The sequence below is a fragment of the Lissotriton helveticus genome, chromosome 4_1 (genome assembly GCF_964261635.1).
Source record: "Lissotriton helveticus chromosome 4_1, aLisHel1.1, whole genome shotgun sequence".
Lineage (NCBI taxonomy): Eukaryota > Metazoa > Chordata > Amphibia > Caudata > Salamandridae > Lissotriton > Lissotriton helveticus.
Genome location: NC_136063.1, coordinates 2,090,621,814 through 2,090,765,992, shown reverse-complemented (window position 1 = coordinate 2,090,765,992; position 144,179 = coordinate 2,090,621,814). Strand labels below are relative to the sequence as shown.

General features: G+C 43.7%; 1 long non-coding RNA gene across 1 annotated transcript; it reads right to left on the bottom strand.

Moving 5' to 3' along the window:
* Window positions 1-29,620: 29,620 nt before the first annotated feature.
* Window positions 29,621-106,368, bottom strand: LOC144827799 (uncharacterized). The gene is made up of 6 exons (XR_013610383.1): window positions 106,333-106,368; window positions 105,890-105,955; window positions 105,748-105,807; window positions 103,838-103,913; window positions 31,812-31,947; window positions 29,621-29,988 (listed from the first exon to the last, which is right to left on the bottom strand). It is a non-coding gene; the product is annotated as an uncharacterized LOC144827799 (long non-coding RNA).
* Window positions 106,369-144,179: the final 37,811 nt, after the last annotated feature.

The following is a 144,179-nucleotide window of genomic DNA, read 5'->3' as shown; positions in this document are numbered from 1 at the left end:
AATCTAGGGCAATTCCCCTTATTCCCTATCCGTACAGCCGTTGTTCTAAAATACCGTGAGAGATGGTATTGTATATATTGTAACACTTATAGCATCAAAATAAATCAATAAACGGTAAAAATTGTAGTCTTTGGCTAAAACCTCACCAAAAACAGCACCCGGCATCTAGACAAGATAGAGATTGAATGGGTATCATCCTTCAAATGCCTAGGATTTTGAATGGGTGAATGGGTAAGAACACCCGACTGGAAAGCATTGAAAAAAAGGAACATGCATTGAATAGCAACTTCTTTCACCTCTTGAATACCTGCTCAGCCCAATCACCAACTGCTTTCTTAAATTCGTAACTTGCAAACTAATACCAACCCGTCCTTATGGGACAGTACCAATCCGAAAAAAACTTGACAAGTAGCTTGATAAAGCTCAGTGCAGCACCTATTGTTATGTCTTCCACCTACCAAAATGTACTACTCTATCCCAGGTGCATCGAGTATTCAATCTGATTAGACAAAGCTTATCGTTGAGTGGAAACATGTTGGTATAGAGCGCAAAGCTAAAAGCTGCAGCTCCCAACACACTGAAAAGCTATTAATGCAGACGTTAGCCTGTGGCTCATCGCCATAGTAAATCTTTTTTTAATCACCTTTAGCCCAGTTTGAAGCAAAAAAGGCAAGCTAAAAAAAAGTCGAAATTATATCCACTGCACAAGATAGATCTCAGTAAAAAAAGCTCATGTAAACATCGTGCTACATTACACAAACCTTCAGACCCCTCTAACTACTACAAACTTTCACTTACATTGAAGCAAAAAAGAGATTTAATGTGGCTAAGATGTGGCTTGATCTTTCTGAAAGCGTTTGCACAGAAGACTACAGCGGGATCAAAATACAACCAGCTGACAGTGCAGATCCGCTCCTGAATCACTGGTCCATACACTATGTCCGTGTCAAAAACTCCTCAACCTTTGGAAAAAGTGGCTCCGTCCTAGTTTCATGAAACTGTAAATAAGAATTTGTCCTTGTCCAAATGCAGCAAATTGGTGCCTAAAGGCACAATCAAGTCAATTCACTGCATGGCTCCTCATATACATAACCACCACAATCAAACATTTAAATAGCAGGATAGCAGAGTCCAGGGACCCCTCTTGAGAAGCATTCCTGTGAACGAGCCACAACACAAGCGGCTAGAACAGAAAACTGTCTAACCAAGATCCATCTGGCCCACCATGGACAATCAAGAAAGGTATAATTGTCTCATAGGGAACCAGGGGGCATATTACCAAGCAATAGCGATAATTATCGCTATTGCTTGGTTAGAGACAAAGATTTATCGACGACCTGCGGCGATTTTTATCACAGATAAACCTTGGTATTACCAAGGTTTATCGCAAATGCGATAAAAATCGGCCGCAATGCATGAATATCGCTGAAAAGTCAGCGATATTCATGCATTACCGAGCTAATGCTCTTAGCCATGTTATCCACCTCCCATTGGATAACATGGCTAAGAACTGCTCAGGGCAGGTGTTAGCTTTTGGAGATATTCGCGCTTAGCGCGAATATCTCCAAAAGTTGGAAATAGGAGATAGCGATGTTAGCGACTGTTTCCAGTAGCTAACATCTTGGCACGCCCACTTTGCATGTCATTAGTGATAAATATCACTGACATGCAAAGTGGGGCCCAAGATGGTCGCTATCTCCTACTAGCTGTCGCTAACTGGTGTTAGCAACAGCTAGGTAATAGGGAGATAATTTTATTTCTGCTTGCTTGGCTTTTAAAGCCAAAAAAGCGGAGATAAACCCCCTTGATAATATGCCCCCTGGACTGTTACATACCGCCCAAATGCCATCAAGCCTGGCCCACCACCCATTTTCGTCTACACTCCTTATGACTCACCTACCTTTGAAGCCTTGAGACGATCCACCCATTGCTGGAGCTATTCGGCTAGCCTTTTCATTGAGAAAATGTGCCCTAATTCCTAGAGCAACATTTGCACATGGCGAACTTTGATTTCTCTTTGATATAGTCTTATTTTGCCTCGACATAATACAAATGATTGATGCAACAACTATTTATTGTACGTGCGCATATTAAACTTGTACTCTACTTCTGAGTGGGTTTTTGCATACAGTTACTTTGTATGGCATATATGATGAACAGTTCGCTACAGCAATATTTCTATGTATATCTTTTAAGAACTTTTTTTGTTCCTGATGCATTTTAATCAATAGTTAATTAATTGTAATGATTCTGAATATTAAAGCAATAAAACGACTTAAATACTTACTCCTCCTTGAGTGCCAATTTCCCCCAACCTAAATATTTACTGCCCACCCCTTGAGAGACAAACACTTATTTTCGGTTTCATTATGCACTTTAACAAACACGCTATTCCATCGGTGTAAAATTTTTTTTTTGGGGTGCATACGTGTGCACTGGAGAAAAGCATAGATATTCTAAAATGGGTTCTGGATTTAACACACCACTGGTAGTGTCCAATAAAAGACTACGGCTCTTGTTTCGTGTAATACGCTTCGAAGTCAGCTTTTCCCAGAGGAGCAGCTCGGGTGTCCGTGCTTTACAAGTTTCGTGGCCGGTACAAACTATAGGTAAACGAAACGTGCCATCCTTGCATTGAATTCCATTTGACCGAATGACATGGCGATTTAATAGCTTTGATAGACATCCCTAGAGTCCCCCAGCCGACTGTACTGCTCAGGTTTATTGTCAGAGATGTGAAACCCGTTGAATGTGTCCATCGGAAGCGCCTGCCCCTGGGAGCAGGGGAGATGCAAGATTCCAGAGGCAAGGGACCTATTCCTGAGCAAAGTTAAAAATAGGGCAAAGTTCAAACATCAGTCAACCACAAGAAAGGCTTTGCGCTTCATCTGCAGATTAAGGAGAATGCCACAGGTGAGAATGGAGAATGGAAGGTAAGGTCAAAGTAGCCAGGCCCTTTTATTATTTATTGTTTCTTGGGCATTATATGCAAAAATATTCAAAGGGGAAGAGGCTCTTGCGAGCTGTCAGAATGATTGCCTGCTGTGTACTGATGTGACAGAAGGGTCACAATTAGCATATCGTCTCTGTCCTGCTGATATCATAGAAGTGGTTGAATATTTGATGTGATTCGCTAATGAAGGGCACAGCGCTCCTGAGAAATAATTCACAGGAAAAGGAGTGCTTGACGAGTAACCCCGCAATCAGAGGAACACAACAGAAGCGCTACGTACGCAATCATAGGGGGGCCTGTTCCCAAGAGCATTTTGAGTAGGTAAGTAGTACTCAAGTCCTCCTACTTCATCTAGTCACAAATACTATTCACAAACCACTTGCCGCAGATCTTTGCCCGTCCTCTCTTTAATGTGCGGAGGTCTCTGTCAAAAGTGCAGAGAATTCTGTGCAACCACTTTTTAAAATTAAGAGGAAAATGTCATCTTGGAACCATGCCTACAAATATAAGTGTGAAACATACATAGCAAAAATAAATCATTGTTTAAACACTCTAAAAAAATACAGAATAAAATACAGACTGGAAATAAAACACAGGAAAGTTGAAAATATCTGAAAATTCAGTAGGAACTATGGCTGGACCCTTCAGTGCACGTAGCCCGCCTGGACTAGACAATGGGGTTGAAAAGAAGTGTCTCCTTGTGTGCCACTCTTCGCAATGAAGTATCAAACAGCTGAGATGCTTGCTGTACAGGTATTGCCACGTAAGAAAAGTGCGTGGTCTTAAGAAAATGATCTTTATTAAACAGTATTTCAATTGTATTTCAAAATAAGAAGGTGGTGGAATGCAATGTTTTCAAATCAAAAAACTGTATTTAGCAACCAAAGAAGTTAAAACCTTCACTTTTGGTGTATGTGAAACCAATTATTTACTCTAACCTTTTAGGTGAAGTATAAAACAGTAAAATTCCATGGGGCTTATTTGCAAGCCTCTTGCGCCACTTTTGCGTCACTTTCCCCATTTTAAAAATGACGCAAAAGTGGCGCAAGAGGCTTGTAAATAAGCCCCATCGTGTGGTTCCTGACTTCGAACCCACAAGATCGCCAGCAGCGCCGGAGAAGGAGGGATCTATGCGGCAAGCATACTTGGTAGTAACCACCGAAATAGGTTGTGAACCTTACCTTAATGCAATTGTGTCAGCCGCTCTATGGTCTGGTATGGTAAAGTGTAGACTCTGAGTCATTCTTTCGAAAGCCTTTCTCAGAAAATGATCTTCCAAAAGAAGCAAGAGCGGTGTACGCAACAGCAAACTGGGCCACTCTGAAAAAAATAATAAATTTTTTGGAACGAAATGTACCCCCTCATGGAAGGGTATATTGCCCCCTATGCTCAGGAACTATTGACTAACAACCACAGAAGCAATGGCTCTGTGATACATGACAAACCCACAATCTATAAACTTAAAATGTCAAATTTTATTTTGATTTCGCATTTTTGTGACATTATTGAAAGGCATATTATCAAGGGGGTTTATCTCCGCTTTTTTGGCTTTAAAAGCCAAGAAAGCGGAAATAAAATTATCTCCCTATTACCTAGCTGTCGTTAACACCAGTTAGCGACAGCTAGTAGGAGATAGCGACCATCTTGGGCCCCACTTTGCATGTCAGTGATATTTATCACTAATGACATGCAAAGTGGGCGTGCCAAGATGTTAGCGACTGGAAACAGTCGCTAACATCGCTATCTCCTATTACCAACTTTTGGAGATATTCGCGCTAAGCGCGAATATCTCCAAAAGCTAACACCTGCCCTGAGAAGTTCTTAGCCATGTTATCCAATGGGAGGTGGATAACATGGCTAAGAGCATTAGCTCGGTAATGCATGAATATCGCTGACTTTTCAGCGATATTCATGCATTGCGGCCGTTTTTTATCGCATTTGCGATAAACCTTGGTAATACCAAGGTTTATCTGCGACAAAAATCGCCGCAGCGCAGCGGTAAATTTTTGTCTCTAACCAAGCAATAGCGATAATTATCGCTATTGCTTGGTAATATGCCCCTGAGTTTTTTAAATTGTTCCGACATATGTCTAGGGTTATGTGAGAAACTTGGTTGTTGGCTGACTGGGGTATGAGCCCTAGGCAAGCAACAGCCACAATCCCCTGCAAGGTGAACCACAAAAGTCACTAAATTAACATAGCGGTCAGGCTTAACATAACGGCAATGTGTGAGCATGTATGCAGCACACACACAGTAGGAAAGTGAAAAATCAACACAAGAAAAATCCCACAACAAATTAGAAAAATAGAGTAGATTTTAATACATTATTTGACACTAAAACAACAAAAATCCTGTCAATCAATCAATCAATAACTTTTAAAGTACAAAGTCGATACAGATAAAAAAATGATAGTCACAAATAAGAAGAATAAATACAATTAGACATAAGTACATCATTAAAATGTTACAAAGTATATAAAACAAAACAACATGCAGCCAAGACTTCTGTTGATATAAATAATTAAGTTACAAGTGACACTAGGCAATAGTTCTTTTCATGTAAGTTTCCCTGGTTCCCCACATAACCTACAGAAACTGTGAAACTGCAAATCTACGCACTGACTGGAGTCACACTCTACATGTCCTGTAGTCTAGGTTTTGACACAGTGAACAGATGTGCAAATTCCTCTGGTCTTGATAGGCCAGACAGAAAAATAAAATGTGCTCTACCGTTACACTCGTTAGGAGACAAAGAGCACATCGTTGAAAAGAAGGCCTCGATCCAACTCCCACCTAGTGGTAAAAGAGAGGAGGGGTAGGGACCCTTACCTAAACTGCAAATAGAGTTTCCTTGTAGCTACCTGTTTAATGACATCCAGGAAGTGTCCCAACCAATAGCTGCCTTTCACTTGAAGGAAAGCCGAAGTTGGAGTTCCTACATGTGGGTGGACTTGCAACTGATTTAGCTTGTATTGCAAAAGGGCAATCTTTATGTGGGCCTTAGATATTTCCCCAGACTTGTGGAAAAGTCAGCCCATATCGCAACCAATGCCCAGGCTGCTGGTGCAGGGCGACTCTTCGTTTCCATCTTGAATAATTACCAAATAAAGAGACGGGCGCTGAAGGCAGGAAAACAAGAACAGAGTTTATTACTCCAGAGGAGAGCATGTCATTTGGGACACTCGCCTAGCGTCTTCGGGAGGTGCTCTAACAAGTTTCTCTGAGGCTTCGCCTTTTATACACAGGTTCGTGGAACACAGGCATCCTTTTATTACAATCAATACATTGTGTAGTATGAAGGTATTCCAACACGTGGCTACAGTAGGGGCCCTTATCCTTCATGCAATGGGAGGGGGCTGTCACGCAGCTGAGAGTTCTGCTGATTCCATTGGAATGTGTGTGCCTGATCGAATCTCAGGGGGCGGGGTGGTCATGATCAATAGTGGCTTCTTTCAAGAGAGACGAGTGCATACAGTAGTGGGCAATAAACTGCATCCTCAGGCTAAGGGATGACCAGCGGTCCGTGCAAACAATTAGGTTCAGAGGAAGAGGTCATCACAGGAGGAGTATTCATGGAGGGACAGGAGGTGTTGGTCAGGCGCGGGGTGCGATTCTCAGAGACAGAGTCATGCGGGAGGGGAGGGCTCATGACTCGTGCATGTGAGAGCGGGGGCGGTCAGGGTGCATGGGGAAACTTGCAGGGTCAGGGAATTGTGCCGATGATCGATCGTGAACCAGGAGACCATGATACCTAAAATGGCTGTCGTGTACGTGTGTGCATGGGTCTATGCTAGCGGGATGACACAGTCAGTGTTTTAGCGATATCCGTTCTGCTTACAACAAGGGGTACAGTGAACACAAAATGAACGCCGCTTATGTACATACACATTGCCATTTTCAACAGTCGCCACTTTTTTACATAAGCAAGTTCAGTTTCTACATAGTTAATGCGATAGGCAGAATGCACTACATGTTAATTTACATTTGTTGGGTTCTTCATACAATCCTAGGGATCGGCATAATTTTTTAGTTGGAGTCAAGAAAAGAGGTTCCGAAACATTACAGCATCAAGTTCAGACTTTTTCTCTGATGACATTAATTAAGAGTAATCTGATACCTACGGGTCTTATCAGTACTTTGGAGAGCTAGATACATGGGTGACCGACGAAACATTTTTGTAAGCAATAAAATTGAGGGAGGATTGCAATTCAATATAAACAGCTAGTCAAGGGGTGGGTAGAAAGTTCAGGAAGAGGGGGTCTTAGTGAAAATGTCTTTTTCAACGACGAGCCACCATTGGTAGACTCTGGTAGTCCGTTTTCTTTTCATTGGCGCTTTTGAGCACCGGCGGTGGAGCTATAAGTCCAGCTCGGAATCATCCTTACGCGTTGCAGGGTGCGATCAGTCCTCTGCTGTTAGATCACAGTCTTGTTTCCTAACTCATTTTCTTAGGGGTGCCTCATGCTGGGCACCTGCGTGTCTTTCTTTTTCCGTGGCAAAATCCCATTCCATAGTCAAAAGTTTATATGAAAGAGTTTGTTGAATAATCGAGGGAAGAGAGGGCGGAGTGGGGCCAGATCTTCGAACACACCAAGAGACCAAGGGAGCAAAGGACAATGAGCAGGCAGGCCCATCAGTCGGACTCAAAAGGGGACGGGGACTTCAGGCATGAGTGGGTCAGCAAGTCGAGGGCTTCAAGGTAGCCCTTCATTCTTTCATCTGCCGAGTTTGAGAGTTGTGCCTCGTCCCGCGTCTCGTTGCTCTGCGGCTCCACCTTAGGTTGTGGTCACATGTGCTTCATGATCTGTGGCCAGGCTGTGCGTGACGTCCAGCTCCTCTCCTCCGGTTATTATATCTTTAAATGAGTAGAAAACAAGTTTTTAGAAAAACTGGCAGGAGAAGACATTTATACATCTCAATTCCGTCCCCAATCCTATGTAGGTGGGGGATAAGTTCATCGGTCACAGTCAGAAGTCGTCATTTATGGAGTCTGTAGGAGTGCATTGGTATGGAATTCATAACCCTTTTCGGTGCTCATTCGTGACGTACGTGGAGAAAAATAGGACCTTTATACGCAGTGTATTATATCAAACTCAAAATCGAGTCCTTATGTAGAGACTCGCCCTTCCCTTTAACCCAAGTATCGACACTCTTACATTTCCCTTCGGGGTCGGCTAACTCTTGTAAGTGGGTCGTTATCGTCATGAAGAAGGGGGAGGAGTTGGACGTAAAACATGGCTTTCCTGGGAAATGACCGTTAATCAAGGTCATCAATTACGTTTCGTGGGTAGCTGACATCGGATTGATCAGGGGCGCGTGGGTGCTTTGGACAGGGAGCTGGGGTCGATCGGGAGAAGTGGGGTACTCTGGACATTCGTACTCAAGGGCAGAGGAGCGAAGTAATTTGTGCATTGGGAATAGCATTTTTAGCGAACTGAGAAACAGAAGGCCATTGACGTTATAGTCCCCCATAGAAAGCCAGATTAGGGGACATCCGTCGTCTTACCTATCCTTTCCTTCATTACCAACTCGGGTTCTATCGCTTTACAGGAAAGGGGAGGTAGTAATATGGCGAGTCACAATCGTTTAGTTCCGGTCAATTTTTCCAAAACACTTTTGTGTTCGAGGAGACCCAATTAGGTGTTGTGCCGGGCGGAGCACAACGTTACCATACAAGGGAGGAGGGAACGGGGGGGGCTTAGAGAGTGAGAGAGAGAGAGAGAGAGAGAGAGAGAGAGAGAGAGAGAGAGAGAGAGAGAGAGAGAGAGAGAGAGAGAGAGAGAGAGAGGGAGAGGGAGAGGGAGAGGGAGAGGGAGAGGGAGAGGGAGAGAGAGAGAGAGAGAGAGAGAGAGAGAGAGGAGAGGGAGAGGGAGAGGGAGAGGGAGAGGGAGAGGGAGAGGGAGAGAGAGAGAGAGAGAGAGAGAGAGAGAGAGAGGAGAGGGAGAGGGAGAGGGAGAGGGAGAGGGAGAGGGAGAGGGAGAGGGAGAGGGAGAGGGAGAGGGAGAGAGAGAGAGGGAGAAAGAGAGAGAGAGACCGCACTCTAAGTGGTCCATTCAGTACACGTGTGACATGGAGAGAGAAAGAGAGGGGGGGGAGAGAGAGAGAGACGTGTACAATAATGGACCATTCAGTGCGCGCACAACATAGAACAACAGGGGTTAAGTAATATGGAAACACAAACGGAGGGATGACGTAGATCCATACATCACATACACACAAACTCAGATGGGGGAGACAGTACAGGTATTACATACAAAGATCCCAGACAAAACATAAACAGCTATTGGCCAAAATCATCCTTTTCTGTATGCCGCGCACCCTTATCATCCTAAGCTCTTTTTACCCCTTTCTTCTCTTTTATTCGTTGGCTGCCTTTTACTGGTGGCTTTGATTGTACACACTTACGCCGTTGGCAATTGGTCATGAACTGACCTGGTCGGGCTAATGCTCATGGTGGTGTATTCGAGTCATTTTTTAGCAAGTGCGTTTCTAGGCTGAGACAACAGTTGGTGTCAATTGGAGAACAATGAGGCAGCTTTTAGTTACATGTCTATGAGGATGTGAAAAGAGATGCAGTAGATTTTGAATGCATTGGCAATATTCCTAGTCCTCTCGGCGGAGGATACTTGTGTAAACCTTACCTCGAAATATACCCTAAACTTTTCCCTATTCAGTTAAGTGTGGAGTGCTTAATCATGTGTGCACATTATTTTTGGTGGTATTATTCGGAATGCGTGGGCTCCATAATCAAACGCCTTTTTCCCGTCTTCTTCGTCCGTTAGATCACCATTTTCCTTCTTTGTATTCTTAATCGATGTTCCAAGGTGACCTGCAGAAAGAAGGAAAAAGAAGGGGGGGCGGGGGCAGCATTTTAAGAACACATCAGCGCGCATAAACCCGAAAAGGCTTTTACTTACTACATACTCGGTCTATCTCCCCGGAACGCAGTTCTTGCCAACTCGGCATTTAAGCCTAGATGAACCTTTTAGTGTGTGAGAGATGATTATCGGAAGCCGGTGGATAGCATAGGTCACCCAAGTGTGGTATTACGGATCGTATGTAGGGAGGCCAGATGGCACTCCTTTGGAGCGACTTAGGGGCATTTTTAGCACAATTTTTTCTGATACCGGTAGCATATAAAGTATAGACTGAATTCCAGGGTCTTTTATTTAGCGGTTGCTTTGGGCTGTACAAAAATGTGCACAGTACATACAACAAAACCTGTACCATTCATTTTTGGCAGTATCTCTGCGTACTATACTTTTTAATCCTTAAACAGTGGTCATTTATTCGAACTTACTAATTCACACGTGACAACTACGTTCGCCTTTTCCAAAAATCTTTAATAAGAATGTCGGTGCATAAATATGGGCCTACAACCCCGTGGGCCAGCCACGGAGCAGGCTGGAACTGTAGATGCGGGGATACTTTATTAGTAAAAACTTTAGTGGAGTCAGAGGTCGTTTATTTCATAATAAAAGTGCGAAAAGCGCAATAAAATCATGTCGAGACTTTAGTGTGAGCGAGTGTCATAAGTGTTGGGCTTCCAACTTTCAATAATCATGATGCGTCAAACTTAACAACAATTCATTGTCCGAATGTTCAATTAATACCCATCTGATGTCCATTTACCGTCTGAACACATAACCAGTACCCATCCAATATCAATTCTTTGTCCGAACATATAACCCGTACCCATCTCATATCAATTCATTGTCCGAGCTGACAGTATACATCCTATATCAATCCATTGTCCGAACTCATAATCAGTACACATCCTATATCAATCTATATGTTTAAAAAACTCCATACATATCCTATGACATCAAGGCTGAGCAATCGGGGTACAATAAGGAGTTGAGAGTTTCATTTGCATCGGCGCCATTTTGGGTGCAGTCAGGCAGAACCAGGCATAGTCTAAATGTCTACTAACTCGTGGTTGGCCCAGAGCTTCTTTCGGCAGTCCAAAAGTTCCGTTAAAGGGTAAAAGAAGGGATCGGTGGTCTGAACCATCAATCAAAAGGGGAGGGAGGCAACAATGTTCCTACCGGGTCATACTGTGCTTCCACCGGAACTGATCTGAACTGTAGTCTGCAGGATTCTAGTCATTCAAACTGAGGCTGGCGACAGCATGGAAGTGCCGACGTCCTGCGGCTATATTTCCATTGTTCCGTGGGCAATTACGGCAGTCATTCCCCGTCGGGGGTATCTGCGGGGGTCGGGGACTCCCGCGGCTCCTCTAGAATCTTCAAGGTTGTGGAGAACTATGATGGTGGAGTCAACAAGTGACCGGGCCATTCCTTCATGCTGGGCCCGCTCTTGCCAGGTCGATCGCCATTTTGAAAGTTCAGCAGCTACCGGCGATCGCGGGGTCAAATGAGCGGACGGGCTCTACCCTGCCGGGCGAGGCGTTGCAGCATCGCCACAGTGGAAGAACCCTTTTCCGGGAGTCTGGAGCGCTGAGGGTGCGGCTGGGAAGCCTCCACCTGGGGAGGCGGGAGAGGCTTGTTCGCACCGTCTCTCCCTCCCAGTGCACCCCACAGCGTCTCGCTTGACATTTGTTATGGCCGGACCAGGCGATGAGGACGAGGGGGGGGGGTCGGAGGCATGTGCAGGACATCCCCCCCCCAGGGTTGTCGCAGCCATTATTGAAGAAAGAAGTGGCGCCTGGCATGTTTTCGGGCCGGGCCTTCGGTGGATGGCGGCCGGACGCTCTTCGCCCTGGCCCCAGGAACGGGTTCCTTGGTTCATCCGGTGGGGTAAGCCTTGGCGTGTGACGCCTCCCCTGGGCCCCTCGTGCAGTGGCCTCTCCACTCCCAGGCCCTCCATGGATGCTGGTCCAGACTGGGAGAGAGAGGGTCAACCTGCAACTCTCCAGTGTTACCGCCACCGCTGCCGGATCCCGTCGGCCTCAGCCTCTGGTTGATGGTGGCCGGACTGGGAGAGGGAGGGGAGGGTAGAGGACACGGGCATTCCCCCCCCTGCAACTCTCCAGGGTGGTCGTAGCAATCCCCCTGGTCGGGTTCCGTTGTCCTCGGCCTCTCCTCCGGCTACACCCTACGTGATGATCTCCGGTCGACGGTTGGCAGCAGGACCCGCCCTATATGTGTTGTTTCCGGCTGGGCGTAGCCGCAACCCTGTTGCACTTTGGAAGTTTCCAGAATGGGGGCGGATGTCTGCTGACTTGTATCTTTCCCAAGTTGCCGTTATTTGGGCGTGGCAGGCAGTGGGACAGACATGTTTGGGGCAGTGAGGGGCAATGAAACCTCGTTGCCTTGTGACCGTTGCAATGTCATGCTTGGTTTCTCTTACTGTTTTCAGGTTTCTTATTACGGGCTTATTTCTAACGTTTCTTGTTTCTAGGACAATAATAGGTTTTATCATTAAGTATTGTTATCGTTTCTTTGTTTGTTATTTAATAAAAAGTTCATCAGTGGCCTACTGATTTTCGTTTTCCTATTCCTTTCTTTCCAGGTTGTTTCATGCTAAAGTTTCTGTTAACAGGATATAGTGATCACTTCGTTATTATTGCATAGGTCCTTTTCACTAGGGGTGCTCTCTGGTCGGGCCAGATGACCTTCCTCTAGTAAATGGTCCGGGTGAGACTGGTGCATCAATCAGTGGGGAGTAGATAGGCATGGCAGATTACAACGGGGGACAAAGGTCCGCATTACCTACCCTTCACTATTTGCAAAGACTAGACAGAGCATGGCGACTCTGTGCTTGTTTGCAAATAGAGAATACCTCCAAAAAGAACCAATTCCAAACAGTCAATGTTCGGACAATCAATCAATCAATGAGGAATGAAATAGGTACGACGTGTTAAAGGCTTGCGTTACCTACCCTTCACTACCGGCAAAGGGAGGGAGAATATTCCTATTCTTCCCCGTTTGCAGGCAGAGAAGATCCTTAAGAGAACCAACTTCGAACAATTCAATGCTCGATTCAATCAATCAATCAATGGGGAGAAAAATAGGTATGACGGATTACAATGGGGACAAAAGTCTGCATTACCTATCCTTCACTATCTGCAAAGACTAAACAGAGTATGGCGACTCTGTGCTTGTTTGCAAATAGAGAATCTCTCAGAAGCAATCAATAAGTAATACTAGTATTTTCAAACAATCAATCAATCAATTTCGCAACTCGTCGTGTGTCACGACCTTACCCGGACCGGACCATGTGGACAGTTCTTCGCCTTCCTTTTTCCAGCGCCCGATCGTTCTCTTTCTCCATGTTTTTACCGCAGCATTCCTGTGGGCTTCCAGTCAGGACAATAGGTCACTTGAGAGAGAGGTCCGTTCGGAATCGGTGAAGTTCATTCAATCGGCAGCCGGACGAGGGCCCTCTCAAGGCAGGTATACTCCAATCATTTAGATGTTCACCCCATCGTCTGGACCTCTCTTACCGGACCTTATGTCGCTGATGGACCCCGCGTTGGGACGCCAATTGTGGAAAAGTCAGCCCATATCGCACCCAATGCCCAGGCTGCTGGTGCAGGGCGACTCTTCGTTTCCATCTTGAATAATTACCAAATAAAGAGACGGGCGCTGAAGGCAGGAAAACAAGAACAGAGTTTATTACTCCAGAGGAGAGCATGTCATTTGGGACACTCGCATAGCGTCTTCGGGAGGTGCTCTAACAAGTTTCTCTGAGGCTTTGCCTTTTATACACAGGTTCGTGGAACACAGGCATCCTTTTATTACAATCAATACATTGTGTAGTATGAAGGTATTCCAACACGTGGCTACAGTAGGGGCCCTTATCCTTCATGCAATGGGAGGGGGCTGTCACGCAGCTGAGAGTTCTGCTGATTCCATTGGAATGTGTGTGCCTGATCGAATCTCAGGGGGCGGGGTGGTCATGATCAATAGTGGCTTCTTTCAAGAGAGACGAGTGCATACAGTAGTGGGCAATAAACTGCATCCTCAGTCTAAGGGATGACCAGCGGTCCGTGCAAACAATTAGGTTCAGAGGAAGAGGTCATCACAGGAGGAGTATTCATGGAGGGACAGGAGGTGTTGGTCAGGCGCGGGGTGCGATTCTCAGAGACAGAGTCATGCGGGAGGGGAGGGCTCATGACTCGTGCATGTGAGAACGGGGGCGGTCAGGGTGCATGGGGAAACTTGCAGGGTCAGGGAATTGTGCCGATGATTGATCGTGAACCAGGAGACCATGATACCTAAAATGGCTGTCGTGTACGTGTGTGCATGGGTCTATGCTAGCGGGATGACACAGTCAGTGTTTTAGCGATATCCGTTCTGCTTACAACAAGGGGTACAGTGAACACAAAATGAACGCCGCTTATGTACATACACATTGCCATTTTCAACAGACTCAAGGGGAGCATCCCACAATTGCAAGAGGCCAATGTTTGAAAGGGTAACCCTAACATACGCAAGCCAAGGGATATCACTTGCGCCCATACTACATTGACTCTCCTCCAAGCCTGCCTGACAGAATACCAGCTCCAGAGAAGACAAGAACCTCTTCCAATATAATACAGGCTTTAGGATGACCATGTCTGTTAAGTTTTTTAGCCCCATGTCTAGCCTTAAGGGAAGCAATGGAGTACTAATGGGAAGCCCTGTTAGTTCCTGCAAAAATAAGATTTTCAACAAGCCCAAGGGGAAACACATCCCGGGGCCCCCAAAGCTCTGCTTTGTAAAGAGCTGAGCCAAGTGTTTCATTATTGAAGACCAGAAATGCCAGGGAAATGGGTTAAAAAAGGGAACCCTTTTGCATATTTACAATACCCCCCAATGTTTGCTCAAGTCTTAGCCTGCTCCTATTTATTAGTGAATGCCAATTCAAGTACTCGTTGAGGGTTATTACCAAATACTCGAATGTGCAAACACACTCCAGGTGAAACCCTCTAAGGACAGGGTTATACCATGTTGTGCTACATGGATTTAGTACCATGCATTTAGTTTTGGTCATGTTTATGTCTAGGCCTCCAAGGGTACAGCAAACATCAAATCTGTCCAAGATCTTCTGGAGGCCCAAGGGGGACTTCAAAATAAAACAGTGTATCATCTACAAACATCAGGGCTGGCATCCTGGTGTTTGCAAGTGCTGGAGCATTGGAACCACCAGAGTCCGCAAAAGTTGCTAGATCATTGATATAGATGGAAAAGAGGGTGCTGATCTGTTCTCTGAGCCATGCCTGCAAAGGTGGAAGTATCTGGGACACAGTCATCCACTCTAGAAGCCTATTCAGCACAACCAGTGTAAAAAGGTTTTGTGAGCAATCAATTAGGCTAATAGGCCTGTAAATAGCCGGGCTATCCCGAGTGCCCTTTTTAAAAATAGGAATGATCTCAGCTTCAAGCCAAGTTGGGGACATACAGGCTCCTCTCATTATAGACAACAGACCAGAAAAAAATAGGCCCCCCACACACCAGGTCTACCAAGAAAAAGATCTCCAGGGATTTGTCCAATCCCACAACTTTCTGGGGAACTATTTTATTAATTGCCAAAGAACTTCTTTAACAGTGACAGCTAAACAATCAGAAGATTTGCCTATAATGGCCTGTGGGGCCATGTCAGTAGTAATCTCTTGGGTAGAATTGCTACAAAGAATGGAGAGTAGAACAACACGTTGCAAACTAGAATCTTGGGGAGAATACAAGCTAGAGAAGTATGCAACCCAAGCTGCCATGGGTATGTGATTTTTAATCAGGGGTTACCATCCACAATTCCAGTAGCAATTAAACTCGGAAAGGAGTGTGAGTCCCTCCTTCTTGCTGCAACCAGCAGGTTTTCCCTTTGTGTCTTTTTCCAGTCCCTCTTGGCCTCAGTATTGCAACTTTTGTAGATCACTCTAGCCACCTTTATCATAGAACGGTCTTGTACCCTTATGGCCACTGACAGCACTACTCTAGCTTATCTATAATGCTGGTTATACCAAGTGGGAGGTTTAAGCCTCCTACTCAAAGTGCAGACTCTACATTACAAATAATTTTTGTAGTTTGCTAATCAATTGCATTAATATATCTGTAAGGCTTGCCCAGTTTTACAACTCTGGCTGGGTCTGATCTATTTGAGACAAGAGATCATCAATTTCCCCAGTAACACAACTATAGATTTTGCCAATGACCACTTCAGAAGATATATTGGCACTCCAACACACTCTACGCCTGCTAGTGGACAAGATCAATCTTCCATTGAGGGAGCTATCATGGTTGGTACTAAGCATGAGCGCAAAATCCGCTACGCTTGCGGATTTTGCAAATTTTCGGTAAATCCGCGATCCGCGAACTCTCGCGAATTTACCGAAAATTCGCAATCCGCGAGCGGCGGATTCCGAGGCCAAAAGTTCAAGCCTTGCTGGCCTGTTGTTGTAACTATTTTACGATGGCGCCGGCAAGCTGCCAGCGCCATCGTAAAATAGTTACTAAATTAGCTTCAACAGGAAGCACTAATAGATAAAATCAAGCAGGCGCTCGTGCATCTGCTTTATTTTATCTATTCGAGCTTCCTGTTGAAGCTAATTTAGTAACTATTTTAGGATGGCGCTGGCAGCTTGCCGGCGCCATCCTAAAATAGTTAACAGGCCAGCCAGCTGTGCCCTCTTCCCAAATATACCATCGAAAATCGGCTGTGATGCTGGACAGAGGCCTTTGCATCCTTGACTTTCACGAGCGCAATCCTCGTGCTGTTCCTGTGGCCAGGAGCTTTTTATAGCTCACTCAAGGGACCCCTGCGCCCTTCGGCGCTATTGCATAGTAACACACACCTGGTCGCTGTAGACAACTCTCTGGCACTTTAGGCAGCTGTAGTGTAGTGTAGTGAAAGCACTATACATTTAGCCAACGAGGTATGGCACAAAACGGTGGCGTCTTCTTGAATAAATATGAAGGGCAGGGTTCATTCTGGCACGATGGTCCTGGCAAAAAAATTAAACCTCAACCGGAAGCACTTACAGATATCATTTAAGCATGTGCCCTAGTTGAAGCTTAAATTCAGTGACTCATTCATCGGCCCAAAAAACAATCGTGAGCGTTGTCAAGGCTGGGCAGCTGTGCCCTCTTCCCAAATGTACCATCGCTAATCAGCTGTGATGCTGGACAGAGGCCTTTGCATCCTTGACTTTCACGAGCGCAATCCTCGTGCTGTTCCTGTGGCCAGGAGCTTTTATAGCTCACTCAAGGGACCCCTGCGCCCTTCGGCGCTATTGCATAGTAACACACACCTGGTCGCTGTAGACAACTCTCTGGCACTTTAGGCAGCTGTAGTGTAGTGTAGTGAAAGCACTATACATTTAGCCAACGAGGTATGGCACAAAACGGTGGCGTCTTCTTGAAAAAATATGAAGGGCAGGGTTCATTCTGGCACGATGGTCCTGGCACAAAAATTAAACCTCAACCGGAAGCACTTACAGATATCATTTAAGCATGTGCCCTAGTTGAAGCTTAAATTCAGTGACTCATTCATCGGCCCAAAAAACAATCGTGAGCGTTGTCAAGGCTGGGCAGCTGTGCCCTCTTCCCAAATGTACCATCGGTAATCAGCTGTGATGCTGGACAGAGGCCTTTGCATCCTTGACTTTCACGAGCGCAATCCTCGTGCTGTTCCTGTGGCCAGGAGCTTCGGTATCTTCTTCATCCGCTGCTCTGATCGGTCTCTGACCTTTTATACACACAAGAGGCATGTGCACTCGCATGGAAACCCCGCCCCAAATCCGCAAATCCGCTAATCCGCAAATACGCGGATTTTGCGGATCCACGATCCGTGAATACGCAAATCCGTGAATCGTGGATCCACAAAATCCGCCCATGCTTAGTTGGTACATGCTAAAGGCATTATCAACTTCAGCTCTAGCGATAAGGGGTTATGATCACTATTAATACGAGGGATCACATTCATATCTATTAGAGCAGCTCACAGCCTTACATCAAAGAGAATGTAATCTAAAAGACTTGATCCCTGTAGACGATTAGTGGTGTGGTTTCCCTCCCTGTCTGAGAGAGACCTACCATTAAACGCACTGAGTCCTTGGTTTAGAAGAAATGCTTTAATTGTACTGCCAGAGGAGACCATTTCACTGCTGTTTTAATTGACAGTTCAGGTATAATTTGGAGAAGAAAGTAAGAAATAAGGCATCTGTCCCTCATCCTCGACCCAACCATAACTGATGTGGCATACCAAAGCATATACCCAGGAAGATGAAGGCCTTTACAAATGGCAATACATACCAACAAGGGATATACTGCACACCCAAGTGATTTTAATGTTATATTCCAACAATAGAACAATTATACAGGAGCAGAAGCTTCCAAGACCTGTAATACACCATTGCTAAAACTCTAACCACTGGACTGAGCAAAGTTTAAATTATAATGCCTCATAAACATGTGCTCAGAGGCACCAGTGCCAGCCCAATAGATTTAATTGAAGGACACACCTTTAAATGCAGATCATTAAGCTGCAATTTCTCTAGTGGGTCTCACCTTGACATTGGAAGGATAGGGCGTCTCAGATCCCTGATATGCCAAGGAGATGTTGTCCTTTATCAAATGACAAAGTGTGCAATAGTTGTTCTTCTGAGTCTTAGAAATGGTGGGGAACACCTTATAGGTGAGAGTTCTCCTAAACCCCTGAACTAAGTGATGGCTACCAAAAACACCAATTTAAAGACCTGGAACACCCTCCCCACCAACCTACGGCAGACCCAAGACCTAATGGCTTTCAGAAGACTACTCAAGACCTGGCTCTTCGATCAGTTGCAGCACCCCCCAGCGCCTTGAGACCTTCACGGGTATGTAGTGCGCTCTACAAGTGTCCTGATTGATTGATTGTTTGAAACTATCTGAGAACATCCAGTCCTGCAGATTAAGCAGAATATCCTGTTGGAGAGCCACAGATCCTGAGACAACAGAACGTTGTGGCTCAATGCATCTGCCACCACATTGTCCATACCCCTGATATGTTGAGTAGAGATGAACTGAAGATGGAGCTCTAGCCATTGTGATATCAAACAAGCCATCTGATTGAATGACTGGTGGTGAGTGCTGCCTTGATGGCTAATGTAAGCCGCCATCACAGTGTTGTCCGAGCGTATCAGAACATTGCAATGTAGTAGATGAGCCTTGAAATATAGGAGTGATCTCTCGACTGCTGAAGGTTCTTTACAATTGGAAGACTACTTGGCCTCGGATCAATCCCATCGACCTTGTGCTGACAATTACCCCATCATGGAACCGCATCCTAGGGCACTGTGGTCTGTCGTCACCACTGTGAGAGGTGCGATATGCATCGCTATCCCCTTAGTGTTATTTGTTATGTCCAGGCACCACTATGATTGAGAACTATCTCTCGAGAAATTGGAACCTCATGTTCATGTCTAGAATGGGATATGTCACAAATTTGTGAAGATTCATCAGGAAGGGCCTAATTGTGATCTGGCCGTTGAACTGTGAATATAGATTCCGCCATATGTCCCTGTACTGCTATCCACTGAAGCAACGTGGCTGTGTCCTGAGACAACAGGGACATCAGAAGGAATTGAAGGTGACCGATCCTAGACTGAGGAAGAAATATCCTACCCAGAAGAAAGTCTAATTCTGCTCAATGAGAGTTCTCCGAGTTGCAGACTGAAGATTGCACTTTGAAATGTTAAATGAAGCCCATGTTTCTCTAGCGTAATAAAACCCACCACTCTAGTCAGGGCAAGTAAGTTACACACCAAACATACCCTGTTCTCACCCTCTGGGAGCTTGGCGCAGTGCAGTTAAGCTTATAATGAAAGGCAATGTGTAAAGCGCTTGCATAACACACTGACACAAAAGCACAATGAACACACTACAAAGAGACTTCACACAGCATTATATATGGTAAATTTTTTTGTTTTAAAATGTATTTTATTGCATTTATTACGCACAACAGCTACCCACAAAGGGTTTCCCGGCGCAAAGATTTGTAAGGGCAAGCAACACTGCGGGGTATGAAATTTAGATGTTGAATAGCCAGGCTTTTTGGCTTTTGCGAAATCTGCCGTAGTTGTCTTCCATCCGGACTGCAAGAGGCATGGAGTTCCACAGCATCGGGCCTTGATAGCAAAACATTGTACACACCACAAGACCAAAAATGACATAAATCATAAATACTGTGCATACTATGCCAATACTGAAATAATACTCATTATCCTGACAACGCAAGACATAAATTACCATATATCAGTGATAGCGCGCAGGACCACTAGCTCAATTTACCATGCTCACCTGGGCCCATAAACATTCACACTTTGAACTAGTAGTCCTGCTTTTTACTACTAACCGCCTATCAGTACTTTGAGTCCTTTTAGGACTTATATTTGTAAACCATGACTTACCAATCCTTGTCACCTTTGCTATAAGTCCTGAGGATCGAAAAAGGTGTTAGAATAAATAAGCAGTATTTAAATAATTCTACCTTTCCTGCAATAAGCACAGACTCGGGAAAAGTTTTAAATGCTTTATCTATGCAAGTTTAGGTGAGTCTTCATCCAAATTACAGAGACCATAAATTTCATAAGTAAGAATATGATTCATAAGATTTAAAGTTTGCAAGAAATCACAGTAACACCTTTAGACATTGGTACCTGGGAAGGGTGAGAAAGGGAAATAGCACAAGGACATACCACATGGCTTATATATTCACCTAGAATGGTACAAGGACCAATCCTGGCCACGGGCTGGGGCAAAAGACAAGGCTCCTGACTATTCAGGTGACCTCTGCTAAGTGCAACGCCAGCGTCACACCCCTCTAGCAAAATGTGGTACCCCGACTGGGTAATCGATAATTTCCCCACCAACACCTCGATTCTTCTGACAGAGTGCTCCACCAGCACCTCTGCTGTCAATCTCCTATAGCATGCGTTAGGTCAGTGACAGGTCAGCTACTCGGACAAGTCAGACAAGTTATCTAAACCTACCTTAGTTATACCATTTCCAGGGCAATGTCCAAACAAATACGAGCTGATAATAAAGTCAAAGAGAAAAACATTAAAATACAAAAATAAATGAATGCACTGTATACCACTTATTTCTACATTAACCCCATTAATTTATTTTTACTATAGCATTAATAGTTAAGCAGAACAAACAAAGTTTAGTACAAGCAGCAGCATATGCGTTAGTATGGGTAAGCATGAAGCGGCCATCTTGGCACTAGTGCGCAGAAGTTCCCATCAAAAGCACAGATACATCACACCACGTAGATGTGGCAGACGCATGCGCAGAAGAGTTCACATATTTTCGGCGGCCATTTTAAGGCACTTGGGTCACTGTTAGTAAAAGCACATAGGTAAGCTTCCCCTACATACTAAATATGTTGTGTAATGCAAATATTAATAGACAAAACATGTTGATTAATTCATTATAGGTTATTTTGATAGGACTGAGTCCAAGCAAGTTTCAGTACATATGAAACCTTGCTCCATCAATCCCCTCTTTGATGATATTTTATATCATTGCTAATTATGGAACCAGATGTCAACTTTAGCACTCTTCCAGTTCAATATCTTCAAGTACTTTAGGAGTTGTTCACTTTTATTTTGGAAAACTTTCATTCTTTTATATATATACTAGCAGCCCGTCCCGACGTTGTCCGGGTATGAAATAGAATGTGTGTAATGTGTGTATTTGGCAAGGGAAATTTATTTTGAAATCTCGAGATAGACAATTTTTTTTTGTTTCATTAGAATAGGAACGGAGAAGGGCCAGCTGCAGCCCTGGTTGATGTTAGAAGGCGCATGTAATTGGTGTAGTGATCCGCCGCCTGAGACCAGCTACAGCCCTGGTTGATGTTAGCAGGCGAGTGTAATGTCGTTGAATGAGAGAGTTATCAGCCACGGTAAATCCGTTTAATGAGAGAGTTCAGTGACAGCAAGTAGGAGAGGCTGCAGTAATTGTCCCCGCAGACACGCTCATTTGTGTGTTCCCCCGCTTGAGGCCCAGATGCAGGCCTGTTTGATGTTAGCAGGCACATGTTCCCCCGCTTGAGACCCAGCTGCAGCCCTAGTTGATGTTATCAGGCGCGTGTAATTAGTGTACTGATCCGCCGCCTGAGCCCGGCTAGAGCCTGGTTGATGGTAGCAGGCACGTCTAATTTCGTTGAATGAGAGTTCAGTAACAGCACGCAGGAGAGGCTGCAGTAATGTTACTTACCAGGCCTCTAGCTGAACGCGTTTGTCATGCCCCCAGCGTATCTCATGCCCCCAGCGTGTCACGCCCCCCAGCGTGCCCCTTGATGCTGCGCAGCAACGTAATTGGCGCTTGTATGTATGACTCACATGGCATTAAGGGCGGACACACGCCCCCAGCGCTTGTCATGCCCCCAGCGTTTCTCACGCCCCCAGCACACGCCCACAGCCCACGATCTTTTTCCGTGACAAACCACAGTTTTCTTATCAGGATTCATTCGCTGACATATTAAGCATCTCTGGCAAAGACTCTCTGCTATGTTACTGACCTTCACATTACACCAATCCTGTCTGAACAACCTAATCATGGCATCTCTACCTATGTGTGTGTCCCCATGGTATATTCTGGCCATTGGTGCAAGCATACAGTCATTTAACAATGGTCTCCCATCTAGGGAAACTATCACCCCAACCTCAGGTCTTGTCTGACACCCTATTTTCTGGTAGTTTTCCTTATCTTTTGGCTCTGCTTCATTTTGTAAATCTTCCACTTCTTCCCATGTATTTACTCCGCTCAACAGCATAAGTTGGCAGCTGATTCCACATGCTTCGATTTTCTTGTTTACTGCTATTTTACATCTGGCACAATGTTGGGCCACTTGGTCAGCATATCGATTACCAGCTGTCACTTTGTCATTTCCAGATTGGCGAGCAGCACACTTGACCACGGCCAATTCTTTAGGCAATTGATTTGCTTAAACAGTCCATTTTTAATAGGAGTTCCTGAAGAAGTCATGAACTACATTTGCATCCATAGCTGGCCAAAATCATGCACAACCCAATAACCATACTGGCTATCAGTGTAAATGGTTACTTTCCAATTTTTTCCAAATTTTGCACGCTTTTATTAAAGCAATCAATATGGTTACTTGTGCAGACTTGACTCCTGGTAAATAGGATGCTTCGACTATACCAGATAATGTGACACAGCAAAAGCAGTGCTTAGTCCTCCTTCCTCATGGCGCATACACGAGACATCTACAAATAGCTCAGGTTCTGAGTCTTTTAAAGGTTCTTCATGTATGTTTGCACGAAGTTTAGTACTGAATTCAGTGAGGTCGATACAATCATGTTCGACTTCCTCTCTTACTTCCTCAAAGTGGGAATCTGGCAATAAGGTTGCCGTATTTAAAATAGTGCACCTCACTATTGTCACATTCTCTGAACCAATGATAATTCTTTCATAGTTTAGTCATCCGGCTAGGAGTTAAGTGCTGAGTATGTGCATGGTTAACAGAATCATGACTGAATGTGGGACATACACTGTTACAGGGTGTCCCATGATAATGGATTCACTTTGCTCAAGACTCATACAAGTTGCAGCTACTGCTTTCATACAACCTGGCAGTGCTGATGCCACTGGGTCCAATGTGGCAGAAAAATATGCCACAGGACGTCGCATTAACCCATAGGTCTGGGTTAGAACTGAGAGAGCACAATTGTCTCTTGTGTCACAGAATAGTGCAAATTCTTTTGAAAAATCAGGCATCGCTAATGCTGGAGCTTCACACAGGCTGTTATGTAGTTTTAAGAAAGCAGTCATGCTTTCATCGTTCCACTCGACCAGATCTTTTACTCTTTTCTTTGTCGCTGAATCAATGGTTTAGCTAGCACTGCAAATCCCACAACCCACTGCCTGCAGGAACCTACAACATTCTGATTTCTTTCTGAGTTTGGGGTAGTTTCAGGTTTTGTATTATTTTGATTCTTTCAGATGTCACTCTTCTGACCCCCCTTTCTATCTGGTGTCCCATATATTTAACTGAGGTTGTACAGTATTGCAATTTCTCTGGGGACACCTTATGTCCACCCTTTGTGAAATGGTTCAATAATGCAATGGAATCAATCATGCAGTCATTTCTGGTTCTCAATGCAATCAATAGATCATCAATATACTGCACCAGGACAGATTGTCCGGGCAGGACCAGTGATTCAAGACATCTTTTCAAAATCTGATTAAAGATTGATGGACTTTCCGTGTAACCACGGTTCCAAATGTAAACATGCTTGTTAAATTTGAACAAACATAAAAAATTGCTGTCTGGATGTAATGGAATGGAAAAGAAAGCATGGCATACATCAATTACAGTGAGCCATCCTGCCGCCCCATGGTATTTGATACAGAATCACTGCTAGACTCGGTACTACTGGGCAACATGGGACGACAATTTTATTAATCTTTCGGAGGTCTTGGACCACCCTGTATTCTCCGTTTGATTTCTTTTTGCCAATTATGGGTGAATTGCAAAGACTGCTCATTATTTCTTCTAGAATGCCTTGTTCAATCAAACGCTCTATTTCTTTTGCAACACCTGCCTTTATTTCTGGACTCATTTTGTATTGTTAAATATTTGGGTAAACTGCACCTTCTTTCACTGTCACTTTTATGGGGTCGACATTTGCCTTCAGGCCTACTTTTTTCCAGAAAAATCCCATACATCAGGATTTACAAAGGTTTTTAGTTCTCCTGATAAATCTTCTAGGCACATCTTTTTAACTTCAGTTTCTTGTCAGGAGGGCATAATTTGATTCACTCTGTCTTCCTTTGGAGTCTGAATTTCAACACCATTTGGTGTGCAACAGATTGTGCAATTCATTTTGCACAGTAGATCCCTTCCTAGAAAGTTTACAGGGCTAGAATTCCATGCTACAAATGTGTGCATCTCTCTAAAATTACTGATACAGACTTCCATTGGATCTGTGACAGGGGTCCTAATTTGTTTATTAGAAACGCCCACTACTTGGATCGCTTCTTCTGAGAGGGGTAGGTTTGGGATGTCAGCTGTTCTCACAGTAGAACGGGTAGCACCAGTGTCCAACAAAAAGGTAACATTATTTCCCTCCACTTTTCCCTCAATGTAAGGACCTGACTGATCTACCGGTAAGGATGCGACAAGTACGCATTCCTCTTCCCCCGCCTCTTAGGTGTTGTCCGTAGTCTTTAGATTTGAAAAATGTATCCTGCATAAGAAACTGTATTGTTACCGTATTTTTCTTACCACTTTCCTCCGTAAATCAGGTGTCCACACTGTATTTGGGGTGACTCCCAAAATCTGGCATAGGGGCTTGAGGTAACTGATTCTGTATTACCCTCTTGCGGCTGTCTCATTGACACCTCATTCTGCGTCTGTGGATTAAAAGTTTGATTTTAGACATTATTATTCAGTATTAATTTATATTCGTTTCTCCAATACCCCAATTTTCCGCACCCATTTTTATTTATTTTATTTACGAAGTTTTGTATAGCGCTAGCCTGACCGAAGGGTATTGAGGTGCTCCACAATAGTTACAGGTCAGAACAAACGCGAGCAGAACATATTACAATAAGGTGAGCGAAAGAGAGCAGAACATATTGCAATACAGTGAGACAATCCGGATCAGAGTCATAGTGAAGAAGATGTTGAGGAGTTCCGTTTCAAGGACTTGTTAACCCACAACCGAGAGAGGTTTAGTGTCATTTTCAGCACTCCGACTGATCCTATCTAATCGCTAGCGATCGATCGAACAACAGGATTTTGAGCTGACTTTCGAATTTAGCAAAGGAGGGAATTCATGACAGGGAAACTTTTTCTTTGCTTCTTCTTTACTCATTTTCCCTCTGGGTTTACCTCCACTTCCTTCACCTTGGCCTTTTCCTCTTTTCTGATAATTTGCTTGCTGACTTAACTGAAGTTCCTGTTTCATCCTCACAGTATTTTGTATTCTTTCGAATTTTGTTGACATGCTATGCTTGCCAACATAATTTATGTTCTTTAATTGTTTGGGAGATTTCTGGTTTTAGTCCGGACACAAAGCGATTTATAAAATGTGTCATGTCCTTATTTTCAATGTTTTCTTAACCACTGCACTGTTTAAATACTTGCAATAGACGTTTATAATATGCATGTACAGATTCATCTTTATTTTGAGTGGTTCTGTCTATTTTTGTCCAGTATTTTTCTTTTGGAGTAATCTTTCCCTTTAGATAGGTTATTACTTGATTATACTTTTTATTACGTCTTCTGACGGGGCTCCTGTCTTTGGGTCTCTAGGGTATTCCTCATTTGACCAATCTACTGTAATTTTACACTCGGTCCACAAATCAGCTGGAACAACATCAAACAATCTATCTAAATCTTTTAACAGTACCTTCACAAACCTTTCAACTTGCCGGTACCATTCAACAGGTTTTTCTCTAAGCTTTGGGAAGTCATTTGTAAATGATAATACATCCTGTCTGGACCATGGAACATCTACATAACCTCCTCCTGGCACTTCTCTCATCGGACACAACCTTTCGACTTTCTCTGTTTCTTTCAGAAAATACTCAGATGTAGTTTTATTTGCCCCTGCCTCTTCCTTTTTCCTTGTCGATATAGCTTTCCATTTGTCTAAATCTCCCCATTCTTGCAACAACGACAACAATTCCTTTAGCTGCAATTTTCGTCCTGACACATTCATATTTTCTAAATCTTTGTCGGAAAATTTAGCTCTATACGGTTTCTGTAATACCTTTGATTTACCAATGTCAATTTCCATTTCAGAAGCCAAATGCATTAATTTGTCATGGTATATTTTCGTATTTCGAGTAATACTTCTGCATATAAACAACAATTCATCTTCATTGAAAGAATTTAGCCTTTCCGATCCTACATTTCCTGCTACTATTTCTTCTAATTCTACTCTTAATTTAAATATGTCCAATACTTTTGGCTGTGCTTTTGGCTTCTCTATGTCTCGGGTCCATCTTTTAAATTCTTCTGGGCTTACTACAGTTGCACTTCTCGTTCCTGAAGATGTTTCAATCTGTACTTCCTTTGAACATCGGGGAGTATTCTTTCTGATCGAGTCACCCACTGGTTCTCGTATAGGTAAATCCATTAAAGAATTCACTGACTTGAATTCACTTGCTTGATCATCAACTATTAGGGTTTCTTTCCTAGGGGGTATTATGGGTATAGTCAGAATGGGAGTTTTAGGACTAGTTTGCTTATCTCCATACAGAGGAACTACCGGACCTATTGTTACGGGTATTGTCAGGGCTTCAGGACTTGTATTTAATTGAGTGATTTTATGAAATGACTCACTACGCTCTTTGTTTAATGCTTCTTTCTCTCTTTCTTGGAGTACCTTTTCCAATGAGATTTCATGTATAATCTGCGGAACCAAAAGTGTTTGTAGAATTGGAGCACTAGGAGTAACTCCATGGCTTTCTTCTTGGTAAGGTGGCAGATTTTTCATTAACAAATCCTCTAAATAATCATCATCCGAATTGCCACCACTAGTCATTAAACGTTTTCTTTTCTCAGTACATAAGCTTCCAGTGGGTTCTTCTGTCGTAAAGACAGGATATAATCCTTCCACTAGCATAGACTGTCTCCATTGTTTCATTTGTTTATCTCGAGTATCTTTTGGAAATCTGGGATAAATCTACTAAAACTCCTATCACCTCGAGATCTATCTCGCTCAAAAGCTTCTGTCTCCCACTCCTCTAGGGCTTCATATTGCACTAATCTTGGTCTGGGATCCAACTCATTCATGCAAGTTTGCGAATTGTGCAATATTCTACCATCAAATGTACCATGTTCGGGAAATGCTAATATGCCATCATCTTTGGTATATTCTATCCAATTCTCTAACCACACACAAGGGTGATAGCCTCTTTCTACCATCATGTATGATGCAGGCGTTTTTGGTGGTAGAATAATAATTCCTTCTCTCGTTTTTACTGGTTTATCTTTTTCAAAGCAATTCTTGATTTTCGGCATAAACAAAATTTCTTGTTTTTTCTCCGTACATGCTATATGGCCTTCCTCTAATACTCTGTTCTCCGGCAAAACCTAAATTTCTTCTATCTGGACGATTTCCTATGATTGCTGAATCTAAATGCCACATGTACTGTTTAAAAAAAAAAGAATTCTATGAATTTCTGATTAATTCTATTATTTTATTGTGTTTACTCTACAGAAATATTTCTCAAATACCAGTGTGTCTCTTTTTTTTAATGACCAATAGGATTTAGACTTACAAGCAGCGTTAACCAATGATTGCGCTGCTTTTTTGTTATGTGAATCTCACTCTCTGCACTCACCCATCCTTTACAATTTTCTCATGGCTGCACACCAGCTGTTTCTGCCAATCCCAGCGCGGCTCTCTATGACGTCAGTGCTGCACCCGCGACTACTCCTCCTTTGCAAGGTAATACAACAACATAATTTCTTTTTCACTTTTCAATTACACATTTCATTAATCGACAACATGAAAACATTCACTACTGTGCCTGATTTGACTAAATTCAAAAGAAAAGACGATTTATTTCACAAGTAAACCTAATTTTGTCTACTCTTCATGCACTGCGAGTAAAACAACCTTCCCTTTACTCTTCACTTAAAAGAAAAAAGCCTGCTACTCCTTCTGAATTACCCTTTCTAGGTGATAAAAGACCAAAGTTTCACCAGCGTACGCCCTTGCTACCAATCGCTCTCACTTTTATACCAGAAAAAAAACTAGTGCTTCAAATTTTACTGAACTTTCCGCACCTATTCCATCAATGCCAGTAACCTCACTGCCATGTGCCTTCCATTTACCACCCGCTATTCAATATCCAGGGATTTCCAAACAACAAATAACAACACACACAGGTTTTGGTTAATACATGGAAATCAGTAAATCAATAATCAATAATCGATACACAACTAACTACCTATTTTTAACCAAACCCTAACCATAGCTCTGCTACCAGAAAAGTATATTGATAGGGCGCGGAACCACTAGCTCAATTTACCATACTCACTTGAGCCCATAAACATTCACACTTTGAACTAGTAGTCCTGCTTTTTACTATTCACCGCCTTTCAGTACTTTGAGTCCTTTTAGGTCTTATATCTGTAAACCATGACTTACCAATCCTTGTCATCTTTGCTATAAGTCCTAGGGATCGAAAAAGGTATTAGAATAAATAAGCAATATTTATCTATGCAAGTTTAGGTGAGTCTTCATCCAAATTAGCGAGACCATAAATTTCATAGGTAAGAATATGATTAATAAGATATAAAGTTTGCAGGAAATCACAGTAACACCTTAAGACATTGGTACCTGGGAAGGGTGAGAAAGGGAAATAGCACAAGGATATACCACATGGATTATATTTACCTAGAATGGTGCAAGGACCAATCTTGGCCATGGGCTGGGGCAAAAGACAAGGCTCCCGACTAATCAGGTGCCCACTGGACAAGACACGTGTAATTCAGGACAGGTGATCTCTGCTAAGTGCAACACCAGCGTCACACTCCTCTCTAGCAAAATTTGGTACCCGGACTGGATAATTGATAATTTCCCCACCAACACCTCGATTCTTCTGACAGCGTGCTCCGCCAGCACCTCTGCTCTCAATCTCCTATAGCATGAGTTGGGTCAGTGACAGGTCAGCTACTTGGACAAGTTGGACACATTCTCTATCTAAACCTACCTCAGTTATACCATTTCCAGGGCAATGTACCACCCCTAAATGTTGCAAATGTATGTTTTCCCCTTCAGTGATTGGTCAGAAAGATGAGGAGAGGTCATCACACCACACTAAGATGAGATCATTCGTCATTGACTTGTATTGATCAAATTCCCGCCCATAATTTATTTTCTCGCAATTTTATTTCACCCAACAATATTGGTGAACAATTTGAATACATTGTATTTGATACAGTTTTTTTGCTTCCTCTCTTGAGGTCAAATGTGCAGGTTCCCAGGAACTTCGCGGGTAAGAAGAGTGTTGGCAGCCGTTTAATGACAGAGGTTTCATAATTTTTAGGGATTCTCTGTGCAGGCGCAGCTTTTTTCAGTATGGAGTTTTGTGTCACTTTCAGTCCCAAATACGAGCTGATAATAAAGTCAAAGAGAAACACATTAGAATACAAAAATTAATGAATGCACTGTATACCACTTATTTCTACTCTAACACCATTACATTATTTTTACTATAGCATTAATAGTTAAGCAGAACGAACAACGTTTAGTACAAGCAGCAGCATATGTGTTAATATTAGTAAGCATGAAGCGGCCATCTTGGCACTAGTGCGCAGAAGCAAGAAGTTCCCACCAAAAGCACAGATACGTCCCACCAAGTAGATGTGGCAGACGCACATAGGTAAGCTCCCCCTAGATACTAAATATGTTGTGTAATGCAAATATTAATAGACAAGATTTGTTGATTAATTAATTATAAGTTATTTCGGGAGGACTGAGACCAAGGAAGTTTCTGTAAATATGAAACCTTGCTCCATCATCAGTAAATCTCTAGGGCATGTAATGCAAAACAGATTATGAAAAGCACATGAATCACTGAATATCCCCATGAAGACATAGAGTGCAGCACACCCGCAATTCTATTAAACTTTATTGGGTAATTAGTCTCCAAACATTCCTATCAGTGAGCTGCGGCCCCCATCGAGGTCTCACCCTGTAATACCACCATAAAAGCATGGCACGTCACCCAGAATCAAAAGTACAAGCTTAGTAGTCCAGTGAAAGACCTTGCTGGGTCCCTCACTCTCAGTGTGTCCCAACACAGCTGACCTTGAATGCATGGTGGAGCTGCCCCAAATCACATTAAGGAAGGAGGAAACCTGTAGCTTTTGGGCTGCTCTGGTCAGTGCTGTCAAAAATGCAAAGTGTGTTAGCGATTAAAAAATACCCTTGTCCTAGGTACCTCCTGGGTCTTAGCAGTCATGGGATAATCCTGGCAAGATCAATACTTCAGTGAGGGGAAAACGAGGAGTGATTGCTCCTGCTGTACCGTGGCCAGCTGTAGAGTTTTTAGCATACAGGTGGTGCCTGCCCAAGAAACCCCCAAGGATTCTCTGGGCCCAGGAAGTTGAGTGAAGCTCAGCTGCTACTGGCCACATGGCTTTATGGGACAAAAAGACTATGCGGGCAGTGTTGCCAGATTGGGCTATCACTAACACAAATGGGTGAAATTTTTCCCTTTTGTGAGGGGGGAAAACCCATGTGGAGGGTGACCTGTTTTTGGGCTGGACTTGGCCCTTTGTTCAGAATATTTTAAAGGGAAGCGACACCCCCTTCAAAGCCTAATTGCATCCAAGGTGCACACAGGATTCAGCTGCCTGGTTTCTTTTCCTCAAGCAAACTCAGACCCTCCTTAATCTGCCCCTTTCACCCTTCCCAGGTCAGCCCCCACCCTCTCCCATGAGGCAACAAGCTCATATACAATTAAAACATGTAGTTACTTAAAGGCGCAATGGAAAGCGCTGCATGCTAACTACTTGCGTCATTATTGACAGTGCCCCACTGTAGTGTTTGTCTGCTGGGCCCTCAATTTATGAGGGCGAGAAAGCGCCTGCAATGACGGCCCTGTTTAACCTCTACCGCGCTAGCGGATTTTCTCGCTGTGCGCTGATTTTTCAAAATCGCGCGTATCGTGACAAAGCCAGCTTGTCATGCGCGTAGCGCAGGTAAAGCCCATGACGAGCTGGCTTTGTCATCAGCGCTGAAGGGGTTAAAGAGCGAGAAAACTGCTGCTGACTGGCTGAAGCTCCGAGTCCTGTGCTCGAAGTTGTACTAAGAGAGAAGGAATTGGGTCTGCCTGCTCTCCCATCATGAACTAGGTGATAACCTCTGCTATTTTCGATCTCTGTCTCCCTCCTCACTTGCTGAAAGCTGTGACTCCAAGAACCAGCTCTTACCCTCTCTTTACTCTTCTTTCCTTCATTCGTTCCCTTTTGAAATGGATCCAAAATACTTTTGCAGGAAACGTTGTCTATTGCAAAGTGCAGCCTCGGGATAATCTTTTCCTGAAATGTTTCTATTTCAAAGTGCAGCCTCGGGACAGAGAGAAAAACAAGGTTCAAAATACAAAAAAATAACTAAATAACTAAATAAAGCAAGACAGAGTGGTCGCAAAGTGGTCACTTTACAGTGTTTGCCAGTGAAGCGCTACTTTTATTTTCTCGTCTTTCTTTGAATATTATTGTTTTCCCGGGGTGGGGAAGCGCACCATTCCTGGAGATACTGCAGTACCTGATTGATGCATAGAGTGGAAAACATTTCATGTGAACCTTATCAGGGGTTTCCTTTATTTTAGTTTATAAAATGTGTACTGCAGCTCTATGTTCATTGTTGTGTTCTTTTTAAACCATCCTGCTTAAGTTTTGTAAGGATATGGGCATTGAAACGGGTCCCTTTCGAACCCTGTATTCATGTCCTTAGCTTTTCAGGCAAAAACACTCATTGATTTCTGAATAATGAGTGCACAAGCATCAACATAATCATGTTGTTCCTGCTTAAATTTCACATACTTTACTTAATCATGCATTCCCTGTAAGTGTTTGCTTTTTCCAGGAGGTAGTTACTTTTTTCCGGACAGCATATTACTCTTGTCTAGATCATAATTTGAATTGAGTCGCATTTAGTTGATTATAGTGGCGCACAATTGGGTTGTAGCTGAAGGCAGTGCGAGTTTCTTTCAGAGGAGCAGTATGGTGTTCATTGGGGGAGTGGATGCGGCACTATGGCCAGAGCTGCCAAATTTGGAACTAGGGAACGAGGTGCAGCCTTCATGACTAGTCCACCAGACCACTCTCCTGAGGGAACACATTCCCATGCTAGACCTTAGAGGGCCCCGCTAGACATTAGAAGCCCTGGTGTCCTAGCACCAGCAGGTGGACTTAGGGGTGTCACGTGTGGGTTAACCTTGAAGGCCTGTCCACTACAATTCATACTGAAGCTTACCTCCGGTCTTGCGGGCAGGCCTACGAAGCAGCACACCCAGGGATCGGCAATGCAGGATGTGCCTGCACACCAAACAGAGGGCCCGATTATGATGGCGGTTTTCCCGCAGCCTCCGGGCCAGCGGAAGCCACCGCCGGCCCGGAGGATGCGGGAAAACCGCAGCGGACTGAAAAAGACCCCCCACCAGATTAGGATGGCTGGGGGATCGTTTTTCAGTCCGCAGGTTTTCCGCCGCGGTCGCCTCCCGTCCGCGGCGGAAAAGCACTACCATGGCTGGCCGTGTCTATCAGACACTGCCAGCCATATTAGGATGTCTGGAGGAACATGCCTTTACACGGCGGCATTTCCGCCGTGCAAAGGCATACGGATTTTTGTTTGGGGGCCCGTTGAGGGCCCCCAGGGGTGAAGGGGGGGGGGGTAGGGGGTGCACATGGGGGGTACCCATGGTATCCCCCTGCATTTGCCTGCACAAAGCGGCAGGCACCGCAAATGCACAACTTACATTTTTATCATTGCAGCGGATGCAGCTTCAAGCAGCACCCGCGCAATGATAAAAATACAGGATGTGACCGCCAGGGTGGCGGTCACATCCTAATTTGCACGGAGGGACAGCCGCTGCCCCTGCGGACGGTCCCTCCTACTCTATGGTGGCGGACGGACTCAGGTGCGTCCGCCATCATAATCGGCCCCTAAGTTTGCAAGCTCTAGAGTCTCTTTTATTCACGCACAAGCACTTTTAACATGTGCTGTCTGCTTTGGGGCCAATGGTATAATGCAGCAACGGAGGATGAAATTATGTCATAGTGATGACTAAATTATACAGCAAAAACAAAAGGTTGCAGAGTAATGCGGTGCATTTTCTGATACTTTATTAGGTTGACATTTTTACAAATACTAACAGCCTCTGCAAAGATTTTGCCTCAGTACCAGTGTAACATACAAATGCAGCAGTGAGAAAGGTTACCAGTAGACCTTTGCAAAGGGCCCTCCCATTCGTAGCAACACACGTTACTTATTATTTAGTAACATTTGTTCCGTTTGAGTTATAAACAAGTTTTTAGTTAACATTGTCAGATTATGCAACACATGACGTGGTTTGTGGCAAATATGGCAGAGCCACATCTTTATGGAAAACATTTGCAAACTAAGATATTTTGCCATTCATGTTTGAACTGCTCTTGTGGAAAAGGGGAGGAGAAATGCTGATAACAAATGGATTGTGTATTTGGGACATTCTGTGATTGGAAACGTATCCCACATTGTGAAGGTATTTTACATTGATGACCCTCTTCGGTCCAATGGAGTCTAGAGCCAGATAATATTGTGTTTCTGTTGTTTTCTTGCACATGAGAGCTTCTCTTTGGTCCAAATGCTACAGCTGTAGCCTCACCATTTCTTTGTTTCAGGTCTAGCGGCTAGTGCCAGGATAAATCAGGGAGGTTGTGCTCCACAGATAGCCAGATGTAAGAACCCCATGTGCAGTGACATACACGTCCTGTACGCCATACTTCCCAGCACAGTGTGGGATGCAGTGTCCCTCAGTCAAGAGAACGTCAGAGGTTAGTATTTTTCTTTTTATGTGGGGTTTATTTAGCAGCTAATGGTACTGTATGAGGGGACGCAAATGTACACAGTGGCAGGGTGCTGTTTCGTGTGGCATAAACTTGAATGTGGATCACCTCTAGGAGCTAGGTCATCAACGCTTGCAGAGGGTGTTGGACTGAGACAACTGGAGGTTGTCTACTGCCAAGTACCGAATCCTTCAGGTTGCTTTTTGCGCTTTGGGAACCTAAGTGATGCTGTGATTCACATGGAACCTTCTGTGGGATTTTGTTGGGGTGAGTGTCGAGCATTGGCCATGATTTAGGTTTTTGCAAACACATTGTGTGTGTGTGCCCAATGCAGCCTACCAGTTTCCATTCCTGAGGTATACAACACAGTGTGTTAATGGTCCTACCACAAAGACCTTAGTGTCAGTTACAGATAACATTCAGACCCCTACGGGCCACCACTTGCATTCATAAGGTGTGTTTCATTATGTGTGTAATGATTCTGAAACATTAGAGAGGGTGGGCATAAGGGAGTTGGGAATAGCAAAGACTCTATGGACTAGGAGTAACAGGCCATGAACAGTAGATTTATCATACACTTTGACAATCATATTCTCATTCTGTAGGTACGTTCTACAGCACAACACAAAATGCTTATGCAGGAAGCAAATAAAGCCATTGTCTAACAGGAACATTTCTGGAGTGATGTTTTTCTTTTGCCATCCTGGTCTGTACAGTATGGGAGCACCTGCCCCATGGGGGTAGTGGGCAGACACGAGTTGTGTGTTTCCCCCACCTCCCTCAAACTTCCATTTTTTAAATTAGCTCATTAGAATCCGCTCTAGTGTGCCATGTGCTACAGTATTTTTCAGTGGCACACAGCTGGCAATATCTAAAAAGAAGTCAGATCTGCCTGAGTATAGGAAGATAGGAAATATATTTACAATTTATATGTTGCTTTTTTGTGTTTTTATGTATAAGTTGATACATGCAAATGGGTTGTATGTGTATGTGAGTATGTGCAGAAGGAGGCTGGCACACATAATCATACATAACCATGGGGGGGCGGAGCTAGCCGACGGACGAGATGGCTGCTTTCTAAGCCAACTCCTCACGACTGCCCATAATATCCTGAAGAAACATCCTTGAAGTGACCTGAGACATGATAAACTGACGGCGGAGCCGAGGGAGGGAGCTGTTCACCTAACGACGCGATCCTGCACACCCCCGTGGCCAATTTGATGACCTCCAGCGAGGAGCGGACGCCAGAAGCCTGGCACCAAAAGTGAAAGTAGATCCGCGGGCGGGAGTGGGAGTCCAGCCCGAGATGCACAGCATGTAGCGCGGCCATCGGAGGTGAGCGAACTCGGCGGACCTGCTCTTTGCAATTCGGAACGTCGGAGAGGGGCCGAAGCTGCAGGGGATCGTGTGTAGCACCCCCGCTAGGTGAGAATCGGTGCGGAGGGCCGCTGCAACAGCTGGAGGAATGCCTGGAAGCACTGTGGGAGGCTGCACACATGAGCACAGGGCCTGAGGAGGGGACAGAGCAGCTACACCAGTGCCCCACTGGCGATAACAGCAAACATCCTGGAGACCAGGTAGCGGGAGGAGAGTGGTCTAGTCAGTCCCTGCTGGCACAGGAGGGGCAGAGAGACTGGTCTGCTGGGAGCATGTGGGGCATATTGAACTGCAGCACGGAGGAGTGCTCTGCCAGATGGACCCTTGCTGGTGATTTTAGATGGGCAGGCTTCACCGTGGGGCACCCGAGGTGAAGACCCCCTAGTGGACCACCCTGGTGAGCGCTCACGAGCCCCAGAGTATCCTGGGAAGGCCCGAGCAGCCCATTGGAAGCGGGGCTCACTATTGACATAGGCGCACAAAGGAGATTACTACATCCCCATATACTTACGTGAAGCTGGTGAAGGAACAGCCAGAGGCGCCGGCCAGGAAGGGAATGCCTTGAGGCTGGAGTAGTGGAACAACACACAATTGTGCAACTGGGATACACTGAGAGACCACTACCCTTGGCAGTGCCCATAGCCAGCCCAAGGAAATACACAGAACAGAAAGGCAGTTCTTGCTACAGTGCCACTGCTTGGAGACAACAACAGACCATTCCTGGTGTAGGTGACCCGCGGCAGAACATTCAAGGGTTGCGGGAGAAGCTGGTTGCTGCGAAGTGGTGAATACCCGACGGGCTGCCTGTCTGGCGAGTCCTAGACTGCAGTGCCGAGTACTCAACGACATATCCCTAACAGAGGCTGTGAACCAGGTCACCCTAACACTGACAATGGGGAAACCGGACCGCGCCCAATCCAAAATAAATTTTGACCAGGCAAAGAAACAGCGAGACCACAGCGAGGAGGCCCAATCTGCGACGCAACATACGCTGGGAGCATCGGGAGGGGTAACAAACAATGACATCCAATCCATGTTTACAACAATTCAAACCGCTCTGTCAAATATAGACGGGAAGATAGACACCCTGACGTATAGAGTGGACAGAATGTCTGAAAGACTGGATAAACACACAGAACGGATTGACATGGCGGAGCGGAGAATATCGGAGGCGGAAGATACCCAGGTGCAAATGGATACGAAACAGACGAAGATGGAGAAACAAATGTCGGCAATGACGGCAAAGACGGAAGACTTGGAAGCCCGTTCACGGAGGAGCAACATCCGCTTGATGGGAATTTTGGAAACAACAAACGCTGGTCCAATGGAACAATACATCGCAAAGCTGTTGATCTCCCTGTTGGGAAGAGATACCTTCTCGGAGGTATTTATTATCGAAAGAGCCCATAGATCATTAGCGCCAAAACCACCTGTTGGATCCAGGCTGCGACTGATCATTGCCAAGATCCTGAACAACAGAGACCGCGACGCGGCACTTCGGAAGGCCATAGAACTGGGGAAACTATCTTATGAAGGGATGGATATATCCCTGTATCCAGACTTCACCTCTTTAGTGCAAGAAGTGCGGAAGAAATTCATTGCTGACAAACAGAAACTAAGGGAGTTGAGTATTCCATAAGCCATGCTATTCCCAGCCAGACTCAAAATCATGGTAGATGGCAAGACGCGGATATTTGCTGAACCATCAGAAGTACAGAAGCTCCTACAGCACAAAGGTCAACCGGGACCATGGAGGAGATCTCGAGAGGAGAACATGGAGAACAGAACACAATGTCCGATGTTGAATAACTATGCTTCACAGATATACATTGGACACTGTTACGTGCTGACTGCCTGTCCTGTAGACCATTATCCTCTGGAAGGTGGAAGAAATTGGGACTCGGATGTAGAATGACTCTATATATGCACCTCCAGATAAGTTAACAGTTACTTTGAATGTTCTATAGAATTGGTATATGCTTATATGCTTAGAACATATGAGTATTCTGCAACATAGGCTGGTGTGTGTGGCTGCCCGGAAGGCTCTCTTACATATTGACTTATAATGATAATACGTGTTGAATTGACGCTATACATCTAGGGCGTTGTCCCATGTGGCTAGAGCTACAAGTAATGGGAGGGCGGCTCTGCCCCCCACGCGTGTACCGCATTGCCTATTGTATTTCTTCTTTTTTCTTTCCTTTGTTAAGTATGTTGGTGGTAGTTTACGGGTGTGTCTCCACTGAATTGGGGCCAGTGGAGTGGGAGGGTGAAGATGGGGGTAAAAAAAAAATTCCGACTAGCAGCGCAGTGATGACTAGATTTACGATTGGCACTTGCAGACATTGCAGGCACACATATAGGACAGATGACGACGACACAATCAATGGCTGACACCCTACATCAGTGTAGACCACTGGTTTTCCTCACATGGAACGTGAGGGGCCTACATAACCCACAGAAAATACAGAAAGTGCTGGTGTACCTAGACAGACATAATGTAGACGTGGCCTGTCTACAAGAAACACACTTCACTGAAGCTAGAGAAAAACACATTGGGACTCAATGGGCCTCTTACAGACTAACATCGTCCTATTCATCATACGCTAGGGGCGTTCTGATATGGGTGAAGCGCACAGCACCATTTACGCTTATAAAAGCAGTACGTGATGATCAGGGCCGATATGTGATACTGCAGGGTAACTTCGGGGGTACTGTGCTGAATGTATACGGTCCGAACACCGACGACCCCTCTTTTTATGCTAATATTTGGACACAACTGAACGACCTCCAACCTGGCACTATCCTTTGGGGAGGGGACTTTAACACTTGTCTAGACCCCACTATGGATAGATCGACAGGACTAGATAGATATGGGAGACACTCGGCCAAGGTCATAAGAGAAGGGATGACAGACTGGGGCCTGGTGGACATATGGAGACAGACAAATCCAGACAGAAGGGAAGGGAAGTGCTACTCATCAACACACCTGGTCCAGACTTGACTATTGGTTAGTGACACAGGATGTATGCACCTGGACCACCGAGGTGGCACATCTACCCAAGACATTGTCTGACCATGCACCGGTTAGAATCCACTTAGACATTCCGACACACAACCCGAGGCAGTTCACATGGAGGCTGCGACCGACAGCACTACAAGATCAGGTGTTTAGGGAAGAGCTCTGTCCCTCTAGAGCACGAGAACCTTTGGGAGGCATTTAGAGTCACCATGCGGGGACATTGCATAGGCAAGCATGCAGGTATATTGAGAGATATACAGAGACAGTTAGATAATTGACATTTGGGAATTAGAGCGTGAATATGCGGAAAACCAAAACACTACGATATTAGCAGAAATAAGGAAACACATAGATAAATATAACGAATTTGCAAACGACGAGGTTAAATACATTTCACGCAAATACACAGCTCGAAACTACGGGGAGGGGGGAAGACCTGGTAGAGCATTATCATATAAAGTCAGACCCACCCACACCGCGGCGTACATTACCCAGATTCAGGATGAACAGCACAAGCCAGTATACGACACTTCAGCTATTCTGGAATGTTTCGCTAGATTTTACACTAAATTGTATACGGCCAAGGTATTGGCCTCCACTTTAGACATAAGGGATTATCTAGATGACATAGAGATGGCATGGTTGTCTGACACTCACCGGAAATACTTCTGTCTCCCTGTATCTAAGGATGAAATAATAGCCGCGTTCAACTCTCTCCCTAATAATAAAGCTCCGGGACTAGATGGGCTTTTGGGAGAGTTCTATAAAGAGTATAGAGATACACTAATACCGCATGTCGCTGAAATGCTTGAAGACACTTACGAAGAAGGCGCATTACCGGCCATGCTCAGCGAGGCTCTCCTGATAGCACTCCCGAAGCCAGGAAAAGACCCCCTAGAATGCGAATCATACCGACCCCTATCCTTGATAAATATTGATGCAAAGATTCTGGCAAAAATAATCGCAAATAGAATACAACCATTGCTTTGTAATCTGGTGCTACCGGATCAAGCAGGGTTCATGCCAATGCGGTCCACTACAGACAACCTCCGCACTATCTTCTCGCTCTATCACCACCTAGACCCGGAGGTGCCAGTGGGCGCAGCTCTGCTGGACGCCGCGAAGGCGTTCGAGTCTGTGGAGTGGGACTTCATGTTTGTCACTTTACGCAGGATGGGTTTTCCTGAGCCCTTCCTAAAGTCGGTATCCTTACTATACACAGCACCTAAAGCACGAGTTAGGATTAATGGCTCTACCGCTGACCCTATAGCGATTACAAGGGGAACTAGACAGGGATGCCCTCTATCGCCGATGCTCTTTGCCATGGTCCTCAAGCCGCTGGCCTGCAAAATCCATCAGAAGCATTCTGAGACGGCTTTACAATTTGGACTCAGGCCAATCGAAATAGCATTGTACTCGGACGACATGGTACTCTACACCACAAAACCAGATAGGAATCTAAACTCGCTTATTAGAGAATATGTTAAATACGAGAACTATGCTGGGCTCCGCATTAACTGGGACAAATCAGTTGTGATACCTCTTACCACTGACACGCAGGAGCCAGACCTAGAATTCCCATTGAAATGGTGTACAGACCCGGTCAAGTATTAAGACATTTGGGTTCATAGAGACCCAGAGATAGTCATTAGGGAAAACTATGGGAAAGCAATGGCGAGACTAGAGGAACAGATTGACAGGTGGATAAAAATGCCCTTCACAATGGCGGAAAGGATAGCCCTCCAGAAAATGATAATACTGCCTAGGTTCCTGTATCTGTTTTGGAACATACCAATATGGCTAAATAAGACCTTCTTTGATAAACTACGCTCTCTTATACAGAGACTGACATGGGCCGGCAAACAGGCTAGGACCAGTTGGGAAGTACTCACACAACCATACCACTTGGGCGGTTTTGGTGCACCAGATTTTCAGTTATATTATCTTTGTGCACAAGCGTAACATGCACATTACTGGACGAAACCACACGCATACATACCGCACATTGCAGTGGAAAAAGACAACACTTCCCCCGCCCCACTGACAGCATTGTTAGCTGACCCGATTCGTTATACACCAGGTGACAAGATATACACGGCTAAGTGTATCTCCAGGGCGTGGTACGAGCTGACACTCAGGGCAAACAAATTACCAATATACACACGCGCGCTGCCCACTGCACACCATCCCAATCTCACGGTAACTCAAGAAAAAAATATGATATGCAGGCGCTGCTGTCGGAGATGGGACTGACAACTATGGGACAACTGTTTCCTCATAATACATTTGAAGAGCTTTGAGTATTTACGGCTGCGCACCGCAGTGAGGTCAATGTACAGCACATTCCCGGCGGAACCAGAGCAATTGAATGCTTTACAAATACTATTGACAGCTCCTAACAGAAAGAACTTGGTGACACGTCTATACACGGCAGCCCAGGAAGAGCAGGCTGTGAAGCCTGAAGCAGCGCTAGGTAGATGGGACAGGACACTGGGCGTGTCAATCGAGGAACATGACTGGCAGTACAGCTGTACACAACTCGCACTTCTCACGTCCAACTGCAACCTGCACATTATACACTTCAAATTCATACACCAACTAAGCTACACAGAATAGGCATCAGGGAGACGGATGCATGCCAGAGGTGCCAAGCACCAGGTGCGGACTTTTTACATGTCTCATGTGCATGCCCACAACTACAGACTACACCCACGTACCTGCTCGCCTCTCTCTGGGGTAGCTCTTTTTGGTGGAATATAGCGGCTTGCCCAGCCGCGAGAGAGGCCCACCGCGACAGAGCGGGCTCGGGATGGAGCTGGTACAGTTCCATCAGTACACCGAGAGCTACGCTCGAGGAGGCGGCTTGTGAAAGAAGCAGCGGAGTAAGCAGCTGGTCACATCGACCCACTTGGGAATATACTTTTTAATGACTGCACACGGCAACGCGCTCACAGTAGTTTGAATTTTCTTGCACTACCAGGACCAGCAAGCCAAGCGATTGGCCCCGCCCACTGGGGCAGTCCCGGAAAAATAAATGTTGCAAGAAACAGCATTGCAGTGATAGCGGGACTTTGAGCCATTGAAGAAGGGAGCTGGTGTTCCCGAAACGCGTCTGGCAAGGTCAAGCACTTTTGAATGGACTTCACTGCCCTGTGTCTGCTTAAGCTGCCTTCAATAAATTTCGACTACACCCACGTACCTGCTGGCCTCTCTCTTTGGGGTAACTCTTTTTGGTGGAATGTATATATATATATATATATATATATATATATATATATATTGTCATGGTACATATATGTGGAGTTATATATAGTAAATCTTTTTTTACCTACGGAAACTTACCATCCCGATATGTTTGTCCTTGATATTTTTGACACAATATTTTGTCCCATGATAATTGTGTTTTTGATATTCCCATCTAAATACCCGTTGTACTATTTGTACATGTTGAAGTATTTACATTGGAATGGATCTTCAGTATTATTAGATTGTATACATCATTTTAACCTTCTGGTGGTGTTCCTTCTGCTGACGTACCATTTGTATTCATAACAAATTGCTCAGTTATACCTTTGGCTGCAAAAAATGTAGAAAGAGCCTCAGATCTGGTGTCAAATGTGCAGATATATTGCAGAAATGGCACCCTTTTTCACTGCATGATTCACAAAATGCATTTGCACAACATGTGCCACATGAAGGCAACCTCTGCTTCACCACAGCATTTTATTATAACTCGCATTGCATTAAAACAGGTTTTATTAATTTACTTCAGTATACAAAAACTGTTTTAAGTACTTTAACATGTAAGTCAGGTTTTTATCCTTTTTTTCAGAATCCATTTTTAAGAATCAATAACCCAGTAGATAAAGCTGATATTTAGTAGACAGTGCTGCATCTTAATACATCATGCAGCTTTCAGAAACATATTGGCATCCCTTGATGTATAGCTTGACATATCCACAATACCTGGCCTATTTTTGAGAAACTGATGCAAAATGCTTATGCCTCTGCTTTCACATAAGCCTACATGAATAATTCATATAAGGGTATTTAAGTCAAAGGTAAATTAAAATACAATGCTAGGAAGGTGAAGGCTTCACACTGTAAAAACCTGCATTACATTGTAAATCAGTTTTGAGCACTTGGTCGTTTTCATGCAGTCACTTAACATAATCTAGGTTCTTCCAAATAAGTATAGCTAGGGTTACATATTCACAAGACTTTGTCCAAAATATATGTTTTAAACATATTTAAGTGCCAGCAGCTGAGAAGTTTTTGAATTCAGTCGAACAGCCATGTCAAAATAACAGCAACTATGAAAATGAAAGCGGGCATGTAAAGAGCTGCCCCCATGGGCAGCCAGCTCAAGTGTTTTTTCACGCTGACATTTGTCGAGAGCATGTCATGCCAGAGAAAAGATATTTATAATTCCATTGGGGCCTCTTTAAATATGACTACATTGCGTGTAGACACTGGAATGTGCCTATGCACACCTCTTTCAACATAAATCCTCTAAAAAGGGCTCTCTTTGAGGTACTTTATTAAGACTAATGAACTATGGAAATTACTCCATTAACCTACCAGAGGATTGCAAACACTTGTACTGATATCTATAATGTATTTTTGGAATTCGCAGAGCTACCTGCTTGGTGGAAGCAGATTACGGTCATCGGGTTCTTGAAATAAACACAATTGCGGATGTCTCATTACTGAACAATTGCTTTCCCATCATGGGGACATTCACAGTCCAGTCAGCAATGGTAAAACCAGATACAGCTCAAGTTCAAAGCACAACAACTAAAATTACACCGCAAACGGTACACGCAGTGATGGATAAAATGGACGCAAAACGTGAACAAATACCACAGCTAGATGCAGTATTTCCCAAGAACTAGCCATTCTGAAAAACACAGAATGCTAACAATCTGCCTGCCCATGGGGATCATACCACAACTAGAGAACTGTACCTCAAGGGGGACCGTTTTCGATGCCGTATATACCAGAACTCATGGTATCCCGTCATTAGCCGTAGTATCAGACATATTAAGACAAATACAAAATGAGTATGGAGCCGAACCTGCTCTGAACTTGGGGAGGAAGTTACTAGGTAACTATGCCCAGGTATCAGCCATAATATTAGCAAATATTAAAGGGGAAGCAGCATCAGTGGCCATCCGCAAACGCCTAAAAGAGTTCAGTCCTATACAACAGGATTACAAACTACCCAAAATAATTGAAACTACATATGTAGAGTTAGGCAGAGACAGTTTGGTTGGAAAAGTATTAAAACCACAACTAATGGGTAGTCCCGAGAAGCAGACTTTTAAGCAGACACCTACTTCTTCTAAAAGGAAGAGGTACAGTAATAAAAAATTAAATGTTAAAGAAAACAGATCTCAGACCAGAGGTAGATCTCCTCCCCGGGAGCCCTCTGAAAGGACATATAACCTTAGGAATAGGGATAATATTAGGAAACCTGCCAAGAATCAGGATACATTTACCTTTGGTTCGTCAAAAAAGTCAGAGAGGGACGGACATGCAGACAGACAAGAAGAGCGTTCAAAGTTCAGAGACAAGCAGAACGCTCAAGACTATACTTCCAAAAAAGAAGAAGGTATGCTCAGATGTGAGTCCCATGCTCTCCACACCACTGGAGTCAAGCTATCCTGGCTGAAGACGGCTGATAGCCAGAAACCGGTCCTAGGATGCTTGATTCCGGTCCAGGAAAGACATGGCTTGGCAGTTCGTGCTGGACTGTTCCCATGAGGCAATGGGTCAAGGCTGATCTGCATATGGTCATGTCTGAGCTGGGGTGGTGTGGAGTGCAAAAAAACGATGGATTTAGGCCCAGATCTCTGTACTGGGTGAATGTATGACATTGTTCTGCATTCTGTCCATCAACTGTTATTTTTGAATTTGTCACCCCGAGTGGGATGGGTATGCTCAGACCTGAGTCCCATGCTCTCCACACCACTGGAGTCAAGCTGTCCTGGCTGAAGACGGCTGATAGCCAGAAACTGGTCCTAGGATGCTTGATTCCGGTCCAGGAAAGACATGGCTTGGCAGTTTGGGCTGGACAGTTCCCATGAGGCACAGGGTCAAGGCTGATTTGCATATGGCCATGTCTGAACTGGGGTGGTGTGGTGTGCAAAAAAAAGATGGATTTAGGCCCAGATCTCTGTACTGGGGTGAATGTATGACATTGTTATGCATTCTGTCCATCAACTGTTATTTTTTAATTTGTCACCCCGAGTGGGATGGGTATGCTCAGACCTGAGTCCCATGCTCTCCACACCACTGGAGTCAAGCTGTCCTGGCTGAAGACGGCTGATAGCCAGAAACTGGTCCTAGGATGCTTGATTCCGGTCCAGGAAAGACATGGCTTGGCAGTTCGGGCTGGACTGTTCCCATGAGGCACAGGGTCAAGGCTGATTTGCATATGGCCATGTCTGAACTGGGGTGGTGTGGAGTGGAGTGCAAAATAACGAACGATGGATTTAGGCCCAGATCTCTGTACTGGGGTGAATGTATGACATTGTTCTGCATTTTGTCCATCAACAGTTATTTAAAAAAAAAAGAAGTTAAGCAAAACCAAAACCACAGTTCAAAAAGAAGAAAGTTGCAGGTCTAAAGATCAGACATGCCCAGAATTTTGAGTACTCGACTACTGAACGGAGAATGGGCTCTACAGTGCGGCAGAAGTAACAATAGCTCGCGAGAACCTGATGACATTTCTGGTGACAGTGAACTTGAATGACTCTATCATGGTGGAAACACCTGATACTAGTGTAAGTGTCCCTTATAAATTGTATGAAATAACACTCCAGATAGAGGGGGACAAATGTAGGACAGTTAGAGGTCTCTTTTGGGAGAACCTGATGTTTGGCTATGACATTTCGTTAGCTGAACAAAATTGGCCGCCTGCATTCGTGATGGATTGCCCTTGGGGAGAAACTGTAATTTTACTAACAATTTCCGACCATCAAAAAAAATATATGTATATATTTTATCAAGTTTTATATAGCATGAACAAGATCCCAAAGGATATTGAAGCGCTTTACAAAAGGATGGAAGGAAGGACATAAATGCAATAAACACATCAAGTAAGAATTAAAAAAAACAGGAATAATCGCATAATTACAAGACAATGAGTCAAGGAGAGTAGTACAATAAACAGGTATATAGTGGGCTATGAAGGGGGCACACTATGCGGTAAAGAAGAGCAGCATCAAATGATGGTACAATTGTTTTAGGATCAATGGCTTCTAGCAGGTGAACCTAGCCCAATTAAGGTAAGAATGTATTAATTAGGAATCTTTTAGCTTACTGTTTGAAAGCAGTTGTTGAGGATATTCTGCGTACTTCCGGAGGAAGGTAGTTCCATATCTTTGGGGACCATGTTCCCAAACATTTAAAATATACATATGCACGGGAGTGGGCAGTAGCCCAAGCTCCAGCATTATAAAAAAAACATGTTGAATGGGATGAGGATTCAACCCACCACATTATTCTACTAAAAACACTCCAACTGCACAAAGGCAGTATCCTATAAAGCAAGAAGCTAAAAAACAGATCAGGAAGATCTTAGATCAACTTGAATATCAAGGGGTGATTGAAATTTGCATCACTCAAATGATTTTCACATTTCACCAATGGGAACATTGCCCGACACCACCGAAAAGCAGTTCAAAAACATTTGTGCAAACATGTCTATATTATTCAAGGTTTAACACAGCAGACCCAGCCTCATATTACTATAAGGTTGCACCTACACCAGCACAGAAAAATATGTTGACAAACACTAAACAGATCTTTTCTGCTTCTTTTATTGCCCAGTTGTCTGAAAAAGGGTTTGACCTGTGGAAAGACACTATAGACTTAAAATCCATCTGGGGTACTAGAGACTGGCAGGTCCAGGGAACAGAGGCACTATTTAGAGCATGTCTCATTCCTCAACAAATAATGTTCTTGAATGAAACAGTGCAACAAAAATGTTGTCTTGGGTTTGCCAGAAATAAAGATTTGAATACACCTCGGTTGCCTGAGCCATTACACACTGGGGGTAACATAACATCACAAAAAGAGGTTACACTTGATGACATGCAATACAAGAGATCAGACCGGATTGGAAGGAATTGTTGATTTGGCTGCAGACACCAATAACTGTCAAGAAAGATTCTTGGGTAAAACTAAAGGATTTAGTGTCAATTAGCCAGATCCATGTTATGTACAAAGGCAACACCCAGGGGTAGTGACATTGTACAGTGTTGGAAGTTATGCCTTGATTGGCTACAAACCTCAACACTCACACAGGTGAAACAACACTTACCCTTACTTACAGGGGATGTGGACCTACGGGATTTTTTATTAGGTCCTAGGAAACCACGTCACAAACATTTCTGATATGCTATCTACAATGAGATTTAGAAGATTTCACATCAGGAGGCCAGCGAAAGATTACGAGAAATGGATCATCTAAATCTAGAGAAAGCTCTAGCAGTGGTCAATAATGGGTTAACAACCTTAACATCCAGGATATATTCATTGGGCAACATTGTATCTTCTGCTATTGATGTACTAGAACAGGATGTGTTATATAAGAAAGGGACCCCCTGAAACTAGTAACACGTTCCTAGGTCAGGGCACAATATTTTTAAGAATAGCAAATCCTAGGCAACTGTGGGGTCCTGAATGATGTCAGGTACAATGACACAACAAATATAGATGCACAACAGATATGGGCTACTGCAGTGTACAGGAAAAATGCACGATAGATACAATAAAAGATATACAATTCATTTATTATCAGAAGTATACATCACATAAGTTAAAAATATTAAACACATTCATATTATTACCATTGTTGGCAGATTTGTCAACATATATCTCAAGTATGTAATAAATCAGATTTTATACATAATTGGTAAAAACAAATAGAATGATAAAAACAACCAAGTGGGTAAATTTATAATCTCTACGCGTGTTTCGGCGTTACACACGCCTTCTTCTGGAGAACCACTTGAAGATTCTAAGATTTCGTAAGGAAATGGGTTAAGTTACAGGAAAATAATCATGTCACATATGTTGCATGGATAACGCTGCAACATATGTGACACGGGGTGGAGATAGAACTGCCGCCATTGCGCCGAAAACCCGCAGGCCACGCCCACAAACGTGAGACCACGCCCCCTGCACCGCAATATAATGTGTCTCCCCAGGACGCGCAGCGGACGCGCCCAGCGGGCGCGCCGCCAGCACGCCGAAGGCGCGCCAAAGGAAAGCCCGTCTGCGACCGACAGGGACCAAGGGCCACCCCCCCTGGTATCCCCTCTAGGACTCAATATAGCATCAGTGCCCTCCTTAAACTTAAACCTCCCAAGGAAGCCCACTGCCATCACCTCCACCATCCTCTGGCCCTTCCAACCTCCTGTCCTCATTGTAACACTAGTCTCAAGCTGCGCCGGCATACCCCGGAGCAACAAAGCTTCACCATACTACTTTTAAACTGCAGATCTATGCCCAAACATAGCGCAGAAATCTTTCTACTAATTGACGAGAAAAAACCCGACGCTGTCCTATTAACTGAGACCTGGTTAACACCTGACTGCGACCCTGATGTAGTCCAAGCACTTCCCCCTGGCTATCAGATTGCCCGAAGAGACCGCACTCGACGACAAGGAGGAGGGATTGCTGTCATGCACAAATCCGCAATTCAGTGTCACTACACGCCGGATCCTATCCCGGATTGCGAAAGTATGTCCTTCTGCTTGAAATTCACTCCGAATGATAGCCTAACAGGAATACTCCTGTACCGCTCCCCAGGACCTCTAAACAACTTTCACCTGGCACTTCCCTCGCAAGCGGCGGTTTCCGCCATGTCCTCTTCCAACTTCACTATACTTGGGGACCTTAACCTGCACTTTGACGACCAGTCTGACAACACTGCCAATGAGCTAGTCTCAAGCCTAGCCGCCATCCAACTGGAGCAACTAATTAAAAACCCCACCCACAACAAAGGCCATCTGCTTGACCCTGTCTTTAGTAACTGTCCCAACCTCTCAGTAGGGTCCATCACTCAGCTCCCGTGGACAGACCACTTCCTCATCCCACTCACCTGGTCCACCCACAAACACACTCCTAATATCCCCTCCTCACGCACAAAGAGGAACTGGTCAAAACTCCCTCTAGAGCAGTGGGACAACCAACTAACGGCCACGAAACCCTCATTTACCCAGGACCCCCTACTGGATAGTGGGATCTTTAATGAGTGGATCAAGGATTCCCTTGACACCGTTCTTCCCATCAGGAAAACAGTACAAAAAGAGCCCAGGAAACTGCTCCTTGGTACTCAGAAGAACTGAGGGAACTTAAACGTCAGTGTAGAAGGATGGAAAGGAAATGGTGCCTTGAATACACCACCACTGCCAAAACCAGATACAAGGAAGCCATACAGGCATACAAACTTGGGATCAGTAAAGCCCAATCCACTTACCACTATGGAAAAATCATCTCAGCCAGATCTAAGCCCAAAGAAATCTACCAAATCGTCAAATCCCTCTCCAAAATTCCCCCCCCCCTTCCGTGCCAGTCGATAACCCTACCGGCCGATGCAATGATCTAGCCGACTTCTTCCACCAAAAAATCAACAAAATATACTCTTCCTTCACCACTTCCGCATCCGACCCAAACATCAATGAGCCTCAGCTCTCAACAGATACTACACCCTCGCGCCTAGTAACCATGAGCGACATCCCATCGTTAGTCTTGGAATCGCTTCAAACCCTTGCACTACAAATAAAATCTGGCTCTCCCTCTGATCCAGCGCCTCCCCTTACGATGGCCATGGCTAGCCAAACAATTCTCCCCACCCTCTTAGAGCTACTGAACTGCTCCTTGGAAAAGGGAATCGTACCCCCCATATGGAAAAAGGCCATGGTGAAAGCACTTTTAAAAAAGCCCAACCTTAACGTGAACGACTCCAACAACTATCGTCCCATCTCGCTGTTACCCTGGGCAAGTAAAATACTGGAAAAGCCTGTTAATTCCCACCTAACAAAATACCTCGAAGAAAATCTCCTATTGGATGTCACCCAAACAGGACTCGGCCCAAAACATGGCACGGAAACAGCTCTCCTAGCCGTGGTAGAAGAATCGAGAAAGATCTTGGATCGAGGGGGGTCAGTGGCAGTGGTCCTCCTCGACCTTAGCGCCGCGTTCGTCAAGGTATGCCATACAACTCTACTGCATCGATTACTCGATCTTGGAGTCTCTGGAAATGCTCTTGCATGGTAGAGATCCGTCATGAGTGGAAGAACATTCCAGGTCTTTGATGGTGACTCCTGTTCCACCAGCAAACCTCTGAGCTGCGGGGTGCCACAGGGCTCTTCCCTGAGCCCCAGGCTGTTTAATGTCTACATGAGACCGCTGGCTGGGATCGTTCGTCAATATGGTATCAAGATCATATCATATGCGGACGATACCCAGCTCGTGGTCTCCCTGACACAGAAGAGCAGCGGGCTCCCGCAAGTCAACTTGGCATCCTGCATGGAAGAGATAAAAAGCTGGATGACGGCATCTTCTCTAAAACTGAATGGGGATAAAACCGAGATCTTGCTTCTCGGCCCCCCCTCCCCAACCACCATTGCCCAGCTATGGCCCCCCAGCTTGGGCCCTCCCCCATCTCCAAAGGAGGACATCAAGAGCCTAGGAGTCTGGCTTGATAAATCCCTGACTCTTAACACTCAGGCAACCAAGACCTCAGCAATCTGCTTCGGATTAATCCGGATGCTGAAAAAAATCCTCCCTATTCTACCCCTCGAAGCCAAACAAATCATCATTCAGGGCCTCATTCAATCTCAGCTTGATTTCAACAATGCCCTCTACTTAGGAGCACCAGAATATGTATTAGAAAAACTTCAACGGACCCAGAATTGTGCAGCCAGGACACTACTACAGATACCCCGCAGAGAATCAGTCAAGGCAGGGATTCGATCTCTCCACTGGCTCCCTGTTAGGGAAATAATAAAATTCAAGGCCCTCTGTATCTCCCACCAAGCCTTCTACAGAGTTGGCCCCCAGATTAACCAACCCCTTCTTACCCCTTACCGCCCCGGCAAACAACTCCGCTCATCAAACGCCTGCCTGGCCACAGTTCCCCGAATCAAAAGATCTAGGGCAGGAGGCAGGTCCTTCGAGCTCAACGCTTCCAAGCTCTAGAACTCCCTTCCCCCCTCTCTAAGATCTAATCAGATCCTCTCTTCATTCCGCAAAGAACTAAAAACCTTCCTTTTCAGAAACTAAGCACCCCACCCCCCCATCAGAGTACTATGCCCTCTACTCAGCGCTTGGACGCCCTCGGGCAGCAGCCGCGCTATATAAATTATCTTTTCATTTCTTTTCATTTCATTTCATAAAGTAGCGTCCTATGGGTAAATTTCCACACCTCAAGCAAAGGGTTTATGCCAGCCTCACCGTACAATGGGAAAAGTAGGCGGAAGCACAGCAACGTATAAGATCTCTCTAGCTCCGCCATAAGTACCAAATGAACACTGAGTGGTTGCGGTATCCAAGAGAGTATTATTGAGGATGGTAAAATTAATAACGATTAAAATATATGAGATAAGATTAGAATGGTACGATAAAAGATTATATGCACTTGCCGGGCAACAGTATAATATCTCCACGGGAGGACCTGACCAGGATGTGGGTCCTAATACCTCGTGGTGGACTTTAGGGGCATGGATGGCCTCTTAAATCCAAAAATGGATAATTGCCGCTTGAAGCGCACGAAGCATCTGATAGAGTTCCGAATATAATCTTTTATCGTACCATTCTAATCTTATCTCATATATCTTGAAAATTGCCATACAGATTTCGATGCGGGAGTGGAGATATAGAAGTGTTTCTAAGCCTTACTAATTGCGAGAATACCATAAGTGGATCACTTTTATGCCAGGATATCATGCTTCATGGGGCCTGTAATGGTTCAGTAGCAAAGAGACATCCTTCTCCACCGTGTCGGACAGGCAGGTATTCAGGGACCTGCCCGGGAATGGATTAAGTCCTTCCTCTCGGGCCGAGCTCAAACAGTCCACCTTGGCCCCCTCACCGCCTCCCAGGTCCCTACTACCTGCGGAGTCCCCCAGGGCTCCTCCCTCTCCCCATTATTGTTTAATTTATACCTGCGCCCTCTGATCCACTCGCTAAGCACCTGGAACTGCACTGTCCTCAACTACGCCGATGATATGCAGATCATCTTTCCGCTAGACTCCCCGGACGCTGTACCCACCTTCCAGGCAGTAATGCTGCACATCCAACAATGGATGATTTCCAACCAGCTCAAACTGAATCCTGAGAAGACCGAACTCATCCTGCCTGGAACCAGTTCACTACATTGGGGCCCCCACTTTTGGCCAAACGAGCTTGGCACTCCACCTAGCCCCTCGAACTCGGTAAAAAGTTTAGGTGTTACCATTGATATTGACCTTTCCTTAAAAACTCATGTTGGCTCCATCATCTCTGCCAGCATGTTTCAGTTACGAAAAATTCGCAAGATATCCCACTTATTCTCCCACGATTCCCTGGTGCAAATCGTCATCTCTCTTGTTCTCTCCCGCCTGGATTTCTCCAACTCCATCTACTGGGGGATACCCAAGTTCCTCCTCCGTCGTATCCAGCTGGTGCAGAACCAGGCAGCCAGACTCATTTGTAGAACTCCCAAATGGCAATCTGCAAGGCCCCTCCTGGCTAAGCTGCACTGGTTACCTATTGAACAGCGAGCTGCTTTTAAAATTTGCTGCCTGGTATATAAGGCCCGGCAGTCTAAGGGCCCGGCGTTCTTAGAATCCCTTCTCAACCCCCATTGCCCGGTTCGCAATCTTCGCTCCGCCCATCTCCACCTTTTCACTATTCCGATGGTCAAACTAAAAAAACTGGGCGGCCGCAGATTCAGTTTCCTGGCACCCAAACTGTGGAATTCCCTTCCCCTCCACATTAAAACCTCTGGCTCTCTGCTCAGCTTCCGAAGAAGCCTAAAAACTTGGCTCTTCTCAAACCTTAGCTAAACTCTGACTTCCACCCTTAATCTCAATCACAGCGCCAGGAAACCTCTGGTGTCAGCGCGCTTTATAAATACAGCATGAAATGAAAATGAAATGAAAGTTGTCCTGTCATTTAGAGGGTGCCCCAGTTGCCGTGATCACTCCAGTATTCAAACTACTTTCGAATGGGAGTTACTTGATTCTGAATGATCAAGGTTGCTGTGGGATACTTCCGGGCATCGCATATCTGGTAATTGTGCGCTCCAGGTTTACTTGCTGTATGCAAGTATTGTTTCCCCCATCACATACAGTCAGGGAGGTGACGCTATTGCCTTCCTTAAATATTTCACTAATACGGTTTGATACTTTGAGCATTAAGCTATTCTTACGCAGAAATACGTGCCCTTAACCTCCTCTTGAGAGACTTTCGATCTCCAAGTAGCAAGGTCTTCAGCAGAGACAAAGGAACTTATATGTACAAACTGCCCTTTCCATTTCACAGAAATGGTAAATCGTATCTTTAACATGTCTGATTTGACAGGCATTCCACCTATTTAAGAACAGACGTTCTGGACTATTAAGCACCTTTCAGACAGTCCTCGGAGTTATATCAAACTTTGTACACTCCCTATTTGGAAGAATTTTTGGAGGACTGCCGCTGATCCTGTTTCTAATAGCAGGTATCCTGATTGTTGTGTTTCTGCCACCCAATGGATGTCCTACTCACCAAGGAGATGGAAACAGTACTCCTGGAGAGAAAATAAAGTGATTGCATGGTACAACTTTTGGGCACACCTCGCCTAAGGGAACTAAATGCTTCTTGGTTCTTGTTGCTTAGACCACTCTGGATGGACTGCATCTTAACCGTCCTCCGATGTCTGTTTTGTGGAGAAGAATGCATGTTGGATCTCTGTTGGACACTCCCATCATGTGCGTGACCAGACGTTGATGCTTTACTGGACCCGATAACGTCCCATGTTCTGCAGTGTCCCCAGTGTATTCCCATGTTGATGTAGGCATTCTTAGAGCCACCGCAGGCAACATCAGAATCTGTTTGTACAGACACGGGCTACTCCTCGATACCCAGGCCTTGGATGGTGCACAGGCTGCACAGGCTGCACAGGCTGCCCCAGCACCAGCTGTGGACAGTACAGAAAATCATCTGTGCTCAATAGACATAATATGCAAGGTTTTACAGGGACCAGCAACTGCGGGACAAGGCAACGAGAATGTAGTGTCTACCAGCCAGGACACATAAACATTTAACGCATTTGGCCCTTCGCCTGCTGGGAAGAAATTCGGCTTTTGAAAAACAAAACAGAAAATTAAAACTCTATATCAAAATTGACATTCCTTTTAAGCTTGTATGGCTTTTAAAATGCTAGAAGTAGTGCAGACTATACCTACGGAGATATTAGAACAGTAGCCTATCTGTCAATTTTTTAATACTCTCCCTTTTTAGCAATTCTGTAAAAAAAACTTTTAGGAAAACGTTTTTAAACTAATGTTTTCAACACAATACCAAACTAATATTTTGTATATTTGTGTACACATTTCTAGAACACTTAGTAGTTTGTGCAGAATTTAAAACTATGTCGTCCATTGGGAAGATGTGGGTGTCATATTCTATATAGGTACTATAATATAGGCCTTGGTAAACTAGTTACCCTTCACCTATATTCTCTCCCTACATTACACTTGGCACGGTTTACAGGGACTAACCTGTTACCTGCATATTACACTGCATTCAGAATGTGGGTTTTCCCTAGTTTGAAATGCCATACATTATGCATGAGGGTTCTTGGAAGCACAGCAGGATGGCCATCTCCTGTTTAAAATCTATGTACAAATTTCATGTCCAACATCACCCTTAGGACGACACTGTAATAGAGCAAGGTACGACACCTGGGGAGACCTATTGGTATATATACATCACATCTTGCTAAGATAGCTACAGGAGATTGAGACTTCCTGGCTGATACACAGACCAGAGACGCTGAGGTTCCTGCATGCAGACACTCCAGCTAGCAGTGGTCTAACATCCTTCGTGGGGTGTCCAGCTCGAGACCAGGACGGGATTCCACAGTCTCACTTATGGTAATGGGGTTGACTAGATCCTAGATGAATTCTTGGCTTAACACCTACACCCATGCTAGGTACACTTAGGTACATCTAGATAGGGAGCCATCTTAGGAGTAAACATCTTTTATCATGTGTTTTATATACTTGAATGTATTCATGATTTTAGTAAGATGGTAGAACTCTACCAACCTTTTACCTTTGTAATACTACTAATCATTTATATCTTATACTGTCTAACAGTTGTTGCAGCACATCTATTTTACACCAGAATAACAAATGTTCAATAAATGATTATTGAAAACACCCAGCTTGTTTTATTCAAAGTATCTCTCTGACACAAACTAAGGCACCCATTAGGATGGCGGGCAGTCCCCCCCCCACCAGGCCAGTGGTAGCCAGCCATTCACACCAGAAATACTACCTGCCATGTTCGGATAGCTGGGGGGTCCGCGGCGGACGGAAAGACCATCCGCCACTTTTTCGCTGGTCGACTTTGGCTGTGCAATAGGGCAGAGCAGGACCACAACAACCACCATCCTTTGTGGCAAAGGCCGCCACACCTTCTCCGCACCCGGAGGTGCTTTAAAAACTGCTCGGGGCTCTTTCAGGGCAGGATCCAACTTTTGCTGTGCAGTGGGGCAGAGCAGGACCACAACAACCACTATCCTTTGAGGCAGGAGCTGCCATGCCTTTTCAACACCCCGAGATGCTTTGAAATCCGCTCATGATTCCCGTAGCGTGGGACCCAACTTTGGCTATGCAGAGGGGCAGAGCAGGACCATATCAACCACCATCCTTTGAGGCAGGTGCCACCATGCGTTTTCCGTGCCCGGAGGCATTTTAAAATCGACTCAGGGCTCCAAAGGTATTGTGTACTGCTGTTTGCATCGCATATTGTACTAACAGTGGGCAACTGTGTTAAATTGTTTGAGTCTAAGTAATGAGTTGTACCTCTCGGGGCGTTCTATTGAATCGTTCTGCTTTCGGGGTAAGGTCTTGTAGTTGCTGTATTTCTGCAACTACTTTCATCTTCAGTTATTTTCCCGGGAACATTCCCCTGACAATTAATGGGAAAAAGGAAGGAAACTACGGGCCCACATGGACGGGTGAATACTACAACTACCTTGGAATTGTTCTTAATTAGGACAGCAAACGTTTTGTCAAATGAAATTGCCTATACTGAAAGGAAACTTTTGTTGGAGATATGCAATCATTCTCAGAGTGCTTCACCCTATTGTGACACTCTGCAACCTGTTGACAGTATTGAGAGGGGCCCCATCATGTCAATTGTTACTGGTTCGCCATATGGACTTGTAGGGGTGCGAGGCGAAGGCACATCTATAACCGAACCCCCGGTTAAAATGAAAAGAGGTGGAGGGAAAAAGGCTGCAAATACGCCTACAGGACCTGTGGGTTTAGTTGCTCTTGATCAGGTGGACTTGGAGCAAATTTCACCTACTTATTACTGAAAATTGAAGATGTGCTAAAATCACCCCTAGTACCCGTCGATTTACAATTGTTAAAGATACAAGTTTTACTTAAGTTAAGCAGTCTATAGAGTTGCAATCTCGACATACTTCTGACAGCCTGGAGAACAGGGAGCATAGAGTCATCTGGGGGAGCTGGGCCTGCTCGGCTCCTCAACCCTTTTAACAAGTAGCCGTAAGCCCATATAGTGTAGAGGTAGCACACAGTCAGGGCAAGTTATTAAAACCCAACTACAGGAGGGCTCTCAAGCCAAGGGTGGCCAGGGTACTTTTCAAAATACCAGGGATGAGGGGGGAGGAACCTTGGTAGCATCAAGGAAGTCCCTAGCCATTGAAAAGTCTTGCCCCCCAAATAATTTAAAGTCTGGTGTGCAGCCCCATCCACCCCCAGATACAACAATGAGAAATTATATTCTTGACTTGCCCCAGAGATGTCCCTCAAGTTAAACAGGGTCCAAAGGAGTTAACAACAGATCTGATCCAGAAAGTTATCCACTGGTTGGATAATTCACTAGTAAAGGGTGTTCACTTATCATCCCATGTCATCATGGCCAGAAGAGTGGGTTGGGTTGGAACCACTGTAGAAAAAGATAGGGAAGGTATTGTATAGTGGTTAACCTAACCCACCCAACACATACAAATGCCATGATTTATAGCCACTACAGAAATGGTATTACAACTGGAATTGAGATTCTCCTGCTTCATTTTTCCATTATTCAGGGGATCCACACCATAGACCTATATCAGCAAATCCACTACAGCCCTCACTTCTAAAAACAACTATCTCTCTTGAAAATAAATGTGTCCCATTGAGAGATCTAGATAGTATTGATTGACAAAGGGTTCAACTTGAGTTTTTGGAAACCGGAAGGTCTCCTAAATCAACAAAAGTTGCCATAAGTACTGATTTAAGGTCTGTATCCAGCAAAAGTGTCCATGGAACCATAGAGTCATGTCTTTGAATATTGTGGGTCTAGGGGCCAAGAAAGACGAGGAGCCGTGGCTAGACATAAAAAGATCATGTCAAATTATTACATTACAAGACACCTGGGACGTGTCTGATTGTTTTTGATGGCTTTACACCATTTTATGAAGGTGCTCTACCTTCCAAAGGGAGGTCTGCTCTGCTTACCTTGATATCACTTAACCTAGCCTTCACTAAGAAGAGGTTATTTTAATCTTCTCCCCATGTGTTAGCTGTAGAATACATTTTTGTGAAGTGTACAACCCTGGTAATAATTAATTTTTACAACTCCTTTTGTAGGGAATACAATAACATGATTATATTGTAGCACAAGAGTTTTTTAGCAATATGGAGAGGAGAGTAGCTGCTATTTTGAGGTTATTATAATGGGAGTCCTTAACATATATCTTTCTACCTCTAATTGGAAGATAATTCCAGAAGCCATTTTGCCAAGTTATATATGGAGGGTAAAGAGGGTATTGAATTTTGTCTTGATGATTCTACAGATGATAGTGTGGTTATAGAGGCCTTTGGTAACCTTGCAAAGTGAATTACGGGCAATTTAACAGGGAGGCAAGGGACTGGGGATTTAAAAAAAAAAGTGGTTTGATACAAACTGCTCTAAAACTTATGAGGATTTTATGATCACCCTAAAACAAAAGCCAAAGAACATAGACATGCTTAAGGTATGTAGGAAAGCCTATAAAGTAGCTGGAACTCACAGGAAAAATAAGATACAGGAACAGGCATGGTTGTATCTAAATCATGTTAGCGTTCTGCACAACAGTACAACATTTTGGAAAGTTGCAAATAGTCCCTTTTTTTCTGAACAACATTTGGCGAGGGGAGACTGCATCATCCCCGCCGATATATGGGTTAGCCACTTTGAACAGAGTTACAAAGGAGTAGGCCAAGAGAAACAAAGAACTCCTTGGGAATCCTGCATAGAGACGGGACTGTTAGATTTTGGGTTAGACAAGGTTCAGAAACCAATCGTGGGTCTGATGGGGTTCCTGCGGACCTTTAAGAGGCTGACCCAGCAACATGGGCAAAGATTTTAGTTAAGGTTTTTAATATAGCACCAGTCAGTGGTCTCCCACCTTCATGGTCAACAGCAGTTATTTTACCCATTTTTAAAAAGGGTTCCCGCATTAAACCGCCCCATTTCATTATTAGATTCATCCACTAAAATTATGGGGAAGGTGATTTTAGATCGATTACAAACATGGGTAGATGCCACAAATGTAATCTCAGAATTGCAATATGGCTTTAGAAAAGAAATAGGAGCTCTGGACCAATGTATAAACTTGCTCTTACTGACCGGCAAATATACACTTGCTAAAAAGTGTGCTGTATGCATATGGCGTTCATGGATTTAACATCGGCTTTCGATCGAGTGAATAGGTCAAAACTATGCGCCATATTTATAGATTGTGGAATAGATGCTGATTTGGTGGCATTTTTACATTGGTATCACTTAAATTTGACTGTCAGATTTAACGAAAAGTGCTCCCTTCCAAAGTCCAGAGGGATGAGACAAGGGTGCATTTTAGCCCCTGTCCTGTTTATATATTAATAACCTTGGAGCTGTCTTGGAAACTGCTAGCAATCCCACACCCACCCTAAATCAATGTATATGAAAGGATTGTATGAGGCTGGATAGGTCTGCTGAGGTACCTTGGTTAGTTTACATTTCTAGGCAATTAGCTAATTTAGGGTTCCCTGATCTCTTTACACATCCAAGAAAGATGTATCCGGGAGAGTTGAAAGCTATTAAAAATAATTCCTAGTACGGAGGGTGTTGGAAAGGGAAAATGTAGAACTTAAAAAACTGACAACAAGACAGGACATAATATTGTACTCTGGGCCCCTAAAACACACTTTTGGTCTTATGTTAAAAATCTACACCATTGCTTATTTTAATAGGAATTTGGTTTAATTGTATCCATTGGAGTCTCACGTTTCCAAAGGGCTTTTCCAAACTATGGTCCTTAAAGCCTTGTACCTGTGATGATTGTTCAGAACAAGATCTTTTACATTTTATGTTTTATGTGGATTTTATAATGATCTTTGGAGTAGATATATTTTACCACTTTTAAAACATTGTAATTTTACACACGTGATGCCTGCTTTGATATACCTGCAAATGCTGTCTTCACCTCTGATATGTTCTGGGGTGGCAGGCTTTATAGCAGGGGCCTTACGGCGTAGGAAAGGTTTTGACTATGCAATAAATGTGTAGTAAAGCAACTATGGTGTTATGTTGGTATGTGACAAATATTGTACAGAAACGCACTTTAATAAGACTTACATATCTGTAGTAGTTTAATTGCACATGGGTATATCATATAATTGATGGCTCTAAAGACCAATGTAAAATTAGCTCATATGAGTTTTTAGATTTGTTTTGTGTGATGAAATGTAGGGTTTTTAGTTCTTTTTTTCATGGTTTGTGTATATGTGCTTTTATGGTCACAAACGTGGCCGAATAAAGTTTTATTTGGACTTTGAACATTACCAGAGCAACTGGGTAGTGCAATTTGGTGTTACGTGTGGAGAAAACATTTCCCCCTCACTCGCTGACCATTGCAAGTCTGTATTTCTAGGACTCAGCAATTCACTCTCTCTCGCCTATTAAGCCACACCAGCAGTTTCCTGCAGCATTGATTTGCCCGGTGACTGGGCATTGTGTTTGGGTGCAACGTCTCTATATTCCCTTCATTGCAGGCACAGTGTGTAGTGGATGTCTGGTTGTATTTGGGTAACAAGTTTAGTCTCTTGCTCAGTGATCTCATACTCTACTTTCTCTAGCTGTGTTGTTTTGTGTCTCTTAAAGGAACACAATTTCCGAGAGTGTCTTTCAACAAATCGAAAGACAATCCCATGTTTAATTCTATCTCTCAACCTGTTGACGTTCTCTGACAGCAGTTTGACATTTGCAACTTCAACAAAGCTTTATTTCGATATAAAATATCTTAAAAAGCACATCACGTTTAAAAAGTACATTTCCTTTAAACAGTAAAAGAGTTTAAAACTAGCAATCAAGTATACAATACAATAGTTAAAAGGGATATTAAACCACGAGTCAGCTTTGGATAGTTGGATGATGCAACAAACATCATTAAAATACAATGGCTAAAAATGTAAAAAAAGTCTAAATCCACTGACAGCTTTACCGAGGAATAACAATACAGAATCATCGTAAGGCTTTTAGTCTTATCAGCCAGGCCCAGCTTAAGTATTTGGCCACCCCACAGGCTAACGTAGTGTTTGCCTCCGCTTGAAGGATTCTAGGGGCAGTTGAATGGTTCCTTGTATCTAGCAATCGACAAACAGGTATTAGCCATTTTTCCCTCGGTTTGGAGTAAACTTTACATACAAAGAACAAGTGTGGAATGGTTTCAACTATCCCAGTACAAAATGGGCAATCGGCAGGAGTTTGATTAGGAGGTTTCCACTTGTGGGTACGCTCGTGGACTGGAAGAGTTCCCATTCTAAACTGATTGAAGAGGGCCCTATCCCTGGGTTTCTGAATAAAATCCAGGTACGGCTCAAAGCGAGGCACTGTCTTATGCTGACGAAACTCATCAGTCAGCCTGCACTGATTGGGATCTCAGTGAGCTTGATTTTCAACCCATGCCCAATATAGTCTCTTAATTGTCAATTTGGACACCGGGGCCCCTAGCTCCCATGCAGGAGCAAGGCCGATGGCCAAGAGAAGTCTTTTGATGTTAACTAGCCAGGCGATCTTGTAAGATCCCTGGAGATTCATTACTTCCTTTAGGCCATCGGCGTAGCTGGATAACTCTGGGGTACGCCAAAGGCGACCCCAGTGTAAAAGGGGGGGTAGGCCGATCAAGTCCTTAATTGAGTGTCGGCCCAAATCACTCAAGAGAGGTTTATTAGGTGATCCCCTAGGAAGTGAAACAAGCTCTCTGAAAAACTTGTTTTCTGCAGTCACGAGGGCATCTACATTATTGAAGCCCCAGAGCTTGGCTCCATATAATGCACTGCCTATTGTCTTTGCAGCATAGATCGCCAGGGCAGGAGCAATGGGTCTAGAGGTTGAAGCTCGGTGTTCTCTCCCAATGACACCCGTAACCCGCTTATAGCTTAAGGCCATTTTTTCAATATGCGGCTGCCATTTAAGATTATACGCGATTCTGATCCCCAAATAGTCAAAAACATTTGTCATCGTCGAGACATTTGAAACTACTGCTAGTTGACCATAGTAGTCTACAGGTCTGGCCCATAGTGTACAGCTGTCTATCTGTGGGAGGGAGTGAGTGTAGGGTGTCAGGTAGTTCCTATAGAAAATGTACAGGATCTGCATGTTTAGACAACATACATTGTAGGAATGGTGTCAGAGGAACTCTGATAACCCTTTTTGTACCAAGTAGCTCACAGTGCCACTAGAGTCTCCTCTTACCGGGGAGTGAGTGTTTCTTGGCAACCATCGAACATGGCAACCCTGATCCCTCAGGACCGTAGAAACAATGTACTACTTTTCGCTCAGTCACTCGTGCTTACTTAGGGGCCATCGAATCGAGTCACAGGACCAACTGCCCATGTCGCGGCAGTCCCGACATAGACATTAGAATGCGCCCGCCAGACTGCATTTCTAACATTTCAGTGGGCGGTGCTGTCAGCAGCACCCACCGTAATGTCAGAAATGCATGTTGAGTATTTGGATGCACAACATGAAAGGCACCGGGCGGTGCCTGCCACCTTGTGCATGCAAATGCAAGGGGGTACCATAGGTACCCCCTATGTGCACCCCAAATCCCCCAAATCCCCCAATACCCTGGGGGCCCGCAACAGGCCCCCAGAATCAAAGACAACATGCCTTTCCATGGTGGCATTGCTGATCTCCCCCAACATCGGAATACAGTGTCTTGCAGATACCACCACCATATTTAACAAGTTTTCCGCGCTGAGCGGATTTGAAAGTGCCTCCTGGCACAGAAAGGGCATGGCGGCACCTGCTACAAAGGATGGCGGTTGTTATGGTCCTGTTCTGCCCCACAGCACAGCCAAAGTTTGATCCCGTAATCAAAGAAGACTCCAGTGAACTGCTGATGGATATGCGTCTCCCAAGCTTACCAGATGCAGACAGGGTTCTTCTGGAAGAAGAGCTCACATAAGAATAAATAGTGCAGGCAATTTGTGAGCTGAACTCAGGTAAAGCCCTGTGCCCCAATGGTATCCCCATTGAATCTAAACTAACAGCCACAACAATATCTCCCTATCTGCTTTGTATGGTCACAGAAAGTCATGACTCAAAATCCCTTCCTCAAGACCAGCGACTGACCGATAACTTGATCAGTCATAAAGAGGGCAATTCAGCAGGGGATTGTGGCTCCTCTAGGCCAATCTCATTGTTGAATGCCAGAGTTAAAATCTTGGCTAAGATCTTAGCCTCCCGCTTTACACTAATTATTACAACACTCATCCATCCTGATCAATCTGGCATCATGCCTGAGGGAAACACTGCTCATAACCTCTGGTGACTCTACAGTGTCCTGGCCAAACTGGAGATATACAGACCAGTGCCCTTTCTCTTGATGCTAGAATGGCCTTTGACATGGTTAAGTGGCCTTACATGTTCAGGGTGTTGAACAGGATGGGCGTTAGCCCACAGTTTGTGCATTGGCTAAGACTCCTCTTTACGGAATCATTGGCCCAAAAAACAGTCAACGAATGCATATCCGCTCCATTCTGACTCCATCATGGTACCCAACAGAGCTGTCCACCCCATGCGCTCCTATTTTAGCAACCCTCGCTGCCTCGATTAGACAGGATCCTTTTGTTCTGGGGCTTCAATGCACTGATGACTTAGAGGATATGATTTCCCTCTATGCAGATGACATACTTCTTTATATTTCCAACCCAACATTAACACTTGATAGAATTATGAATATTCTCAGCCTACATCATCAATTGGAGGAAATCATTAATATACATCCTCCTTATTTATTTATTATTTATTTATTTATTTAAACTTGTAAGGCGCACAGCTACCCGCAATGGGTTTCCCGGCGCCAAGGGATAGACTAGAGAAGAAAGAACTACCAGGCATTAATGGGCGAAGCTACCCAACAGACTGTTCAGAGTTGTTGCTGGAAAAGCCAAGCTTTTAAACCCTTGCGAAACCGAAGAAGATCAGTTTCCAACTTCAGCGTCACAGGCAAAGCATTCCAAAATTTGGTGCCTAAATGTGAGAAAGAGCGGCCGCCCATCTTCACCAGCCTAAATCTAGGAATAACAAAATCTCCTTTCCCTGCAGATCTCAGACTGCGGCTAGGTCTGTAAACATGAATGAGATTCTGAAGATACCTAGGAGCAGAACCCTGTTTTTTCTTAAAGATATAACAAAGGGTCTTGAATTTAATTCTGTTTTTAATTTTTAGCCAGTGCAAATCGTAAATGGCTGTGGAGGCAGATATCTTCCTAGGAATGTTGCGTAGCAGCCGTGCGGCCGTATTTTGAACAACCTGAAGTTTGTTCAAAGTTGTCAAATCGGCGCCAAGATATAGGACATTCCCGTAGTCCAGGCGAGATGTTATCAAGGCCTGGACCACCGTCCTTTGTGTGGGGATGGGAAGCATCCACAGGATTTTTTGGAGCCATTTTAACGTGGCGAAACAGATGGAAGCCACCGTAACGACCTGTTGTCGCATTGTGAGCTTTTCATCCATTAAGACTCCGAGATTGCGGACCTGGGTCACAGGCTTCGAAATAGAACCCATGCTCTCGGGCCAATGTTGGGGGCCCCAGAGGTCTTTGTCCTTGCCCAGGATCACAATCTCGGTCTTATCGCCATTTAATTTAAGGAAGTTTGCCTGCATCCATTTTGCCACTTGGGACAGTCCTTGTTTTAGAGCCGAGACATCATTTCCCTCCCTATTAGATAGGGAGAAGATAATTTATGTATCATCGGCGTACGAAAACAAGGTTAAACCAGCTTCCTCCACAATAGTGACCAGGGTTCTAACATAGATGTTAAAAAGTAATGGGCTGAGAATAGACCGCTGAGGAACGCCGTACGCCGATGCACAAATTTTGAAGGATGCTTTGGCCGAGAAGACCTGGAAAGTGCGCTCACTCAAGAAGGAGGCTATCCAAGTCAGGGCTGCACCTCCAACTCCCAAGGATTGGAGGGATGTGAGAAGAATGGAATGGGACACGGTATCGAACGCTGCGCTTAAATCCAGCAGGATAAGCGCCGATGTCTCTCCGCGATCGATACCGTGCCGTAAATTCTCAGTGACCCCCAAGAGAGTAGTTTCCGTGGAGTGATGAGCTCTGAATCCAGATTGTGATGGATGCAGAAAGCCCGAACTCTCTACCAAATGAGATAGTTGGGAGTTTATGTGCCTTTCCAAGATTTTCGAGAAGATAGGCACCAGCGAGATGGGCCTATAATTAGATAAATTTCTGCATCCGCTCCGGCCTTCTTCAGCAAGGGAACCACCATCGCGTGCTTCCATTTCTGTGGAACACAAAATTCCATTAGTGAAGTATTAAGAAGTTTCATCACTACGCGACGGGAGTTTAAGTCAAGCTGTTTTAGAATTTTTGCCGGAACAGGATCACAGGGAGAGCCGGATTTAATGCTTTTAAGGCAGCTAGCGAAGGAGGCATCATCGAAGAGTGACCACTCAGAAAGTTTAGTTATCATGGGGGGCTGACAGTTATGAGCTGGCACAGAAGTAGAGGGTAAATCTGCGCTCAAAGGTTGAAGACCTAATGAGTCGTAGATCCGTTCTACCTTGGTAATAAAAAACTCAGCACATCCTTGGAGATGTGCCAGTATACTCCGTGACTGTGAGGCCAGGTTGGTCTGAGACAGACTCCACTACATAAGAATATATGTAACCACTTAATACAACATATCTTACACCAACAACCTTTTGCCGCCACTTAAGGGCCTCAGGCATGATATTCAGCACTGGAGGGCACTACCCCTGTCTTTGATTGGCAAAGCAGGATTTTTTTTAAAATGATGGCATTACCCCACTTCCTCTACACATCGCATAGCACCCCTTACTCAGTCACGATCTTACACTTCAAAGAAACTGAGAGCGAATTGCGCACACTGCTTTCAAATGGAGCCTCCCCAATGATTAGCCATCCACAAACTGACAAGAGTTGGGAGGACGGAGGCATTGCCCTTTCGGATGTCCAAAAATACTATTAGGCCACACAGTTAACAGCGATTAACCAATTGGGTACATCTTCCACTAACAAAACCTATATACCGTATGGATTGATTTATAATTCATCCAAGGGAGCTGGCTTCGATGCATTGGATCTTATTGGCCTGTCAAAGGTAGAGGATGTGTGGACTCAGGGGGGTGTCGCACCTTTTACAGACTTGCAGAGCGATCATAAACTAGCACTCACTGAAACATGTCACTACCTACAGAAATAACATGCATTGTAGAAGGCTCTGCAAGCAGGTACTATGCTCCCAAGGCCTACCCCTTAGTATATAGTATACTTGACACCCATATGGCCTGAAAGCCAATTTTGCTTACCTATCAAAAAATAATTAACAACTCACCTGACAACCTGATACAACTAAGGGCACAGTGGAATCTAGATCTTAAGAGTCTTGAAGACAACAAATGTCCGAAAGCCTTGGCATCCCCTTCTAAGTGGTCATAGGATCCAGAGTTCACTTAGTCCTGCACTACCCTATTCAAAATGGGCAGGACCCTAGACACACACTCTCGTAGACACTGTGGGTAGGTAGGCACATTTTTTCATGTTATATGGAGTTGTCTCGAACTGCAAACTTACTGGGCAGAAATGGTTGAGTGCATGAATAATGTCTGTGGTTGTAATTTGAAACCTACTGCCAAGGGTGCCTCCCTAATGTCTGGGGTGCATTGGACCGAACCCATATGGAACAAATCTGGATAACACTAGGTCTGATGTTGGCCAAATGCACCATCACACGTCTATGGGGAGTGGAGCAGCCAGCACAATTGAAAGGCTGGAAAAACTATATGGAATAGTGCATGGTCACCAAAAAAGTGTTGAATACAGGGCAGGCTACTTCCAAAAATGGGTGAAAATGGGGAAAAGTGGAACGAACATGGAGGAAACCTCTGTGCATCTATCGCTGCAACAAGTGCTCATTCTTTGTTCCATGAACATTCTGTCAGTGGGTGCTTTAGCAGGAGGGCCTGTAGCCGGAGGTGAAATGATCGATAAATGTCCCTATTGTCCTTCTTAAACTAGTCATTGCATGGCAGTGTGTTGGTCACACTAATTTTCTTCTGTGTTGTCGTTTTTATGCTTATCACAATAAAAAGAACTAATAAAAAAAGAGTGCAGTCAACATTCAACCTCAATGTTTCTTGAGGAACATGAGCTTCTGAACCCAGCACAAGCATGTGCATAAGTCTGTCTCTCTAATGGTAAGGCGCCAGTCCTGCTGGCGGCCGTGACACAGGACAAAGGAGGGAGAGCACTTATGTTGATCACAATGCCACCTTCAAAGATGTGTCACAAAACATCCTGATGGAACATCTTGCTGCACTAGTGATCATAGATCACTGGCATGACCCGAAGGCCTTGATGCATTTCAGTTAGATAGTTCCATATTACCCATAATTCAACAGTCATAGCTTTCACCGCAGGTTCCACATGACTCCTTTAGCTACTCTAACATGATCTTCAGGGTTCTTGTTTTATTCTAGTGCAGATGATTCATAGCTTACCATTTGTTTTCACATTCGCCCAAACCACTCAGACACTTTCAGGAATACATTACAGCTGTTGCCTCTAGCTTAGTCGGAATAAGGCTTGCATTGGCCTACTCTCCATGTGTCTGATTTGAATTGTATTTGTTTCAACTTTTATTTTAAGGACATTATATTGTGTGCCAACTATCTGCTATTTTAGATCTTTATGGTAAATTGTGCTGAGTGTTCATTGGGAGACATACATGAGTAAACGGAAAACCAATGAGGGCCCACAAGGGCACAATGGTCCCCAGAAAGTCTATGGACATGCTGTGGAGAATTGCACCCTAAATGAAATAGATGGGTTAATTGAGGAGGATGAATCACTATATAATTCAAACCGGGATAGGCAAGTTTTGAATCACCTCCGCAGAAGCAGAAAACATTATTTAGAAAGGATATGCCATTGGCATATTCAGGCAGCCATACTACTGTTTGCAGTAATCATCTCTCACAACAGATTATCTGCCCTGACCCCATTTGAGAAAGAGAGGTGTGAAATCTTAAACAAGTCATTGCACATGCTGAACGGTGCAGCCCAGACTACAATCTATGAGAGATTCACTATTGAAACTGACTTAAAAAAGATCATAGAGGATTTAAGTTCTGAGATGGCTGATCTGAAAATACACTTGTTGCTGTGTTTGATAACCTTATTATTAGTTTTACATACATTGCCATAATTTAATCGGTATGGGGAGAATAAAGGAACACAATCTTTGCAATTGGGCCTCAGTGTCTGTGCTTTCCCAGCCTTTCCTCTAGCCAGAGAACCTGGTGGGACAACGATGATTGCTCATGACCAGGGCACGCAAGGTAAGAGAATACCTGTGCACGGAGCAAATTATCCGGTGGACTTTGGGCTAGTCCGAAACATCAGAACAGCAACGGCAAGCGCACCTAAAAGGGCCTTTAAGAGAGATCATTTCTGAACGACCCTCAAGGACCACATAGTTAATGTTGGTGCCAGTTGGCACCATTCATTATTAGATTTGGGCTGTAATGTGTGTGTGGTGCATGCACCAAACCTTGAAACAAATGTGAGGGAGAACCAGGGTTGAAGAGACAGATTAAAGAACAAGTCTCTCATTGGATTGGGTACTCTCGACAATATCTTTTATTAAACAGAGATGTTCTGAGACCGATAAAACATTATTCCTCTCTCACGAAATTGTTTGATTTTCTTAAACGTACCATAGCCAATAGTTCCCCAATGAAAGGACTGGTGACATTAGACACACGATTTCTGATTGGTGATGGATCGCCACTACAATTTAAATTAAACCCTCCATATCTCCTGTGGCTCTCGGGAGGAGTAATTGTCACTACAAACCAAGAGAGAGAAGTCCAAAAATGTGTTAATTTTGCTGATCCCGTCAGTACTGTCGATGCCATTCGTGGGGTTACTAGTTGTTCTTGAGTTGTTTGTTATTACGATAGAGTGTAATGGTAGTAATTGCGAAGCCGCTGCTGTGTATTCTATCATTGGAGCATGACCGCAATATCCTCTACTTAAGACCATGTTTTGATCTGACGCCGCCCAGCCTCCGGGATGTGGGCCATCTCTGGCCGTGTAGTACTGTTAGTATTGCATATTATTATTGATCGTCTATTGCCGGTGACAATGCCCTTATGCTCTGTATCCTACTTTCTGTGCCTTCGCTTTAATAAAAAGATGTTTAAAAAAAAAAAAAATTGCTGATCCCACATCAAACTTGGCTAAGATTGTTTGAGTATACTTCCAAGGGAGGTAACCCATGATTGGGGGCCAGAGATGCTGGCGGGTCTGAATGGCATTTTAATGATCCCACAGCCCTGGATATATGCCTGGGTTCTATTCATTCAACTATTTTAAGCACTGAACCGGATATTAGTGCTGGGCTCTTGTTAGCCCCTATTGCGCCTTCATGTACCATAAATACTATGGTTGCCAGGAATCACCCCTGTTTGCAGGATTTATCTACTCAGTCTAATCCATTTAATTCAACAGATTGCGGGGAGTTGTGTCTGTTGTCCTAGAGCATTGCAGGTTTACATTTAAAACGGTATGGAGATTTAGCGCATTCCAGGAGACATGGGCTGTGGATCCAATTTTTCGAGCAGGGTTTAATCTGGAAGCATTGCCTTACTCATCTGGGATAGCTTCTGGCGGTTTAGCCATATGGTTTAAATGTTTCCTATGCTGATTACTTAGGATTAATAAATTGGAATTCCATCACCAAATCTACTAGCTCTAAATATCTCACTTCAGTCCAGTTTAAAACTCAGTCTAATAAAAGGTTATAATCAAATGTGGCTAGGAACAAACTATTTCCCACTCTGAACATTCTTTGAAACATGTTTGGATCAGGAACAGACTGATAATAAATATCTGCTGGATGGGTACTTTAATGTCACCTTTGAACCTTGGTGGATGTAAATGCATTGAATAAATTAGAAGTTGAGGTCTGAGTGGTAGATGCTGATCACAACAAATATTAGTCACATCTGCTATTCAGCTATCTGCGTTGAGAAAGTTTAAGGGGCTCAGATCATGCAATGCCACAGGCCTTGATTTACTAAGGGCCCATACATTCAAAAGAGGTCATTGTAAGAGCAAAATTGATTACATTCTGCTAGATATTGGGCTATAGCCCTTTCTGAAAGATATGGTGGTCCTCAATATAACTGATCTCAACTGAATCGTCAATCTCCGCTATGGTAGGGAAATTGTTTGAAGGTCTGGGCAGGGTTCACTTAAATGAAGCCCGCACTCTTATTACCATGAAGAATTGAAGAGGAGTTAGTTGGACCACTATTGTAAACTACCCAAATTCTTTGGCTTGTATGTGTATGGCAGAGTTCTGACTACGCTGACCCCGTAAGAACATTGTACATTAATGAACAACTCAATTATAAATGTAAATTCTGCTTTATTTCTAGCCGTAGGGTAACATTTTCAGAGGGACTCCAACTCCAAACAATGTATTAAGAAACAGTATTCAAAACATTGTATTCAAAAGATTGCAAGACGAACAGATGACAACATGTGACAACTGTGCAAAGCCGCAAGAGGAAGGTGATCTTACACTCTTGATAAATATTTGAGACAGTTTGTCTGGCTGACGAAAGAAGCGGTAGGAGGCAAATTGGAAGGATATCTAGGAGGCTGTTTCCAGAAGGGACAACTGTACCTTGGCATTTAGTGGCAAACAGGAGTTTATATGTAGTCAACGAGGTGGAATCTACTATTCCGTCCGAAGTGTGGGTTAACCATTTTGGTGATCTTTATTCTCTTGATGATTCTAAAACCACCAGTTCACTCCAATATACACTTAGCCCCAGGCCATTGAGTTATTTTCCTTGCCCCAATGAAATTCGATGAGGGACAATCCAAAGCCTGAAGCCCGGGAGGGGTCCAGGAGATCTTTACAGATCTGAAGCATTGATCTGGGCCCCGGATACAAACCTTCTCTCAAATGCTATCAGGGCAGAGGATGAAATTCCAGGGTCTTGGAGAGGTGCATGAAATTATATCCATCTATAAAATGGGCGGGGAGGATAAGCCAGCTAACTTCGGGTCAAGCAGCCTGCTGGACCAACTTCGTAAAAATATTTTTGCAAGCAGATGTTGGATACACTGCAAGAATGGATAGGTGGCAATCACTTGATTTCTGATCTTCAGGCACTATTTGTGGCACCAGTTGAGCACGCTGGACCAGGCGTTCAATTCTTCCATGATATGCTGGAAGTGTGTGTGCCTGAGACGGTAGCATTATATGTTGCATCTATAGATTTAGTTCAGTTTTTTACCTTGCACCGCCATGCCACCTTTGGTAACTGCTTTATTTACTTGCCATTCCAGTGCAATTATTGAGAGTATCAAATTGTCTGCAGCATGATAACTATGCAGAAGTGTGTTGGGCGAGTCATAGGGAACTGACATAGCGTATTGATGTTCAAAGAGGCATGAGAAAGCGGTGTGTACTTGCGCCAGCCCAGCTCACAGTTCCCATTAACAATGTATGAACTTCCTGAATGATTGCTACACTTATTCACATGAATTAGCTGGGGTAAAACCCCCCAGCTCCAATGTATACAAACAACACTCTTAATTTCTAGAACCTCTCATTGTGGTTAAATCCTTATTGGATGGATCCTCGAGGCTCTGAAATAAACACTAAAAAACCTTTTGACTTTCAATCCACAAAAAAGGAACTTTAGAGAGGTGGTTCTATTGTAAATGGTATCACACTGGAGACATGAAAGGTTTTGTTCATGTTGGGGTAAAGTAATTTGAATGACTTGAATGAGTTCCACAAATCCATAGAATCCATCTGTCAGTACAGTATAGAGACTCATCATTTTTAAAAGGGTTTACGTCCACAGTGCCCGGCTGGGCTCAGTCACAGTGTTACATTTGCATTGCTTGCATTTCAGAACCATATATTTCTGTATCTTCCTTATAGCTTCCACAGTGCAGTGCAGTCTTGTCATAAATTTAGGGAATAACTGGTGGCACCCTTTCAGTTGCAGCATACCACCAGTTGTACCCACACATCCCCATCGCTCTCTTTGCGGTGCATTCTGGACAGGTAGTATTGTGGGTGGGCTCCTTTCAATTCCTTGTTATTTTTATTGAAAAATGTTTTTTCTTTTATGGGAAACTAACACTCAGGCTCCTATAGTTGAATAAGGCACATTTTTTAACATAATGGCACGTAGTTTAGAATAAGTATTGGACCACGAAGGTCCTATACTTATATGCCAGCCTTGTACGCCCTTGGGTCAGCACTTAAACACTTACATAGGCTGCACATGCACAAGATAATTTTATGCCCAATAATGGGACACAAGTTACCAGGGACACATTTTACAACGCTCAGGACACCATAGCTCAGGCGTGGAAAATGTAGTACAGGGTGTCCTCCGCCTGTATTTTTTTGTCTCCCTACGAATTTTGTTGAGGTGTAAAGAAATGCAATTGAATTCTACTCTCCTTTTACACCTAGAGATAGAAAGAAAGAGAGCGCTTAAGTTTGTGTGAGAGACTTAGGGCCTCATTGCGATGTCGGGTGGAAATGTTCCACTGAACATTGTCTCGGATGCAGGATCCGACCGACTCATGGTCGGCGGTTCCACCCGACCGAGTACGATGCTTCGGAACACTGTTTGGAAGAACTACCATTGACTTCTATGGGAGCCTGTGCTCTGATCGATAACACAGGCTCCTTTGGGGGAAAATGTATGTCTGCGGAAAAACTTGCACCCTGTGGTAGGCACCCCATGGGGCTTGCCACACAGTGCATGGTTTTACAGGGGGGTACCTTGGGTACCCCACGGCCCCCAACTAGAGGCCTTGGGAAGAAGGGGGTCCTGCTAGTGGCCACAAAAGTCAGTTTCCGACAGACTTTTGTGTCAGACAGACTGAGTTGGAAAGGCTGTCAGAATCCGACATCCTAATCGGTCGGTTGGAAAGCCTCTCTGTAGAGCTGTACGAATCAACTCCGACCAAAACAGATTCTCCAACTGCCCTTCAGGACTGATTTGGAATGACCAATTGTTTCCCCTTCTGATCACGAGCATCGTGATCAGTCAATCTGAATTGTTTCTGACCGAGTCAGGAGGATGGTTTCCGACATGGTCTAGGTGAATCCGACTGTCGGTCTCAGCATTTCTGCCCAACATCGTAATGAGGCCCTTAGTTGGATAACACTATGTTCACCACAACATAGTCAGTGAAAGTGCATGTACAACTTAGATTATCCTAAGCTTTAATTAGGGGATTATGAGGTAATTTTTGAAAGCTGTCTCATGTTCTCTCTAAATTCTCCTATGTTCTTTGTTAATTCTTAAGGAGCAATGTAGGTACTAAATGTTAGTTGATGTAACTAGTTGTGGTAATGTGTTGGGTAAGATGCAGCTGATTTCAAAACGTTCCTCTGTCGGTTTGTACCTGATCTTAAAGGAATTTTGGAGATACTACAAAGCTGCAGCTCATATGATCAGGTAGAGCAGTTCACTAATGAAGGCAATACGCCCCATGATGCAGAGACCAGCCACATGCAAATCAGCCTTGATACTGCTCTGATAGGAGCGGCTAGATACATACAGCTAGGAATACTCAGCTCTAAACAGGAGCACAACACAAGCAACTACCGATGGGTTTCAGCATGGGCAGGCTCCATCAGCAAGGTGTAGATTGAGTCATGTATTCGAGGCAGCAATCTTGTCCATCATTTTTTGGCCTCTATGCCCCTTCACACAAGAACCAATCCTGTGCAAAGCAGTCTTCTGTCCTCAGTAGAACGAGTGCGAGCTCTACTGGTGGGAGCTCTACTGCAGATGATACTCCGTGGGAGCTCTACTGCAGATTATGCTCGGATTACTATTCATTTGGACACTGGTATCCACACCACTGAAAAGCGATTAAGAATCATTTACAGTTGTTGCACCTTGTATGAATCATGGCTCTTTAAATTTGGATATGAAATAGAATGACCTGTTTGTTTTCTGTGGTTCGTTGCACCTGTGGTCAGAGGAATGGTGGCTTCCTGATATGGGTCCAGCCTCAAGGTCTGCCTTCTCAGTTCGAAATTGTTAGTTTGTTTTTAACTTCAATTTATCTCTTAAGTCCCAGTAAAATACTCTAATCTTGAACAGCTTCCTTGGCCTCAAACGGTAAGCTTCCCATCTGTAAACTGAACTGCTTTGTTAATTTTTAGAATGTTTGCTACCCCATTGTTAGGGTGTCCTCTGTCCATTAACCACTTTGAGCAATCCCTTCACTGCTTAATCTGGTAGATTCGCCTGGGAAGAATTATTCAAGAAAAAAAGTCTATCTCTGAGTTGAAGAAAGTAGTGTTGTCCCCATCACGTCTAATTATAGGAAATGTATCTATCTAAGTCTTCATTGATGATAAGTTTATGATATAATCTTTAGGTGATACCCTTGCTTAATTTAATCTCCAATTCAAGACTCTCCTCCAAACCCAGAAAATGCTTTTTGCATCTAACACACTCTTCCACAACAACTTTTCCAAGCACATTCTTTCCTCACAGCACTCTATGGCCTCTCTACTTCTCCATGCTCTTCGTAGAAACTAAACATACTGTTTCCTACAGTTTTGTCTCTTACCAAGACAAGAACATGTCCCTATATTCTTTCACTCTCCAGGTAAGAATTCCACCCCATTTCTACCTGCTATACCTCGCACCTTGTAAACACCATAGGTTGCACCAAATATGTAGTGGACAACATCCATGACAAGTGATGCCTGACATTCCGCCTCCAAAATTTGGCTAAGTCCATCTTCAGTCTGAGGTCCTTTGTTGAAAAGCTGCCCCTCCTAGCATGACCCCACCACACTCTCATTGCACGTACCATTGAAGTTTGACATATATTTCCTAGCTGATGTAAAAAAGTAAAAGGTCATGAAATCACAAGGAAGCATGCCCTTGAAAATATTTTAAATCCCACCATCACTTACTCTTTCAATAATCTACTCAGGACAATACCATGACATAATAAAGAACCAATTTAGAGAGTAGTGCTTTCCGAAGCAAAATCACTGATCTCTTCTGACAACTGATGGTTCCCTTCACATCACCCACCAATTATCTGTTGGCGTTTACGAAAGTGGCAAAACCTGGTTCCTATAATGTCTGCCGTGGTACCAGTGCTTTTTAGAGTTAGATACCTTCTGTAGGAGCATGGACTCTAGCCAAAAGATGATATGCTTTACTTGCACCATGATACGTGACAGCAGATATTGCAGTGCAGTGTGGTTTTCATGTCAAGCCTGTCTTTTGAAACTGGGCAGTTAGTGTGGTCTTGAAGGAGAAAGAGTTGGTAGAGGGACGCTTATCATTGGACCTTGGGCAAAATCTAAGTTTTGTCACTACACAACTGAACTCAATCCAGCATGATACTATAAGCTTACCCCCAGGCACAGGGTTGGTGTCTAAGGAAACAAACCCACAAGAGACCAACAGTCCTGTTCAGAGCAAAGTGGAGCGGGAGTTAAGATAAGGCCCAATCACATGGGCCTCTGCACTTTGAGTGCTATTTTTTGTGAATCTCCAGGTAAAAAGGAAAAAGAAGGAGAATTCTGGCCTCATTTCAACAAATGGCAGAACACATGGCCCCAAATCCACTTCATCATCAGAGTCTTTGAAACCAACAGCCCCAAGTCCCTCCAGTAAGTACAGACGAGACGCCCAAGGAACTAAACTTTCCACTGGTTGGGTTTTTGGAACAAATACAAAATATGCTGACTGCTGCCATTGCATTTCCATTCTGAATAGGATTAGTACTTTGGAAAATACAATTCTGGTCTTAGCGAATGCATTTCAGCCCCAGCCAGAGGTTGTATGCCCATCAGCACCCTCTTCTTTTTAAGTTTAAAGAGATTTTATTTTCAAATAATTAAATACAATAGGATTTACAAAACGAGAATAAAATCATACATATAAGGAAAATAAAATTTAAAAAGTGGGGAAGGGGGAAAAGAAAGGAGTAGAGAAATAATGAACAGAAATCTCAAAAATCCTCATAATAACAATTCAAAGAAATAGCATCACAAAATTAAGGATAAAAATACAAAGAATAAACAAGAATTAAAATGTTACTGTATATATATATGAAGTTATAACAATCATGGAGGTTTAGGCACTTTCTCAATACAAGGATTGTGAGAGGAAGCAATCACGGTAGATGTATCGAGAAAAGTAGTTATAGGTTACCAAGGGGTATCACATTTGATTATAAGGGAAATGGGAGAGAAATATGCCCTATCCAATCTATGATGATAATAAACTGTATACCACCAGGCTCTATAAGATATGTTAGCAGAGTTTTTCCCATTCTTGTGTGATTTCTTGAAAGGCAACAGCTATTAAAAGCATGTTCAGAAGAACAAGACCAACAGGAAGAAGGAAGAGAGAGATTTATTTTGTTTAATGAGACAGGAGTAAAAATAAGTCTATTATATATATATAAAATAATGTTTGGGTGGTATTGGCTGCCCTGGAAGATAGCCGTAATTTTAGCCAAATCGTGTTTCAAATTGGAATAGGGAAAGTAGAGTGGAGATCGGCCTCCCAAAGTAATTCTACTTTGGTTTTCCCTCAAGTATATGGTTGAGGAAGAAAAAGTTTATATAATTGGGAAGCTGAAGGTGATGATTGCATAAATGTTGGTATATTAGAAGGAGGAATAGAAGAGATATGAGAACGTGGGAGAGAGAGATAAATAGCTTGAATTGTTGGAATTAAAGAATTAAATTTAGATTCCTAGGAAGAGGGGAGTGAGAATTTAGTTTGAGCTGGAATAAAAGAATTGCAAACAGTATCTTGAAAATTTGACAGACCCAATGAAGGCCCTTTGCATGCCAATCTTTCCAAAAAAGTATCTTATTATGAAGATGAATATGACGATTGTACCAAATGGAGGAATTAAGAAATTGATCAAGGGTGGAAATAGAGGAAATGAAAATTAGATGGAAACATTTTGAAATGTTATTAAAAATAGGAATGGACAAAGATTAGGGTTTACATGTAAAATATAGGAATTCTTTAAAAGAAAAGGCATGTTGAAAAGGTTTTTCAACAGAAACCCATAAAGGTACATCAAAGAAATCCCCATCTTGTAAAAGGAGAGCAGATTGTTTGAGAAAAAAGACAGCATGATAAGAGTGAAGGTCTGGAAAATTGACCCTACCCTCCCATAAATTTAAGTCGTTTAAGTTTCTGAAAAGACATACGTGGTTTCTTATTGTTCCACAAAAATTTTGATAAACTATAGTAAAGTATTTTATATTGAGAAAGAGGAATATTTATAGGAAGATTGGAGATATAAAAGAGAATCACTTTTCTTTGTATCAAAACGACCCCACCAAGACAAGAACAAAGGATTCCATCTGGAAGTAAGATTTTTCAGGGTTGATTGTAATTCATTGAAATTAACGGATACTGTTTATTTAATGGTGGGTGTGAACCATAAGCCAATGCATTTAATTTTATCAGATTTTGAACTATAATTAGTCAGCATGGAAACATAGTTTATTTAAGGGAAGGATTTCACATTTGTCAGAGTTAAATTTGTATCCTGAAACAGAAGCAAAAGATTGCACCTCCAAGAGGAAAGCAGGAAAAGAACCCTGAGCCTGTGAAAGGAAAAGCAAGATGTCGTTGAGATGGTTTTCCGCATATTAAAAGTCAGAAATTTGAGAATTTGTACGGATCTTTATCAGAAATGGTTCAAGAGCAATAATAAAAAGAAGAGGAGAAAGAGGGCATCCTTGCCGAACACCACAATATAAAGAAAAGGAAGGAGAGACAAGGCCATTAACTAAAATAGAAGACTTGGGAGATGAATATAAAAGTGAAACATAATCAATAAAAGATTTGCCAAAACCATACCAAGATAGAGTGGAGAAGATAAATGGCCATCTAACTCGTTCAAATGCTTTTTCAGTATCTAAGGATATAGTGGCTAGAGAATATTTATAGCACTTAGATTTATTAAGGGCATTAAAAAATAATATAATATTATCAGAAATATGACGACCCTTCATAAAGCTACATTGTTCTCCACCAATTAAGTGAGATAATAGGGATTCCAAACGGAGGGCTTAAATGTATAGGTCAATCATTTTTACCCAATTGGGGATCCTTATTTTCTTTGGGAAGACGACTAATTAGAGCATCCTGAAAAGAACCACCAGAGGATTTAGAAGAAATCAAGAAAAGAAACAATTGATGAAGTTTAGGAAGAAGTAACTGAGAAAAGTGATAATAGAACTCAATGGTAAAACCGCCAGGGTCCGGCGCTTTACCATGTTTAATTGCACAGATCAAATTGAAAATATCCTATATTTGCATATGTTTATCAAAAGAGGAAAAGTCAATATCACAGTATGAAGGGGGAGCAATCGAGGACAAATAATGATGAATGGAGTCTTGAGAAATGGAGGAATCAGGTGTATAGAGTTCCTGATAAAAACAAGTGAATTCTGTAAAATGTTCCTCATTTTGATAAAGCATTTGATTAGAGAAAGTGAGAATCTAATTAATTTTGGATCTTTCTTTCTTAATTTTAGGATAATTGACTAAGAGTTTTCCCGATTTATTTTGACCTCCATAATATCTCGCAGAAGCTTTAGGTAAAAATGAAAGTGCATTGTCTGTGGACGATTTATTAAAAGGGAATTTAAGTTTAATAAGGTCTTTCAGGGAGGATTTAGATTGTGTATGATAAAGGAGTGTTCTAATTGTTTAATACGTGTGGTGAGGGAGTTTAAGGTAACTAGAGAGGATTTCTTCTTACTGGAAACATAGGAAATTATAGAATCGCTCGAAGGAGCTTTGAAAGCGTCCCATACAATTTGAGGAGAATGGTGAGAGGATTTATTTTCAAGAAAAAAGGGTATTTGCAAAGGATTCAACAGAGCGGGTGAAATTATGATCCAATAAACGGGAGTTGTTAAATCTCCATCGGCGAAGACCATGAGGTAGGGGAAGGAGATCCACATTCAGAAATATTGGAGCCTGGTCTGAAATAAGAATAGGGCCAATTTCTGATTGAGTAATGTGTTGTGCTAGGGGCTGGGAAATAAATAAATAATTTAGGTGGGATTGGGAACAGTGAACTGGAGAGAAAAAAGTATATTCTCAAAGGGTGGGATTGCAGAGCCGTCATGCATCTACTAAAGACTGTTGTGTTATTGTTGAGGTAAATTGGGTATGTATAAGAGAGGGGATACATATAGTATTGGACTTGCGATTAAGTATAGGGTCAACAATCATATTGCAATCACTGCCCACCAATAGATAGTCATCTTTATAAGTCATTAATGGAGACAAAATTGTCAGCCAGAAAACGTTATGAGGAGAGGTAGGAGCATAGAGATTAAAAATTGTAACAGGAATTTTGTCGATTAAAAGGGAGACAGACACCCATCTATCTAGGTCATCAGAGGCTGGTGAATGTACTTGAACATCTAAATGTTTGTGACATAAAATAGCAACAGCGATACCTGGTGAGGCAAAAACATGACTAACCCATTGCTGTTTAAGCTTAGCAATTTCCTTATCCACAATGTGAATTTCTTGAAGTTGAGCAATATCACACTTAGAGTTGGAGAAATAAGATAAAACCCTATGATGTTTTATGGGAAAACCCAAACCTTTTTCATTCCATGATGCAATGTGTAAAGTCATTTAGAGTGGAAAAAAGACAGAATATACACTTTAAGTAGAAAAACAAGAGAGTGAAATGATAAGGAGATAAAGTAGAGGAAATATGTATTATCAAGAAATAAAGAGGTATCAAGAAGTTGAAATATATGCAGAGTAAGAGATAGGATGTGATTATAGAGAAAGAAAGTTATATAATAGGAAAAAGAGAAAAAAGAAAGAGTAAAAGAAAAAAGAGAGAGAGGAAGGAAAAGAGGGAGTAAGAGAAACAAGTAATAAATATAAAAAGACAAGACAAAAACTTCAAAAAAGACATACCGAAAACGAGGGTGGTGAAACCACATTAGGAAGACAACACAACTGACCAGATATCTCAGGGCAAGGTTGGGGGATAAGACACTCCATTCAAAAGAAACAATTAGGCATAAGGATCAGATAAAGAGGATACTGTACATAAAATGTGATAAAAGAACAAGAGAACAAGGAAACATGAAGAAATGCTTTTAAATTGGAACAATTAATACCAAGGCATCAGAAAAATAATATACAACAATATTGCAAAAAAGAAAAATTATGCATCAAAAACATCAAGCGTTGGAGGTTCTGGAAATGTCCATGTCCTCTAATCTACAGCTGTCGATAAAGCTTTGGAGCAAAGCCGGATCTTCACAGGTCGATGTTTTATTTTTGCAGGTTACCTTGAATAGACACGGATGAAAGAGGCCAAAACAAGCATTAAGAGTACATAGTCCCGGTCGCATATTCAAAAATTGCTTTCTTTTATCTGCACTTTCCTTCGCATAGTCTTGCAAGAAAAAGAGGTTACAGCTCTGCCACAATATTTGGCCCTTGAATTTGGCTGCTTGTAAGACTCTCAGTAAATTGCTGTACTCCAGAAAATATATTATGACTCCTCTTGGTTTTGTTGAAGGGGATGACAAATGAGAAGAATGACCTAAGCGATGTGCCCTTTGGATGTTAAGAGGCGGAGACTCAGGTAAACCCAGGATTTTTGGAAGAAAGGATTTGAAAACAGTTATAGGGTCTGAACCTTCCTGGCCCTCCATCAAACCATATAGGCACAAATTGTTACGGCGATTGTGGTTTTCAAGATTTTCAATATGTTTTTTGAGAGGAGTAATTGCAGTTTGCATTACAGAGATTTGATCCACAACAACCTGAAAAGAGTCAACACATTGGTCAACTTGTACAACTTTAGATTCCATATGTGACAACTTGTCTTCCAAAACTTGTAGACGATTATTGGTTTCCTCCATGAGAGGAAATAGAGCACGGATTTCGTCCAAAAGTAAATCAAGGGATGTGGGATGAGAAGTGGCTGGTGATGAAGGATATGTCTTGACACGTTTGCAAGATGAGAGAGCAGAGGAGACCGTTGATTTGAGTATAGATTTCGAGGTTGGAAGTGGTGTAATTGAAGAAGATGACAAAGCAACCACTGAAGATGGAATAGGAGTGCTGGAGTATTCATCCATGTTGCATTGAAGGACGTTGAAAGGGTTGTAATCTTCCAAAAGAGGTAGCAAAGTAGTTGACTGTGTATGTTACTCCTCAAAAAACATATAATAGAAGTAAGGGAGACAATAATATTTAAAAAATGACACATTTTACAGAGAGGAGTAAACAGCGAGTAACACAAGTGCATGTAGTAGAGAAGAGATCTTCTTGTGAAATTGCAAAAGTATTGAGAGTCTAAAAGATGATATAGTGAGAGAGTTTGTCAAGAAAAAAAACAACCAATGTCTGTAAATAAAATGGGTCAAATCCTCTGAAATATGAAAAACCTTAAGGGAGATGAATTGTATGAGCCAAGAATTCACGTGGAAAAACGAACTGAAGGAGCAATTGTAGTATCAGGCTGCCGAAGGTAAGGACATGCAAAGCCCAAAAAACATGTGTAATGCAAAAGAAATGCTTCAAAAGTGGCAATACATTAAAATTATCAGGAGGATTAATCCTTAAATGAGGTGGAAGGGGCAGACAAAATGAATAAGTATGGTGCGGTGAGTGCCGGGACATTGTCAGGAAACACTTAAAATGGCGGACACGAATCCCGTGAGGAAGACGCGCCGCACATAATAATGAAGAAAATGAAGTCACCGGACGGCTCACCGTTTATACTGAAGTGCCCATTGGAAACCGCAACAGTTCACAGAGCGAAAGACATCGGCTCCGGCAACTGAGCTTGAAGAGAAGTAGATGGAGATCGAAAACCTCTCTTGGGATGCCGCGGATGGTCACTGGAAAGCGGCCATCTTTGATTGGCGTCAAGCCACGCCCCATCTGCATCCTCTTCTGACTCAATGCAAATTCCTACAACTCAGAATTCCACTTAAACCTTGGGAGATCAAATTCACAGTTCCAAGAGAGCTATTAACAATTCTGTGTTACTGAGGAACCAAAACAGTTCATCTCTATGGATGGGACCTCAACCTGAGATTCAGAAGAAACAATCTTGAGTATCTCAACATCTTGAAAGACCTCCGAGCACCTTGACCATCAATAGATAACCTCCCAACTCTGGTACACTACCATCTCAACAGATCTTAAATCTCTGCCAGCATGCTGCCAATATGTGGCAGTAATAGTTGGAGTACCACCTGTGTCATCAGATAGGGAAGAGAGCTTTAAAGACCTAAAAAAATAAAGTTTGCCACTGGCTCACAAAAAATGGTGCTTTTTCCATCAAGGAATATGACAACATCGTCATGGTGAAGAGAGTAGAGTGGGTGGACCCTTCCAGGAAATCTCTAGAAGGGGAATGCATAGTTATTACATGTAGAAACCCTGAACTGGCATGCAGACCGATAAACTCTGTCTAATAGGCTTCCCACCTCTTGCTCCATTGTTTCACTGGGCAACTTTTATCAGTCTAGGTCCTCTAATAATCAGGGGGAAGGTATGGGCCAGTTTTCCCTGCTTTTCCGATCCAGGCCGCAGGAAGCAATTAATATGGTAAAAATCCAGTATTATACTTTGCTTGCTGCATGTAATGGCATGAAATCATATCTTTCGTGGATCAAAGCCCTTGAACATTGATTTTACCACTTGCTACTTAATATGATCTATTACTAAGGGGCTTTCCCCGAGTTGCACCCGCAATAGGGTTTCCTGCCAAATAACAAAGCACTTTATGTTTTCTGCCTAATGTTTGTATGCTTTTTATAGATCAGAAATTGTATGTCCCATTCTTAGAGGGAAATCTTTTAAGCCACATCAAGAGGGTTTGATTTTCCTTCAATGCCTCAAGTCCCCGAAGAGATGTATTGCTGTTTTAAATGTTATTACTCATGCATTGGTGTTAAGGAAAAGACGCATTATGAATTTAAATTATTAATTGATATGTTTTTAACTTGTTTCAATTCCAAATTTGACTCATATACCTAATGGTTTCTATTGAGCTCTGATGTTTTGAAATTGTTTTTATCATGTTCTTTTATGGTTGAATATTTGCCCAAATAAATATTTATTGGCATTGTAAATCTTCATAAGTGCAGGGAGTGATTTTGATCCTATTTTTTTTTTGCAAAGCCTAGAGTACCCCCAATGCTCTAGCTAATACATTCTTTTTATGTGCACTCTGCGTGCGCCATGAGCAGTAGTCATAAAAAAAAACCCTAAACAGGGAAAAGCGAAGACTTTTACTAACTCAACTCCTTTGCAATAGAATTTAACCTTCGCTGCCCTCCTTGTACCTATGGACATGGCATGCAAATTTTTTAAATTGGTAATTAAGTCCAACAACTCCATAAAATGTATAAAACAATTTAAGAGCAATAGCAGCCCTTATCGGCGTACAAAAATGCGGGAATCATTTTGGTGCCGGCTCTAGGAATGTCTTTACAACAAGAAATCCGTGAATCCCCTAACTTATGGAATTGGATGGTCTCACCGATGCCACTGGACGCTGTCACTGAGCTGCTGTCTGCAAAGTGACCTGAGGGCACAGCACGCTGCAACGCTTCACTTCGCACCACATCCTGATGCCTTCTGATGCTCCTGGCTTCAACCTCACGGATTTCAATCTGCAAAGAGTGCGTCTTCAAGGGCCTGGCAACTTCCGCACTGACTTCCAGGAACTGATGCTTTTCTTGCTGCTTCTTCGGAGCTCATCGTAAGCTCCACAACACACTGTATTTGGTTCTTCCAAAACTGCAGCTGGCCCGCGATGCAGTGGTCAGCCTGAACTTTTGGGTTTGGTGTTCATGATGTCGTATTAGCCCTGGGGCAGAGCTATCGACTTCAAGGAACAGTATTTCAAGGTTATTCTTGTAACATTTGTATTTTGATTACTGTTTGTTGGATTGCTATAGTTTAGGGCTTGTTTAACACAGAACAATACTAGTTATATTTCTAAAACTGGTGCGATGTCCTTTTGTAGTCTTTTCACTGTATTAATGTTATATGCAGATGCCTCACACATTACCTCTGAGATAAGCCTAACATCTCATTCCAAGCTACCAATGGGTGAGCAGGGGGTATTTTTGAAGTGTAATCCCGCTTACCCTGACTAAAAGGAAGGGTCCCTACTTGCACTGGGTACAAACTGCCAACCAGATACCCCATTTCTAACGAGTGTGCTTGAGTACAGGGGATAGTTGCGCACCTCCAAAAATTTCTTTCAACTTGGTTTCTTTATAACAATCTAAGCTCCCTGATTTGGTTATTCTGGAATGCCCATTATAAGCAGATTGATGCAGAGTGAGCAGACCTCCAAGACTTCATTCTTGGCTTGGATAACAGCCAAGAATTTATCCATGTTAAATTGTTTGTGTGTGAACGCCCATAAATCATCATCTGTGCTGGATATTTGCTGCACCGCTGTAGCGAGATGCATTCCATGTTTATCAAGTTTGGCTAAAATATTGTCCATGCAGAGGTTCAGTGCATCTATTTTCCTGTCTATTCATTGCAGACTGTTTTGCTTAGTGAACAATGTAGTCTCCAAGGTGATATTAGTCTGTGGTGGCAGCTCCTGTTCTGAATCAGAGTGTGCATGTTGGGGAGGTCTGGGATTGTGCTTAGATTGAATCATAAGTTGGGCCTGCTATTTATCTGCCTTCCCTATTTTGGTGGCATTAGGCATAACTGTTTCTGAATGTGATGCTACTCTGGGTTTTTGCTTATGTTCTTGCATGCGTTCCCTATGGGTAGTCATACAAGTTTGGTCAAGCTATTTTTTAAGTTTTGGGGGCCTTTGTCTACAGGATATAGTTAAATTAGAAGCAAACTGCTTTACAATTCGGGTCAACGGCATTAAGAACGGGTAATGGTTGGAAATCCTGGTCTGTGCAAATCCCAAACTCGTGTTCGCAGTTAGTAAAAAAACTGTCAATAAAACTATCAGGGGTAATCCTTTCCCACCTTAATCTATGGGCTTGATCTATGGGTGCAATATTAACATTAGTAAGTTGAGTCATGATCCTTCCCTTATTAACAGCATGTATATTAAGATCCAATGTTAGTGGGTTATGATCACTAACATATTTTTTTTGTTGCATTTAATGTGCCTATTGTCGACAGCGAAGAGGAAGCCAAAATATAATCAATTATACTGTGACGACCATGTCCAACATATGTAGGTATGGGAGCTATCTTATCCGACTTCTTGAGGCAAATCAAGTTATGAGTTGATAAAATACTTTCGAAAAAGGTACCAGATGAGGTGTATTCAAAATGGGTTAGCCCCTGAGGACCATATTCCTCCTCCAGCCTGGCTGAACAGTTAATAGGGCAAGTATGAATAATAAAATCTCAGAGGACTAATATGTCATAATGTGTTTCTGTGCTGTCTCCTTAATTTCTCAAAAAGGCAGTGAGAGCCCTAAGATGCTCTATCTCATCAGTTCTAGTAAAACAAATATAGAAATGAACCACTAGAAGAGTTGGTAAATTCTTCCCTGTCAATTCTGCTACTAGGATGTGGGGAGAACGAGATTCAATCAACTTTGCTTTGTAGGAAAACTTGAGGTTGATCATCAATAATAGCATCCCCCCCCCCAGCACTGCCCATACTGGATGGTGTGGAAAATTTACAAAAATATATAAACCCATCTAAGTGAAAGTGTTTGTTGGACTCCCTTGTTTCCTGTAGAACTATGATGTGGTGTGTAGCAAGAAAAAGTTCCCAGGATGCATCACCCTTTTTTGCCCTTAGACCAGCAATGTTCCATGTTAAAACTTTAATTATACCGCCATCAGTTCTAGTTAGGGTAGGACTAGGTTTTTCTATATCAACTGATAACATCTATTGATTCAAGGGACAAGAAGGAGTAAAATTCAAAAGACTAACTATGGGACCTCGTATTTCTTCGTCCGGTGATTCCACTGAATTATCTAGAATAACAGGCACTACATCACTAACAGGTAGTCAATCTTGGGTATCCAGACCGGAAAGTGCCTGAAACCTGTTAGACAAAGAAATAGAGGGAACAACCGATGACAGAAATATTAGAGTAGGCTTATAAAAATATCCCAATGGCAAGGCGCAGATGGAGGTAGCGATCTTAGGGCAAGGATCCTGAACCCTAAATATAGACTGAAAAACTGAGGGATTTCGTAAACTAATAACCACACAGTCCCCATCAAAATTATTTGATGATTGTCCCACCCACCCAATTCTGCGTACCATAATGATATTGTTGCTCATGGGTACCCCAAAACCTTTATGTTTGGATAACCAATCTACAGTTTTATTGCGCAATTGGGTCTAGGATTCAGTTTGATCTGATCTAAGCGGTGGGACACCAGCCAGAACCAGAACATAAGGGCATACAGCCGGCGGTAGGTCTAGTACATCTCCAGGACGATTAACATTAAAGGGATTCAGCACAATGGGACCATCTCTATGGTTATTACTGTCTCCAGTAATAAAATTAGCCTGGTCAATGGATAATGGTCTCGGAGGTCCCGCAAGCTGGGACGGTGTTTGATCAGGTGGGCAAAAAGAATTAACCATCGTGCCTGTTCCCAGACTTCCCGGGCCCAGATGTGAAATATTCTCTCCGGGCCAGATGCCGTGAATGATGGTCGAGATGTTGAAGAAATCATTTTACCAATGTTCACATTAACTGCTCTGTGGGCCAATTCCCTATTGTTGCCCCCCCCCCCCCACAGGGCCAATCACTTCTGGCATCACCGGGGCCACATGTTCTTTAGCTACCCCTCGTGCTGCACAATGACACCCACACACCTCCTGATTAACTGGCTCATTGCTAGATTTTGGAAGGTGCAACAGTTTTTCCTCAATTGCCTCTAATTTACATAAGAGAGGCTCTAAGAGAACAGTTACTGAAGTATCCAAGCGTTTCCAGTGGTCAGGATCACTTCCAATATCCACCATGTAATGGGGGTCAATATTTGGAAAAAGAGGCGTACTACCATCAACTTTAAGGGTCTGATTCTCGTGTATACCTGAAGCTTTATGTGTTGGTTTAACTTTGGTCTTGCCACACTTCCCCTTGTATGTTTTGCAGGCGGCTCACCATTCCCTCCTAACAGAGGTTTAGAAGAGCATGCCACGCTTTCCCTTTGCCTTGCAGCTCTTTTAGATCTAGTAGCAGGATCGCCTTGGACTACGCAAGTCGTTGTTAAAGAAACGCATCCAATGTTCCCACAACCCCTCCCCCCAGCCCGCAGTCCTGTAGCCTTACATTTGGTCATCATAATCAGAGCCTAAATTTATAGCACCACCTTCTGGGCAGTCTGACGGATCAAAATATTTAACAATAAAATGACCTTATACTTCGTCCAGAGTCCAAATTGTCTCACACCACTAAGGGAGGTGGCCCAGCCCTGCCGCCTCCTGGCTCGGACGGGCGCATGCTGCGGGAGCCCGGCAGGCCTTTTGAATGCCTTCTGGTGCTCTGAATCAGCGCCGGCAGCGTGCTCGCCGCTGGGACTGCTGGGAGGCTTAGTTCAGTAGTCCTCCAAGGATTCGTAATGACAGTAATGACTCTCGTGGCGGTGGCGGCACCAGAACCAGCAGACCAGCAAGGTAAGTTTTACACGAGCTCCCAAGTGACTTACTCATTTTTACCTGCTGCTCCTATGTGGATGTGCAGGCGCATTGCAATGGAGTCTTCAGAGCATAAAGGATTCATGCAGGTCAGCACTTCAGCTGAACACAGTGCAGCACAGCTGGAATAGGAAACACACTGGGTATTGGTGTGAAACTGGCATGGACCCAGGAAACAGGACAGAGGGGACAAAGGGAAAAAGTGTGAGGAAAAACGTTGAACCAGCCTGCTGATGCATACTTTTATTTGTTCTGATGTGATAAAGTAATGTGCAAAGCACCTGATCCACCTTGTGACCTCTTTGCAGCACTGAAACACTGAACAGGAGACAAAGGGTGGAAGCTGAACCCAACTACATTGCAACACCTTCATCAATGCTACGGGTTGATCCCTCTAGAGTAAGTACCAAATATCACCTCCTGTCTGTGTGTGTGGTGCTCGTCCAACATATACAGAATACTCAGCACAGGATGCCCTGTTAAGAGAAAACACTGGTACCCCATAGGAGCAAACAGCTTGGAGTGAGGGCTCAAAAGCTCCTAAGGGCAGCAGGGCAGGACTCACCCAAAGGACCTGCATTCATACACCGCAGAAGACACCACCACACAAGACCCCACAACACAGACACACAACATCAGTGCACCTGCAAGACTCCTATGAGAGTAGACAGCCATCTTAAGGCACCCCGACTGCAACGGGTGAAAGAGGCACATTATAGAAATAAAATAAGGACCAAAGCCTGAAGCCAGTAATTTTGAACTTCAACACCATTAAGGTGCATACTAAAAGAAAAGAAGGACTACAACAGCACAGCACATGAAGGCCTATTTGAAGTCAGCCACCCCCTCAGAGATAGGAGTGTAAATTGCAAATAAAATAGAGAACAATCACAGCATAAGGAGAGCCAATAAGCACACCAACAAAGAAAGAAGAAACAGGAAAAGAAGAGAAACAAGACAGCAACTTAGGGGCCTTATTTTGTGTTTAGTGGATTTGACACTTCATCACAAACATAATAAATAGCGTGTCATTTGTATTACAAGTGCCATAGAAAATAATGCACTTGCAATACAGAAGAAGGGATATCTGTCACTGTTGTGACTGAATATCCTATCGTACAAACTCTAAATCAGGCCCTCAGTCACTAAACTAGACACAATGATGCTCAAACACAAGCCGGCTAAACACTCTGCATCATTCCTCTGACCACCTGGCCAATTTAACATAAATGCAGGCAAGGTCAGAGGCACGGTCAGTGGCCTTAGATGAGCTAAAAAGGCTGATGATTTCGAAGACTTCATAAAATCATCCATGGAAAAAAGATTTAAAAAACAAAATACTGCTCACCCTGTAAATCCTAGCAGACAAAAACGTTTAATAAATAATTAAAAGGCCTCAAGCTTAGTTGTACAATATGAATTTGATATATAAACTGAAGAAGCAGCTGTAATTTACGTAAGAATTATTGATAGATGTCAGTCAGAGTTACACAGCTGCTGCTGTCTGATAAAGACCACCACACTGGCCAAACTGAAGGGATATAAATACATAACGAGACCCAAACCCAAGCAAAGAGAATCAAAAGCTGGAAGGGCAGAAAAAGCAGATTGCCTTCTGACTGCAGAGCAAACAGAAGAATTCCAAACGACCATCAAAGACAGTTCCGATCAAGAGACATCAAAAGCATTAGCAAAAGGAAACATAGTGAAGAGGTGCAAATAGGAATGCTGCAGATATGGACATGATTACCTGCAAGAAGAAAAATTCCCCACACTGGCTTAAACTTGCCAGAGAATTGTGAAGGGAATTTACAATGAGCGAACGTGCAAAGGCATGCAGAAAAGAGACTCAAGGACTTAGGCAGCAAACTATGACATCATGCAGTAAAAGCAGTAGCTTATCATGATCAAAAACAAGATAATGCCAGATGTCACCAAAACAATCCTCCAGCTGCACACCTTTATTAGACTCATGCAAGAGTGGCGAATACCACTTTGTGATAATGGAAGAACAACCCTCCAGCCAGACGTCTTTGCATATTACCCTCAAAATGGGAGATCAACTCACCCCATTCATTATAGACAGTGGACCATCACTGATCTACACTGGTGCTGGCGACAGGCATATGAAACCAAAACCTGTTGTAAAAAAAAACAAAGGAAAAGTCTACACATAAAAGCGAGCAGCCAACTAAAAGGAATAGGAAAATTACATACACGGATCGCTTTGTAGAAGGTTTCATCCACCAGATGAACAGAAAAGCAGAAGTCGACTGCCTGCTGAGTCGCCCAACTGTCAAGCAGTCAATATTCTCACTACCCTAGACAAAATATCCCCGGACTGCCAAGGCCAGCACTTTATCTTGGTGAGCCACCAAAAAATGTGGACAAAGAAGCATTTTTTAAAGTGAAGAACGCCCTTATTTCAGGTTTCTATATTTATTTACGACTTTCATAAAGCACCGTACTTCACCATGGCGAATCCAGAGCTCCAAAAAAGCAAACAATGGGTTTATTGTTCCAGCAAAAGCTCATATAGTGAATGAGTCAAAGGCAGACATGTCTCAAAGAGTATGAACAATCACAATCGTATTTTTGTTGTATTGTGTTCAAAATGGTCAACAAACACATGCATGTTTTGCCCTCCTTAGAATAGATCACCTGTTTCTCATTTTGAATTTGATCCACGCTCCCATTTTTACGTTTGAATCAAGTTTTACTCTTTGTCCACTCTACACTGAGAAATGAAAGGGAATATACAAAGTGCGATTGGTTACTTTTGGCAGAAAATACTCAACTGTTCAAAGCTAAAATATTGTTGGTTATGCCTTGTACAATTCAGTGAAAAATAACGCTGCTTTAAGATTTTCCTCTTTAGGTCTATAAAGAAAAAGGCGACCCAGGTACCAGCCGAAAAGTGCCACTGGGTACAGATCTAAAGAGAGGCACCAACTTCCACCTCCCAGTTCACAAACACATGTTTTTGGTAAAAGCACCAAATGCCCTGCTTTCACTTTAATGGTGTGCACACCCCTATCTTTAGACATGTCTCGCTGTAACCTGAATAAGGCAGCAGTGTCTAAAGAAAGGGGTGGGCCACTATGTAAGTGAAAGCATGGTATAGGGTCTTTCACTGAAAGAAAAGAAAAGTTGATTTGACTTTTTCCGCCGATTTACATAGCCCAAACTCGATTTAAAGCACCAGTTACATTTCATAAGGACACATCTATTTTATTTGGTAGGCACAAAGAGATTAGTGATTTTGCCAGAATCACAGGACGGTGAGCCGACGACGAGGCTCGAATCTGGTCCTCCACCTCCAAAGTCGGCAGTTTTTGCTGTAAGGCCACATGCTCTCCCTGTTGACTTTGCAGTATACTGTGCCCTATTAAAAAATGCCCGAAAAATATGAAAGAAGTACCGAGCTTTCACAAAGCAGGGCACCCATACACATAAATAAATGTTAGCAGCATGGAATCCCGTAAAGCGGGCTCGATGGTGAAAAAATAAAATTAAGTAGTCCCAAAGCTAAACTGATGCAGCCCTACAGTGTAACTAAACTGTAGTTGGTCGGTGCTGCTTCCCACGAAACGGAAGTGAGGTTTCAGGAGCAAAGCCAAAAAGGAGCCCGGAATGCAGAGCAACATTGGAGGGAACAAATAGCAAGCAGCAGGCGGGTTTTTACTCTGTATACAGATTACTCCAGGTCTTCCAGACAGCGCATGCGCGCTGCCTAGACTCGACCTAGAAAACGGTCTAACATGAAATTGAAGAACCACTAGCAGCTAACATCATCGTACAGTCCTGTGGCATCACGTCATGTGTCTTACAACTAGTGATAGTCCCAGAGAGAAACATTGAAATAAAAGCCTCTCTGTGCTTGATATGTGGTGGATGGAATTCACTTAACTGGCTTTCGTGTATTATGCAACATATGGCAAAATCACTCGAAATTACGCGTCATTAGTCAAAATGCCAATCCGCCATTCTGCACTATATTTTAGTTCAAAATGCATGGTTGTATCAATTTTTGTGTTCAGGTTTCATTCAAACAAGAGCACCACGAACAATAGCTTCTTGCATTCTGCTGTACCTGAAAGTTTGCTGTAAATCTCGACTGCGAATTGTGCCATTTGCTGAAAGTTTGTACTGCGAATGGTGCTTAATTAAGCAAAGTGGCATAATGGCCCAATTTCTTGTAACAAGTGGCATAATGGCATCATTTCTTGTAACAAGTGTAATGTGAAATTCCCCAAAAAATATCACACAGGCATACATGCTAATTCGAAATACAGCCATTGAGAGAGTGAGCGATAGAGAGAGAGAGAGAGAGAGAGAGAGAGAGAGAGAGAGACCCTGGCCCCCACTTGAAAGACATAGTCAGTCTATGAATTGAGCCTGAAAAATCTGCAAACTATACCTAAATAAAAGATACCATCAGCTAGAGCAGCTGGATGGTACTTTAGCATACTCACCACTCACCTTTGGTATAGGCTCATTGGCTGAAATCTTCCAAGAAGCACTGAGAAGAGTGATCTTGAAAATCACCAATGCTATCAGCTATAGCAATAACATCCTTCTACTAAGGACATTCTGGAAAGACCACAATAGAGCACTATGTCAAGCGAACCTAGCTTAGAATACTGAAACATTTAAAAATGTCACAGGACAACTCAATTTCTTTAAGCACATTTCAGATAAAAGCAAGAGTCTGACAATTAGAAAGGCAAAACCATTAATGAATTAATTATTATCACCCGAGGAATATTCTTACATTTGCATTCTATCCTCCTTAGAATCAAGAAGTTACCGCTCAAGACCTATTCTATGATGAGCAGCCCACCACAAGATTTCACAAAACAAGTAGGCCCATTGGAATAGATGCAAGAATCCAAAGGAGCTTTCCAAACCCTCAAATGAGAAGTCAGCAATGTCACCAACATGTAATAATTTTAACCTGCAATATACACATAACTCACAGCATAAGCCAGCCCAGTAGGACAACATGCCATTCTATTTCAACATATGGATTTTCTGATGAAATTTTGCCAACAAAATATTGGCAACTAAAATATTGCCCAAAAAATTGAGGACACATATATTGACTTTACACACTCTATACTTAGAGTCAGAAATATCAAACACTAAAATATAGAAGATCACACTAGCAATCCATTATCTTACGTAACGGCCGGAGTCACAGGGACCAGATTTCTTACCACCAAATGTAAGGTGTTGTAACTGGCCCTTTTTGCAGTGTTATCCCCAAACCTTTTGCCTTCCTCCTGTATTTTGTCTGACCTGTTTTTGTTACTTTTATGACTTTGGGCACTTTACCACTGCTGATCAGTGATAAAGTGCATGTGCTCTCTCTTGTAAACTTGGTAAAATGGGTCTACACCTATTTGACATATTTAATTTACCAGTAAGTCCCTTGTACATTGGTATCCCATATACCCAGGGCCTGCAGATTAAGTGCTACTAGTGGGTTTGCAGCACTGCTTGTGCCACCCTCCAAAGTAGCCTTTCAAGCCAGTCTCAGGCCTCTGCTGTTGCAGTGAAGAGGCATTTAAAGGGGTTGCCACATCTTAAACTTCCCTTTTACTACATATAAGTCACTCCCAAGGTAGGCCCTAGCTCGCCCAATGGGCAGGGTGCTGTTTAGGTAAATAGTAGAACATGCCTTAACTGTGTGGCATGCACTAGTAGTGACCAACAGCCTATTTGGTTTCTCACTGCTGTGAGACTTCCCTCCCATAGGTTTGCATTGGGAATTCCCAATGCATTTCTAATATGAAAGGGGTGGAGTGGCCATGTTTGATATGTTTGGAATAGTGATAATACATCCTGCTTATTGGTGAAAGAGGATTTGTTATTACTATTTTAGAAATGCCAATTTAGAAGTGAGCATTTCTGTGTGTTTATGACTCTTTATGCCCTGCCTGGTTGTGTATTCACCGTACGTTTAGACTGACAGGAGAAGGGGACATATATTCACTCTAGACAGTCACATGGGGGTTGAGGTGTGTCCTGCCTTTCCTGGGTGACTCCGAGCTGGACTGAATAGACCTTGGCTGCATTTAGTTTGGTGGGAGGAGTTTCCCTTGCACCTTAATGGACTTGGTCTGCATTTAGAGTGGTGGAAGGAGTTGCACCTGCACCTGAACATGGCTGTGCCTGACATTCACAATGCTGGCTCCACCCATCTGTAGTGTGTCTGGAGCCAGGGCTTGGGATGTGAATAGGGGTGTGGTGCACTTCCAAAAAGTGTTTGAAGTGCCACCAGAACAAATACTTGTGGAGTGTAGATACAGCTCTGACCCCATATGTTTAGACACTGTGTGGGACTTGTAACCAGACACCGATGGCTCTACATCCTGCACCAGAAGACTGCTGTGCTGCTAGGAAACTGCCATCTTGAGTTTGCCCTGTTGTGCTGATCTGCTGGAAGGGCTGCATCTTTGCCCCAATAACGCTGTGTGCTGGCCTGCTGCCTGCTTTCATGAAACCTGTGTGCCCCTAGTGCTCTCACAGAAGCCCAGCATGAGGTGAGTGCTGTGGACTGCTCCTGAATATGTTTTCCTATAGATGGTGCTTCATCGCATCTCCTCTAAAAAGGGAGCCTCGCAAAAGTGCTTCCTTCCTGCTGAAAATGTGAATGGAGAGCTCCTGGGTTTTCCCTGCCAGCTGTTCATGGTGTCATAGCGGGCACCGGGCGTTTCCCTGGGTGGGGCTGATTTTGTGCCCCTGGGGGCCGTCTTGTTACAGGGCCGCTTTCGCAAAATGCGATGCAGTGTGCGCTACGAAATTTGTTTTATTAATTAAATTGTTTACTTACCTCCAATTATCCATATTCCGGTTTTTAGCACACCCGCCCCACCTCTCTGCCCCACCGCAACTCCCTCCACGGGCCGCGGCTGTTAGTTTGATTCGGGGGTTGCGCCACCTATGTGGTGGAGCCAAACACAAAATAATTTTTGCCATTCAGTAAGTCATACAGCAAAGTCACAAAAACTGGTTAAAGAAAGCAGCCCAGCCAACTACATGTTCTGATACCTACTTCTGACTAAAAGGAACAGAAGATCCACAGACCAAGAATACATACATTTCATATTAGACCAACTCACACATCCTTCTATACCTCCGTCTAAAGCCCTGTGGCAGAGGGCAGAGGGCTTTGCGCTGAGCGCTGGGAATAGACTTCTGTTTTTAACTTCGCTTTACCTGCGCTGCTGATTGCTAGCTGCTTCACTGCTCTTCCTCTTACCGTCCCGCTGAATACGAGCGGCGAACGGCTACCTGTATTTTTTAATTTCACGACGCCCACCCCGCCCTCCTGACTCCTCCCCCACCGCGTCACCGCTTACTTAGCTTTGCCTACTTCCCCTCGCGCGCTGTCTAAAGCCCTGTGGCAGAGGGCTTCGCGCTGAGCGCTGGGAATTGACTTCTGTTTTTAACTTCGCTTTACCTGCGCTGCTGATTGCTAGCTGCTTCACTGCTCTTCCTCTTACCGTCCCGCTGAATACGAGCGGCGAACGGCTACCTGTATTTTTTAATTTCACGACGCCCACCCCGCCCTCCTGACTCCTCCCCCACCGCGTCACCGCTTACTTAGCTTCGCCTACTTCCCCTCGCGTGCTGTCTAAAGCCCTGTGGCAGAGGGCAGAGGGCTTCGCGCTGAGCGCTGGGAATAGACTTCTGTTTTTAACTTCGCTTTACCTGCGCTGCTGATTGCTAGCTGCTTCACTGCTCTTCCTCTTACCGTCCCGCTGAATACGAGCGGCGAACGGCTACCTGTATTTTTTAATTTCACGACGCCCACCCCTCCCTCCTGACTCCTCCCCCACCGCGTCACCGCTTACTTAGCTTCGCCTACTTCCCCTCGCGCGCTGTCTAAAGCCCTGTGGCAGAGGGCAGAGGGCTTCGCGCTGAGCGCTGGGAATAGACTTCTGTTTTTAACTTCGCTTTACCTGCGCTGCTGATTGCTAGCTGCTTCACTGCTCTTCCTCTTACCGTCCCGCTGAATACGAGCGGCGAACGGCTACCTGTATTTTTTAATTTCACGACGCCCACCCCGCCCTCCTGACTCCTCCCCCACCGCGTCACCGCTTACTTAGCTTCGCCTACTTCCCCTCGCGCGCTGTCTAAAGCCCTGTGGCAGAGGGCTTCGCGCTGAGCGCTGGGAATTGACTTCTGTTTTTAACTTCGCTTTACCTGCGCTGCTGATTGCTAGCTGCTTCACTGCTCTTCCTCTTACCGTCCCGCTGAATACGAGCGGCGAACGGCTACCTGTATTTTTTAATTTCAGGACGCCCACCCCGCCCTCCTGACTCCTCCCCCACCGCGTCACCGCTTACTTAGCTTCGCCTACTTCCCCTCGCGCGCTGTCTAAAGCCCTGTGGCAGAGGGCAGAGGGCTTCGCGCTGAGCGCTGGGAATAGACTTCTGTTTTTAACTTCGCTTTACCTGCGCTGCTGATTGCTAGCTGCTTCACTGCTCTTCCTCTTACCGTCCCGCTGAATACGAGCGGCGAACGGCTACCTGTATTTTTAATTTCACGACGCCCACCCCGCCCTCCTGACTCCTCCCCCACCGCGTCACCGCTTACTTAGCTTCGCCTACTTCCCCTCGCGCGCTGTCTAAAGCCCTGTGGCAGAGGGCTTCGCGCTGAGCGCTGGGAATAGACTTCTGTTTTTAACTTCACTTTACCTGCACTGCTGATTGCTAGCTGCTTCACTGCTCTTCCTCTTACCGTCCCGCTGAATACGAGCGGCGAACGGCTACCTGTATTTTTTAACTTCACGACGCCCACCCCGCCCTCCTGACTCCTCCCCCACCGCGTCACCGCCTACATAGACGGCCCTTATGTGTCAGCGCAGCGGACGAGCGCAGCGGGCGCGACGTAGGCGCGCCGGAGTTGCGCCAGAGTTAAGCCCGTCTGCGCCCGTCCGCGGCCGACCGGGGCTAGGGGCGCGTTACCCTGTCCCTCTATTCACGTATACCCGCGCATCACTCGTTGCATGTCATAATCCCGCACTTCCCCCACCTGAGTCTGTTCCCAGGCTGGTCTCTCTAGGCCTGCTTACTACCCGTAGCTCCTTCCCCGAAATAAGTAGGCCATATTCCATTCCAAGGCCCCTGACCTCGGATCCCAGACCTGGTTCCCACTTATTGACAAAACCCCCCCATCATTCCCTTTCGGTCCTTTACCTTAACACCCGGTCTCTGGTCAGTCATCAACTTGACATTTTTCATCTTTTGGAGTCAGAACAACCCGACATCCTATTTTTGACCGAGACCTGGTTAACCGATGATTCTGCCCCCGACATCCTGGCCGCTTCCCCCCCTGGCTATCACATACTACAAGCGAATCGTGCCTCCGGCAAAGCCGGAGGGGGAGTTGCCGCTATCTTTAAGCACCCGATTCGTTTCTCCATAGTGCCTACTACCAGCATTCCTTCGGTAGACTGCCTGGTAATCCGACTGGAACTGTCAGGATTCTCTCTCATATGTGCTCTTACCTATCGCCCTCCCTCATCTATGCCCAACTTTCCTGCCCAGTTTGGTGACCTCATCGCCCAGCTTTCCATCAATAACTCTAACATTTTGGTTTTAGGTGATTTTAATTATTGGCCCCTAGACATTCACGAATCTCCCAGCTCTCTAGCCTTTACGGACCTTATGTCAGGCCTGAATTGTACTCAGCATATCCACTCGCCCACGCACACAAAAGGGCACATCTTAGATCAGGTGTGGTCATCTGGTTTGGACATTTCAGTCCCCCTTATCCTGCCATGTCTATGGTCAGACCATGTTTTAATTACATTTACGTTAGGGATCCCTTGTCCCACTGTTAAGCCTCAAGAGACGAACTTCCTGGCCCGTAATTGGAATAGGTCAGATTTGAACACTTTTCACTCCATTCTTTTTTCCTCAGCCCCTTCTACCCCCGATTCACCTGTTTCTATCGACACTCAGTCACTAAATCTCACTCGCTGGCTCACTTCTGCTGCTGACGCAGTAGCTCCACTGAAATTAGTTAGAGCCAGACGTTGCCATGACGCTCAAAGGTGGTACACCGAGGACCTGAGAGCTCTTAAATTAGGCCTCCGCCAAGCAGAACGACGTTGGCGTCGAGGGTACTCCCCTGAGAATAAGGAGGTATTTTCCTCTTTACTTAAAAACTATAAAACCTCCATAGCTCTTGCTAAATCTACTTATTTTTCCACAAAAATCATGGATTCCACGAATAAGTCGAAGGACATATTTGCCATTGTGGAAGAATTATCCAATCCAGCCAGACTTACATTAGGGCCACTTCCTTCCCAAACCCTGTGCGATTCCTTGAACGTTTTTTTTATTGAAAAAATTGCAAAAATCAAATCCAGCATAGCTGCCCAAACTTTGCCTGCTCATTCCCTAACCACTGAGCTTTCAAAATATTCTAATCTTCATACTCTTTCTGCTATTCCCTCCATGTCGATGGCTATTTTTTCTTCGCTTTTGCACAAAATTTCCTCTGGTTCCCCTCGTGACTGCTGTCCTCCTTCGGTTCTTCGAGCCGCTTTCATCTCCTGCCCCGAGCCCCCTCTGGCCCTCATAAATAGCTCCCTGGTCACTGGGGCTGTCCCGTGCTCCTTTAAACAAGCCGAGGTGGTTGCCATTTTAAAAAAACCTTCAGCAGACCCCTCCATTTTGAGCAATTACCGCCCTATATCCCTCCTCCCCTTCCTCAGCAAAGTTCTGGAGTCGCACGTGACCCACACACTCAGCACCTTTATTGAGGACTCGTGTGTTTTAGATCCTAAACCGGCAGGGTTCAGACCTGCGCACTCAACGGAGGCCGTCATTCTCTCCGTGATGGACGAACTGCGCAGAGGGGCTGATGCTAACATCCGACAAGCCCTTGTCCTTCTGGATTTATCGGCCGCCTTCGACACGGTCGACCACGGGATCTTGGTCGACCGTGTCGAGGAAGCCGGCATCCGAGGGACCGCCCTTGCCTGGGTCCAGTCCTTCTTGACAGGACGAAAACAAGCTGTCAGGCTGTCTCAGTTTTCTGCCACTCAGGTTGAGCTGTCCTGTGGCGTTCCTCAGGGCTCTTCATTATCCCCTCTCCTTTTTAACTTATACTTGGCCCCGTTACTCCGTGCCCTCCGCGGGTTGAGCGTTACTGCGTTCAACTACACGGATGATATTCAACTGATTTTTAATATTGATTCTTCCGAGGACTCCATCTCTACCTTCCAAAATACACTCTGTCTCATCAGCGACTGGATGAGCTTAAATCATCTGAAGCTCAACCCAGACAAGACTGAATTAATTCTTGTCGGGGGAGCCTCCAATCCATGGCAACCTTCCATCTGGCCTGCCAGCCTTGGAAGCCCTCCCTCTCCAGTCAACTCTGCCAAAAGTCTGGTTGTCATTATTAGTAACGACCTCTCAATGACCCCTCAGATTAGTGCAGTGGTGTCCGCCAGCCACTTCCAACTCAGGAAACTCCGGAAAATATCCCGCCTTCTTACCATCGAAGCGCTTACGTTAGCACTCTTGGCGCTAGTGATCAGTCGACTCGACTATGCTAACGCGCTATACGTCGGTATTCCTGAGTACCAACAGAGAAGACTCCAGCTGATACAAAATCAGGCTGCCCGCCTGATTTTTCACCAGCCTAAAGATCAACACGTCCGTCCACTCTTAAAGAGTCTTCATTGGCTGCCGGTTTCTGCCCGCTGCCAATTCAAGCTAGGTTGCACTGTTTTCAAGTCTCTCTCTGGTCTAGGTCCCTCTTTTATTTCTTCTCTTCTCCACTCCTACACTCCGTCCCGCAACTTACGGTCATCGCAAATGGCCCTGCTATCCGTCCCTAGGTTCAAGAGGAAAAAACATGGGGGCCTGAGGTTTTCTCTCTTGGCCCCATCCCTCTGGAACTCCCTTCCTCCTTCCCTCAGACTGGCACCTTCATACTTTGGCTTCAGATCACTTCTCAAAACCTTCCTTTTCACTATCTCATATCCTTAGATTTAGTTTTTTCTTCCATCTATTTTCAACACGCCCCAGCACAGCGCCAAGAAACCTAATGGTGTTAGCCGCGCTTTATAAATTCTTTTCAAATCAAATATTCAAGCTGTGATCAAACTCCAAAGGAAGTGAAGAGGCGAACTGAACAGGACAAGTGGCGACGCCTCGAAGATGCATCAAAGGAGACTGAAAGATCTTGAACTCATTTTAACATGTAAAATATTACCTCTCCATCACTCAGTGTAACCTTCTACTCTGGCACAAATACCTCATAATACCAACAACACTTCACAGTGGAATGTTGATCTGGCTTATAAAGGTGGAGAGGAATTTGTGCCAGCAAGCAACCACTACAAGAAACAGTTCGGTTTGTCAATCTAGACTACCTAGTGGAAGAGACACTGAAACGCTTTGCCCGTCAGCAGAAATACATACACTCTCCCACTTCAAATGTCAAAACTCCATGAACGACTATGGTAGACCATGGTAGAACAGTGTTGTTGACTTACTAGGCCCATGAAGATCTGGCAAATACATACACGTCATGGTTGAATAGTCACACCTTCCACTAGTCAAGTGACAAACTTAGTTGTGAGAAGTTATTTTTGCAATTTACAATATGATTGTAGCCTGGGATTCCTGAAAGGATCAAAACTGACAACAGAACCACATTTAACAGTCTGAAGCCCCTTCAGTTTTCAGCACATCTGAACTTCAAGCATATGCAGTTCACAACCTTGTGGCCACAAGCCAATATAGTGGTTTAGAGCTTCATGTCAAGAAGGTGCTTCAAAGTTAGCCAAATGACTGCTCAAACATTCTTCAATATCATAGCTAGGATTAGAAATGTGCACCTGCATACAGCATGAAGAGAATATGAACAGTATGCATATTAGAAGAATTTTCAGTAAAGTTTCCCCTTTGGGTGAACTTACAAATAGCCAACACTTACATCCACATCATTCCATACAACATTAGTTTGAGCAACAGATACGGAGCAAAATGATAATAACAATAATAATAGATTATTAAAAAGAGTACAGTTTATTGCAATATATATTAAAAAACATAGTATACACTGTTATATCCATTAAAAACAAATACAGTTATACACATAATACTGCATCCGGTGGGAAAAATAAGGAAAATGATTCCAATTAAAATGAGATGAGTACATTAGCCAAAGAATTTAATCAAACTCCAAATCCTATGCTAATATTGTAATTGGAGTAGTTGTATTCCAGAAACTTAATGTGTCACAGCTCAAATGCATCGATGCGTTTCGGTTTGGCACTTGTTTTTAAAGCCAACACCTTCTTCAGGATTACAAATTCAATTCCCACAACTCATTTAAAATATCTTTTGGCGGATCAGACAGAGACCTCAGACCTTCGCACTTGTACACGATACCATATAATGGTTATCTATTTATAGTTTGTGGATCCTATGGATTTGAAATAGGCACAAAACGAAGTGGTAAAAGGTTATGCTTCCCAATTGCCTGAGAGTTTCTCCCGTTTATATGTAGCAAGATACGCTACAGATAATAGTTTGCCGTCTTCCACAAAGCTCGTCGTTTTTGATAAAAAGGCCAGTTGCCGTCCCCTTGTACAGCTAGACCGCCTGCAGTCTGCTTTTTATGCGAGGATCGGCACCAAACGGGTCCAAGGCTTCTCACCGTCAATACATATTAGAAGAGACATGCATACCCATCAGACTTCAACTAGGGTATTGGAGTACCGATGCAAAACAGGCCATGAAGACCAACTCAAACTCTGAGCCAATGCAAGTCGTAGCCCGAAGGGGTTGATTAGAACAGTGAAATTCAGAAAAGCCTGAATTGTAACCCAGAATATTTCTCACTTTAAGGCATACCACCTAAAAACTAAGAGTCAAGCCCCAGAGAGTCATTGGTTTAAGCATTCTTAGCAGGTTATAGATGAAGGGGAGTCAGCCCCACCGCCCCTACAAGTCCAGTGCTTCTGCGCCATCTACACCACTGCGCCATTGATAGCTGCACCCCTGAATAGCAGTCCATAATTTGTAATGAATTAATAAAATACAATAGTGTAGCAGCTCACATGTGAGATAAAGGAGTAAAGCAGATACTTATGATGTTGAGTATTGATTTTCAGAGTGGAAGTCTAAGCATCAGTATGTTAAACATTATGTTTTCTTTGTTGTTGTGTCAGATCTTCTTCGGTTTCAATAGTGATTATAAATTAGGCCTGCCTGGTTTTGGGACAAGTAAATAATTAAAAATGTTATTATATTCAGATAAACATTTTAGACACTGAAAAATAATTGCCTTTGTGTATATTCATTATTGAATTATGTCTGGTTTAAATCGAGTGTCACTAAAATGCTGCCTATTATGGATGATGTTGTTTTCGAACACTTTAGTTTAGCCAGTTTGAAACAATAAATGATCATTTGCAAGTTGTAGATTCATGGTAAATCATTTGTTGTTAATCAGGCTGACTCATAAAACAACCTTCATATTGATGAAGGCTTACCATATACAATCTGCTGTCAAAGTGTGGGTTAACTAAGTATTTAAATAAACTCAGTCAAGCAGTTTTGGATGCTAGACTGTTCAAATAAATGCAGTACCAATGCAATAGACATCTTTCCTCTAACAAATTATAATCCTAATCCCTAAAACACATTTTCTAAAAGTTTCCTGTATCAATGGATATATTCACAAAGAACCTGCAAGATTCTAGATTGTTAATTTGGTGGGAAGGCAAGGTATGAACTCACCCAAAGTAATAATCTAGTGCCCTGCTAAGGTGAATCATGTTTCAATTAGACAACCGAGGCTTATATTTGTATTTAAGGACCAACTTCTTTGAATTTATATATGAATGTATTTATATGTTATTTCTAATTAGGGAACCTAGCCAAAATGCAGTGGAGTACTGCACATGGTTGAACGCTAACTTAAAGTCAGTGAGTAATAGGAGAGGATGCTGAATTGTGGACAATTGACTCTACCTGATGTAGTGTTCTTTAAAGAGATGAGTCTCCAACTCTTTCCTAAATTGGAGCAATTTAGGGGTAGTCATAATGAGTATTGCGATGTTGTTCCTGATCCTTGGCACATAGATGGAAAAGGTATGTTGTCTTTCTTTCTTGACTGCTACAATCAAAGATGGATGCTCGTAGGTCATAAAAGAAGAAGGTTTATTAGCTTAGTTGTAGGTTACAGATAAAGCCCAACCTGGAGCAGCCTCCTTGCTGCTCATCCTATTCCTTCAACTGACCCTCAGCCAGACACACGCTACAGGTCACCATATATATCAGCTACAAGAGCACTCCCACTCGACCCATGTCTAATTAACTATTGGCTTACTATAGCTCACTGGGCTCCCCTCTGTTGCATTATCACAATATTCACAACAATTTTCTATTCAAATCCATTCTTTTTTATCCAATTCAATTTATCAAAAGTTAAAAACTATTTTTTAAAGTACAAAAAACATGACGTTTTATAATTGTTTGTTCTTTCATATACAGTGTCATTATCTGCAATTCATAATCTCAGCATTATAGCATTTCAAAATGTTCAATTGGTATGCTTTCTGAACTTAATTTGCAAGAAATAACCCCATAATATGATCCACCTTAGCACCACAGCTACCTCACATCACATCACACCCTAATCTAACATACTCATACATACAGACATCCTTCATCCAGCTGTAGAGGCATACACTTTTGGATCATGAGTGAGAATCCTTCATTAACCCCTTGGCCGCAGCGGTAATTCTGCAGCGGCGCTAGGGGGGAGACGGGGTGGCGCGGCACCGCCATGCTCGTGACGGAACCACTCCGTCACGAGCCGCGGTGGCGCTGTGCTTGTGACGGAATAGTTCCGTCACGGCCCCGCCCGCCTAACAGAATGGTCAGCGCAGGAGCAAAAGCAGCCGTCACCAGCACAGCACCACTGCGGATCGTGACGGAATGGTTCCGTCACGAGCATGCAAGCGGGTAATTGTTCTTGATTGTATTGCCAGCTGGATGTCTATAGTGTCCAAGCTGCAAGTCACAACTTGTAGGGGAACAGAACACAGGTAGCAGTAGTATGCAAACTCAACCAGTCTTTTCATTAAGGGATTCTACACAGTTGCTCCCAATGGTCAATTCTTTTTCTGGAAAATGGGCATTTTTATCCATTACGTGCCTTAGGCCACATAAGGCCAGTTGGCTAGACCCTTGAGAAGAACCTACAAAACATGAGTACAAAGAAACACCGGATAATGGGTCCAGACCCATCCTAAAGTGACATGAGCAATTTGAGAAGTAAATTCATACCAAAGGCCTGAAAGCTTTTTAAAGGTTTTTTCTATAAACAAGGGTTCTGCTTGCCCAACATAGGTTATCTGTGATCTTCCCCACCTCACATTCCCAGTTAACTATGAGTCAAAGTACCAGTAATTAACTTACCCCAGCCTTTTTGCTAGAGATCCACCAATGGGTTATCTGCACACAAAGGTTCTTTGATTGGAGCCATTTCATTCCACTGTAAAGGAAAGAGACTGGTTAAATTGTTTAAGGACTACCCACACTTCAAATCATATTTGGGCAATATTTACGAGAAATCCATTTTCACTTAAGATTAACATTTAATAAATATCACGACGCTCTAAAAATGCCTGGAAGTAATTTGCAAGTCACCATGCAAAAGTATGACTTTTAAATCTGAAGCGAGTTTTACCACAGGGAAATGTTTTACTAGCACTATTGTCAGGGGTGGTTCCTCTGCTAAGGCGGAGTAGTGTTGTCTCACTGCCTTTTTTCAGCACGCCAAAAAAGGAAAAATAAAATGATAATAATGAGATGTTATCATCATTTTATTTGTCTGTGCAGAGGCAGTTTTGTGGAGTGGGGATAGGCTGTGCAGGGGGGAGGAGAAGTGGCATCCTCCTAAGTGTACACTTTCCATTTTCTCCACCCAGGCTGCTTTACAGCTGGAAGGAGACCATTACCAGGCTTCCATTCCCCATCTATGTGCTGAACCACGGTGCTCAGACCAATTACAATGCTGCATTGCAGCATTGTGAGTGGCTCAGGGGAGCCTGGGTGCTTACCAAACACAAAGCTGCATTGCAGCATTGTGATTGGCTCAGGGGAGCCTATCCAGCTTCCTGCTCCAACAGAAGCCAAGAAGCAGATGGAAAAGGGGTGGCAGCCGTCCATCTGGCCGGCCAGCAGGTGAGTATATTTTATTATTTTAGTTTTTTTAAAAACCTGCTAACTGTATATTTATAATGGCTACGCTCTGCACCTCATGGACACCTCCCTTGTGAGCTTCAAAACACTACTTCTAGGTGAAGTAGCTAATGCCAAAAGTAGGATTTTTGAAGGTGTTGAAAGGTTTACTTTTGGCATGTTATAGCTTTAGCTTTTGACTGCAGAAGGGCAGCAATGAGGGTGATAGAAATGTATACTGCGGGCCACATGTAACTTCAGACTTTTATGCCACTGGTGCGACTTATGCACCCCAAAATACATCAATTAAGGTAAGCTAATACCTTCACCTTGCTGGCTGACAGGTCAGCGTGCATGCCCTGGAAGGTTTCTAGAAGCTTAGTGGGCCATTAAATTCCAGTCTCCACTTTGTGTTTATTGGCACTGGGGGTGGGGGGTTACTGTGGGTCTCTAGAAATCAAAACAAGGCTCCACTGCTGCACTAACAGATGCAGGAAATAGGTTTGCCACATTCTGTCAAGAAACGAACGTCCTTTCTGCTACAACTAAATAGCACAACCTTTGCAATGTCTTAAGAGACCACAGTTACCACGCAAAGGACAGTAGTATATGGCTATGCCTGCCATGAAAAAAGACATGGTAAATTCATTGATACTGCATGAGAATATACTTGCTTAAAGATCTCAGTTCTGCGTTATACAAATGAACTCACCCACATTAAAGACACCAACTGTGTTTCAAGTCTCCTGGACAAAAAGGCATTCATCAATTTTCTGTGGAAAGTCAGCCTTAGACTCCCATCAACGCCTGCCAGGAAACATTTAAAAGCCTTCTGCTGAATGACTACCTGTGGAATACTAAACCAGAGACGTTGGTTTTCTTGGTTAACAAACCATCTGTCAGGCTCCGCCTATGTCTCTTCGGAGCTGTGCTGAAAGACCCACACCTTCCCCGGAAGAACCACCCCAAAGTCTGGAGAGAACACAGACCATTAAGGTAGTTTCACCGGGGAGGGAAAGGAAGGTGACAGCGGGGAGGGAGATCTGAAATGACAAAGCTATTAGAATAAATCCCCCCGTACCCGCCTTACTCTAACACTCCTCCTGGTTAAACACAAGGCTTTTACTACGTACACTTCCTCCTACCTGTAAAGGAAAATAATGCGAGGAGAAGAGACTCGAGAAGGTATCAGGGATTCTGCTCAACTGTATAAGAAACAAAAGAACTTGCATGAAACCCTGCTTCTAATAACTACTACGCTATATGCTCGTAACACTCCACACATACCATCTCATGGATGCACACACAGCAGTAACATAATCCCTCGAACTTGATACCCCTCACTCGTTTCTCCTGCTTGAAAGAGAGATAAACAGGGTTGTGGAGAAAACATATAAAGCCAACAGGGTTAATACTTTCTTAACGTTGTTTGCATACTAGAAGCCTGTATGTTTCTAGTTCAGTGTTAAATAGTCAAAATGTCTGGTAAATCTGGCTATTGTTATAGCCACAGGGAACGCAGCACAACTGCGCCTTGCAACTAAAACAAAGCAATCCCCGGTCAGGGTTATCAATGTTCGTCTGAAGGGCTCAGACCGTAACAACTCTCTCAGCCGAGAGAAACACGGGGAGTTCGTGATACACGCTAACTGCGTGTTCGAAAGTCTAGAGCTCAAACAGAGCCGTCTGAGAGATCCAGGGCACAAGGGAACAAAGATTTGAGGGCTTACCGCATCCACAGCTTACCGCCTACACCTCAGGAATATTCTGAATTATCGGTGCCGCCGATGGTTCTTGCGCGGTCTTTTTTTTCCGGATTTACGACGTGTTCAGCGTCTCTTGCGTGACGCGATTCTCAGCATGCCGGGAAATGTAGTTATAATCCCGATCCTCTGAGGTCTGCTATTGTTTGGCGGTGCTCTGCGTACGGAGAGGGTGTTGTGGCTCCCTGCCTCTGTGGGGTGAGGTTTGACACCATCACTAGTTCCAGATGAGTGGACCAATTTCTGGCCAATGTCAATATTTCCATACATAATTGAATGACTGGAAAAGGAAGTCTGCAATCTTCTCCGTGAGTTTGTTTAAAGTAAAGGTTTGCTGCACTCCTTCCGAGCAGAGGTTTCTACCATATGCAAAAGTCTAGTTAAAAATTGGAGCTATCAAAACAAAAACGAATTTAAAACGGTAGACAAAGTGATAGTGCAAAGGGAGGTGATGATTAGAAACTATTTACATTTGTAAAGACAAAGTTTATTGAAATTGAGTGGTAATTATAAACATTGATCAGCAATTAAAAAAGGTTCATTGTCGGAGAAGACCGTTTGACGGAGAGCTGAGGATCACGTCACTGGGGGCGGAGTTTGATTTATGTCCAATGGCTGTTGTGTGGCTTTTGTCTCTCTACTCCTTGAAGGTACTTTACGATTGAGAAGATGATTCTGTGATTTGTAGAGTTTAGGCAAGCCAGAATGGCTTGCCAGCAGGAGTGCACCCCTAGCTGGTTCCAGAGAGCATGTACAGCCACTGTCTGCGTATGTTTAGAGTTGAATTACAGATGCAGATGATGTAGACCATATTTTCTGTTGCAAGGCCACGTAATGGGAAGGTCGTGTCCCCTTCAGCCCTTAACCAGGAACTGTTGTGCATTTTAGACTGTAAACTCCTGAGGTCAATAGTTCAAATATTAGCTTTTTATCCTGCAATTTAAAACTTCACCCAGGTACTGCTGTGGTCTCAGGGTCCTGTAACTGGTTACTATGAACTAAGCATATTATGTTTACTACTTTTAGTATTCACAAACTCCGAATTTAAAAGTGTAAGTTACATGTCTCCACCGTAAAGTAAAGTAATTGGCCTACTCTAGTATAGGTTGGTGATGACCCTCTCTAAACTCCACCTTGACCCCCCCCAACCCCTCTTACCAGGATTGGACTGGGACAGAAAATAGGCGCAGCACTAAAATAAATGTTGCCACCATTAGTGAATCGATAGCTAAAGAGTTACCCAAGTTTTCAAACTGAGTCAGTTTTGAACTTGTAAACACAAGCTGTATAAGTGTTGAATGTTTGACATTACAACGCATACATTTACAACGTATGCCTTTACAATGCAGTTTTTACATCGTAACATCCTTTACAACGCACTCCATTACATCGCATGACACTACATTGCATTTTTAGAAACTACCTTTACAACGCATTCCATACATCTCAGTATACCTTTACAATGCATACCATTACAATGCATACCATTACATTGCATGTAAGGTATGTATTGGATAGTATAGGGGTAAAAATTACTATTCTAACTCCAGGGGGTGCAAAAGTAGGGTAAGTGTTGGATAGTGTAGGGGTAACAATTGTTATTCTAACTCCAGGGGATGCAGCAGTAGGGTACGTTTTGGATAGTGTAGGGGTACTATGCTTTGTAATGGTATGCCTTGTACTGGTATGCGTTGTAATGCCTGCATTGTAGTGACATGTGATGTAGTGTCATGCGTTGTAAAGCCTGTGTTGTAGTGAAATGTGTAGTAAATGATGTTGCAATATAATGACTGCGTTGTAAGTGTAGTGTGATGTAATGGTTGTGTTGTAAAGGATGTTTCCCATAAGTGTTTTGTTAGGCATAGAAGACTTCATCTACTTGAACTTGCTATAGGCATTGTTTGTTTCAGTATTCTGGGAATTCAGCAGTAAAAATAGACCAGACAATTAAACAGTCCCACAAACAGCCCACAAACTGGCCTACACACAGACCAGTCAGACCAGCCCATCAGGCACCTCCTGATTTCACTACAGGCCAGTCCGACCCTGCCTCTTACTCCTCCTTAACTCCATCCCCTTTAGGAGTAAGTCTACCTCTTTACCGCATACTCCCCTGTGTCACTCCCACCTTTACTTCTAGAACCTATACTTACATATACGTAAACTCTGCAGTCAGTGTAGGGACAGCAGAGTGGTTCAAGCTTGGTTATTTTCTGTACAATTGTGATTTAAAACTCATTATAGATGAGCAGCAGTCAGAGACTGAGGGGCATATTACCAACAACTAGCGATAATTATCGCTAGGTTGGCTTAGCGGCAATAATTTTATCGCCGTGTAGCGACGATTTTTATCGCTTAGGAGCCTTGATATTATCAAGGTTTATCTCCTAAGCGATAAAAATCGGCCGAAATGCATGAATATCGCTGAAAAGTCAGCGATATTCATGCATTACCGAGAAAATGCTCTTAGCCATGTTATCCACCTCCCATTGGATAACATGGCTAAGAACTGCTCAGGGCAGGTGTTAGCTTTTGGAGATATTCGCGCTAAGCGCGAATATCTCCAAAAGTTGGTAATAGGAGATAGTGATCTTAGTGACTGTTTCCAGTCGCTAACATCTTGGCACGCCCACTTTGCATGTCATTAGTGATAAATTTCTCTGATATGCAAAGCGGGGCCCAAGATGGTCGCTATCTCCTACTAGCTGTCGCTAACTTGTGTTAGCGACAGCTAGGTAATAGGGAGATAATTTTATCTCAGCTTTCTTGGCTTTTAAAGCCAAAAAAGTGGAGATAAATCCCTTGATAATATGCCCCTGAGCTTTTTTGGAGCTTTTGGCATTTTTATAAAAAGAATTCTCATTACATATTCAGGGGTTCGCCACACAGTACAGTGTCTAAAAAACTCTCTACCATCAGACTGTAAAGACTCCTAGTAGGGATGAAGAAATCCACATACAAAAAGATAGGACTGGCCTATCTTTTTATGTGCGAAGTCTCCGCCACGACTGCACAATTGTAAAATACTATTAGCAAAATTAAACTTGTGGTTTGTGAGTTTGTGAATACCAAAAATGCAGTAAACTTAATCAAAAGTGTACGTTTATTAGGCCTGGACAAAGGACTACGATACGCTCGCGGAGTTTGTGTAGTTTGCACAACTACGTGCTACGCGAATTGCACATAGCACAATACTTAGCGGGCAGTTTTTTGCTTGCTTACGGTCCTCAATGTCAAGTTGGCGACCGCGAGCGAGCAAAATAATATCCCGGCGAGACTTCTTCCTCCTTCATGATCAGCAACATCAAGTTGCTGATAGCGAGCGTGGAAAATAAACCTCCCAGCGAGAATCTCAACGCGGGGAGGTCAGGTTTCTCATTGCGAGTGATCGCGTATGCTTGTGACCGCTCGCGATGAGAAAGTACCAGTCTGCGTTGAGAAAGCTGCCGCTCGAGTACAAATCCACTCAAGCGGCAGAAAACGACCGCTTGCACTGTGCAAGATGCAATTTGCACTGATTGCACATTGTGGACAAGCATCCGGCACTGTGCAATTAGTGCGAACAGCATTTTACACAGTGCACTACGCAGTTCACGTAGCTACGCGTAACTTGCATAGTGCGAAGTGCACTTCGCGTAGCTACATGTAGCATGACTACGTAAACTACGCCCTTTATTAAAGTTTATGTTTGAGTAGCAGGCCTCCAAGTGTAAACTTGCTCCAAAAAGTAACTTACATATTTCCACCACCAAAGTAAAGCAATTGACTTACTCCTCCGTGGGTGGGTGACGTAATTTCCTAAACCCCTCTTTAACCTTCCCTAAACCCTCTTACTCCTCTCTAATCCCATCCTCTTTAAGAAAAAGACTGCCCCTCTTTCTGCTCGTTCCCATGCGTCCCTTCCACATTTGCCGAAAACTGTACTTAATGTTTCTAGAGACTCAGCTGTCGGGCAGAGACCTTACGATGTAAGTATAGGTAAAACGTACATTTTGTAATCATTCAAAATGTACAGCAAGGTGAAATTTGCGAGCAGACCCTTATGTTTTTTATAACCACTTTTTTGAAACAATGACTTCTGCTACTATTGATATTATTTATATCGAACAGGCAATGAATAATGAGTTATGATAGTCGTGAAGTCATAATTTTATTACTGAAGTTATAATTCTTTTTAATTACATATTAGCATTATCAGAAAATTATGTAGTATAAATAATTACAACTAGGCACTATTAAGGGTGTTACATAGTGAGATAAATACCTTAAGCAGAGTATCCAAGGCTGATTAATCGAATGAATTATACACCAGGTTTAAAATAGATTTAGCACGGATTTAAAGACGTTTGATAAAAACTGTACCAAAACTATACTGGACTTAATATTTAATCAGTAACTCTGTTCTGAAGAGCATCTTACACATCACTAGTGAAAAAGACTAAGGGCCAGATTACAATGTCAATCGGATGGAATGGAACCGCCCGAATATTAGTCAGCAGTTTCACCCACAGCATTAGGATTCAGCGATCGGATGCATCCGCTTGTGCGGCAGTAGGGAAAGCGCCACAGCACACGCTGCAATAGAAACATGTATGTTTTTTAAACATCCCTGTGCTCTATGTCAGGCACCACATGGTGCAGGGATGTTTAGGGGGGCACCATAGGTGCCCACTGGCCCCCATAGCGGAGGGCCTGGAGGGAAGAGGCCCCCCAAAGTCACTTTTTGCCTGCCTTTTCATGCCGGGAAGACCACAGAAAGCAACATCGTAAATCCTACGGCAGATCCGAGGCTGGCTTCGCTGTCATTTTAGGATTACTATTCCTCCCACAGCCATGGCAGGCTATGTGAGCCCGTCGGAAGAGGAGCAGAATTCTCACACAGATTTCCCTCCAACTACCAGTATCGTAATACAGTGGTCCGATGGAAACTCATGATGTCGGGCGGAAAGCCTCCGTCGAGCTTTCCGCCTGACATCATAATAAGTGCCTAATACAGCATTTTGAGGTACATTTGGCAAATCCACATGAAGCTCTTTATGTGTGCTAAATTTACAAGATTACTATCTAGAAATGGATACATCGCTCCCCATAGACATTATCATATTTGACAGCAGAACATGGGCTACTCACTTTACTCCAAAATGTAACTTATCTTGGAATTACTCTTGGCAAAATGTTAATTTTTCATTATGCAAACCTTACAGTGTATGCCCATTCACAGTTGGTGAAATTATTTACAAAGTTGAGAAGGCCTGCTCTAGTCAAGATAAAAACAGAACTTTTTTAAACATGATGTGATCATTTGTGACACTGTACTCACAAAGCATTAACCTGGGATGTAATAGACATCTCAGCTTTTATTTGTAGCTTGTGTGTTAGCGCATGATTCTGGTGATGGCTCAGCTGTTTCCAGCATGCTGGCACCTCACTAACTCAAGCTTAAAAAAATAAACATGTTACCCACACAGTACTCCTCATGTCACCATTGGCAGGGCATAGATAAAGACAGTGAGAAGTTCTAATGGGACTAGAGGTAATAACTGCTGCTGGCCTTTGATAGTAAACTGTCATCCACAGAATGAAAATGTTGGTGGTAAACGTCTAGTAATATCTTTGCAACAGTGGAGGAAGTGTGTTATATTCGAAGGGTTAGTTATATGCCTTAGATTCCTGGTGTTTAAATATTTAAATACATAACAAAGTTAAATCATTTAAACATATTTAAAATAAACATATATTTGTTATAGATAAATAAAATGACATTAAATTGAAAAGAAAAATCATATCACAAAATTATTTTAGGACATTAAACATTTTTAATCAAAACCACAACAAATACAAATATTTGTTAAAGTTTTGATAAATGATGGATTACTTATAGCAAATAAAACAACAAAAAATAAAACATATAAACCATGTTTTCAAAACTGTATATTGTATATACATCAATCAAGGCTATTTGTACAGTATGCAGCTACCTCAACCAAGGCGTCCTGGTGGCCAAAGCAAGACTGGAACAATAATCTTGATTATCAGGCCAGTTCTTTATCTGTTTCAATATTCTGTTGCAATTTCTTTTCAGTAAACGCATATAAGAGACAGGTTAGTCCTCAACAGTGCTTGTATTTCCCTGCTTAGTTGTTGTTTATTACGTTGTTTAGGAACATATGCTGCCATTAATTTCTTTGTAAAAAGTACCCATTTTGGTATTGCAGTGAGAGTATCCCCTTCAAAGCAATGTTCAACCAATGTTAGTGCTATATTCATAATTGAGGCCTTGGAACCCTCCGACCAATAAAGCCTCCTGTAGTCTATAGTTGTCAAAGCAAGAGTAAATAATAGACTGGTCAGCTTAAACTATGCTTGACGGAAGAGCCATGTTTTAAAATCTTTCTTGAATACCTAATCTCTCTCGGCTGAGCAAATGTGGGAAGGCAGTGAGTTCCAGAGCTTAGCCATCCGTACCGAGAATTACCTGCCACCTCATTGAGCTTTGGGATACCTCGGAATGAAAAAAGTTGCAGGTGATTAGATCTCAGGACTCATTACTGATGGTACAAGCTAAGCCTATTTCTGAGGTATTATACCCCTGTGCCCTTTAAGGCTCTGAAGGAAAATATCAGGGCTTTAAACTCAACCCTCTTGGCAACCAGGAGTGAATAAAGTTACCTCAAATGGGGGGGAGATGTGATGGCGAAAAAGGACCCAACGAATGATCATAGCTGCCACATTCTGAATTATTTGTAATCTAAGGAGCAGAAAACCTGGAACCCCCAGGTGTAAGCAGTTGTCATAATCAAAGTGTGAGGTCACCAAGACATGGACAATGATCTTTTGGTTCTCTTATGGGAGAACACTCAATAGTTTTCTGGCAGATCTTAACAAAACAGAAATATGCTGGAATTGGGCTGCAAAAGAGAGATCGGCATCAAACCTGATTCCTAGATTTTTAGCAGACGATACCACTGTACGTGGAGGATTCAAAGCAGAAGGCCACCAAAGGCTAGATGGGGGATGCCACCTGACTAAAAGAGAGCACCTCAGTCTTGTCTACTTTTAGTTTTAAAAAGTTACTATTCATCCACTAAGAATTAACAAATATCTTTTAAGCACTCCTTGAAATTGATATTGGCTGCTTCGGAGTGTTCTCCAAATGAAAACACAAGCTGCATGTCATCCGCATATGAGACAACCTTCACTCCCCAGGATTCGATAAGAGTGGCCAAAGGGCTAAATATAAATTAAAAAGCAACTGGCTAAGAGCAGAGCCCTGTGGCACTCCAGAGACTAACTGTTTGGATGAAGATGAAAAAGGGCAAAGGAAGACCAGTTGAAATTGATCTTTTAAAAAACACCACAGCCGCGATAAATCCATGCCCTGAAAACCAAGATGACTTTATCTCTTCAACAGGATTGAATGAGCTACCATATCGAATGCTGCCGGAAGATAAATTAGCACCACCATAGCAGAAGCACCACCGTCCAGCGACTCTCTGAACGTTTCGGACACTTCCAGTAGAGCGGTCGCCATGCTATAACCTGAAACATGGAAGCCAGATTGCATGTCATGCAGCAAACCATTGGCTTCCACAAAGGAGGATAATAGGCGCTGCACCATCTTTTCTAAGATTTGTGTGGGTGCCGATAGCAATGAGCTTTGCCTAAAATTGCTAAGCAATGGGCTTTTTGAGTAGTGGCTGCAGGAATGCCTGTTTTCATACTGCAGGGAAGATGCCGGATTTCAGAGAGGCTTTCCAGATTTGATTCAACAATGGATTTGCACTGGACACCTCTATTTTGAGAAATTGATGTGGGCATGTATCCTCTGGGGAGCCAGACTTACAATTCAATAGCTCCTTGAGTGAATCTTTTTCGGATATTGCAAGAAATTCCCCCAAAATAGCCGGAAGGTTGTCGGATGAGGGGGCAGTTCCTTCTAATCCAGCTTCTGGCAGAATCAAAGAGTAAAGTTTTTGAATTTTTTCCTCAAATAAACTCAGAGACACTTGTGCAGGGAGCATTAATTAACAGTTAATTGCAAAACAATACATAATTAAAATGCAATTTACTCAATTAAATAGTTTACATAAATATTTATCAATTAAACATGTGATTAACTTGAAAATTATAAAAATTTTAAAACAGCTTATAAATAAAATAACATCTAACCCTTTTCCCCTACAAACCCTAAAACCCTCTTCTACATTTTTTTTAAAATAATTAAAAACTATGCATTACAAATACAATTGAACAATTTACAGAATTATTTACCAATGTATTATTTAATTAACATACACGCATTAGTTTAAACAAAAACAAAAAAAATCTTAAAGAATGTCCCATGATAATACCATACAAACCCAACAAGCCTCTTCTAAATAAAAAATGACTAATATACATTTTAAAGATTTACATTTCACAGTAAACATGCAGAAGTAGGATCTTCCTTGGCTTCTGTCATTGAGGATTCCTTTTGAAGAGATCTCTGTACGCACTCAGTATTTCCTGACCTAAGTTGATGTCTAAAAGGGAGATTAAGGGAACCCTACTCACTAGGAAACCAGGGTAATTGATTATAACAAGAAAACCACAGTTCCTGTGGAATTGTATATGTATACGTCTGGATATACTGGTGCGCAATCACGATAAAAGGATTATATTGATGTCAAAGAAAAAGGAACCAAAAACACCAACGGGTCGATTCCGATTCGGGAAAAAAACCGTTGGTACGATTTTTATCCGGAGCCCTCTCCGTACGAATCGTACCCGTCCGTCTGAGTCGCCTAGTACGATCCGTATTCCGTGAATCTGTCCAAATCGTCGCGATCCTTACGTATTGCAAGGCTGAAACCGTGAACCGTACAACTCTTACACATGCCGTATGACTCCTACACATGCCGTACGAGCCGACGAGTACCATCCGGACCGGGGTATGAGGTCGCGATTCATACGGTCCATGTCAGGTAAGGGCGAGTCGTACGGAAAAGCACACAAACACATACACACCGTACGGTCCGTACACCCCTTGATCGGAGATATACGGTGCGTACCCCTGCGATCATGGGGTGTACGCACTGTACCCCATGTATGATGGGTGTACGCACCGTACCCCATGTATGATGGGTGTACGGTGCGTACACCCATGGTACCTGGGGTACGGTGCGTACACCCATCGTACATGGGGTACGGTGCGTACACCCATCGTACATGGGGTATGGTGCGTACACCCATCGTACATGGGGTACGGTGCGTACACCCCATGATTGCAGGGGTACACACCGTACCCCTGCGATCATGGGGGGTACGCACCGTACCCGGGGGGGCCGTTCCGTACCTGTTTCGGCGCAAACTCTGCTTTTACAGCTGTTTTCAGCTCCCGTAGAAAAAGGGTCGTACGGTGCGTACCCAACACGTATCGTACTTGCTGGGTCGTAAAAACCAGCTGCGAACCGTACCGATGTCGCGTACAGTGGGTTCCGATGGAGAATCGTATGGAGATTAGAGTCGTACGGTATCTGTACGACTCGTGCGGAGTACGGCTCCTGGTACGAATCGTACTTCGTCGTACATACGGGGGACGTTGCAGGGTCCGCTGTTTGTAGGATATGTAACAAGGGAGGGCCCTGTGTGTGAGAGATGCGTGTGCACTCTCATGGGGTGCTGCCTGTATCTTACCTAAAAATTGTAGGGGTTGCTGGTTGTACGAGCGATGCTTATTACCGTCAGTCTGCAAAGGTCTGCTGCCAGTAGTTGGTGCCACAGAGTGGACATGCGTGGTAGCGTAATTAGAGATCAGAGGAGCAGACCGGGACCATGCACAGGCATCTGAGTGATTGCCGCGGCAGAGTTATCCAGGTATCGGTAGTGCCCAATAGAAAGTGAAAAAAGATGGACATGAGGGGTGTCCAGGAGTGCAAAAGAGGTTGGCACAGTGTATGGGTAATAGTGCAAATCATATTAAAAGGTGGGAGTACTATTGTAAAGATATTGGCAGTGAACGTGTGGGTTAATAAGAGTACAGAGTGCAGTTGGTAAGGTAAGGTGCTGTACATATGTATAGTCAGCATGTGTTATAGCTAAAAGCCACAAAGAGGTGTCGGCATAGAGACATTTTCAACATATGGTGTAGTCCATTTCATGATTAACAAGGTATTCGTAACGCGTTAGTCATCCGGCAGAGACTAAATTTGAGCACCAGAGTCTCATTGAGTAGGTCAACACTTTTAAATGAACAAATTGAGAGAAATATACATAAAAAATACGTAAAAAATAGATCCCGTACATTCGTCCAATGATTACAATCGGGGTAAAGGCAGAGCAAACATAGTTTTACACTAATATTCCTTATGGGTATCAGCAGAGGGCTTGTGAAACAACTATGTCCAAAGACTGCGTATATGAAGTCAACCAATATATATGACAAAATGAAGAATAAACTCAAAGAAAACCCCATGTTGTACTATACTTGGTTAAACTACACATGGATGATGGAGGGATCCATCAATTATAGTGATATACAGAGTCTTTATATGGGGCACTTCCAAAGCACACCAAAGGAGGTACAGGCATGGTGAAACGTTACATTGACACATGTCATATCTGGTTGGTAACTAGACATAATATCGACTCCACAATATCGAATGGACAAAATATCGAGTTAAAAATATCGACAATAATAAAATATCGATAACAAAAATATCGTTGAGAAAAATATCGATTAAAATAATGATAAAAAAATATCGAGTACATAAATATCGACTCAAAAATATCGACAAGACAAAATATCGATAAATAGTCAAAGTAAAAAATATCGACAATATGTAAAAAAAAGGTATAAAAAAAAAAAAAATTATTAATAGTAATATAAATTGTAGTTAATGTTTAAGAGCGGGATGTTGGGTTAATAGGGGATAAGGGTGGGGAGTAATTTAAAATAAATAATTAATTAATATATGTTTGTAAATATTTTTTATTAGTAATTAATTGGTAATTAATTAATATTAATTAGTTAATTAATTAATATAATTTTGTACATATTTTTCATTAGTAAATAATTGGTAATTAATTAATATTAATTAGTTAATTAATATTAATTAGTTAATTAATTAATATAAATTTGTACATATTTTTTATTCGTAATTACTTGGTAGTTAATTAATATTAATTAGTTAATTATTAATAATTAGTTAATTAATTAATATAATTTTGTACATATTTTTTATTAGTAATTAAGGAGTTAATTATTATTAATTAGTTAATTAATTAATATAATTGTGTACATATTTTTTATTAGTAATTAATTGGTAATTAATTAATATTAATTAGTTAATTACATTAATTAGAGTTATGTTTTTATATATAATATTTTGTTCTTGTTAATTAATTAATGGGAAAAAATAATATTAATTATTACATTACATTAATTACAGCTAATGTGCTAATATATTAACTTCTTTGTTATTGTTAATTAATATTAATTAGTTAATTACATTAATTAGAGTTATGTTTTTATATATAATATTTTGTTCTTGTTAATTAATTGGGAAAAAATAATATTAATTATTACATTACATTAATTACAGCTAATGTGCTAATATATTAACTTCTTTGTTATTGTAAATTAATAATTAATTGGTAATTAAATAATATTAATTAATTTTGGGTAAAGGAGTATTTTTAGGGTTCAGGGTCAGTTTTGGGTTTTTGGGTAAAGGGGTATTTTTAGTGTTCTGGGTCAGTTTTGGGTTTTTGGGTAAAGGGGTATTTTTAGTGTTCAGGGTCAGTTTGCAGTCTTTAGGTAAAGGGGTATTTTTAGGGTTCAGGGTCAGTTTTGGGTTTTTGGGTAAAGGGGTATATTTTAGGGTTCAGGGTCAGTTTAAAGTTCTTGGGTAAAGGGGTATATTTTAGGGTTCAGGGTCAGTTTAAAGTTCTTGGGTAAAGGGGTATTTTTAGGGTTCAGGGTCAGTTTTCAGTTCTTGGGTAAAGGGGTATAATTTTGGGTTCAGGGTCAGTTTTCAGTTTTTGGGTAAAGGGGTATTTTTAGGGTTCAGGGTCAGTTTTCAGTTTTTGGGTAAAGGGGTATTTTTTGGGTTCAGGGTCAGTTTTGGGTTTTTGGGTAAAGGGGTATTTTTTAGGGTTCAGGGTCAGTTTGAAATTCTTGGGTAAAGGGGTATTTTTAGGGTTCAGGGTCAGTTTTCAGTTCTTGGGTAAAGGGGTATATTTTTGGGTTCAGGGTCAGTTTTCAGTTTTTGGGTAAAGGGGTATTTTTGGGGTTCAGGGTCAGTTTTCAGTTTTTGGGTAAAGGGGTATTTTTTGGGTTCAGGGTCAGTTTTGGGTTTTTGGGTAAAGGGGTATTTTTTAGGGTTCAGGGTCAGTTTTAAGTTCTTGGGTAAAGGGGTATTTTTTGGGTTCAGGGTCAGTTTTCAGTTCTTGGGTAAAGGGGTATATTTTTGGGTTCAGGGTCAGTTTTCAGTTTTTGGGTAAAGGGGTATTTTTAGGGTTCAGGGTCAGTTTTCAGTTCTTGGGTAAAGGGGTATTTTTTGGGTTCAGGGTCAGTTTTCAGTTTTTGGGTAAAGGGGTATATTTTTGGGTTCAGGGTCAGTTTTCAGTTTTTGGGTAAAGGGGTATTTTTAGGGTTCAGGGTCAGTTTTCAGTTCTTGGGTAAAGGGGTATTTTTTGGGTTCAGGGTCAGTTTTCAGTTTTTGGGTAAAGGGGTATATTTTTGGGTTCAGGGTCAGTTTTCAGTTTTTGGGTAAAGGGGTATTTTTAGGGTTCAGGGTCAGTTTTCAGTTCTTGGGTAAAGGGGTATTTTTTGGGTTCAGGGTCAGTTTTCAGTTTTTGGGTAAAGGGGTATTTTTAGGGTTCAGGGTCAATTTTTTTTTTTGGGTAAAGGGGTATTTTTAGGGTTCAGGGTCAGTTTTGGGTTTTTGGATAAAGGGGTTTTTTTAGGGTTCAGGGTCAGTTTTGCGTTGTTGGGGTACAGGGATATTTTTAGGGTTCAGGGTCAGTATTGGGTTTTTGGGTTACAGTCGTACAGGGTAAATATAAAATAATTTTATATTAAATCAATGAAATGAAATTATAAAAAAAAAAAATCCCTGATAATAGTTTGACTGGAGTACGAATAGCAATTATTAATTGGTCAGTGTCCAGCACCTTCCTTGATATTAGCTTGACTGGAGTAAGAATAGTAATTAATAATTGTTCTGTGTCCAGCACCTTCCCTGATATTAGCTACACTGGAGTTGGAATAGTAATATATATTTTTTCTGGGTCCAGCACCTTCCCTGATATTAGCTAGACTGGAGTTGGAATAGTAATTAATCATTGGTCACTATCCGGCACCTTCCCTGATATTAGCTTGACTGGAGTAGGAATAGTTAATAATTATTGGTCAGTGTACAGCACCTTCCATGATATTAGCTTGACTGGAGTAGCAATAGTAAATATTAATTGGTCAGTGTCCAGCACATTTGCATATAATTGTACATTACCGTGTTATTATATTACAAAATAATGCAAAATGGATGTTTTCACAATCTTTATTACATTTTTTTTATTTTTTTATGTGTACTACAATACAATCACAATCAAAAAGAACATAACATTTTTATTAATTGTAGGATTTGCAGAATAACACATTATCATTTATGTACATGTTGTACATTATAACACAAAATTATTTTACATTTTTTCTGTAAATAAACATATTTATCATCATTAACTTTGAGTAAAAAGTATTTATATTGAAATAAATAAAAATCAAGTTTTTTTTCAGCTTCTTCCATTTATATTTAATAATGTTAATATTATATATTAATATTATTAAATATACATTTTTTAAATTTACATTTTTATAAAGTAAAGTAACATGATAATTATTATATTTGCTCAAGATATGGAAATACAAAGTAAGACATTTTTTGGTACATATTTCAGACAATGTTGTTTTTAAATGAAACATATAAATATATTATGTTGTAAACTTTATAACTGTATAGGATAAGAATATGTTTTATAATAATATCTGGTATTGGCAAAAGATTATTTATGCAATTATATACTTTTATAATACTTAGAAATTATTATTAAACATTTTGTAATAATTAATAAAAATAATAACAATGATATGTATTATTATTATTATTAATTAATAAACATAATCATTTATCTCTTCTTTTCTGAAAAACATACATTCAGAGAAATAAATATACATTATTTCAGGCCATTGTTTATATATTAAATGGTTATAATTGTTTTATTAATAACAATAAATAAGTTATATTATTTATTATTATTAATTATTACCATAAACAATTATAATGTTTAGTTATAGACAAACACAAAGTTATTCCAATAAATGTACACAATAAGAAATTATTTACATATATTATTTCAAGTGTTACATAATTTTTTAATATTATTAATATATAATAATTACTATATATTAATTAATATTAAATATATTTATATTTTTCAAACAGTTTAAATTATAATGAGTCTAGTGTATTAATTTGTTAAAATAACAATGTGTATGTATTATATTTTTTTACTATAACATTGTATTTTCTATGATACCTTTTCAAAAATGGTTTAAGGGGACTACTTTTTTACCGCGTAAGGTTATTGCGCTTCATTCAGGACTGGAGAAGCTCGCGGTTGGGAGTTGCTTCTCGTGGAGAGAGGTAAGGTTAATTATACATACAATTTATAACTGAGTGGTAATGTTTGAGGGTATATTCGAACTGTGTAGTGTTTTTGTGTGTATGTATGAATTGTTTATGTAGCGTTTAGGTGAAATGTCGTCGTTATAGATGCGTCGTGTATGTTTTAGTTCTAGTGTTATTTTAAGTGTTAGGAAATGTCTTCTTACATGGTTAATGTTAATTGTGAGTGTATTTACAAATGTTATGGGCTATTTGTGGGTGGGTTTCGTTATGTATGTTTTTTTCCAGGTTCCGGTTCCTCGCATGAAAACTACATGGAAGGAAGCGTGTTTTTTTCCGGAGAAACTAATGTATGACTTATTATGGTTATATTTTGACATGTATCTCCTATTTTTCGTGTTTGCCAGGAGCGGATTTTAAATTTTTAAACATTTTTCGGGTTTTTGGAGGGTTTCGTATTGGATTGATACATTGATATGCGTGACCGTTTTTTAAAAGTTGTGTGTATATCACTTTAAATACTAAAGTGTCCACACTACTGTTTTCGGGATTTCCTGGAGCGTTTATTTCATTTTTACATAATTTTCGGGTTTTTGAGTGTTTCTCATATTGGAATTGTCCTACATTGCAATGGATTGTATGGATTGTATTTTGCTTCATTACGTCTTTTTCATCTACAAAAATTGTAAGTATTAAAAGTAGTTTTTTTATTGGGTGGGAAATGTCGATCTTTATGTCATGTGTATGTGTGATGTAATTATAAATATTGCATATTTGTTCAGAAATAATGTCCCAAATTTTGATAAGTTTCTTAAACAAATATGTATTATTTATAATTGTTTAGAAATGTTTATGATTTTTATATTTACCATTATTGTAAGAAGACATTAGTATATTTTATAGACATTTTTATAGTAGGCTTTTAGCTATTATTGACAGGTATTCTAATCCTCTAGTTGTAGGATATAGTGTGACTTGACTTTGCAGTAGTCGGAACATTTGTTTAGTTTGTTTAGTTAGTTTTGGACCAATTTGGGTCACAGATTGTTCCATTCTTAGTTCTTGATAGCTTTGTTCTTTTTTCAAAGCTTCTAGTAGGTTATGGAATGTGGGTTTGGCTCTGCTTGTGGTAGTTTGGAAAGCATTATGCCACCCTTCTACACTATTGTTTGTTTTAGCCTCTTGGTTTAAAGTACTAAGATAGACATTCCACCAAGGGATTTGGAATTTGGGTTGGCGTCGATGTCCAGATCTGTGGAACCTTCCCACCCAAGTATGTTCGAAATAGTCCAGTAATGGGGTTAGTTTATCTTCATTCCTCTTGTAATATGTGCTGTCAATTAATAAATTATAGTGTTCAGCTACATCGGTAACAGGAACGTAGGCCAGTGCTATCAATTTTTTAATTTGATAGGCAAAGGTGCTATCTGTTGAGTATAGAATACTTAAAGTTGATTTCTGGAGATGTCTCCATATGCTCTGATTGAAATGATAGTAGCAACCCTGCATTGCTGTGTGGGGAAATGTTTTCAAAATGCTATTAATCATAGCTAATTCAAAATCAATAATTATTTTTTGTGGAAAATAATTATTGATTTCATTTTTGAGAACATTTAATAATTCTGTATAAGTGTTTTGCCGTTTGTTAGGTAGCAAACAGTAAATGAAAGGGATGTTATAGTTATGGTATAAACCGTGGATGGAATATAGTTGATAAAAAGGTTATGGGCATGGTTTAAATGTTCCATCCATCATCCATTGGGGACACTGTTGGATTTTTCTTAAATTACTTGCAGTTGCAAACATTATGATTCTGTTTGTACTGCTTTCATTGTCAAAAAGGATAAATGTGTCTTTATTGTGTGTGATGCACATTTCTGGTGAAATAATAATTTCCTCAAAAGTAGTAGGGTTGGGTTGGGTTGTGGTAGTGAGTCTTTTAGTGTATGCAATTGTGCGTTTAAGGGAGTCAATAGAGGGTAGTTGACCTGAAGCATGGGCTGGGACTTTTAACAGTTCTTCTTTAAGGATTTGTGTTGTTGGTTTATCACTTTGTGTGCTAGCAGTTTTTATACTTTCTAAAGCATCTCTTATTTCAATTTCTGTGACATTGGGGGGATGATTGTGTTCCCTGGTAAATAACACATTAGTTTCCTCAGTAGTAGCCCTTCCATAACATTTGTTTGAGTAATATTTGGTACATTTCCAGAAAACTTTTCTACCACTTTGTCTTTCCTGATTATAAACATAACCCATATAACATAACAGTAATTTATTTTTCTGTGACATAACAAATTCTGCACCTTCTGTCATTTTGTTTTACTTGTTCTAGGAAAGAGTAGAAAGAAACAAAATCAAAAAACATATATTTCACTTTGTGGTGTAAACATAATTAAAGATGTTTTTATACTTACAGTTACTAAAAGTAGTAATCACAAATGCAGAACTGTATTTTGAAGGATTTTCTTGTATGTATTTCTTTATTTACTGTTGGTATGAAAATATAGAAATGCTAAGTTAATGTTTACACATAACAAACGTTTTTCCTAGGAAAAAGCAGTTTCCTATTTTGCTTAGTAGTACATTTGATGTAAACATTACATATACTTACTTGTTTAAATAGTTGAGTTGTAGTATTTGGTGGAGTACATCAAGGTAGTAAAGTTCAGATCTGTAGAGAAGATAGAATAAATAAATGTTACATATTATAAATAATATTTGGAACCGTTGGGAAATTGGAAATATTTAAAAGTATACAAACTTCTAAATAAGTTGTTTTGTTTGCTGTAGGTAGAATAGATGTATGATGTATTCAGAATATCTGTAGAGGAAATATAAAATAAATAACATGGTGTTAAGAACATAGTTTTCGTTTTTTTCGGAAGTTTTAGACAAATTACAAGTATACTTACATTTTTTACAAGGGTAGTCTTGTCTTTTGGTATAGTTGATGTTGGATGTTTTTATTGGATCTGTAGGGAAGATGTAATATGCAAGATATGTTGTTTAGAAAATAGCATTTTTAATATTGGGTGTTTACTAACAAAAACATATATACTTACATGTTTAATTAGTGTAGTTTTATATATTTGTAGTGTTGAAATAGGAAAATCTCTGAATATCTGTGAATAAAATGTTTAAAATCAAGAATGAATCTTGTGAAATAGTGTTTAAAAACAGCAGTTGGTGTATAACAGAGCATTAATATATACTTACTATCTTATTTTCCAGGTGAAGAAATAGGAGCATGTATTAGGAATTTATTTGGAGTAGTTTCTATCAGAAATTTAGGAGGAGATAAAAATTAAATAAGTGAGATAGTTAGGAGATATAAGTAAAAGAGTAGACTACTAATTTAGATTTCTAAATAATGCACTGTAACTTACTTGAATATTTAGCTAGTGAGCTGGATCTTTAAAGATGTTTGTTCAGGAACAAAATCTTCAGAGTGTTGGCATCTTCTTTCTATAGAGTTAGCAGCAACACATGGTAGAATGTATGTATCCCTTTTATAGTATGTGTATTTTGTGTGCTTTGATTTGATTGGTTGTAGGATGAAATGAAGCATTGTATAGGCTAGTTTGATTTTTTTTTGTTAATTGGTGTGTTTGTTGATGTGAGAATGGTGGTATGTGGTGATTTCCGCATTAAAGCAGGTTAGTTGTTAAATAAAATAGATGTGTAAGTGAAAAGAAATAATGAAAATGTTAGTTAAATGTAAAGAATATTTTTCAAATGATAGAACGCATTTAATAGAATGTATAGCAAATGTAGATAAATAGGAATGTTATAAAAGTAACAGGTATTATATGTAAAATGTTTTTGTATAGAGCAATGACTTTTATTGACGATTAATATGGTATTTTAGACATGAAAGGGTACAAAAAAGAACTCAATATTTTATTTGAAACAATATTTTTGTACTCTATATTTTAGTAGTCGATATTTTTGTAGTGTTAGGGGTAATTTCATGAAAAACGATATATTTGTAGTCGATATTTATTAAGGCGATATTTATGTACTCGATATTCTAAAGAGTCGATATTTTTGACTCGATATTTTTGTAGTTGGTGTAATAAGTATACAAAGTCGATATTTTTGTAGTCGATAATTTTTCAACGATATTTTAGCAAGTCGATATTGTGACCGTCGATAATATTTCAGTGATCCATCTGGTTATGGGACCAAATGAGGAAACAAGGTATGAGGGTGGCTATGTCAGGTTAGTGTTGCAACAAAGCCATGCCTTTCCTCCGCAGAATTGAGTCCTTGGTTTATAGAGTCAATTCTGTCTATCCAGTGACATTCACTCCTCTGTAGAATTTGTGTGATGTCACCTCCTCTCTCAGGGATTATGGCAGTATCAATCACTTGCCACCTGATCTCATCTGCTGTGTGATGTTTCTCATTGAAATGGAACACCAGCGAGGCATTTACAACTGATCGTCGTATTTGGTTGTTGGGTTTGCTCTCTGTAAAGTAGTCCGCAGGGACACCAGATGCAGTATACCACATTGCATGTAAAAAAAACTCGAGGGTATGTGCACAGTTGTTGTGTTTGAAGGTGTTGGTGTTCTTAGTTTTGGGGCAGACTACGCAGTTGCCACATTTGTGATGGCCTTTTACCTCCGGTAGGCCCCAGGTGGATTCAAGAGTATTACACTTTAGTTTGGTTGTTTCAGTGGATGATCTAATGAGGTAGTCCTTTATGTTTTTACCACGTTTGTAGGCGAACATGGGGACCTCCATTTGCAGGTCAATGCTTTTAATTATATTCCAATGCTTGGTAATTAAATTAAGGACTTTGTTGGTATGGACCCCAAAAGTAGTAACCCAGACTAGTCTATTGAGTGGTGTTTTCTCTTTGGTGGTAAGGAGTTCTTCAATTTTTTGATAACCTCTCACTATTATTTTGGCTTTGAGTGTTTCTGCCTCACGCATGTAGTCTTCTTTGCGGGTACAGTTCCTTCGAACTCATAAGAACTGACCAAAGGGTAACCCATCTCTGGGTGCCCGAGGGTAATGGGTTCTATAGGCTTGTAGCTTGTTTCTTTCAGTGGGTTTCCTATGGAGTATGGTATAAAGGTTCCCCTCTGCTTGTTGGATGTTGAGGTCTAGGAAGGCTATTGTGGATTTGTGTAAAGTAGCAGTGAAGGTTAGGTGTGTCTGGATATTGTTGAGGTACAATAAAAAGCCATTAAATTTAGTCTCATTGCCACACCAGATGAGGAAGATGTCGTCTATATATCTATGCCAGCAGTTGATGTTGGAGCGTTGTTGATTTGTGATGCTCAGTGCATATGTATGTTCTATGTGTTCCATGTAGATATTCACTAAGATGGGAGCGAAAACTGCGCCCATGCTAATGCCGGAGCATTGTTGGTAGTACTCACCTCCTGATACAAAATAGTTCGTTTGTAAGGAAACCCGTAGTAATGAGTTTATGAAAGAGGTGGGTACCTGTAGGGGTCTTGTTCCAGTTTCTAGTAGCTGTTCTATGACAAGGATAATCTCACTTTGAGGGATATTGGTATACAAAGACAATGGGGTCGATTCCGATCCGGTAAAATAATCCGGCGTACGAATCGTATTCGTAGCAGATTCCGTATGAATGGGAAACTACCGTCCGACCAGCGAATTCCGATCCGTTTCCATTGATTTCTGTACGATTTGCTACGACCCGTACGAATGACATTCGTTTACCTGTACGAATAAGCCTCGTGCAGACCACCGTACGAATCGTTATCAGTCCGTACAAACTCACTATTCCGATTCGGAACGAAATGCCTGAGCGAGATACGTACGGGCCAAAGTATTCACGCTTCTACATAGATTCGTACGGGACATTCGCCTCACTGCAAGCTCCACCAATACATACTACACGCACACCCCTCGGCCAAGCCTACGCGAACACCCCCACCCGCCAACGGCCCGTACTACTCACTCGCACGCACAAGTACGACACGCACACCCCCGCAACAAGCTTACGCGAACACCCCCACCCGCCAACGGCCCTTACCACTCACTCGCACGCACAAGTACGACATGCACACCCCTCGGCCAAGCCTACGCGAACACCCCCACCCTCCAACGGCCCGTACCACTCACTCGCACGCACAAGTACGACACGCACACCCCCCCAACAAGCTTACGCGAACACCCCCACCCGCCAACGGCCCGTACTACTCACTCGCACGCACAAGTACGACACGCACACCCCTCGGCCAAGCCTACGCGAACACCCCCACCCGCCAACGGCCCGTACCACTCACTCGCACGCACAAGTACGACACGCACACCCCTCGGCCAAGCCTACGTGAACACCCCCACCCGCCAACGGCCCGTACCACTCACTCGCACGCACAAGTACGACACGCACACCCCTCGGCCAGGCCTACGCGAACACCCCCACCCGCCAACGGCCCATACCACTCACTCGCACGCACAAGTACGACATGCACACCCCTCGGCCAAGCCTACGCGAACACCCCCACCCGCCAACGGCCCATACCACTCACTCGCACGCACAAGTACGACACACACACCCCTCGGCCAAGCCTACGCGAACACCTCCACCCGCCAACGGCCCGTACCACTCCCTCGCACGCACAAGTACGACATGCACACCCCTCGGCCAAGCCTACGCGAACACCCCCACCCGCCAACGGCCCGTACCACTCACTCGCACGCACAAGTACGACACGCACACCCCTCGGCCAAGCCTACGCGAACACCCCCACCCGCCAACGGCCCGTACCACTCACTCGCACGCACAAGTACGACACGCACACCCCTCGGCCAAGCCTACGCGAACACCCCCACCCGCCAACGGCCCGTACCACTCACTCGCACGCACAAGTACGACACGCACACCCCTCGGCCAAGCCTACGCGAACACCCCCACCCGCCAACGGCCCATACCACTCACTCGCACGCACAAGTACGACACACACACCCCCCCAACAAGCTTACGCGAACACCCCCACCCGCCAACGGCCCGTACCACTCACTCGCACGCACAAGTACGACACGCACACCCCTCGGCCAAGCCTACGCGAACACCCCCACCCGCCAACGGCCCATACCACTCACTCGCACGCACAAGTACGACACACACACCCCCCCAACAAGCTTACGCGAACACCCCCACCCGCCAACGGCCCGTACCACTCACTCGCACGCACAAGTACGACACGCACACCCCTCGGCCAAGCCTACGCGAACACCCCCACCCGCCAACGGCCCGTACCACTCACTCGCACGCACAAGTATGACACGCACACCCCCCCAACAAGCTTACGCGAACACCCCCACCCGCCAACGGCCCGTACCACTCACTCGCACGCACAAGTACGACACGCACACCCCTCGGCCAAGCCTACGCGAACACCCCCACCCGCCAACGGCCCGTACCACTCACTCGCACGCACAAGTACGACACGCACAACCCCCCAACAAGCTTACGCGAACACCCCCACCCGCCAACGGCCCGTACTACTCAAACGCACGCACAAGTACCGCAAGCACACATAACGCCAACACCAAAACGACCACAAGGACCATGCTAACGAGTCGCACTACCACACTGAACATGTCTCCTGTGTACACACCTTTGACAATCAATGTCCTGGTCACAGCCAAGCAGCCAAACAGAGGACAACACCAACACCCACCCCATATAACACCCACCCCAACAATTCAAATTAAGCCACACCCACCATTTGACCAATAAAAGGGACCACACATACAACCCATCATCCTTTGCAACATACCCATTCTTGCGAGGAAACAGAGAGCACACCAACAATTGCAGCCACATACCTTCACACATACACCCTATCACATCTACACCAACACCACCCACTTCACAATCACAAACACACACCCTCATCCATACACACCATCACACCCTCAATCACATACACCTCACACCATGACCACACCCAAGAATCCAAAATTCACTAACCCGGAGATGGAGATACTTACTGATGAAGTCATCAGAGTCGAGCCGCAGCTGTTTGGCGCATTGGTCAGGCAGACCAGCCTGGCAGAAAGAACACGCCTGTGGGAGAGGATTGTAGACCGGGTCAATGCTGTTGCACCCATCAGACGCACCAGGGATGATTGCCAGTCCAGGTGGTACGATCTGCGGAGGATGGTGAAGAAAAAGATGGCACAGGATTACGCCAATGCACACCACACTGGAGGCGGTGGTCCCCGCAGACCTCCTGTATACCAGCCCTGGGAGGAGAAGGTCATGGTCCTACTGCCAGCGGTGGGAGTACATGGAATAGAAGGAGCCATTGAGTCTGGTGAGTGTACAAAAAACACAAGTTACATGGGTAGACTAACAACAGTGCCCAGCAGCATGGGGTGGGTGGCCATGACTCCAAGCAGTACACAACCAAATGGTGGTAGTTGCAAGGGGGAGGCACATAGGGTGCAATGTGTAGGGTAAGAGGCTGCTCTCATGCCATATGTCCCAGGGACACACACAAGCATAATGACCAATGCACAGGGATAGGTAAATATCTCACAAGATACAACACCACAGCTTCTAAATATTTAATATTTGCTGACACACCTTACAGAGATGCATCATTTTGTGACAAAGTAAGGCAGTGTAGCAAGAGAGCAAGCACAATCTACCTGTCTCTATCCCTGTCTCACCCTCTGTCTCTGTCTCCCTCTGTCTCTGTCGCCCTCTCCCTCGGTTGCCTTCTCCCTCTGTCGGCCTCTGTCTCTGTCTCCCTCTGTGTCTGTCTCCCTCTCCCTCTGTCTCCCTCTCCCTCTGTCTCCCTCTCCCTCTGTCTCCCTCTCCCTCTGTCTCCCTCTCCCTCTGTTGCCCTCTGTGTCTGTCTCCCTCTCCCTCTGTCGCCCTCTCCCTCTGTCGCCCTCTCCCTCTGTCTCCCTCTGTCTCCCTCTCCCTCTGTCGCCCTCTCCCTCTGTCTCCCTCTGTCGCCCTCTCCCTCTGTCTCCCTCTCCCTCTGTCGCCCTCTGTGTCTGTCTCCCTCTCCCTCTGTCGCCCTCTCCCTCTGTCACCCTCTCCCTCTGTCTCCCTCTGTCTCCCTCTCCCTCTGTCGCCCTCTGTCTCCCTCTCCCTCTGTCGCCCTCTCCCTCTGTCTCCCTCTGTCTCCCTCTCCCTCTGTCGCCCTCTCCCTCTGTCGCCCTCTGTCTCCCTCTCCCTCTGTCTCCCTCTCCCTCTGTCTCCCTCTCCCTCTGTCTCCCTCTCCCTCTGTCTCCCTCTCCCTCTGTCGCCCTCTGTGTCTGTCTCCCTCTCCCTCTGTCGCCCTCTCCCTCTGTCGCCCTCTCCCTCTGTCGCCCTCTCCCTCTGTCTCTCTCTCCCTCTGTCTCCCTCTCCCTCTGTCGCCCTCTCCCTCTGTCTCCCTCTCCCTCTGTCTCCCTCTGTCGCCCTCTGTGTCTGTTGCCCTCTCCCTCTGTCTCCCTCTCCCTCTGTCTCCCTCTCCCTCTGTCTCCATCAGTCAGTGTTTGTCCCTCGGTCACCTCAACGCACATCCCTGGGGCACACACACAGTTGCACACAAGCACTGCACAGGCCTCACAAACTCCATAGAGCTGAATGTGAAGGGATGTCTCACAAGTACCAGCAAACATCTGCTATGTGCCTGTAAGACACCCACCATTTGCTGTCAACACTGTACTGTGTCACGACACACATCTCAGAAAGCTCTATAGTACACAATGGGCACAGGTGTAGGCAGCACAAGTCCCTCCTGTGCTCATTGCAAACACAAACATCAGGACAAGGTCACACATCCTGTGCACCAACACAAATCCACCATTATGGCAGCATGCCACATGAGGGGACAGCCAAATCATGAACAATGGACGCTTGCAATTCTCAAACAAAGTAATAGTATGGCCTGTTGTACACACCCCTTACAGAAACTCATCCCCGGGGGACAGGCGTTGTATTGCAACACTGTCCCAATTGCCATGTACCACAACAAAACACGTACTCATATGAATATGCATACAACTCATACATGCACATAACAGAAGCTCCAGTCCATTGTGCCCCTCTAAAAAAGCTTGTGCCCCATCTCATTACCTTTGTGGATGTACATAAGTACCAACATGGACATGGGTATTGACAAGGTGATGCGTCTTAGAGAAGTGCCAAGTTCTAAAGCCATGATCTAGAAGTGGGTGTACAGGTCCAGCTGTGTTGGCATTGTTTGGCCAGCATGGAACAGCAAAAGACATCCAAAGTAGTAGCTGACATGCTAAATAATGATGCTCTGTCTCTTACATCAACATGCTGCATCTAAACTCTGTGCATGCTTGACGCACACATAAGAATTTTCACCGTATCCAGGATGTTGCGTGAAACTTACAAATGCTTTACACGTGTGGTGCCGGCAACACAAGACACAGCAATGGCTGTGTCAGTCATTGTCAAGAGATTAGAAGAATGTATATACCCCATCGTACAATAGCTTTTTCTACCACTAAATACACAACTGTACAATGTCAACAATGTATAGCTTGTGGAACAGTGATGCTGATAATGGATAACCAAACCACATGTCACTTGATATTGCCTTAACAGTGTCTGTCTCTCCCACACACAGGGCAACGTGCAGATCTCTCCCCCAGCCAGGGGGGCCAAGGATCCCAGTCCCAGGCTCAGCAGGACCCAGACCCCACCGGCAGCGCCGTCCCTCAACGCACTGTGGATGACCCCAACCAACCTGGCTCCTCTGGATCCCAAACCCCTGCAGCAACTGTACCAGCTACATCTCTGCCAACCACCGGACCTATTCCCACCACATCCCAGCAGACAGGTCAGAGCCCTGCCCATGATTCACAAGAGAGCCAGTCTGAAAATGAGGGACACCCTTTGTCGGGCGCCCCTGAGGTTGGTGACAACCTCCACCCTCCCAGCACTCGGGGGGCCCGTCGATCGGATGTGCCCACAAGCGCAGGCCATGCTCATGTGGGTCAGGGTGGTGGGAGTGGCGCAAGGCAGAGGCGAGAATCTGGGCAGTCAGCTGCAGGGACCGGTATGGCTGAACTCGGTAACATCCTTGAGGCATACCGGCGGGACACCAGTGAGGTAAGCCAGCTTGCGGAGACCCTCAACCAGCTCAGAGAACAGCAGGCAGAGCAAATAGCCAGGCAAGACCTGCATTATGGACGGGTGGAGGCACACCAGGCTCAGCTCTTGATGGTGCATAGGGACATTGTCCATGTGCTACGTCAGATGGCTGCCAACATGCAGCCCCCTCCCTGTGTCACAAGGCCAGCAACATCACGGCAAAGTGCAACACCAGCCACAGGGAGGGAGGAGAGGGAGGAGGAGGAGGAACCCTCTGGCGTAGCGTCCCATGCACCGTCCATGCCTGCACATGAGGCTCCCCCAAGGAAGGTGGGTCGTCCACGGTGAAGACGTTGAGGGCCTGTGGCCCATGGACTTCTCCCAGGACACTGGACCTGGCATATAGCCCCTGGGTGCAACAGCATCCCCTATGAGACTCTCCCACATGGACTTGCTGGTCCCAGTCTGCCCAATGATGTCAGGCACTGTGGGCTGGACTCTGTTGACTGAAACAGTAAGGCATCTCATCTCCAGCTGTGAATTTTGGATTCCCCCCCTTTCTGTACAGCACCTATTCACGTTTCATGCACTAGAGCACCCAATAAATAATGTAAACATCATACGCATTTGGTGAGTAATCTTTGAAACAGCATACATGTATATGTGTCTGCAAATGTCATAAATGCAAGGTATACAACAAACAGCAGTCATCCACACACTTGGATCAGAATCTGAGTGAGGACACACATTGGTCAGAAATTTCCACAAACTACATACATGGATGGTAAGACACACCTGTGTGGGACAGTCAATGCTGGAGGGGGGATTGAATCCCAATACTGCTATCACAGGCAGGCCCAGGAGAGTCACTTTGAGGAGTACATGTCAGTGTCACAAAAGTAGTAGTCCATGTAGGGAGTACCTACAACTGTGTCTTCAGGTATGTGAGCTACCATCAGCATGACGCATTACTGTGTATGTGATTAATGCCGCACAGGATAACGGTGGCAGGACAGACTGTGGGCAATGGGCTGGAGCACTCTAGAGAAGCACACCTGATTAGGTGACCTACCCCTATGGAGCTACAAGTACTATACTACTGTAATGGGAGCAACGCATACAGAACAACGACACACATCAGACAAATACCTACCCCGGAACGGCCAAATCACACCACACCCAAGAGACAGGGTCATGGTGTGTGTCCCATGTGCCAACTTGACTGACTGTGACAGCAATGTTGAAGTGGTGTGAGCATGTTGTGTTCTGGCACGTGACTGTAAGCTAACAGTTTTCTGATCTAGTGGTGTTGACAAGCTAACACTGTACAATATTGTGCCTATGTAAGGTGTGTGTGTGTTGGACACGGCACATGACCTGGTGGTACGTAGACCCAATGTCATGTGAATCTGCATAGTCGTGCCAGTATGTGTTGCACACACACGCATAGCAGCAGCTATGGCTGAGTACAAAGCATTTTTATAGCACAAGGGTGAATGTCTGGTGTTGTCTGTGTGTAGGGTGGCAGGAGCATGCTCTATTAATGGATGGAAGGAGGGTCATCCTGTAGGTGTCTGTGTTCCTGCATAGTGTGCGCTGCATGTTGGCTGTGTATGCAGCTGCAGCAATGATTGAAGACATGACGGCAGGAGGGGTGTGACTAATTGCTAAACAAACACATAACACAAGGGCACCCGCAATGCACAAAGTGACATGTGGATGTGAAGGCAGGAGTGTCTGCCTCACTCAGGATCACTGACAACAAAATGGCACAGTAATCACCACACATCACAGTCACTGGATCAGGGCCCTTACGGTCAAGTGGGGCACAAGACACACAGCGTCAGCAGGTGTATACAAGAGCTAGTGTGTTCAAATCCAAACTGCACCAACAAAGACATCTACCTCACACACAACATAGTATTCTAGCCTTCACCCACCCCATGCGTGTGGTCAATATACAGTTACACACCTAACAAGCATGAGGTAACTACGTTCAAAATAGTATATGTGCACATTAGACGAACATGTGTGTTGAGCCACAAGCAGGCACTATATTCTGTAGGAGTCAGACGTCATGCACAACATGATAATCTACATTGTGAGCCCATGGAGCTTTCACAATCATACATGTGCATTGTCAATAAGTCCAATTTACACTAATCATGATGTCACCTGTAATGCCGCTTTACGAATACCTACAAGGCTGTCAACGACTGGCCGTACCTTTCTTCATCAGACTGGTGTGATGCTCTAAGGGTTCCACCTCCAAATAGCCCATTGGTCTGAGTACAAACAACAGACACAAAAGGGTGATCAGGCGAGGGAAGGAGAGGATGGGAACTGCTGGGAGGGAGACCTGAAACAGAGGCAAATAAGCATTCGGACAACATTCTCATGTCACAGACACTTCAAAAACCTCATTAGCTACACTGTACCAGTCACACCTGTGAAGTGTACTGTCTGGTGAAAAATAATGATGATTAATCATGCCATCACATCAGATACGATGCTGTGACACAGACACATAAAAACTGGGACAGTCTGTCATCCATTAGAGTCATGTGTAACGCTCACAAGTGAGCACCCATGCAAAAAGATCTATGTAGTATAAACACATTCCCAGGCACAGATGAGGTGGACCTCAGTAACAACTGGAAACATATGGAAATCCAACTACCGCTAACTCTAAAGTCGGTATTTGATATTGGTTAGCCATAAGGGCCCTGTAGGCTAACTTGAGCAAATCCACTACAGCTGTTAGTATCACATATGATGAGGAAGCTAATGATCGACCTGCAATGAAGGCACTCTGTAGCCAGTCTTTTGGTGTGTCAAGTATGCATCACAATGCTAAACATGATATGCATGTGCAATAAATATTAAGTGCAAGTGATGTCCATCCACGCTACATAATCAGACCCTACCATAGCACAGTAATGGTGCCGGCGACCAGAGATTCATGTGAATGACCGCACTCCACTGGTGCAACACAAAAATTCACATATGCATCTTTCACACTTTTTACTTTGTCATGCTAAACATACATGGCATCATGTGCATCTAAACATCACTGCTACTCACTGTGAAGGCTGGCGTAGCAGTATTCTCAACCTGCACTGAGGTAACGACATGACAGTGACATGATATACTGCTGCAAGGGGCAATGCATCCATGTTAACTGATTCACAGGACAGTTGTCTTAAGATGTGGAACATACACTGGGCAACACCGACACCACATGGTTTCATGGTAATCACACTGGACTGGCCCACAAGCTGGAGGTGAGGATCCAGTCGCATTCTAATGCACACAGTGAGGCTGCAATCCCCCACAGAGTCCGTGGTTGTGACCTCTGACACAATGTCATGCCATGGTATGTGCAATGTTGCTGTGGCAATGTCTACACACATTGATGCATTCACCAGAGTATCAAAGTACAACAGATGACAGAAGGGATGACTATCCTGTCATGGGAGTGGCCATACATGTCATAAGGTACATAATGGAGTAGCATGTATGCAAGGTGACACCACATGCACATGAACATGTACCACACGTTTCTACACATACCATTGCTAAACAGCCTCATATGAGTCCTTACCCAAATCGACTTCTCCACATGTTCAAGCATGCTCCGTTGACGTGGCTGACGTTGCAATCATAATGAGCAGTAGCAGGATGACCACGATGTACCCCAACGGACAACAGGCAGGGCGAGCTGTGGATGAGAGTGGCACACAAGGGGTCAAGTTCGGTATAATGTCATTTTGTCAATGTCTGTTGAATAGCCAGATGTAGTATGACACCTGTACATTACAAGTGCACACATAGCATGTATGTGTGTAGCATTACAACTGAACATGTGACACAGCACAACACACATCCAAGTGATCTTGCTTACAGTCTGTTGCATACACAGCATGCTACCCATGCAACTCTATAGTCCATATTTTACTTAAAAGATGAAAGGACTCACCATCATGAAAAGAAGTTGCGGATGAGGTGACCGCGGATATCATCTTCACCCTCCTCGTCACTGGCATCCTGGCCAAGGCCTTCATCCTCAACGGGCGGATGTTCCAGCTCATCAGGATCCAGGTAGAGTGGCACAGCCTTCTCCACTGCCATGTTGTGTAGCATGCAGCACACGGTGAAGATGTCACACACCTTGCGTGGGCTGTATTGGAGGGCTCCGCCTGTCTTGTCCAGGCACCTGAACCGGCTCTTCAGGAGTCCAAAGATCCGTTCGATCACCTGCCTGGTCTTCACATGAGCATTGTTGTAACGCTGGTCTGCAGCTGTCCTGGGGTTGCGTAGCGGAGTCATTAGCCACGGCATGTTTGGATATCCAGCGTCTCCTGCAATTTGACATCATGTACAAGAGTGAATCATATGATGCAGATCATGAAGTTGTGACATACTGACATACAGAGCTCACAGTGTATACTCACCAACTAGACATGCCCGGTGGTTGTGCAGCTGCAGCATCATCTGTGGTACCCTGCTACGCCTCATGATGAAAGCATCGTGGCACGGTCCTGGATAACGTGCACAAACATGTGAGATAATCATGTTGGCAAGACACACCACCAGGGCATTTATCGAGTGGTAGTGTTTCCTGTTGCGATACGCTTGCTCCTGCGCCTGTGGTGGGACAAGAGTAACATGTGTACCATCAATTGCACCAATTACATGTGGCATACGGCCCAGGGCATAGAATTCCCCCTTGACATCTGTCAACTCTTCTGGAGTAGGGAATGTAATGAATTCATCAAGGTGGAGCAACATTGCTCCCAAAACATCACCCAATACCCGGCTAAACATGGTCTGAGACATCCCTCCCACATCAGCTATGGTAAATTGGAAGGTACCTGTGGCAAAGAAATGGAGGGCTGCCATCACCTTTACCTTGGGTGTCAGTGCACTTGGATACCTGTGGCGTGGTTGTAGGTGAGCCTCAAGCCTGCCCGTCAGGTCCTTGATCAACTGTCTGCCGAACCGATATCGACGGATGCAGTTGCGCTCCCTCATGGCTTCCAAGTCAGGCAACGGCCTTTCCAGAGGGGGTGCCCTGCAAGACACAATTTTAAGGAAATGTCTACAACTGTCTGACTAAGACTATAACAATGTACATGGCACAAGCAACACTGCTTCAAATAATGTAGACAATTTGGAGTGTGGCGTGGGATACACACTGATGCCAGCTCCCACACACTCCTCCGTGGCGAAGGAAAATACCTGTAGTGTGTGGAATGGATGTGACATGCATACAAACGATCAGATGTAAAGGTCTTAGTGACCATGACAATGTATCATGTCAGTGAGACACGTCATGTCAATGTCAGTAGGAGGTTGTCTGCACATCCAGACGGCTGACTGCAATACACACACACACTACATGTGCAATCATTTGCACTGTTCAGCCTTAGTCATGTTGCGGTGTGTACTTTCAGTGACAATTACATGACCATCATCATACAGCATGATAATTACATTTGTCACTGATGGTCTGTGATGCCATCACACATGTGAACGGGTCATTAACACACGTGGCATGGTGTGTGTACATTAGTCACCCTGCCATCACAGCAAGGACACAACATAGATGCTCCTACAGCAGATGCACAGTACTTTCAAGGACTAGTTACTTACCTTTTGTAAACCAATATCTGTAAGGAACAGTAGGCAGTAGCAAAGTGTCACATTTCAATACATACATAGCTTAGGACTAATTAGCCTCCCTGGGTGCCATCGATCTGACCAGTGAGTGGTGTCTATCCAGGCCACACCGGAACAAAACCAGTGTTGTAGATTGGCATCCAACAAGGGCGTGGCCACGTTTTGGCCGTACCTACAACGCATACACTGGCAGCTGTTACACAAACATATCCCACAGAGAGTGTGGGTAGCAGGCAAAGATGCATGTCAAGTAGCTAAACATCACTCCCAGAGTCAGGGAGGATGATGACATCTTTGCGTAGTGCCTGTACCTCTTGGATACCCTCTACAGCGTAGCTAACGGGAATGTGTTCTGTGGTTTTGAGGCCTGCATGCAGATGCATCCTGGGATGGGGTGGTAGGACAGGGAACATGGTCAGTCCGGGTAGGGCAGTGGGGGTCTGACAACGTGCCTATGTACAGACAAACATGCTGCGTGGCTGTACATGCTTGCCAATATACATACAGTACTTTCATCAAGATAGGCCTGCAGAGGCTCAGCGTAGCGTTAGTGTAGTTGAAGGACCTGAGTGACAAGTTGGTCCTCACCGCAGCAACAGGGAGATGAAGGGCCATGTTTCCAACCGCCCACATAAACACTACACTGAACGTTGCCCAATCATCCAAATACATCTTTAGAGTTGAGACATCACCTGTGTCTGGCTAGGTGTCCACAACACTCACATCCCCCAGTCCACCTGTCCTGTGGTCTTGGGACTGACACTCACGTGCCAGTGGGTCTTCATTACCCTCCCAATACTCATTAGCGCCAATTGTAATGAGGTGTGGCCAGCTCATTGATGTTTACATTCCCATGCAGCAATAAGAGCGGTGTTCTGCCACACAGTTACCACAGCGGAGCCGTACAGTGTGTGGTATCGGGGCCAGCACAACCCCAGAATGGCGCCACGGCTGACACCTGGGGGAGATCTGGCAGTGAGGTTGTGAGTTGAACCAGCGGGGACCAGGATGAACATTCCGATCATGTCTGTCATAGCGGTTCTGGGACGTATGCACCACCTGCGTCCGTCACTCAGCGAGTGATGGCGTCAGGGGCATATCAACAGAGGCGCAACTGCCCCCAGACGGGTACGGTGGGCCAGAAGCTGACGCGGAGTCAGTGGGCGGGGTGAGGGACATCATGGACATGAGGAAGTGCACTTACTCCTCCTGTGTCACATGCAGGGCTGGGACCGTAGGTCGTGGTGCTGGCTACGATGGCTGCAATTCTGATGGAGCCGTGTGGTCACTGTCACCCTAATCCCATGCAGCATTGAACTTGCATCGTGGTTATTTGTTAATGCAATTACACATCTCTGACTTCTTTTGTTTACCTGACGAGTTTGGCCTGGGGAATGATGTACTAATAAGGGGCTCACATGTCTCCACACCCACACACATGCACTGGTCCTACATCCCAACCATGAGCTATTGTGGTGCTGTGCCAACTGCTGGAGTCTGAGTGGCTTGTGGGACATATCACACCTGGATTCATATGTCAGGTCCCCGCAATTGGAGCAGCTCTTGTTGTTGTGCCTGACGTGAAAACCGTGGAGACACAGACGGTGAGGGTCACTCACCAACATGAGGCGTTTTCATTCCTCACAGGCTTTGTAAGTGACATCCCTATTGGCACGGTCTTGAGTATGACAATAAAAGGTAAATGCTCAGAAGTGTGAAGACAATGATTTAGGGTACAAAATGTGTAAGCTTTAACTTAGACCGGACCTGCGTTGGTGTTGAGAAACAAACAGAGGACCTGACGTGTGCACGCAGAGGTGACATATGACTACTCAGATAACGTCATCAGGGCACACACAACGCCAAGGATACTTGCAGAGCCAGAGGATTTACAAACCAACACACAAGTGTACGGTATTACGGAAATTGCCATGTCCAGGGTGACATGTGGGGATATTCTGAGGTGAGTAATACTTTACTGACCTGTTCATGGCATATGCTAACTGCATGCACAATGTAGCACATGGCACACACATGACGTGGTCACACAGGGTCATGCTGTGCGGCTATGACACCTCTGTGACAGTGGGCATGTTCCTGTCATCATGTGCCAGTTCCCTGTACTGAATTGTGGCCCATTTGAGTGTTCATGTGCCTCGCTACATGTTGCAGACGTTAATCGTGTTGAAATTGTTGAATGCATGTGATGCATGATTGATGACATGTTGTGCAAGCTATTCACACATCAACTGAGGCACAGGGTCACAATCCCTGTGCTTCTTCAATGTCTGCCAAACCTGGCACATACTGATGTATGTGTGCCATGCTGATGTATGCATCCATATGGTTGACATGAGTGTAGACTACATCCCTGCTGTGTGATTTCCTGGTGTGACTCTTCCAATGGTGACATGAAGGTGGACAGGGACGCAGCCTACACAATCGTTCACTTGACCATGTCTGACGCAATGTACCCCAATGGTACGTGCGTGTGTACGCATCGTTCCCCTATCGCATTTAGGCTCTACGCGAGCTAAGCGTACCCCAATGGTACGTGCGTGTGTACGCATCATTTCCCTATCGCATTTAGGCTCTACGCGAGCTAAGCGTACCCCAATGTTATGTGCGTGTGTACGCATCGTTTCCCTATCGCATTTAGGCTCTACGCGAGCTAAGCGTACCCCAATGGTACGTGCGTGTGTACGCATCGTTTCACTATCGCATTTAGGCTCTACGCGAGCTAAGCGTACCCCAATGGTACGTGCGTGTGTACGCATCGTTTCCCTAGAGCATTTAGGCTCTACGCGAGCTAAGCGTACCCCAATGGTACGTGCGTGTGTACGCATCGTTTCCCTATCGCATTTAGGCTCTACGCGAGCTAAGCGTACCCCAATGGTACGTACGTGTGTACGCATCATTTCCCTATCGCATTTAGGCTCTACGCGAGCTAAGCGTACCCCTATGGTACGTGCGTGTGTACGCATCGTTTCCCTATCGCATTTAGGCTCTACGCGAGCTAAGCGTACCCCAATGGTACGTGCGTGTGTACGCATCGTTTCCCTATCGCATTTAGGCTCTACGCGAGCTAAGCGTACCCCAATGGTACGTGCGTGTGTACGCATCGTTACACCATTCAATGTGTAGCATTGGCAATGGCAATGTCACCGTACTTGTGTGTGAATTTTAAAAACATGCATAGGGAACAACTAGGGGAACAGTGTACTATTCAAAATGCAACCAGGTTGTCATGGATACAGAGTTTTTTTAAACTCCTACAGGTGTCCTGGAAGAATCAGTTAGCAAAAAGTATACAATGTTGCGAAAGTTGTTGTTCACCTCTGGCTCTATTTTCAAACCATGCATATGTGTGTAATGGGCTTAGGTGTGATGTGATTGGATGGAACATAGGATGCAAATTATGGTGGCCTATCACACACTACTCCTTGGACTCACAGACCCTCTGCAGCACAGATATAAGGCAGCATGTGGCTGTGGGAGGGCACTTGCCTGCACAACATTGGTGTGCTAACCACAGCTGCTGTCTCTGAATCCTCTGGACCCTGATCAGCTGAACATGGAGAGGGCACCTGCATTCACTGATGGTGAGAACAAGGCCCTGCTGGATGCCCTCCTGCCAAACTTCAGCAAGCTGTATGGGAGACCAGAGGATCAGGTGAGTGATGTGTGCAATACCTTGGAGTGTGCACCTGTTGTGTGTGTGACATCATAGCCACTGTGTAGTAATAGTGGATAGATGCAATGTTGTTGTGAGTGAGTGCCAGGGTGCACAGTGTTGTTAGAAGAGAGTTATTTGTTGTAGTGTGGTGTGTGACAGCATGTCACGTGCTGCATTGCACCCAGATATAGCATATATTGTTCAGTGAGTGTCATGCTCAAAGAGTGTTTTACAGCCCTCATGTCATCTGTAGATTTTCAATGTCATGCAAAGCAGTTGTGTTAGCTCACAGGCCACATACTCCTGGACAATGATGCTAATGTGTGTGCCATACGTTGCCCTGTTGTCCTCATGTATTTTGTGCACACATGGGTGTCTTGGGAACATGCACCAGGTATACTGATGTTCTGTAACTTTACATTTGTGACAGGTATCTGCCTATGAGAAGGGTGAAATCTGGGTGGACATCGCCAGGGCTGTCCGGAGAGAGGGGGGCCTCGCAGGAGGCTTCGAAACATAAAGAAGAGGTGGCAGGACATCCGGTGCTGGAGCCGCCGCATCGCCCGAGTCCAGCTGAAGCTGGAAGCTCCACGCCGGCATGGCGGCAGCCGCCAACTCACCCCCAACATGCTCCGGGTCCTGGAAGTGGTGTTCCCAGACCTCCATAGGCAGTTGCAGGAGGGACAGCAGCACGAAGGGGGTAGGTACATGTCTGTTTGTAGTCATGTGTGTGTGAAATGGTACCTGAAGAGCTCTAAGGCATGGTCACACTCCCATGGTTTGAGTGGTGTGGTCAGACAGGCAGTTCATGCATTGGAATTCGATTGTCCCTCTGTCAGCAGCTGCTTCTTTACATGCCTTGCCCTACTCCACAGTAGAGGTTTGCTTTGGCTAATGCTTGTTTTTGACATGTACTCCTATGGTGCAGTGTCTCAGATTGCATCTTCCTTTGCACATCATCATGTTGTAGGGGGGTATGTGACACCTGTTCGTACCTTACATGTGGCACCACATGTGCACTATGTCTGCCCTTCTTCATATTGTGGCACTGTTCTTGAGTCTCAACAAGTGTTTTATGCACAAGTCAGCCTCAGTGGCCTTTGTCCATGGTACACTTTCTAATTATCTTGTGTTAGCTACAGGTGCACAATGTACATGTGCTATATTTTGGGCTTCTGCATACTCACACTGGGCAGTGCGTGTGTGCATATTCTCAACATCTGTTGCATGTTCTTTGTACATAGTATTGATGGTTTGCCACACAATGTGACTTTGGATGTACAAAGCGGTGATGGCAGTGTGAGGTGATGGAAGACTTGTTTCAGGTCCCAGGATGGCATCACATGGCAGTTCGCCCAGGACTTTTCTAATGTGGCACAGAGTCAAAGCGAATCAAACATGACCAGGTCTTGATTTGGGTGGCAGGGTTGGCTAATGAACTGTTATGCATCATCAGCTATCCTGTTGTCAGGCAGTGGATCATGATTGTGTCTCTCATACAAGTATTTTCCTTGCCTATACCTTGTCTCCTACCTTACATTGAGCGTTGTGTCTCTGACATTTCTCCACAAGTAGAATTGTCATTAATAGTTATGTGTCATGTGACTCATGATGCATGCCATGTTGAGGAATGAGGCCAAATGATTTGCAGCTGATATGTCTGATGTGTACAGGTGACTGATATGTTTTCATTCTTCTCCTTGCTCACAGCATCATCATCTGAATCTGGAGGAGACACAGGCGCGGAACAGGCGGAGGGACACACCGACAGTGCCACCTGCTTTGAGGTGTCAGAGGGAGGCAGTGGCACAGAGTGGGAGGAGAGTCTGCAGGCCGGACGACATGTGACTGACACATCTTACCATGCCGACGAATCCGAGACAGACTCTCAGGAGGGGGTGGAATATGCAGCAATGGTCACTCATTCATCTTTGGCTGCCCTCCCCTCCTCCAGTCCCATCTCCAACCTCCCAGTCCTTGGTGTGCCTAGGGTCCGTGCTAGCCCCCGTGTCTCCTTTGTTCCCGGCACCGCAGCCCCTGCCCCTGTGTCCCCTGCTGCCCTCAGTGTTGAGACAGTGGACCTACTCCGGCAGATTGCTGTAGGTCAGACATCCATGCTGTCTGTCCTCCATGGACATACACAACTGATGACACAGGTGGTGTCGTTCATGGAGGGCATGTCATCAGCCATGTCTGATCTGCGTCGGAGTGTGGCTGCCATTGAATCAACACTGACGGCACCTCTCTACACCCAGCAGCATCTGTCCCCCCCCTCCTTCAGAGCCATCCACCTCTGCCTCTCACATACCTACACAGCATACACGCACACGCCACAGGTCAGACACACCCAGCGCACACACACAGCATAAGAAGCTCAAAGCTCCACGCACACAGTCTCAAGGGCAAGTAGGTACACCCACAGGGAGAGGGGAGACACCTCACACACGCATCCACACACCCAGTAGGACAGACTCACAGCCCTGTACCTCCACCCCCAATGTGTCCCCGGGTTCAGGTGGTAGTTTTTCCGCCCTGGCTGAGGTGTGCAGCCAGGTTTTTGAATCTACTTTCGGCGAAGCCCCAACCAGTGTGGATGAATCCACTACACCTGCACCCACTCCACCTGTCCTTCACTCTCCTGTCCATGCGGTGCCGGAGGATTCCACAGATGGTGCCCCCATAGTCAGCACAGCTGATTAAACGCCATGAGCAGGCAGGTTTGGGTGAG